The 128,484-nt window shown below is 50.9% G+C and overlaps 1 protein-coding gene and 1 long non-coding RNA gene across 3 annotated transcripts; both read right to left on the bottom strand.

Annotated features, from left to right (window-relative positions):
* Positions 1 to 11,676: 11,676 nt before the first annotated feature.
* LOC140204993 (complement factor B-like) lies at positions 11,677 to 65,820 on the bottom strand. Of its 2 annotated transcripts, none has more exons than XM_072272038.1 (18): positions 65,747 to 65,820; positions 61,186 to 61,389; positions 53,274 to 53,459; positions 46,471 to 46,644; positions 45,904 to 45,984; positions 40,959 to 41,053; positions 39,314 to 39,437; positions 38,946 to 39,074; positions 38,573 to 38,653; positions 37,599 to 37,739; positions 36,685 to 36,815; positions 33,425 to 33,539; positions 29,783 to 29,939; positions 22,096 to 22,214; positions 16,600 to 16,724; positions 16,108 to 16,186; positions 13,948 to 13,997; positions 11,677 to 12,235 (listed from the first exon to the last, which is right to left on the bottom strand). In XM_072272038.1, the coding sequence occupies exons 1-18, from the start codon at positions 65,811 to 65,813 to the stop codon at positions 12,113 to 12,115; spliced, it is 2,181 nt and encodes a 726-aa protein (XP_072128139.1). In that variant the 5' UTR covers positions 65,814 to 65,820; the 3' UTR covers positions 11,677 to 12,112. The 2 variants fall into 2 exon arrangements, with proteins under 2 accessions (XP_072128139.1, XP_072128140.1); XM_072272039.1 differs by having other exon boundaries at positions 22,129 to 22,214.
* Positions 65,821 to 90,440: 24,620 nt separating this feature from the next.
* Positions 90,441 to 94,070, bottom strand: LOC140205467 (uncharacterized). The gene is made up of 3 exons (XR_011887852.1): positions 94,042 to 94,070; positions 93,041 to 93,144; positions 90,441 to 92,082 (listed from the first exon to the last, which is right to left on the bottom strand). It is a non-coding gene; the product is annotated as an uncharacterized lncRNA (long non-coding RNA).
* Positions 94,071 to 128,484: the final 34,414 nt, after the last annotated feature.

Below are 128,484 nucleotides of genomic sequence, written 5' to 3'. Positions count from 1 at the left end.
TCTGGGCCTCTGTACATCCCTCTGCAATTGGATCCTTGATTTCCTAACCAGAAGACCACAATCTGTGCAGATTGGTGATAACATCTCCTCCTCGCTGACGATCAACACTGGCACACCTCAGGGATCTCCACACCCATGACTGCGTGGCTAGGCACAGCTCAAATACCATCTATAAATTTGCTGATGATACAACCATTGTTGGCAGCATCTCAGATGGAGACAAGAGAGTGTACAGGAGCAAGATATACCAGCTAGTTGAGTGGTGCTGCAGCAACAACCTTGCACTCAACATCATTAAGACCAAAGAGCTGATTGTGGACTTCAGGAAGGGTAAGACAAGGGAACACAAACCAATCCTCATCGATGGATAGGAAGTGGAGAGAGTGAGCAATTTCAACATTTCTGAGAATCTAACCCGGTCCGAACATATTGATGCAGCTACAAAGCAGGCAGGACAGCAGCTATACTTCATTAGGAGTTTGAAGAGATTTGGATTGTCACCTAAAACACTCGAGAACTTCTACAGATGTAACATGGAGAGCATTCTGACAGGCTGCAACACTGTCTGGTATGGGAGATGGACACTGCACAGGACCAGAAGAAGCTACAGAAAGTTGTAAAATTAGTCAGCCCCATCTTGGGTGCTAGTCTCCATAGTATCCAGGACATCTTCAAGGAGCGGAGCCTCAAAATGGCAACATTCATCATTCAGGACCCCCACCATCCAGGATGTGCCCTCTTCTCATTGCTACCATCAGGAAGGAGGTACAGAAGCCTGAAGGCACACACTCAGTGATTCAGGAACAGCTTCTTCTTCTCTACCATCCAATACCTAAATGGACATTGAATCCATGAACACTATCTCACTTTTTAAAAATATATATTATTTCTGTTTTTCTATGATTTTTAATTTAATGATTTAATAAACACACACACACATGTATATATATATATGTACTTACTGTCATCAATTTAGTTTTTTTCCCTCTTCTATATTATCATGCATCGCATTGTGCTGCTGCCCAGTTAAGTAATTTCACAACACGGGCCAGTAATAATAAACCTGATTCTGATTCTGATTCAACAGGGGCAATGGGGATAGACTCCCTTTGTAACAGGGGCAATGGGGAGAGACTCCCTTTGTAATGGGGTAATGGGGAGAGACTCCCTTTGTAACAGGGGCAATGGGGAGAGACTCCCTTTGTAACAGGGGCAATGGGGAGAGACTCCCTTTGTAACAGGGGTAATGGGGAGAGATGGGGAGAGACTCTCTTTGTAATGGGGCAATGGAGAGAGACTCCCTTTGTAACAGGGGCAATGGGGAGAGACTCCCTTTGTAACAGGGGTAATGGGGAGAGACTCCCTTTGTAACAGGGGTAGTGGGGAGAGACTCCCTTTGTAACAGGGGCAATGGGGAGAGACTCCCTCTTCAGCACGGAGTTTGGGGAGAGATCCCCTGTTTAGCATGGAGATTTGGGAGAGATTCCCTGTTTAGCATAGAGACTGGGGAGAGATCCCCTGTTTAGCATGGAGTTTTTGGAGAGACTTCCAGTTTAGCACAGACATCAGGTAGAGATTAAAACCTGCTGTATATTTGCCTGATTCGTGTGTCAGACAGTCGGTTGCTAGGCAGTCGGGAGGCTTCAGAGCGAGGAGAGAATTCCTGACCATACATTATTACTGGCTGTGGTGTGGTGGCTGTGTGCAGCTCCCGGAAACTGCTCTCATTCCAGCGCTGTACAGGCCAGCTCGACGTGAATGGGCTCTGTGAGGGAAAGTCAGACTGCTAATAAACTGTTTATCTACGGGCTGTGAACTACAGAAATAAACAGGGCAGCTACAGTAGGTCTAGACATAGAAAAGCCCTCAACTCTGTCCCATTTCACACTTAAACATGCAGTGCAGGCTCCCTCCACACAGTCCCGTTTCCCACACCTGGGTCACACACAGAGTGAAGCTCCCTCCACACAGCCCCATCTCCCACACTTGGGTCACACACAGAGTGAAGCTCCCTCCACACAGCCCCATCTCCCACACCTGGGTCACACACAGAGTGAAGCTCCCTCCACATTGTCTCATCTCCCACACCTGGGTCACACACAGAGTGAAGCTCCCTCCACACAGCCCCATCTCCCACACCTGGGTCAGACACAGGGTGAAGCTCCCTCCACATTGTCTCATCTCCCACACCTGGGTTACACACAGGGTGAAGCTCCCTCCACATTGTCTCATCTCCCACACTGGGTCAGACACAGAGTGCAGCTCCCTCCACACAGCCCCATCTCCCACACCTGGGTCACACACAGAGTGCAGCTCCCTCCACACAGCCCCATCTCCCACACTGGGTCAGACACAGAGTGCAGCTCCCTCCACACAGTCCCATCTCCCACACCTGGGTCAGACACAGAGTGCAGCTCCCTCCACATTGTCTCATCTCCCACACCTGGGTCAGACACAGAGTGAAGCTCCCTCCACATTGTCTCATCTCCCACACCTGGGTTACACACAGGGTGAAGCTCCCTCCACATTGTCTCATCTCCCACACCTGGGTCAGACACAGAGTGAATCTCCCTCCACACCATCCCATCACACACTCCCAGGGTTAGGCACAGAGTGAAGCTCCCTCCACACTGTCCCATCACACACTGGTTTGTATATACTGTAGCACTGAATTTGTAGTAAAGATATTTTGTAATAAAAAAAAGGGGATTAGACACAGAGTGAGGCTCTCTCCACACCATCCCACACACACACCCTCTGTTCCATCATTCATGGTGTGTGTCCTACCCTCATCAGCCAAAGTCCCTCTCACCCTCGATACTCTTCATCATTCATGGTATATGTCCTACCCTCGTACACCGAGGTCCCTCTATCCCTCAATACTCTTCACCATTCACGGTGTATGTCCTACCCTCTTACACCGAGGTTCCGCTGTTCTGCAACCAATTCTCTAATCATTTCAATATGTATTTTGTAAATATCAAAGTTATTCATCAGAGTTTACAACATGAACATCAGCCACTGTTTGGAATGTTTTACAAACTCTCTGTTTTCTTTTCGCCTTCCAATTTGTATTCTTTCTAATGGGGTAGAAACATCCCTGTAACAGGGGTAATGGGGTAGAGACTCCCTGTAACAGGAGTAATGGGGAGAGACAACCCTGTAACAGGGGTAATGGGGTAGAGACTTTCTGTCACAGGGGTAATGGGGAGAAACTCTCTCTGTAACAGGGTACTGGGGTAGAGACTCTCTCTGTAACAGGGGTAATGGGGGAGAGTTTCTCTCTTTAACAGGGTAATGGGGTAGAGACTCTCTCTGTAATGGGGTAATGGGGTAGAGACTCTCTCTGTAATGGGATAATGGGGAGAGACTCTCTCTGTAATGGGGTACTGGGGTAGAGACTCTCTCTGTAACAGGGGTAATGGGGAGAGTCTCTCTCTGTAACAGGGTACTGGGGTAGAGACTCTCTCTGTAACAGGGGTAATGGGGGAGAGTTTCTCTTTTTAACAGGGTAATGGGGTAGAGACTCTCTCTGTAATGGGGTAATGGGGTAGAGACTCTCTCTGTAATGGGATAATGGGGAGAGACTCTCTCTGTAATGGGGTACTGGGGTAGAGACTCTCTCTGTAACAGGGGTAATGGGGAGAGTCTCTCTCTGTAACAGGGTACTGGGGTAGAGACTCTTTCTGTAACAGGGGTAAAGGGGCAGAGACTCTCTCTGTAACAGGGGTAATGAGGGAGAGTTTCTCTCTTTAACAGGGTAATGGGGTAGAGACTCTCTCTGTAATGGGGTACTGGGGTAGAGACTCTCTCTGTAACAGGGTAATGGGGTAGAGACTCTCTCTGTAATGGGGTAATGGGGAGAGACTCTGTGTAACAGGGTACTGGGGTAGAGACTCCCTCTGTAACAGGGGTAATGGGGAGGGACTCTCTCTGTAACAGGGGTACTGGGGTAGAGACTCTCTGTGTAACGGGGTACTGGGGTAGAGACTCCCTCTGTAACATGGGTAATGGGTAGAGACTCTCTCTGTAACAGGGGTACTGGGGTAGAGACTCTCTGTGTAACGGGGTACTGGGGTAGAGTCTCTCTCTCTGTAACGGGGTAATGGGGAGAGAATATCTCTGTAATGGGGTAATGGGAGAGACTCTCCCTGTAACAGTGATCCCCGACAGGGGAGAGAGTCCAACGTGAAGAGGTGTGCTCTTTAATTTTTCCTTTTGATTGCTTTAAGGTCTTGTTTGAATCCTTTCCTTTGATCTGACGTTACATTTTAATTTCTCGTTTTAACCATGGCTGGACCACATTTCCTTTCAGCATATTACATTCTACCTCAAAGATACATATTGCACCAAAACGATGAATTAACATCTTTCGAGGTCAACCTTTGCTTGTTTAATGTCGTATTTTTTTGTACAGGATCCAAGCCTCCCAGAACCAATTCCTGTCTGTTCCCTTCGAACCATGCCCTACTTCCATCTGAGATCTTGTTTGCCGATAGTAAATAAATGAACACAACGATGCAGTGTTGTGGAGGGCTGCCAAATGATGTAGTTCCTGGGACTGAACATCACTAACAGCCCGTCCTACTCCAACTATGTAGACACCACGGCCAAGAAAGCTCACCAACGCCTCTGCTTCCTTAGGAGACTGAAGTAAATTGACATGTTCCTGTCGATACTTACCACTTTGTATTGATGCACCAGAGTAAGCCCCTATCCAGGTGCAAAGTCAAAGTATGGTCATTATCAAAGTGTGTATTCAGTATAGAACCCGGAGATTTGCCTTCCCACAGACAGCCTCGAAATGAAGAAACACCATGGAAACCGTTCAAAGAAAGCATCAAACAACCAATGTGCAAAAAAAAGAAGAAATCTCGCAAATGGCAAAAAAATGAGCGAATAACACACAGAATATTAAACTTCAAACCACAGGGTCCTTCAAACAGTCTAGGAATATTCAGTTTTGTTCAGAGCACGAAGTAAAATTTATTATCAGAATATATACATGTCACCACATACAACCCCTGAGATTCTTTTTCCTGTGAGAAATGTACAGACCTCCTCCGGAGAGAGGAACAACACCTGTCAGTGTATAGATCTCCCCCTGAGAGAGAGGGACAGAGAGACACCGGTCAGTGTACAGATCTCCCTCTGAGAGAGAGGGACTGAGAGACACTGGTCAGTGTACAGATCTCCCTCTGAGAGAGAGGGACTGAGAGACACCGGTCAGTGTACAGATCTCCCCCTGAGAGAGAGAAACTGAGAGACACCGGTCAGTATACAGATCTCCCTCTGAGAGAGAGGGACTGAGAGACACCGGTCAGTGCATAGATCTCCCCCTGAGAGAGAGAGACCGGGAGACACCGGTCAGTGTATAGATCTCCCCCTGAGAGAGAGGGACAGAGAGATACCGGTCAGTGTACAGATCTCTTCATGAGAGAGAGGGGCAGAGTGACACTGGTCAGTGTACAGATCTCCCCCTGAGAGAGAGGGACTGAGAGACACCAATCAGTGTACAGATCTCCCTCTGAGAGAGAGAGACCGGGAGACACCGGTCAGTGTACAGATCTCCCCCTGAGAGAGAGAAACTGAGAGACACCGGTCAGTGTACAGATCTCCCTCTGAGAGACACCGGTCAGTGTACAGATCTCTCCCTGAGAGAGAGGGACTGAGAGACACCGGTCAGTGTACAGATCTCCCCCTGAGAGAGAGGGACTGAGAGACACCGGTCAGTGTACAGATCTCCACATGAGAGAGAGGGACAGAGAGATACTGGTCAGTGTACAGATCTCCCCCTGAGAGAGAGGGACTGAGAGACACTGGTCAGTGTACAGATCTCCCCCTGAGAGAGAGGGACTGAGAGACACCGGACAGTGTACAGATCTCCCCCTGAGAGAGAGGGACTGAGAGACACTGGTCAGTGTACAGATCTCCCCCTGAGAGAGAGGGAATGAGAGACACTGATCAGTGTACAGATCTCTCCCTGAGAGACAGGGACTGAGAGACACCAGTCAGTGTACAAATCTCTTCATGAGAGAGAGGGGCAGAGTGACACTGGTCAGTGTACAGATCTCCCCCTGAGAGAGAGAAACTGAGAGACACCGGTCAGTGTACAGATCTCCCCCTGAGAGTGAGAGACCGGGAGACACCGGTCAGTGTATACATCTCCCCCTGAGAGAGAGGGACTGAGAGACACCGGTCAGCGTACAGATCTCCCCCGAGAGAGAGGGACAGAAGAGACACCGGTCAGTGTACAGATCTCCCCCTGAGAGAGAGGAACTGAGAGACACCGGTCAGTCTACAGATCTCCACATGGGAGAGAAACACCGGTCCCACTGAGAGAGAGGGACTGAGAAACAAAGTTCAAAGTTAAAAGTTCAAAGTGAAGTTTATTATCAGAGTACATTCATGTCACCACATACAACCCTGAGATTATTTTTCCTGCAGGCAAACTTAGCAAATCTATAGAACAGTAACTGTTAAACAGGATTAATGAACAACAAACTGTGTGAATGTAAGTATAAATAAATAGCATTAAAAATAGGGAGCATGAAATAACAAGATAAAAAATCCTTAAAGTGAGACCATCAGTTGTGGGCTTACCAGAATTAGGAATGAGTGTCGTTTTCCCCTTTTGTTCAAGAGCCTGATGGTTGAGGGGTAGTAACTGTTCTTGAACCTGGTGGTGTGGGTACTGAGGATCCTGTACCTCCTGCCTGATGGCAGCAGTGAGAAAAGAGCATGGCCTGGGTGGTGAGGATCTTTGATGATGGGTGCTGCTTTTCTACAGCAACATTTCATGTGGATGTGCTCAATGGGTGGGAGGGTTTCACCTGTGATGTACTGGACCAAATCCACTGCCTTTTGTAGGATTTTCTGCTCAAAAGAGTCGGTGTTCCCACACCAGACCATAATGTGGCCAGTCAGCACCTTTTCCACCACACATCTATAGAAGTTTGCCAAAGGTTTCGATGACTTGCTGAATCCCTGAAGACTCCTGAGGAAGCAGAGGTGCACTCGTGCACTCTTCACAATAATATTTGTACGATGGGTCCAGGACGGGTCCTCTGAGATAGTGATACCCAGGAATTTAAAGTTACTGACCCTCTCCACCTCTGACCCTCCGATGATTACGGCCTCATGGACCCCTGGTTTCCCTCTCCTGAAGTCTACAATCAGTTCCTTGGTCTTGTTGACATTGAGTAAGAGATTATTTTTATTACACCACTCAGTCAAATTTACAATCTCCCTCCTGTTTGCTGATTCATCACCCTCCTTGATACAGCCCACACAGTGGTGTCATCAGCAAACTTGTATATGATGCCGGATCTGTACTTAGCCACACAGTCATGGGTGTAAAGTGAGTAGAGCAGGGGGTTAAGCACACAGCTCTGTGGTGTTCCTGTGCTGATGGAGATTGTGGAGGAGATGTTTTTGCCAATCCGAACTGACTGGGGTTTGCAAGTGATGGTGTTAAATGCTGAGCTGTAATCGATAAAGACAATCCTGGTGCGTGCGTCTTTGCTGTCCAGGTGTTTCAGGGTTGTGTGAAGAGCCAATGAGATGGCATCTGCTACGGACATGTTGGTCTGGTAGGCAATTGGAACGGATCCAAGTTACCATTCAGACAGGAGCTGTTATGCTTCAACAGCAGCCTCTCAAAACACTTCATCACAGTGGATGTAAGTGCCACCGGCTGATAGTCACTGAGGCAGGTCACCACACTCTCTTGGGCACAAGTACGACTGAAGCCTGCTTGAAGCAGGAGGGTAACCACACACTGCCTGAGTGAGAGGTTGAAGATATCCGTGAATACATCAACCAGCTGGTGGGCACAAGTCTTCAGTACTCGGCTGGATACTCCGTCCGGACCGGATGAGTTCCCTGGATTCACTCTCTTGTAGGCAGCGCATCATCTTCAGATACTGAGATCAAAGGATCATCAGGAGACACGGGGGTGTGCGATGGTTCCTCCCCGTTCTGTTGAACAAAGCGAGCACAGAAGGCATTGAGCTCATCTGGAAGCAAAGCTCTGCTCTCCCCTATGTCACAGATTTAACTTTGTAGGAGGTTATGGCATTCAAACCCTGTCACAGCTGTCGAACATCCCTTGTTGATTCCAGTCTAGTCCGGAATCTCCACTTCACCCGAGAGATGGCTTTCCGGAGATCATACCTGCACCCCATTGTAGCATTCTTCATCTCCAGACTTGAATGCCTCTGATCTGGCCCTCAGCAAATTCCAGATTTCATGGTTCATCCAGGGCTTCTGATTGGGGTAAACCCTGAATGGTTTTGTGGGGACACACCCGTCTACCACTGTTTTAATGAAGTCTGTTACGGCCCAGTGTAGTCAATTGGGCCCACAGACGAGTTCAGTTTAGCGCAGTATCATTCATTGACCGCAGGCTGCAGCTCCAGTCTGCTCCAATCAAAATTGTGCAAAATAGCAATAGAAAAGGAGTAACTAGAATCCAGAAACACATCATAACGTGAACTGCAAAATCCTCTAGAAACAAGTCATCATGGCTTGTTTGTCACCGCTCTGCCTGTGACCGCAGGAAACCACGGAGAGTTGTGGACACAGCTCAGCACATGTCAGAAACCAACCTCCCCACCATGGACCCTGTCTACACTTCCCACTGCCTCAGTAAAGCTGCTGGCATGATCAAAGACCCCACCCATCCCAGACATTCTCTCTTCTCCCCTCTCCCATTGGGCAGAAGATACAACAGCCTGAAAACACGAACCACCAGGCTCAAGGACAGCTTCTGTTATAAGACTATTGAACAGTCCCCTAAGTATGATAAGATTTGACCTCATAATCTACCTCGTTGTGGCCCTTGTCTGCCAGCACTGCACTTTCTCTGTAACACTTTATTCTGCATTCTGCTATTGCTTGTCCCTCGTGCTACCTCGAACTGTGTGGATGGTATGCAAAATCCTTTTGTGTATGTGTGCCAATAATAAAACAATTTACCAAATCTAGCAGTGGGATCTGTTGGCCGTTTGCAGAAACGAATGGGGAAATGGCAGCTGGAGTTTAATCTAAGCAAATGCGAAGTATTGCACTTTGGAAGGTTAGATGTAAAGGGAAAGGACACAGTTAATCGCAGGACCCTTAACAACGTTGATGTACAGGGTCCAAGTCTACAGCTCCCTGGAAGTGTCTGCACAGCTCAACAGGATGGCAAAGAAGGTGTATGGGCATGCTTGCTTTCATTCATCACTTCAAGAGTTGGGAAGTTGCGTTGCAACTTCATAAAACTTTGGTCAGGCCGCATCTGGAGTACTGCATTCAGTTTTGGTCACCCCATTACAGGAAGGGTGTGGGAAATTATGCATTAACCTCTGCATACGTGTACTTGTGAGTGTGACTGTAAACCTGACCTTGACTTTGGGGATGTGGAGAGGGTGCAGGAGAGCTTCACCAGGATGCTGCCTGCTTTAGAGGGCGAGAGCTGGAGAGGCTGGACAGACTTGGGTTGTTTTCTCTGGAGGGGCAGAGGATGAGGGGAGACCTGATAGAAAGTTATAAGATTATGACAGACGGACAATTGGTATCTTTATCCCAGGGCTGCAATATCTAATACCAGGGAGGGCACACACCGTGAATGGTGGAGAATATCAGGGAACAGAGATTTACATGTCGAAGGCTCTCTGAAGACGCAGCACAGTGGGATGAGGTGGTACAGAAGGTGTACAGACACAAGCCTTCATTCACTGGGACGCGGAGTACAAGAGCAGAGAGGTGATGCTCAGAACGTTACAGCCCATGGGTCAGATCTCAATTGGAGCACCGGGTGATCTGCTCCCCAGACCACAGGAAGTGGGTGACGGTGCTGGAGGGGGTGCCCAGCACCCCCTCTTGGGTACAGAGCGTCGGTACCAAGGGGAGAGGCTGGGCCTGTTCTCCCTGGAGCAGAGCATACTGAGGAACGGACAATATGGAGAATTTTAAGATCACAAGAGGCAATGAAAGGAAATCTTCCTCTGTATGAGAGGCAAAGAGATTGTCTCATCACACACCTCCAGGGTCAGACACAGAATGAAGCTCCCTCCACACCGTTCCATCACACACTCCCGGGGTCAGACACAGAGTGAAGCTCCCTCCACACTGTCCCATCACGCACTCCCAGGGTCAGACACAGAGTGAAGCTCCCTCCACACTGTCCCATCACACACTCCCGGGGTCAGACACAGAGTGAATCTTCCTCCACACTGTCCCATCACACACTCCCGGGGTCACATACAGAGTGAATCTCCCTCCACACTGTCCTATCACACACTCCCGGGGTCAGACACAGAGTGAAGCTCCCACCACACTGTCCCATCACACACTCCTGGGGTCAGACACAGAGTGAATCTTCCTCCACACCGTCCCATCACACACTCTCGGGGTCACATACAAGTGAATCTCCCTCCACACTGTCCCATCACATACTCCTGGGGTCAGACACAGAGTGAAGCTCCCTCCACACTGTCCCATCACACACTACCGAGGTCAGACACAGAGTGAAGCTCCCTCCACACCGTCCCATCACACACTCCCGGGGTCAGACACAGAGTGAAGCTTTCTGCACACTCCAGGGACACCCTGCTTGAAATTTTTAAAGCTGCTGTATTTCAGTCTGTGGAGAGTGGGGTGCTGACGATTGAGTGTCTGGGATGTTTTGAGAAGTTACTCACTCTCCACTTCCTCCCTCTCTCCCCACTTTCACTGGGGCCCCTCACCCACCGAAGTTACGTCCCACCTCAGCAGTTGGATCTGTTCCCTGACGCTATGCAGTTTGTTTTTCTGAATGAATCTCAGCTTTGTGGGGGGGGAGGAGAGGAAGAGAGACAGAGACAGAGAGAGAGAGAGAGAGAGAGAGAGAGAGAGAGAGAGAATGAATGAGAATGTGTGGAGGGGAGTGTGCAAAACTGTTGTGTGAGAGTCTGTGTGTCTGTGTGTGCACGTGTGGAGAGAGAGAACTGTGTGGATACTACTGTGACAGTATGTGAATCTGTGTGTGTGATAGATGTGCGTGTGTGTGTGTGTGTGTGAGAGAGAGGGGGTGGGTGGGGACAAGATACAGAATGGGGAGGGAGAGGGGAAGGTGGACAGGGGACTGGGGAGGGGCCGACGGCCCTGTTTGCCGACTGTGGCCAGGAATGTGTGGAATGTTTCCACACTGACTCCCTGGCCTTTGGGTTGTGTGAGGGGTTCAGTTCTGTGTGTGTACATGCGTAGTGTGTATGTGTGTGTGTGTATATATATATATACACACACACATATATATATATTGGGCAAAGAAGTAGCAGATGGAACGCTGTGCAGGGAAGTTTGTGGTCCCTTAAGGCAGACTATTCTCTAAATGGAGATAATATTCAAAGATCAGAGGAGCAAAGGGACTGGGGAGCCCTTGTGTAGGAATCGCTAAAGGCTAACTTGCAGGTTGATGCGGTGGTGAGGAAGGCAAGTTAAATGATAGCACTCATTTCGACAGGACTAGAATATAAAAGCCAGGATGCAATGCTGAGGCTTTAAGAGCAGCTTTGGGCCGCGTACCTAAGGAAGGATGTGCTGGCATTGGAGAGGGTCCAGAAGAGGTTCATGAGAATGAGGGTGAGGGAGGGAATCGAGAGGGGTAGAGAAGTCGCCCGTGTTCTTCCAGAAGCACTCACAAGTTCTGTTCCAAATTATTTAATGATACAGAGAGTTTCAAACAGTAATATCCAGTCTCAAAATGAGGTTGGGGGGTGGGAAGTGGGGGAAGAGAGGAGGGGGAAGAGGAGATAGGAGGGCACGGGGAAGAGGGGATTGGAGGGCACAGAGGGGAGGGGAGACAAGGGGGAGGGGAAGAAGGAAATGGGAGGGGAGGGGCAGAGGGTAGAGAGTGGGGAACAGAGGTATTGGAGCAGAGGGATGGGGGAGGATAGAGTGGGGGAGGAAAGGGTTGGGGGTTATCCCAGAGTGAGAGGGACTGAGAGACACTGGTCAGTGTACATATCTCTCCCCGGAAGTAGGTTAGTGTTTCGACTGTGCATTGAGGGGGTGAGGTGTGAGGCTTCGTAGATCGACGATTTCTTTATCATTCTGTGTGTACTTTGAGGAGCGTTTTCAAAACTTGTTAACTGTAGGCAAGGTCTGTCACGACAATCCTAACCCAGTCCATCATGCGTGCAACGTTGGTGTAGTAACCCATGTAGTTGGCACTGCACTGTGCAGTGGTCCCCGAACTGACAATCCCGATCTGTGGGGCGATTCAGATCCTGTTAGAGACACCTAATGGGAGCCATCCCTTCCCATTCACTCCCACCACCCACATTCCCAATGGGACCCCAACTCTTCCCATTTACTCCCACTGTCCACAGTCCTAATGGGACCCACCCCTTCCCATTCACTCCCACAGTTCACACTCCCAGTGGGACCCCAACCCTTCCCATTCACCCTAACTGTCTATTGTCCCAATGGGCCCCAACCCTTCCTATTAACTCCCATTGTCCACACTCCCAATGGGATCAACCCATCCCTGTGCACACTCCCAATGGGACCCCAACCTTCCCATTCACTCCCACCACCCACATTCCCAGTGGGACCCCAACTCTTCCCATTTACTCCCACTGTCCACAGTCCTAATGGGACCCATCCCTTCCCATTCACTCCCACAATTCACATTCCCAATGGGACCCACCCCTTCCCATTCACTCCCACAGTTCACACTCCCAATGGGATCCCAACCCTTCCTATTCACCCTAACTGTCCATAGTCCCAATGGGCCCCAACCCTTCCTATTAACTCCCATTGTCCACACTCCCAATGGGATCAACCCCTCTCTGTGCACACTCCCAATGGGACCCCAACCTTCCCATTCACTCCCACTGTCCACACTCCCAATTGGACCCCATTCCTTCCCATTCACTCCCACCATCCACACTCCCAATGGGAACTCACCCCTTCCCATTCACTTCTGCAGTCCACACTCCCAATGGGACCCCACACCTTCCCATTTAACCCCCCACCCCCTGCGCTTAATTTCCTGCCAGATTTAATTGCAGGCAACATTGCAGCAATGTGCTGTGATGGTGCAATGCCATCACCTTTGCTGCTGTTGCATTCTATTGAAATGTTGCCTCTGCGTTCCCATGCTTTGGCCCTGCTGTTGAATGGTGCTGCTCCCAGAACCTGAAGGGATTTGAAGATGCCATGCTTTAGCTCGTTGTTGCATCTCTGCTGCAGAATTCCACCTTACAACACTGCAGTGGACTGGTAGTTGTGAGGTGTTGTGGAACATAGCAAATGCTTTTCCTGCAAGGTCCTGCAACACATTTGTGTAGCAGTTTAACGCTGTTGCATTGTAGTATATTGGTGTGTTATAGTAGAGTGAGCATTTCCATGCTTGACTCTGTGCTGCATTGTTGACTACTCGTTGCAGAAATGCATCGCTGCATGTACATTGTATTGAGAAATGATCAGCACAGTGTTGCAATAATGCAGCAGTGTGTGGTTCTGCAAGGAGAGTGGAATTGTGCTGTAATGCTGCATGGTTCATGCAGGGGTAAATGCAATGGTATACTGCAGCACAGGACTGCAATTTCCAATGGTGCCCAGCAATACAAGAGCTTAAAACTGCCTCTGGAGTATGCAGAATGGAGTGATGCAACTTTAACCTCCTATGGCGTGTCGTACCGATTCATTTTGTTGGAGTTGTTACGTTGCGGGCGTGCTGCAGTGGCATAGGATTGGTGCATCGCCCTGTGACGCTGTTTTGCTGAACGATTGACTGCAGCAACACAGCAAAGGTGGGGGGAAATGCAGCCCATCAGTGCGCTGCAGCAAGGCACGGCTGCAGAGGTCATGCCTTTGATGCAATGCAGTCGCAGATATCTGCTGTCTTCCAGGTGGAGATGATGCAGGAGGGTTGCACCACTGCATTCCAAGAGGATCGGTTGCACTCGTTCTCACCTGAATCCATCTCTGCTTAATTTTGATTGAGAAAGGACCGCCAGAATCTCCTAAAACGTAGAACACAGAACAGCACAGTACAGGAACAGCCCCTTTCTTCCACAAAGTTGTACTAAACTAAACAAATACAATTGAATGCCTAACTCTAATCCCTTCTGCCTACACAGTGTCCAGTCAATACCCCTCCATCCATGTGCCTCTCCAAAAGCCCCTTAAAACACCTCTGTCGTATCTGCCTCCACCACCACCCTCAACACCACATCCCAGGCACCCACCACCCTGTGTGTGAAAGAACACTTGCACCACACATCTCCTTTGAACTTATCCCTCGCACCTTCAATGCATGCCTGCTGGTATTAGAATTTCAATACTTTGACCTTGAGGGATAAAGATACCAGCTGTCTATGCCTCTCATTATCATTGTGAGTGGAGACTTCTGTGAGATCCCCCCTCAGCTCCTGCTGCTCTGGACAATACATCTGATCTCTCCCGATAACTCATAACTCCTAATCCTTCCTGCAATCGGCTAACCAAACCTGAATGCAATACTCCAGACGAGGCCTGACCAGAGCTTTATAAAGCTGCAATGTTACTTCCCAATCCTTGAACCGATAAAGTCTGCACCTTCTTTGCCATCCTATTGAAGTACTGGGAGTTGTGGACATGGAGTCTAAGATCCCTCTGTACATTAACACCACTAGGAGTTGTCATTCACTGTGTCCTGTCCCTTGACACCTGCCCTCTCAAAGTGGAACACAAGGCGAAGCAGATTCACAACGTAAAGCACAGATCTGAAGTGTGGCAGGACACTCCACATTTCCCTGGCTGGGGTTAGTCCCTGCATTCACATCCACCACATTACCTTGCCCACATCTGCATGTCAGGAGTGTGACGGGACATTACCCAATTTGCCAGCTGAGGACAGCTCTCGAGAAGCTCAGTGCCATTCAAAACAGATAGCACCCTTCACCAGTTACCCCTTATCCCTGCCACCCCCACAAAACACCCACTCCTGCCCACCTCTAGCACAAAAAGAACCATACATAGAGGGCACCACAGTCCCTGGCCAGGCCACTCCAAAAGCCTCTCCTGAACACCCCCCCCCACCACAAATCTTGCTGGATGGATGACAGGAAGACCACCACCTACGGTTTTCCCACATCCCACACGGATCAAAATGCGATATACGCTCTCCTTCCCTTTCATTGGATCAGGGTCTGACTCCCAGAACTTGCTCACTCAATGGTGTCGAGGGAGAGCACCCGCATCAGAAAGGATATACCTTGGGGATGGGGGGGGGGAATGTTTTCACGGCCTCCTTCTCAGGGGGCAAATAGGGATGGGGAGAAATGCTGGCAAGTTCCCTACCTTCTGGAGGAGTGATAAGTGATGAGTGCCAAAAGCAGGCAAGCAGAGTAATACCAAGGGTCCACAAATTTAATTGGGTGACAAAGCTGATGGAGGGAGAGGAGGAAATGGAGAGTGTGGGGAGAGGAGATGGAGAGGCGGAGAATGGGTGAGGAGTGGGTGGGGTGTCGGTGGGGAGAGGGTGGGGAGAGAGTGGGGGGAGAGGGTGGAGAGTGGGTGGGGAGTGGGTGAGGAGTGGGTGGGGAGAAGGTGGAGAGTGGGAGGGGAGTGGGTGAGGAGAGGGTGGGGAGTGGGTGAGGAGATGGTGGGGAGTGGGTGGAGAGTGGGTGGGGAGTGGGAGTGGGTGGGGAGTGGGTGGGGAGTGGGTGAGGAGTGGGAGTGTGTGGGGAGAGGGTGGGGAGTCGGTGGAGAGTGGGTGAGGAGTGGGTGGGGAGTGGGTGGGGAGTGGGTGGAGAGTGGATGGAGAGTGGGTGAAGAGTGGGTGGGGAGAGGGTAGAGAGTGAGTGGGGATTGGGTGGGGAGTGGGTGAGGAGTGGGTGGGGAGTGGGTGGAGAGTGGGTGGGGAGTGGTTGGGAAATGGTGGGAGATGGTGCAGAGTGGGTGAGGAGTGGGTGAGGAGTGGGTGGGGAGTGGACGGGGAGTGGGTGGGGAGTGGGTGGGGAGTGTGTGAGGTGTGGGTGGGAGATGGTGGGGAGTGGGTGGGGAGTGGGAGTGGGTGGAGGTGGGAGAGGTGGAGATGGAGAGGGTCAGAGGAGGACAATATGGAGGGAAGATCTCAATTGGAACACTCACCAGCACAAGCGTCCACCCCATCTCCTTTGGCACAGATTTGACTCAGATCAAGGTTATTCCTCAAACACTGGTCACGGGGCTGGAGGTGGGGGTGGTTGAGAGAAAGAGAGTGTGGGACATTAGTCATTATAGCTGAGACGCAAAGGGAGGAGGATGCAAGAGAGGTGAGGAGTGGGAGGTTTGGAGAAAAGGTGGAGAGAGGGCGATACAGAGGGAGGAAATGGGGGGAGAGAGGAGGGTAGAGAGGAGAGAGAAGATGGAGAGAAAGGGGAGGGGAGAGAGGGGGGAGAAAAGGGGGAGAGGCAGGGGAGACAGTGGGACAATGGGGGAGATGGTGTAGGCGGGGGTAGGAGACAGGGAAATGGAGAGATGTGAGGGAGAGAAGTGAAAGAGTGATGAAAGGGAGGGAGAGAGGGGATAGGGGGAGGGAGGAAGGTGTCGGGGTGGGGAGAAAGATGGGCTCCAGGGAGGGACATGTTGGGATGAACTCACCTTGATGGAGATTTTCCCATACTTGAGAACTTTTGAGGTTTTCCCTTTTTCCGTGAGGCCCCAACCTGAGATGTACCCTGAGATCTCTCTCCACTCGCTCCCACTGTAGCCTGTTAGGACACGGTCTGTATCCAGAGAGATATCTGCCCTTAGTGCAATGTTCCCAGAAGGCAGACCACAAACTCCAGCACACTCTTCTATGTAATCTCTCACTCCCCCTCTCTCTCATGTCATCTCCCCCTCTGTCCCTCTCTTTCTCAGTTTGTCTCTCTTCCTCTCTGTCTCTCTCCATGTTTCCTCCCTCTCTCTTTCTCTCCTCTCTGACTTCCCCTTCTCACACCCTTCCCCTCTCTCTCGGACTGGAGGTTGGTGACCAGAGCTGTCCCGAGAGCACAGTGTTGGGAGCTTTCACGCTTGTTATCCGATTTGAATGAGAATATACAGATGTGGTTAGCAAGTTTGCAGCTGACACAAAAATGGGTAGAGTCGTGGACAATGAAGAGGATTGTAAGGACTTACAGGGGGATCTCAATCAACTGAGTCCATGGGCCGAGGAATGACAAATAGAGTTTAGGTTGGATAAGTGCGACGTAACACATTTCAGGAAGACGGATGAGGGTGAGACTTTGCCAGAGAACGGCAGGTCCCTCGGGAGGCACAGTTCCCTGAGAGTGGGGTCACAGGTAGACAGGGCGGTGAATAAGGTGAGTACAGGGTTTGGAACATCCCTCTGGATAAGCCGTGGGGCACAACCAACCGAGGGGAGCAGAGTGATCGTGTCTCTGCTCTGCCACTGAGTCTGGTGCTGTGTTTGCATGGGGGGTGGGTGCAGAAGACGGTTAGAAGAGTAGACGTGATGTGACGGAGACACCCAGATGGTATGTTGCCTCGCAAGTTCCAGGGTCAGGGATATCTCGGGTTGGGACCACAGCATTGTAAACTGGGAGGTTGAGCAGCCAGGAGTCCTGGCCCCAGTGACACAGGTAGGAAAAGGGAGGAAGACCTGAAGAGAGATTTTAGGGAGCTAGGTAGAAAGTTGAAAAACCGGAACTCCAGGGTAGTAATCTTTGGATCGTTACCTGTGCTATGTGCCAGTGAGGGAAAGAATGGGACAATTTGGCAGATAAATGAGTAGCTGAGGAATTGGCTCAGGGGCTAGTGTTTCAGGTTTCTGGATCGTTGGAATCTCTTCTGGGGAAAATATGACCTGTAGAAAAGGGGCAGGTTACACCTGAACCCAAGGGGGACCAATACCCTTGCGGGCAGGTTTGCTAGAGTTGTTGGAGAGGGTTTAAGCTGATTTGGCAGTGGGTGGGAACCAGCGTGATAGGGATGAGAATGGGGCAGTTAATGTATGAACATATACAGTGCGTAGTGAGACTGTGAGAAAGGACAGGCAGACGTTAGGACAAAATTGCAGTCAGTGAGATATTAAAGTGTAACGGGGACAGAATTGAGAAGGGTGACTGAAGGTGTTATATTTGAATGCGCAAAGTACAGTATACAGAATAAGGCAGATGAACTTGTAGCATAGTTACAAATTGGCATGTATGACATTGCGGGCATCACTGGATCATGGCTGAAAGAAGATCATAGCTGGGAGCTTAACATCCAAGGATACTCATTACATCGAAAGGAGAGGCAGGTAGGCAGAGGGGGTGGAGTGGTTGTGTTGGTAAAAAATGAAATCAAATCCTTAGAAAGAGGTGACACAGGGTCGGAAGATATAGAATCCTTGCGGATACAGTTAAGAAGCTGCAAGAATAAAAGACTCTAATGGGAATTGCATACAGGCCTCAAAACAGTAGCCAGGATGTGGGGTACAAATTACAAAGGGAGATAGAAAAAGGCTTGAAAAAAGGGTAATGTTCGGATAATCACGGGAAAATCAATATGCTAGTAGATTGGAAAAATCAGACAGATGCAGACAGCTCAGCGCATCTGTAGTTATGAACTTCCCGTGATTCAGGACATTTACAAGGACAGGCGTGTAAAAAGGGTCCGTAGGATCACTGGGGACCCAAGCCATCCCAACCACAATCTATTCCAGCTGCTGCCATCCGGGAAGCAGTACCGCAGCATAAAAGCCAGGACCAACAGGCTCCGGGACAGCTTCTTCCACCAGGCCATCAGACTGATGAACTCACGCTGACTTGAGTGTACTCTGTACTACATTGACTGTTCTATTTATTGTAAATTATTATAAATTACTGTGATTGCACATTGCACATTTAGATGGAGATGTAACGTAAAGATTTTTTACTCCTCAGGTATGTGAAGGATGTAAGAAATAAAGTCAATTCAATTCAATTCAATTCAATACCAAGATAGAGAATTTGTAGAATGCCTACAAGATGGCTTAAAAGAATAGCTTGTGGTTAAGCCCTCTAGGTGATCAGCTATTCTGCATTGAGTGTAGTGTAATGAACCAGATTTGATTAGGGAGCTTAAGGTAACAGAACCCTTCAGAGACAGTGATCGTAATATGATAGACTTCACCCTACAATTTGAGATTGTGAAGCTAAAGTCAGATGCTTCAGTATTGCAGTGGAGTAAAGGGAATTATAGAGGCATGAGAGAGGAGTTGGTCAGCATTGACACTAGCAAGGATGACGGCAGAACAACAATGGCTGGAGTTTCTGGGAGCAGATCAAAAGGTACAGGATAGATACATCCTAAAGAAGAAATATTCTAAAGGCAGGATGGGTTAACCATTGCTGACAAGGGAAGTCAAGGACAGCATAAAAGCGAAAGAGAGGGTATATAATAGAGCAAAAATTAATGGGGATTAGGAAGCTTTTTAAAGATCACCAGAAGGCAATTAAAGATCATAAACAGAGAAAAGGTGGAATGAGTGGAAGCTAGCCAATAATATCAAAGGGGAAACCAAAAGTTTTTCAGATATATAAGAGAGGTGAAAGTAGATATCAGACCACTGGAAAATGATGCTAGAAATTGGGGACAAGGAATGATAAATGAACTGAATAAGTATTTTGCAACCATCTTCACTGTGGAAGACACAAACAGTATGCTGGAAATGTGAGTGTGTCAGGGGGCAGAAGTGTGTGCAATTGCAATTACTAGGGAGGTGTTAAGAAGGTGAAAGGTCTGAAGGTAGATTAGTCACCTTGACCTGATGGACTACACCCCAGGGCTCTGAAAAAGACAGCTAGAGAAAATTAGCTTCTAGCATGGTTCTGGAGGACTGGAAAATTGCAAATTTCACTGCACTCTTCAACCAGGAAGAGAGGCAGAAGAAAGGAAATTATAGGCCAGTTAGATTGACCTCAGTGGCTGGGATGATGTTGGAGTCAGTTGTTAAGAATGACATCTCAAGGGTATTTGGGGACACATGATAAAATAGACCATAGTCATCATGGTGTCTTTAAGGGGAAATCTTGCCTGACATATCTGTTGGAATTCTTTGAGGGAATAACAAGATGGATAGACAAAGGAGAATTGGTGAATGTTGTGTTTTCAGAAGGTTTCTGATAAGGTGCTGCACATGAAGTTGCTTAACAAGACAAGAGCCCATGGTATTACAGGAAAGGTACCGGTATGGATAGAGCATTGGTTGATTGGCAGGAGACAAAGAGTGGGAATAAAGAGAGCCTTTTCTGGTTGGCTGCCAGTGACTAGTAGTGTTCCACAGGGGTCTGTGTTGGGGTTGTTTCCTTTTACATTGTATGTCAATGATTTGGATGATGAAATTGATGGCTTTGTGGCCAAGTTTGCGGATGAAACAAAGCTATCTGGAGAGGCAAGTATGTTGAGCAAGCAGGGAGGCAGCAGAAGGAGACTGGGCAAAGTGGCAGATGGAATACAGTGCAGAGAAGGGTATGGTCATGCACTTTGGCAGAAGAAACAAACACGTAGACTATTTTTTAAACGAGCAGAAAGTTCAAAAATCTGAGGTGCAAAGGACCTCGGGAGCCCTTATGCATCATTCTCTAAACGTTCATTTGTGGCTTGAATCAGCATTAAAGAAGGCAAATGCAATGTTAGCATTCATTTTGACGAGACTAGAATATATTGTAAAAGCAAGGATGTAATGCTGAGGCTTTATAAGGCACTGGTAAGGCCTCACTCGGAGTATTGTCAGCAGTTTTGGGCTGCTTAACTAAGAAAGGTTGAGCTGACATTGGAGAGGGTCCAGAGGAGGTTCACAAGAATGATTCTGGGAATGAAAGAGTTAGCATATAAGGAGCATTTGATATCTCTGGGCCTGTACGCACATTGAATGTTGAAAGGCTTAGATAGAGTGGATATGGAGAGAATGTTTCCTCTACTGTGGACTCTAGGACCAGAGAGCACAGCCTCAGAATAGAGGGACGTCCATTTTGAATGGAGATGAGGAGGAATTTCTTGAGGCAGAGGGTGGTGAATCTGTGGAATTCATTACCACAGGCAGCTGTGGAGGAAATGTCATCGGGTGTATCGAAGGTGGAGGTTGATAGGTTCTTGATTAGTCAGGGCACGAAAGTTTACAAGGAGACAGCAGAGAACGAGGTTGGGAGGGAAAATGGATCAGCCATGGCGAAATGGCAGAGCATTTCAGTGGGCTGAATGGCCTAATTATTTTCTATCTCTTATGGTTATGATCCTGTTACAGCTGTACAAGATGTCAGTTTTGGTCACCCTGCTAAAAGATGCCATTAAGCTGGAAAGTATGCAGAGGAAATTTACAGGGGATGTTGCTGGGTCTTGAGGGACTGAATTAAGGAGAGAGTTGGGACTTTGTTCTCTGGAGTACAGGTGACCTAGTAGAGGAGTATAAAATCATAAGGGACACACAGAATGAATGCAGAGTCTTTCTCCCCCAGAGTTGGGGAATCAAGATCCAGAGGGCACAGGTTTAAGATGAGAGGGGGGAGATTTAGTAGGAAACTGAGGAGAAACTTCTTTACAAAGAGTGTGGTCCATATATGCAATGAACTGCCAGAGGAAGTGGTTGAGGCAGGGACATTAACAATATTGAAAAGGTAGATGAAGGCAAAAGGTTCAGAGGGATATAGGCTAGACAAGAGGAAATGGAATGAACTTGGATAGAAATCGACCAGTATGGATCCGAGAGGGTCGAAGGGTCTGTTTCTGTGTTGAGTGACTCTGGAACACTCCCTCACTTACTCACGTTCCTGGGGTCAGACACAGAGTGAACCTCACTCCACACCGTCCCATCACACATTCCCGGGGTCAGACACAGAGTGAAGCTCCCTCCACACTGTCCCATCACACACTCCCGGGGTCAGACAGAGAGAATCTTCCTCCACACTGTCCCATCACACACTCCTCGGGCCAGACACAGAGTGAATCTCCCTCCACACCGTCCCATCACACACTCCTGGGGTCAGACACAGAGTGAACCTCCCTCCACACTGTCCCCATCACACACTCCCAGGGTCAGACACAGAGTGAATCTCCCTCCACACTGTCCCATCACACACTCCCAGGGTCAGACACAGAGTGAATCTCACTCCACACCGTCCCATTACTCACTTGCATTATTCCTGTATTCCCTTGGCTCCCTACCTTGGTAAGAGCACTGATCTGTCCAGTCACCCTCTGGTGCCGGGAGAAATTCAGAGACTTCCTTCGTGCAGGGTAGACAGACAGGCCTGAGAAAGGGATGGAGAATAGGGGTCAGTTCCCGTAGCAACAGATCCATCCTGGCAACCTGCTACACATGTCTTGCATAGGATATACAACAAGCCCTTCCACCCACAACGTTAAACATAACTAAACCCCTAACTAAGCTAATCCCTTCTGCCCACACAGTGCCATACCCCTCAATTCCCAGTACATCCATGTGCCTGTCTGAGAGTCCCTTCAACGCCTCTGTTCTATCTGCCTCCACCACCACCCTCATACCCACTGCTCTCAGCGTTAAACCACTTGCCCCACACATCTCCACTAGACTTACCCCAATCACCTTAAATACATGCCCTCTGGTGTTAGACATTTCAACCCTGGAGGTAGAAGATAATCACTGCGCCACTCATAATCTGATAAACTTCTCTCAGATCTCCCCTCAGCCTCCGCTCCAGAGAAAACAACCCGCGTTTGTTCACCCTCTCCTAGCACGCAGCATCCTGGTGAAGCTCTCCCGCACCCTCTCCACATCCCCAAGGTCAAAGTCAGGTTTACTGTCACACGCAGAGATTAATGAAACATTTCCTGGCAGCATCACAGGCACATTGCATCAGACACACAACACACACAAGAAAGACAGGAATTAAACATATATTATGCTAAATTTATTTCTTCTTTATGGCTTTGGCTTCTGCAGAACATAGAAGGGTACAGCACAGCACCGACCCTTTGGCCTGCGATGTAGTGCTGCACTCTAAGATCAATCCAATGCTTCCCTCCCACACAACCCTCCATTTTTCTTTCACCCATGGGCCTATCTCAGAATCTCTTAAATGCCCCTAATGCATTTGCCTCGGCCACCATCCCTGGCAGGGTGTAGAACACACCCACCACTCTCTGCGTAAAGAAACCTACCTCTGAAATCCCCCCTATATTTTCCTCTAAGCCCTACTGAATTAGTCACTCTGCCCCGGAGGAAAAAATCTCTGGCTGTCCATTCCATTAACTTGTACACCTCTATCAAGTTAGCTCCTTCACTCCAAGGAGAAAACCCTGGCTCACTCAACCTACCTTCATAAGACATGCTCTCTGATCCAGGTAGCATGCTGGTAAATCTCCTCTGCACCCTCTCTAAAGCTCCATATCCTTCCTATAATGTGGTGACCAGAACTGAACTCAAGTGCGGTCCACCCAGGGTTTTATAGAGCTGCAACATTACCTCATGGCTTCTAGGTTCTACAAGAAAGAACATACTTGGACCACAAACAAAGACTGTTGTGGTGCAAAATGGTGTACTGAGGTAGTGATTAGAATTGTGCCTGTTGGTTCAGGAGCCAAATGGTTGAAGGGAAGTTATTGTTTCTGAACCTAGTGGTGTGGGACTTCTGGGTTTTTTTACCCCCCGCCTGATACAAGCTGGGAGAAGATAATGTGGCCCAGATAGTGGGATCTTTGATGATGGATGTTGCCTTTTGAGGCAGAGCCTCCTGTACTGATGGTGGAGAGGGATGTGCCCGTGATGTATTGGGCTTATTCATCTTCCCGCAATGAGGGACCAGCACTGTCCCCAGCTGTCCGAGCTTTATTCAGTTACAGGATGACTTCCTGATTGTTACTCTCAGCACCCCATCCAATGAAGGCAAGCATGCCGTGTGCCTTCTTCACCACCCTGTCTATCTTCATAGTCACTTTCAGGGAGCCGTGGACTTGCAGCACAAGGTCTCTCTGTACCTGAGCACGATCAAGGGTCCTGCTTAACAGTCCACTGTCTCTTTACATTTGATGTGAGAACAAGATTTGAAGCGAATGGGGTGAGTCAGGACATTCGGCAGGCTTTAGATCGCAAAGAGCAGTTGGGTTGTGTATTTTGGGAGTAAGATTTGAAAAAGCGAACGGGGCAGTCAGGATATTTGGTAGGCTTGAGATCATGGGGTAAGTAGGCACTTGGCAAGTACCAATAAATAGATGTTTTGTTTAAGCCATTGTAGGAGCAGCTGTAATTGGGCTGGGCTGGTATTTCAGAGGAGAGTCGAGGCTTTGGATCAAGGGTCCTAAACAGGCAAGACAGCTCATGAAAGTATCTGGTTTCTGAGGAGGCTGCTGAGAAATGGACTTTGAACATCTTTACTCACGTCATTCTACAGATGCGCAGTAGAGAGCATCTTAACAAGCTGCATCGCTGCTCGGGATGGAAACTGCACTGTAGCAGTCAGGAAAGCTCTACAACAGGTAGTGAAAACCTCCCAATGCATCACTGTCATCAGCCTTCCCACCATCAAGGATAGAGTTAAGACTGGGATGAGAGCTACATACAGGCTCTGGGCCTGTAGTCACTGGAGTTTAGAAGAATGAGGGAGGATCTCGTTGAAATCTATCAAATATTGAAAGGCCTCAATCAAGTGGATGTGGAGAGGTTGTTTCCTGTTGTTGGCAACTCTAGGAGAGCACAACCTCAGAACAGAGTGACAACTCTTTAGGACAGAGTGGAGGAGGAATTTCCTACAGAGGGTAGTGAGTTTATGGAACTCACAGTCGGCTGCGGAGGCCAAGCCATTGGGTATACTTAGAGCAGAAGTTGATAGGTTCTTGATTAGACAGAGTGTCAAAGATTATGGGAAAAGGGCAGGAGAGTTGGGTTGAGAGGGATAATAAATTAACAATGATTGAAAGGTAGAGCAGATTTGAAGGGCCAAATGGCATGTAAGAAGGGTAATGTCATAATTGTAATGGGGGACTTCAATATGCAAGGGGATTGTGAAAATCAGGTTGGTGTTGGATTGCAAGAGACTACTTGAGCCTACTCAGGGAAAGGTTATCTTAGATTGGGTGTTGTGTAACCACCCAGATCTTATCGGAAACATAATGTAAAGGAACCCTGAGGAGACAGTGATCATAATATGATTAAATTCATACTGCAATTTGAGAGGGACAAACATAAGTCACATATCATATCACAATGGAATAAATGGAATTACAGAGGCAAGAGAGAGGAGCTTGCCCACATGGACTGGAGGAAGATACTGGTGGAGACGACAGCAGAGCAGAGATGGATGAAGTTTCTGGGGATAGTTCACAAGGCACAGGATACACAGACGAAGTTCTCAAATGGCAGGGGCAGGCAACTGTGGCTGACAAGAGAAGTTAAGGGTTGCATAAAAGCCAAGGAAAGGGCATATAAGGTAGCAAAAGTGAGTGAGAAGTTGGATGATAGGGAGGCATTTAAAATCCAACAAAGGGCAACTAAAAAAGAGCTGTAAGAATGGAAAAAATGAAATATGAGGGCAAATTAGCCAATAATATAAAGCAGGATACTAAAAGGTTTTTTCTTCAGTTAAGAGTAAAAGGGAGCTGAGAGTTGATATTGGACCACAGGAAAATGATGCTGGTGAGGTAGTAATGGGAGACAAAGAAATGACAGATGAACTTAATGGACACTTTGCATCAGTCTTCACTGTGGAAGACACTAGCCACATACCAGAGGTCTGTGAGTGTCAGGTGTCAGATAACAGGAGTGAATGCCATTGCTATTACACAGCAAAAACTGCTAGGCAAGCGAAAAGGTTTTAAGGTGGTTAAGCACCCGTACCTGGACTACATCCTCAGGTCCCGAGAGAGGTTGCTGAAGGGATAACAGATACATTGGTCATGATCTTGCAAGAATCTCTTGATTCTGCAATGGTCCCGGAGAACTGGAAGATTGCAAATGTCACTCCACTTTTTAAGAAGGGAAAGGCAACAGAAAGGAAGTTAGGCCAGTTGGCCCAACCTCAATGGTTGGAAAAGTGTTGGAGTCTATTATTAAGGGTGAGGTTTTGGGGTACTTAGAGGCTAATGATAAAATAAGTCAAAGTCAGTATGGTTTCTGTAAAGGGAAACCTTGCCTGACAAATCTGTCAGAGTTCTTCGAGGAATTAGCAAGTAGGGTGAGTAGCAACAAAGGAGAGGCAGTGGATGTCATTTACTTGGATTTTCAGAAGGTGTTTGACAAGGTGCCACACATGAGACTGCTTAACAAGTTAAGAGCCCATGGTATTACAGGAAAGCTACTGGCATAGTTAGAGCTTTGGCTGATTGGTAGGAGGCAGCCAGTGGGAATAAAAAGATCAATTTCTGGTTGGCTGCCAGTGACTAGTGGTGTTCCACAGGGGTCGGTGTAGGGACCACTTCTTTTCATGTTTTATGTCAATAATTTAAATGATGGCTTTGTTGCCAAGTTTGCAGATGATATGAAGATTGGTGGAGGGGCAGGTAGTGTTGAGGAAACAGGTAGGCTACAGAAAGACCTGGACAGATTAGGAGAATGGGCAAGAAAGTGGCAAATGAAATACAATGTTGGAAAATGCATGATCATGTACTATGTTGTAGAAATAAATGTGCAGACTAGTTTCTAAACAGAGAGAAAATCCAAAAATCTGAAATGCAAAAGGAATTGGGAGTCCTTGTGCAGAACACCCTTAAGGTTAACTTGCAGGCTGAGTCGGTGGTGAGGAGGACAAATGCAATGTTAGCATTCATTTCAAGAGGTCTCGAATACAAGAGCGGGGATGTGATGCTGAGGCTTTATCAGGCACTGATGAGGCCTCACCTTGATTATTGTGAACAGTTTTGGGCTCCTCAGCTAAGAAAGTATGTGCTGGCATTGGAGAGGGTTCAGAGGAGGTTCACAAGGATGATTCTGGGAATGAAAAGGCTATCATATGAGAAACGCTTGATAGCTCTGGGTCTGTACTCACTGGAATTTGGAAGACTGCCTGAGGATCTCATTGAAACCTTTTGAATGTTGAAAGGACTAGATAGAGTGGATGTGGAAAGGATGTTTCCTATGGCAGGAGTATCCAGAAATTGAGGGGTGACCTTTTAGAACAGAGGTAAGAAGGAATTGTTTTAACCAGAGAGTGATGAATCTGTGGAATACTCTGCCACATACTGTGGTGGAGGCCAAGTCCACACGTATATTAAAGGTGGGAGTTAATACTTTCCTGATCAGTCAGGGCATCAAAAGATATGGCGAGAAGGCAGTTGTATGAGGTTGAGTGGAATCCGGGATCAAAATGATGGAATGGCAGAGCAGACTCCATGTGCTGAATGGTCTAATTCTGATTCTATATCTTATGGACTTATGGGTCAAACACAGGGTGAAGCTACCTCCACACCGTCCCATCTCACACTCCCGGGGGTCACACAGAGTGAAGCTCCCTCCACCCTGTCCAATAACACAGTTCTGGTGCCAGATACTGGGTGAATCTCCCTCTGCACTTTCCCATCAAACTCTCCTGGGGTCAGACACAGAGTGAATCTCCCTCCACACCGTCCCATCACACACTCCCGGGGTCAGACACAGAGTGAATCTCCCTCCACACTGTCCCATCACACACTCCCGGGGTCAGACACAGAGTGAATCTCCCTCCACACTGTCCCATCACGCACTCCCGGGGTCAGACACAGAGTGAAGCTCCCTCCACACCGTCCCATCACACTCCCGGAGTCAGACACAGAGTGAATCTCCCTCCACACCGTCCCATCACACACTCCCAGGGTCAGACACTGAGTGAAGCTCCCTCCACACTGTCCCATCACACACTCCCAGGGTCAGACACAGAGTGAATCTCCCTCCACAGTGTCCCATCACACTCCCGGAGTCAGACACAGAGTGAATCTCCCTCCACACTGTCCTATCACACACTCCCAGGGTCAGACACAGAGTGAAGCTCCCTCCACACTGTCCCATCTTACACTTCCGGGGTCAGACACAGAGTGAATCTCCCTCCACACCATCCCATCACACACTCCCGGAGTCAGACACAGAGTGAATCTCCCTCCACGCTGTCCCATCTTACACTCCTGGGGACAGACACAGAGTGAGTCTCCCTCCACACTGTCCCATCACACACTCCAGGGGTCAGACACAGAATGAAGCTTCCTCCACGCTGTCCCAGCTTACACTCCTGGGGTCAGATACAGAGTGAAGTTCCCTTCTCACTGTCCCATCACACACTCCCAGGGTCAGACACAGAGTGAAGCTCCTTCCACTCCGTCCCATCACACACTCCCAGGGTCAGACACAAAGTGAAGCTCCCTCCACACTGTCCCATCACACTCCCGGAGTCAGACACAGAGTGAATCTCCCTCCACACCGTCCCATCACACACTCCCAAGGTCAGACACAGAGTGAAGCTCCTTCCACTCCGTCCCATCACACACTCCCAGGGTCAGACACAAAGTGAAGCTCCCTCCACACTGTCCCATCACACTCCCGGAGTCAGACACAGAGTGAATCTCCCTCCACACCGTCCCATCACACACTCCCAAGGTCAGACACTGAGTGAAGCTCCCTCCACACCGTCCCATCACACACTCCCAGGGTCAGACACAGAGTGAATCTCCTTCCACAGTGTCCCATCACACTCCCGGAGTCAGACACAGAGTGAATCTCCCTCCACATTGTCCCATCACGCACTCCCGGGGGTCACACAGAGTGAAGGTCCCTCCACCCTGTCCAATAACACAGTTCTGGTGTCAGATACTGGGTGAATCTCCCTCTGCACTTTCCCATCAAACTCTCCTGGGGTCAGACACAGAGTGAATCTCCCTCCACACCGTCCCATCACACACTCCCGGGGTCAGACACAGAGTGAATCTCCCTCCACACTGTCCCATCACACACTCCCGGGGTCAGACACAGAGTGAATCTCCCTCCACACTGTCCCATCACGCACTCCCGGGGTCAGACACAGAGTGAAGCTCCCTCCACACCGTCCCATCACACTCCCGGAGTCAGACACAGAGTGAATCTCCCTCCACACCGTCCCATCACACACTCCCAGGGTCAGACACTCAGTGAAGCTCCCTCCACACTGTCCCATCACACACTCCCAGGGTCAGACACAGAGTGAATCTCCCTCCACAGTGTCCCATCACACTCCCGGAGTCAGACACAGAGTGAATCTCCCTCCACACTGTCCTATCACACACTCCCAGGGTCAGACACAGAGTGAAGCTCCCTCCACACTGTCCCATCTTACACTTCCGGGGTCAGACACAGAGTGAATCTCCCTCCACACCATCCCATCACACACTTCCGGAGTCAGACACAGAGTGAATCTCCCTCCACGCTGTCCCATCTTACACTCCTGGGGACAGACACAGAGTGAATCTCCCTCCACACTGTCCCATCACACACTCCCGGGGTCAGACACAGAATGAAGCTTCCTCCACGCTGTCCCAGCTTACACTCCTGGGGTCAGATACAGAGTGAAGTTCCCTTCTCACTGTCCCATCACACACTCCCAGGGTCAGACACAGAGTGAAGCTCCTTCCACTCCGTCCCATCACACACTCCCAGGGTCAGACACAAAGTGAAGCTCCCTCCACACTGTCCCATCACACACTCCCAGGGTCAGACACAAAGTGAAGCTCCCTCCACACTGTCCCATCACACACTCCCGGGGTCACATACAGAGTGAAGTTCCCTTCTCACCGTCCCATCACACACTCCCGGGGTCAGACACAGAGTGGAGCTCCTTCCACACCGTCCCATCACACACTCCTAGGGTCAGACACAAAGTGAAGCTCCCTCTGCAACACATTTCCTGACCTGATTTGGTCACTGAACTGTAAATCCTCCTCCAATCGCAGAAGACCAATGTCGTAGGAATAATCTTGAGTGAGAATAGCATGCGTGTTATTGTATGAAGGATGCACATGCAGTTCCGTGACCTCCTTCGGATTCCTGCTGCGTCTTTTCAACTCTCCTGTAACGACAAATCCCATCCTGGGAAAATGCTGACTGCCTTCTCGAACTGACGGAATTCCTTACGTATGGGGGAATGGGCAGGACAGTCTGATAAGAGATGGCTAGACAGATTGGGGTTGTCTCCGAAGTGTGGGGTTACAAAGAGCAGTGGGGACTGGACACAGCATTTAGAACCTGAGGAGGCGAACATCTTGCTAAGTGGGACAGCAAGTTATTGAGAAGGGCTGAGAGAAATATTTCAGATGCTGAGGGGTTTTCAACAGTTGATTAAGTCGAGTGTGTCTGTACTCAGAAAAGGTAGAGAAAAACTGTCATAGGCCAGCTGGGTTCTGACAGTCTGGCTAACGAGGACCACACTTAATTTGAAAAGATTGAGTGAAACATCCTCGGGGGCTTTCAACAAACTGCTAAGCAGGGAGAAGACATAATCAGGAATGCTGAGTGATAACATTTAATACCTTGAGTGTTTTCAACAGATGAGTAAGTGAGGTGGGTGTGTCATTAGGGAAGCGGACAGAAACACTTATGGCCAGCAGTGTTTTGACAGTCTGCCTAGCGAGGTCAGCACTTCATTCAAAAGGATTGAGAGAATCATTTAACAACTTGAGATGTGTTGACAGATTATTAAGTGGGAAGAACAAATGGTCAAGAAAGGCTAAATAATAACATTTAACACTCTTATTGGTTAAGACAGTCTATTGAGCAGCGAGAACTGAAATCAGCTAATATTGAGGAGACATGAAAGATCCTACGGCATTTTGATAGTCTGATAAGCAGGGAGCACAGTTAATCAGAAAAGATCGAAAGTAACATTTGAGATCCTGATTTTCTACTATGTAGACAGCGCAAGTAACCAAGAATGTTGATAGACAGATTTCGGACCCTGAATCCTTTCCATAGTCTGCTAAATGGAGGAAACAAGAATTCAGGAAAGTTCAGTGATAACATTAATAATCCTGATGAGTTTCTAACAGTTGAGTAAGTGTGTGTTTAAGTAATCGGAAAAGCTTGAGAGAAACATTTAAAGTCCAACAGAATTTTTATACCCTGGGTAGTGGGGAGAGCAGAAAATCAGGAAAGAGAGAGTGAAATCTTTGTCAACAAATACATTCAGAAACTTCTATAGTTGTACCGTGGAGAGCATTCTGACAGGCTGCATCACTGTCTGGTATGGAGGGTCTACTATACAGGACCGAAAGAAGCTGCAGAGGGTTGTAAATCTAGTCAGCTCCATCTTGGGCACTAGCCTACAAAATACCCAGGATATCTTTAGGGAGTGGTGTCTCAGAAAGGCAGCGTCCATTATTAAAGACCTCCAGCACCCAGGGCATGCCCTTTTCTCACTGTTACCTTCAGGTAGGAAATACAGAAGCCTGAAGGCACACACTCAGCGATTCAGGAACAGCTTCTTCCCCTCTGCCATCCGATTCCTGAATGGACTTTGAAGCTTTGGACACTACCTCACTTTCTTTATTATACAATATTTCTGTTTTTGCACATTTTTTAATAATCTATTCAATATATGTAATTAATTTACTTGTTTATTTATTATTATGTTTTATTTATTATTATTATTCTCTCTCTGCTAGATATGTATTGCATTGAACTGCGGCGGCTAAGTTAACAGATTTCACATCACATGCTGCTGATAATAAACCTGATTCTGATTCTGATTCTGATTAAGCAGTCTGCTAAACAGGAAGAGCAACTAATCTGGAAAGATTGGAATAAATATTTATGATCCGGAAGGATTTGAATTGTCTGCCTACTGGGTGTGCAAGTAACCAAGAAAGTTGGGAGAATCATTTAAAATTCTGAGAGGATCCAACAGTCTGCTGCGTGGAGGAAAGCAAGTAATCAGGAAAATAAAACATTTAAGACCATGAGGGATTTTGATAGTTTACTAAGCATTGGAAGCTAGTAATCAGGAAAGACTGAGGTCAAGGTTTAAAATTAAGATGTTCTGACAGACTGCTAAGAGGAGATAGCAGGAAATCAGGAAAGACTGAGTGAAATTTTTAAAATCCTGAGGGGATTTTGAGTGTCTGCTGAACGTGTTAGTAAGTAATTAGAAAAGTGAAGCATTTAAAATACTCATAAAAGTTGCTGGTGAATGCAGCAGGCCAGGCAGCATCTCTAGGAAGAGGTACAGTCGACGTTTCGAGCCAAGACCCTTCATCAGGACTAACTTTTATGTGTGTTGCTTGAAATTCCAGCATCTGTAGATTTCCTCGTGTTTGCGTTTAAAATGTTGAGGGGTCTCAACAGCTGAGGAAGCAGAGTGGATAAGAGGAAAGCTTGCATGAAACATTTGTATTTCATTAGGGTTTTGACAATTTGCCTAGCAGGGACAACATTTCATTGGGAAAGACTGAGGGAAACATTTACATCCTGGGCAGTTTTAACAGTCTAGTAAGCTGGAACAGAAAATCAGGAAATATTGAAGACCCTGAAAGGTTTCGACAGACTTTGACAGGGGTTTATGACAATTGAGTAAGTGTGGTAGTTGTAATCAGGAGGGTTTGAGGGAAGTTGACTATCCAGCAGAGACAGCATTTCACTGGGAAAGGTTGGAAGCAATATTTATCATCCTGAAGATGGTAAGCAGGCAGAATAGGAATTCAAGAAAAGTTGAGGGAAATGTTGAAGATCCAGAGGGATTTGGAGAGTCTAAACGCAGGGAAAGCAAGCCATGAAGAAAACTAAGAGAAATATCTAGTATTTGAAGCTTTTTAATAGTCAGCTAAGTGGGGAAGAAAGTAATGAGGAAAGCTGAATGGAACATTTAAGAACCTGAGAGGCTTTCGACCATTGAGTAAGAGAGGTGTGGAACTAATCAGGTAACTTTGAGGTAAATGTACAGTATATGGTCCAGCAGTGTATTCAGTCTGCATAGCGGGGAGAGCAGGACATAATGAAAGGAGGAATGAAACGTTTAGGATCCTAATTGATTTCAGCAGTTGAATAAGGACGATGAGCAAGAATCCAGGAGAGCCTGGGAGAAACTTTTAACTCCCGTGAGATTTCGAAAGTCTGCTAAGGGGGGAGAGCAAGTAATCAGGAAAGACTGAGAGAAACATTTAAGACCCCAATTGGGTTTGACTGTTGACTAAACAGGGAGAGCCAGTAGCTAGGAAAGATCAGAAAATGTGATGGCTTATCGGGAGGGGATCGAATACACATTTTCAAGGTTGTGCCTCAGTTCCATAGGGTGTTGGTAAGATCGGACCTGGAGACTGAGAATAGCACCACTCTCCCTATCCAAGGTTGGTGGTGGAGTGGGGAGGAGGTGTTATTGCCTCAGGAGCAGTTTGAAGGATGGTAACTGAATTGACAGACTTCTCACAGGCTCATCTCATGTGGGTGGGAAGAGTGTGGAAGGTTGTAGAGGGAGGAATAACATAAGCAAAACCTAGTCCAGAAGCCAGGACTGGAGAGAGTGAGAGGGAAGCGGAGGCACAGACAGACCAAGGGGGAACATACCGACAAAGACATGGATGTCCGCAGGGGTGAGAAGCTGCTCGTCAAAAAGGTTGTGAGCTACTGTGAGGATCCACTTCTTGGAAATGATGGAGCCGGCACCCATGGAATAGCCATTCTGAGAAGAGAGACAAATGTGGAGGGAGCTTCACTCTGTGTCTGACCCTGGGAGTGTGTGATGGGACAGTGTGGAGGGAGATTCACTCTGTGTCTGACCCCGGGAGTGTGTGTTGGGACGGTGTGGGGGGAGATTCACTCTGTGTCTGACCCTGGGAGTGTGTGAAGGGACGGTGTGGAGGGAGCTTCACTTTGTGTCTGAGCCCGGGAGTGTGTGATGGGACGGTGTGAAGGGAGATTCACACTCTATCTGACTCCGGGAGTGTGTGATGGGACGGTGTGGAGGGAGATTCACCCTGTGTCTGACCCCGGGAATGTGTGTGATGGGACAGTGTGGAGGGAGATTCACTATGTGTCTGACCCTGGGAGTGTGTGATGGGACGGTGTGGAGGGAGATTCACTCTGTGTCTGACCCCGGGAGTGTGTGTTGGGACGGTGTGGGGGGAGATTCACTCTGTGTCTGACCCTGGGAGTGTGTGAAGGGACGGTGTGGAGGGAGCTTCACTTTGTGTCTGAGCCCGGGAGTGTATGATGGGACGGTGTGAGTGGAGATTCACTCTGTGTCTGACCTCGGGAGTGTGTGATGGGACAGTCTGGAGGGAGCTTCACCCTGTGTCTGACGCCGGGAATGTGTGTGATGGGACAGTGTGGAGGGAGATTCACTATGTGTCTGACCCCGGGAGTGTGTGATGGGATGGTGTGGAGGGAGCTTCACTCTGTGTCTGACCCCAGGAATGTGTGTGATGGGACAGTCTGGAGAGAGATTCACTCTGTGTCTGACCCAAGGAGGGTGTGATGGACGGTGTGGAGGGAGATTCACTCTGTGTCAGACCCTGGGAGTGTGTGATGGGACGGTGTGGAGGGAGCTTCACTTTGTGTCTGAGCCCGGGAGTGTGTGATGGGACGGTGTGAAGGGAGATTCACACTCTATCTGACTCCGGGAGTGTGTGATGGGACGGTGTGGAGGGAGATTCACTCTGTGTCTGACCCTGGGAGTGTGTGATGGGACGGTGTGGAGGGAGATTCACTCTGTGTCTGACCCCGGGAGTGTGTGTTGGGACGGTGTGGGGGGAGATTCACTCTGTGTCTGACCCTGGGAGTGTGTGAAGGGATGGTGTGGAGGGAGCTTCACTTTGTGTCTGAGCCCGGGAGTGTGTGATGGGACGGTGTGAAGGGAGATTCACACTCTATCTGACTCCGGGAGTGTGTGATGGGACAGTCTGGAGGGAGATTCACCCTGTGTCTGACCCCGGGAGTGTGTGATGGGACGGTGTGAGTGGAGATTCACTCTGTGTCTGACCTCGGGAGTGTGTGATGGGACAGTCTGGAGGGAGATTCACTATGTGTCTGACCCTGGGAGTGTGTGATGGGATGGTGTGGAGGGAGCTTCACTCTGTGTCTGACCCCAGGAATGTGTGTGATGGGACAGTCTGGAGAGAGATTCACTCTGTGTCTGACCCAAGGAGGGTGTGATGGACGGTGTGGAGGGAGATTCATTCTGTGTCTGACCCCGGGAGTGTGTGATGGGACGGCGTGGAGGGAGATTCACTCTGTGTCTGACCCCGGAAGTGTGTGATGGGCAGTGTGGATGGAGATTCACTCTGTGTCTGACCCCAGGAGTGTGTGATGGGACGGTGTGGAGGGAGATTCACTCTGTGTCTGACCCTGGGAGTGTGTGAAGGGACGGTGTGGAGGGAGCTTCACTTTGTGTCTGAGGCCGGGAGTGTGTGATGGGATGGTGTGAAGGGAGATTCACACTCCATCTGACTCCGGGAGTGTGTGATGGGACGGTGTGGAGGGAGGTTCACTCTGTTTCTGACCCTGTGAATGTGTGATGGGACGGTGTGAAGGGAGCTTCACCCTGTGCCTGACCCCAGGAGTGTGTAATGGGACGGTGTAGAGGGGGATTCACTCTGTGTCTAACCCCTGGGAGTGTGTGAAGGGACGGTGTGGAGGGAGCTTCACTCTGTGTCTGACCCCGGGAGTGTGTGATGGGACGGTGTGGAGGGAGATTCACTCTGTGTCTGACCCTGGGAGTGTGTGATGGGACGGTGTGGAGGGAGCTTCACTCTGTGTCTGACCCCAGGAGATGTGATGGGACAGTATCGAGGGAGCTTCACTCTGTGTCTGACCCCGGGAGTGTGTGATGGGACGGTGTGGAGGGAGATTCACTCTGTGTCTGACCCCGGGAGTGTGTGATGGGACAGTATGGAGGGAGCTTCACTCTGTGTCTGACCCTGGGAGTGTGTGATGGGACGGTGTGGAGGGAGCTTCACTCTGTGTCTGACCCTGGGAGTGTGTGATGGGACAGTGTGGAGGGAGATTCACTCTGTGTCTGACCCTGGGAGTGTGTGATGGGACAGTGTGGAGGGAGATTCACTCTGTGTCTGACCCTGGGAGTGTGTGATGGGACGGTGTGGAGGGAGCTTCACTCTGTGTCTGACCCCAGGAGATGTGATGGGACAGTATCGAGGGAGCTTCACTCTGTGTCTGACCCCGGGAGTGTGTGATGGGACGGTGTGGAGGGAGATTCACTCTGTGTCTGACCCCGGGAGTGTGTGATGGGACAGTATGGAGGGAGCTTCACTCTGTGTCTGACCCTGGGAGTGTGTGATGGGACGGTGTGGAGGGAGATTCACTCTGTGTCTGACCCCGGGAGTGTGTGATGGGACGGTGTGGAGGGAGATTCACTCTGTGTCTGACTCCGGGAGTGTGTGATGTGACGGTGTGGAGGGAGATTCACTCTGTGTCTGACCCCGGGAGTGTGTGATAGGACGGTGTGGAGGGAGCTTCACTCTGTGTCTGACCCCGGGAGTGTGTGATGGGACGGTGTGGAGGGAGATTCACTCTGTGTCTGACCCCGGGAGTGTGTGATGGGACAGTATGGAGGGAGCTTCACTCTGTGTCTGACCCTGGGAGTGTGTGATGGGACAGTGTGGAGGGAGATTCACTCTGTGTCTGACCCCGGGAGTGTGTGATGAGACGGTGTGGAGGGAGCTTCACTCTGTGTCTGACCCTGGGTCTGTGTGATGGGACAGTGTAGAGAGAGTGTCACCTATGTCTGACCCCAGAAATGTGCGATGGGATAGTGTCTGAATCCTGGAGTTTGCCCTCTCCTCTGGTCTTGCATTTCTCTTTGCTCCTACCTGCCCCGTTATTTGAAGGCGTATTTGCCAGGGCCACTGTTTCTCCTCTGCGTCCTCTCCCCCGTAAACACGAGCGACCTCTCGCTGACTGCGTCTTCGCCCTCTGATCCCACAGCCCACGGGAATGTCCCCTGTCAGAGACACAAGTGAGTGCGTGATGGTTGGCACTGGCTATAGTCATCCCCTTGGGTTGGACTGAGTGACTGTTGCTGTCTCTATCCCATTCCTGCACGGAAAAGAAGGAATCCCATTTGTAGTATAGATGGTGGTGGTGGGAGTGAATCGGAAGGCTTACAATCCCATTGGGAGTGCTGATGGTGTAGTGAAAGGGAAAGGGATGGGGTCCCATTAGGATTGTCGATGGTGGAGTGAATGGGAAGAGGGGATCCCACTGGGAATGTGGATGGTAGGAGTGATGGGAAGAGGGAATCACATTGGAAGTGTTAACGGTGGGAGTGAATGGGAAAGGGATGGGTTCCCATTGGGCATTTCGATGGTGGAGTGAATGGGAAGAGGGGATCCCACTGGGAGTGTTGATGGTGGGAGTGAATGGGAAACAAGTGGGGTTCCATTGGGAATGTAGACATTGGGAGTGAATGGGAAGGGATGGGGTCCCATTGGGAGTGCTGATGGTGGGAGTGAATGGGAAGGGATGGAGTCCCATTGGGAATGTTGACATTGGGAGTGAATGGGAAGTGGGTGGGGTCCCATTGGCACTATGGACAGTGGGAGTGAATGAGAAGTGGGTGGGGTCCCATTGGGAGTGTGGATGGTGGGAGTAAATGGGAAAGGGATGGGTCCCATTGGGTGTGAATAGGAATGGTTGGTGTCCAGAAGTCTGTGAACAGTAAGGAGTGGGGAGCAGTTTGACAGGGAAGTTAACCATACCATGAGCCCAGTGATGTAGGACGTACCCTCTGGCCTCCTGGTGAGTTGGGTGAGCTCCTGTAGTTGGTTGTAGTTGGCAAAGTAAAAAGTGCGTGGTTCATCCTGGCTAGTGACAAGTTGCTCAAGCTCCTCCTTGCTCCCATCACCGATCCCAATGGCAAATATATCTGGGACAGAATATAAGGGAAAACATGGGCACTAATGAGTCTTCCCACTGCATGCCCCATGTCAAAGTGTCTCTGGACAGCAGCAAGGCATGATGGGAGATACGGGCAATCCAGCATTCATTGTCCTTCATCAATCACCCCTGGAGAAAGTAGGGAACTTGCCAGCATTTATTGCCCCTCCCTGATCAGCTCTTGAGAAAGTGGGGAACTTGGGAGGTTCCATCATCTATCCCTGATCACCCCTTGAGAAAGAGGGGAACTTGCCAGCATTTATCACGCATCCCTCATCACCCCTCGAGAGGGTGGGGAACTTGACAACATTTATCACAATTGCCTCCTCAAGGTGGTGGGGGTTTGCCATAACTTATCGCCCATCAGAAGACCAAGGCAACACTTTTGTGCAGGTGTGGTCTTCCCAGCAACTACTGCCCATCTCTACTATCTCTACTCGCCCCGTCAAGAACGTGGGACTTTGCCAGAGTTTACCACACATCCCTAATCGCCCCTTGGGAAGATGGGGGTAAGCCCCCCCCACACACACCAACTCCTTGAACCAGTTGTGTCACTTCTGATGGCAGGGCCCCCAGAACGTCTCTGGCTCCACAATTCAGATCCGGCCCCATTAAAGGGAGGCTGATTCATCTCCCAGTCAGGTGGTGCAGGGTTGCAAGTGTGGGGAATCTGTGGATCGTGGTACCATGTTCCCCCCCTCCCTGCACCCACTGTCTTGCCCTTCGGATCGGGACAGACCAATTTTAAACCTTAGCCCTAGCGATCCCTCCTCCCTGCCTTTCCAAAGAGTCAGCCCTCCCCCGGTGATGGGACGTATTTACCGAGGTTCTCCTCAGCCCTGGGCACCAACTCCTTAATCTTCTTCACAACTTCTACTGGATTCCTGCCCACGTTATGTCTCCCTGTCAGACAGAAATACAAAACAATTCAAAACCAAACTCAACGTCAAGTTTATCTTCATTCACACAAGGACTTGATTTCTAGATTGTGGAACAAGGACAAACCCTTCAGCACACAAATTAATGTAACGCCTCCTGCCTGCACAGTGTCCACCCCCCACCCAGCTGCTGTACTCAGTGCCCTGACTGATGAAGGCCGGGGTGCCAGACGCCTTTACCAACTTCTCCACTTTCAGCAAATCATGTCCCTGTACCCCGGGCCCCAGAAGACAAGTTGGGAAGGTGCAGGTTTTACCATCAGTGAGAAGGATGATGATTTGTCGGGCAAGAGTTTCCGGAGAAGATGCAGACACGGCCTGCCTGATGTATCCCAGGGTATGGTCCAACGCCCCACTGATGTTCGTACCCATCTCGGAGAGGTAGGCTGGAATCAGCAATGTACAGGTCATGAGTGAGGGGAGAGGGAGGCAGAGGGGGGTGAAGAGGAGAGGAGTGGGGGAGAAGGAAGGGGTAAGAGAGAGGGGAAAGAATGGGAAAGGAGGAGTGGACGGAGAGGGTAGGGGTGAGAGGGAGAGGGGAGGGACAAAGGAGGGAGAGATAGGGTGAGGGGGGGAGAGTAGGGCTGTGAGTGGATGAGGGAGAGAGTGAGGGTGTGGTCCTGACCTGTGTAGTTGAAGTTGTGGAATTCCTCGGCGAACAGGGGCTCGGAGTATGAACTGACCTCGAACAGGACACGAGAGGCGAAGCAGACAGCGCGGAACTGTACACGGTTCGAAACGTCGTGTGTCTGCGGATGCAATGATGGCTCAGCAGGAGCAGAAGGGGGAGCATCACATCTGAATAACCCCTCCCCCAACTCGTCCTCCACCCTTCCAGATCATCCGCCATTATCAAACCCCCAGACCACGACTCCATCTGTCTCCCACCCCACCAGCTCCCCCTCACCGCTCGTCCCCTTGCCAAAGGAATGGAGATGGGGAGGGACAGGCTGTGGGTGAGAAGATTGGCATGGGCAGTCGAAAGTAAGGTGCTAAGCCCCTTTCTCCCGCCATCTGTTCTCTTCCTCCCACACCCATCTGTCTCTCATTCTCTCCCTCCATTCTTCCCCCCCCCACTGTCTCTATTCCTCTCCCCTTCCCTCATTCTCCATCCCACACTCCCTAACCCTCCTTTCCTCCTTCCATCCTCCCTGTTCCTTCTCTCTACTTTCCCTCTCAGTCAAACCCTTCCTCTCTTTCACCCCTCTATACATCTCCCTTTCCATCTCCCTCTCCCACCTCCATCTCTCACTCTCTCTCTCTCCCTCTCCTTCCATCTCCCTTTATCCCTTCACCTCTTCATCTCCCTCTCTCCCTCTCTCTCCATCTCTCCCCTCATCTCTCTCCCTTCATCTCTCTCCCTCCATCTTTCTCTCTCACTCCCTCTCTTGCTTCATCTCTCCATCTCTCTCTGCCTCCCCTCCATCTTTCTCTTTCTCTCCCTGCCCGTCTCCTCTCGCTCCCTCCTTTCCTCCTTCCAGCTCTCAATGAAGTCAGGTTTGTGTATTGGGGTGCAGGACGGGTGTGGGGGGCTTTGGAGAGGGTTGTAAAGAGATTTATCGGGATGCTGCCTGGATTAGAGGGCATGAGCTAAAAGGAGAGGTTGGACAAAGTTGGGTTGTTTTCTCTGAAGCCGTGGTGGCTGAGGGGAGATCTGATCCAGATTTATAAGATTATGAGAGGCTCAGATACAGTAGACAGCTGCTATCTTTTATCCTCAGGCTGGAAATGTCTAATACCAGAGGGAATGCATTTAGCAGGGGTGGGGCAAGTTCAAAGGAGATGTGTGGCGGCAAGTTATTTTTACAGAGAGTGGTGGGTGCCTGGAATGTGGTGTCGGGGGTGGTGGTGGAGGCAGATACAATAGAAGTGTTGAAGAGACTCTCAGACAGGCACATGTATGTACTGGGAATGGAGGGCTATGGACACTGTGTAGGCAGAGAGATTATATTAGTTAGGTATTTAATTAGTTCAGAACACTGAGGCCTGGGGTCCAGGGGGCCAGAAAGCCTGTACTTGCATTATAACGTCACCCTCTGTACACCTTTCGGGGAGGGGGAGTCACTGGGTTGACAAGGAAGAGGGGATAATCAGGGCCTCAGTGAAATGAATTTCACCACCTCCTGCAAGTTCAGAGCCTGACAAAGATTCGAGCACCGATCCACCCCTTCACACCCCCTCCTGCCTGCACTCTCCCCAGGAATCTGAGATTGGGTGGGGGTGTGGGAGGAGAGAGTGTCCCCTGGAGAGGGGATGGCCGACACCCAAACCTTCTCGCTGAACGTAGCAACGAATTCCAGGGTCTTCTGAAAATTCTCCTCGCCCACGCTGCCAGATGCGTCCAGGAGGAAGTAGATGTGTACACCTGATGATATGGAGAGTGGACGAAAAGTCCAAAAGTTAATCAATGGGATCCATCCCCACATGGGACACCCACTCTACCACCTCCCCTTCCTTCCCTAACCTTCTGAGTCAGAATCAAGGCTGTCTATCATTGATTTATGTCGTGAAATTCGGAGTTTACGGCATGCAGCAGCAGTACAGAACAAGACATGAAAAATTACTCTATGTTAACATATAATTAATAAATATTGCAAAACTCAAATAGTGAGGTAGTGTTCGTGGGCCATTCAGAAATCTGATGGCAGAGGGGAAGAAGCTGTTCCTTAAACATTGAGTGTGTGTCTTCAGACTCCTGCACCTCCTCCCTGATGGTAGTGATGAGAGGAGATATCCTGGCTGGTGAGGCTCCTCAGCGATGGATGCTGCCCTCTTGAGGCATTGCCTATTGAAGCTCTCCTCGATGGTGAGGTGGGCTGTGACTGGGTCTACAGCCCTCTGCAGCCTCTTGCAGCCCTGTGCGTTGGAGTCTCCATACCAGACGGTGATGCACCCTGTCAGAATGCCCTCATGGAGACATAGAACACCACGCTGCAGGAACAGATCCTTTGGCCCGTCTAGTCTGTACTGACTATTACTCTGCCTAGACCTGTTGACCTGCATCTGGACCATAGCCCTCCATACCCTTCCCATTCATGTATTTATCCAAACTTCTCTGAAATGTTGAAATATAGACTCTCCATGGTACATCTGTGGAAATCTGCTAGAGTCTTTGATGACATACAAAATCTCCTCAAACTCCTAATGAAATATAGCCGCTGGTGTACCTCCTTTGTAATTATATCAATATGTTGGGCCAAGGACAGATCCTCAGGGACGTTGATGGCCAGGAATGTGAGGCTGCTCACCTTTCCACTGCTGATCCCTTGTTGAGGACTGCTACGTGCTCTCCTGAAGGCCACAATCAGGTCCTTGATCTTGCTGATCCGAGACCTGGTGACATCACCCAAACAACCGATTTATCATCACTTCTGTACGCTTCCTTGTCACTATCTGAGATTCTGCCAACGACAGTTGTGTCAGCAGAGAATTTATAGATGGTGTTTGAGCTGTGCCTCGCCACACTCTGTGGGACAGGGACAGCTGGGAACAAAGGCATCAAAGGCCAGTGGTGCTGTGCACAGAGTAGAGGATTGGCAAAGGATACAGAGGGATATAGATCAATTGCAGCTTTGGGTGGAGAAATGGCAGATGGGGTTTAATCCAAACAAACGCGAGGTGCTGTACTTTGGGAGGTCAGTTGTACACAGTGAATGGCAGGACACTTCACAGTGTTGATGAACAGAGGGAGTTTGAGGTCCAAGTCCACAGCTCCCTGAAAGTGGCCACACATACTGATAAGTGGTAAACGTATTTGCCGTTGATACGACCGTTGTTGGCAGAATCTCAGCTTGTGACAAGGAGGCGTACAGGAGCCAGATAGATCAGCTGTTTGAGTGGTGTTGCAACAACTTTGCACTCAACGTCAACAAGTGCACGGAACTGACTGTGGACTTCAGGGTGGGAGGTCAGGAGAACACACACCAGCTCTCTTTGAAGGGTCCGCGGTAGAAAGGGTGAGCAGCTTCAAGTTCCTGATGTCAACATCTCTGAGATCTACCCCGGGCCCAACATGTCGACGGAATCGCAAAGGAGGAATGCCAGCTTCATACAGAGTTCATACTTCATGAGGAGTTTGAGGAGATTTGGTACATCACCAAAGACTCTTGTAAATCTCGACAGATGTACAGTGAAAACCATTCTGACGGGCTGCGTCACTGTTTGGTGTGGAGGATCACAAGGGGCTGAAGAGGGACGGAGGCTCTGCCAGCTCCATCACAGACACAACCCTCCCCACCATCGGGAACATTAATAAGAGGCTGTGCCTCAAGAAGGTGCATCAATCACTGAGGACCCTCACATCCAGGACATGCCCCCTTCTCATTGCTACCATCAGGGAGGAGGTACAGGACAATGAAGACACACACTCAATGTTTCAGGATCAGCTTCTTCCCCTTCGCCATCAGATTTCTGAATGAACAACAAACACAACCTCACCACTTTGCTTTCTTTTTGCATTCATTATTTTTTTTTAAACTTTGTAACATCTATTAACTTTTTATTTATTGTATTGTACTGTTGCCACCAAGCGACAAATTCCACAACATATTGACAAGGTTCCACATGGTAGGCTTATTCAGAAAGTTAGAAGGCATGGGATCCAGGGAAGTTTGGCCAGGTGGATTCAGAATTGGCTTGCCTGCAGAAGGCAGAGGGTCATGGTGGAGGGAGTACATTCAGATTGGAGGGTTGCGACCAGTGGTGTCCCACAAGGATCTGTTCTGGGACCTCTACTTTTCATGGGGTAGAAGAGTGGGTTGGCAAGTTTGCAGACAACACAAAGGTTGGTGGTGTTGTAGATAGTGTAGAGGATTGTCAAAGATTGCAGAGAGACATTGATAGGATGCAGAAGTGGGCTGAGAAGTGGCAGATGGAGTTCAACCCAGAGAAGTGTGAGGTGGTACACTTTGGAAGGACAAACTCCAAGGCAGAGCACAAAGTAAATGGCAGGATACTTGGAAGTGTGGAGGAGCAGAGGGATCTGGGGGTAAATGTCCACAGATCCCTGAAAGTTGCCTCACAGGTGGATAGGGTAGTTAAGAAAGCTTATGGGGTGTTAGCTTTCATAAGTCGAGGGATAGAGTTTGAGCCGCGATGTAATGATGCAGCTCTATAAAACTCTGGTTAGGTCACACTTGGAGTACTGTGTCCAGTTCTGGTCACCTCACTATAGGAAGGACGTGGAAGCATTGGAAAGGGTACAGAGGAGATTTACCAGGATGTTGTCTGGTTTAGAGAGTATGGATTATGATCAGAGATTAAGGGAGCTAGGGCTTTACTCTTTGGAGAGAAGGGGGATGAGAGGAGACATGATAGAGGTGTACAAGATAATAAGAGGAATAGATAGAGTGGTTAGCCAGCGCCTCTTCCCCAGGACACCACTGCTCAATACAAGAGGACATGGCTTTAAGGTAAGGGTTGGGAAGTTCAAGGGGGATATTAGAGGAAGGTTTTTTACTCAGAGAGTGGTTGGTGCGTGGAATGCACTGCCTGAGTCAGTGGTGGAGGCAGATACACTAGTGAAGTTTAAGAGACTACTAGACAGGTATATGGAGGAATTTAAGTTGGGGGGTTATATGGGAGGCAGGGTTTGAGGGTCAGCACGACATTGTGGGCCGAAGGGCCTGTACTGTGCTGTACTATACTATTCTATATGTCGGTGATAATAGATCCTTTTCTGATTCTTCTTCTGAAAGAATGCGTACGGCATGCTTGCCTCCATTAGTCAGGACCCTGAGTTCAAGAGTTTGGAAGTCACAATGCAGCTTTATAAAACTCTAGTCAGGCCACAGCGGGAGCATTGCCTTCAGTTCTGGCCGCCCCATCACAGGAAGGGTGTGAGAGTTTTGGAGAGGGGACAGAAGTGGTTCAGCCAGGATGTTACCTGGATTGGAGGGCATATGAGCTGTCGGGAGAGATGAGACAAACTTGAGTAGTTTTCTCTGGAGCGGTGGAGGCTGAAGGGAGATCTGATCCGGACCTGGTAAGCACAAGAGATTCCGCAGGTGCTGGAAATCCAGAGGGATATGGGCCAAACTCAGGCAAGTAGGGCACGTTTAGATGGGAATCTTGGTGGGAATGGACATTGGGCCAAGGAGCCTGTTTCTGTGCTGTGTGTCTAAGAACCAACACCATCAAAAACTATAGAGAGTTGTGGACACAGACACCAGCCTCCCCTCCATGGACTCTGTCTGCATTTCCCTTTGACTCGGTAAAGCAACCAGCGTAATCAAAGCACCCACCCATCCCAAATTTCTCTCTTCTCCCCTGTCCATCGGGCAGAGGATACAAAAGCCTGAAAGCACGTCCCACCAAGCTCAAGGACAGCTTTTACCCTGCTGTGATGAGACTTTTGAATGGAGAGGGGAAGAAATGGAAGAGGGGCGAGAGGAGGAGGCAGAGAGGGGGAGAGATGGGAGGGCAGGGGAGATGAGAGAGTGGGAGACGGGAGATGGGAGAGCAGGAGAGGAGAGGGGAGGTGGGGGGAGAGGCGAGTGGGCGGGCGAGGAGACATGAGAGGGGAGAGTCGGGAGGACAGGAGAGGCGAGTGGGTGGGCAGGTGAGACATGAGAGGGGGAGAGGTAGGAAGGAGGGGTGACATGAAGGGGGAAGAGACAGAATGGCAGGGGACACACAAGTGGGGGAGAGTCGGGCAGGCAGGGGATACGGGAGGGCAAGAGAGGCAGGAGGGCAGGGGAGACACGAGAGGGGAGAGGCAGAAGAGCAGGGGAGACACGAGAGGGGGGAGAGGCAGGTGGGCAGGGGATACAGGAGGGCAAGAGAGGCAGGAGGGCAGGGGAGACACGAGAGGGGAGAGGCAGGAGGGCAGGGGAGACACGAGAGGGGGGAGAGGCAGGAGGGCAGGAGACACGAGAGGGGAGAGGCAGGAGGGCAGGGGAGAAACGAGGGGGGAGAGGCAGGCAGGTGGGGAAGATGGGAGGGCAGGAAAGTAGGATGGGACAGACTGGTGACCTCACAGACTCTTGTACCTTATTGTCTGGCTACACCGCACTCCCCCTGTGATTGTAACTCTTCATTCTGTATTCTGTTTTCCCTTTTGTCCTACCTCAGTATCTTACCTGGGCCATAATCTCTATGGATAGCATAGATAACGAAAGCCTTTCACCATATCTCAGTTCATCTGACAGTAACCAACCAGCCATGTCTTGTGGGATCCTCACACAGAGAGGAGGGTTAACGGGGGGGGGCACTTACCTTGCTTAGCATGGCCCAGAATTTCTTCAGAGAGGGTCAACTGCTTGGCCACATCCTTGGGAAAATCAAAGGCATACCAACCTCGAGAGAAGACAGAGTGTGTGTGTGTGTGTGTTCTCTCCCCTACACCCCTTGCCGTCACCCCTCCTTCCCCATCGCCTCACTGTCTGTCATCCCCGCCCTCCTCTATGCCCCCATCTCCAACAACCCCCCGCCTCATCTCTATCAACCCCTCCCTTTCCTATGCCTTTCCCCATCTCCGTGATCCCCTTCATTTGCTGCTCCCCTCCATCTCCATCACCCCTCCTTCCCCTGTGCCCCTCCCATCTCTGTGTCCCCCCCACCCCCATGCAGCTTCCTGTTTCTGTGATATCCTCCCTCCCCTGCGGTCGTCACATCTCCATCAACTCCTTCCCACCCCTGAGATCTTCCATTGCTCAGTAGCCTTCTCCTCCCCTACACCCCTCCCCATCTCTCACACCCCCCTCCGCCACTTACGCCCCTCCCTGCCAAACACACTCCCTCCCCTCCCTCTTCTGCCGCCCCATCCTTTCTCTTCCTCCTTACTCTCACAGGTGGTCTCCCTCCCACTCCACCTGCCAGTGGGGAGGCAGGTCCTGGTCCGAGAGCCTCTCAGCACCAGGCCGGAAGAGCACAGGTAGGAGACGGTGTCGCCCTCATCGAACCCCCTCACTTTGCGGCTTCCCCCAAGCGGGATCCCCGGATCAGGGCAAAACGAATCTGCCGGGAGCAAACGAACAGGTTCAGCCTCCAATTCTCACACCTCCGGGACTGAGGCCCACCTTTTCCTCCACTGACCGCTAGGCCCTCCTTTTCCTCCATTGACCACTAGGCCCGAGATGAAGCGTGGGGCTTTCCTGTGCGATTTAAAGGGCTTGATGCCCCAGTGGCCAAGTGACCAAATGGCATAATTATGCTCCTATGCCCTATGTCTATGAAACATAGAAACATAGAAAACCTACAGCAAAATACAGGCCCTTTGGCCCACAAAGCTGTGCCGAACATGTCCTTACCTTAGAACTACCTAGGCTTTACCCATAGTTCTCTATTTTTCTAAGCTCCATTTAGCCATCCAGGAGTTTCTTAAAAGATCCTATCATATCCGCCTCCACCACCACCGCTGGCAGTGCATTCCACACACTCACCACTCTCTGTGTGAAAAAACTTACCCCTGACATCTCCTCTGTACCTACTTCCAAGCACCTTAAAACTATGCTCTCTTATGCTAGCCATTTCAGCCCTGGGAAAAAGCAGACATCCCACCTCTCCCGGAAGATCCGGGAGGCTCCCCGATGCCCGAAAATTATATACGATATCCCGGAAATAGATTTTTTTGAGAGGGAGAGGGAGAGCGAACATCTTGATTGGTCCCCCTTCAGTGCTAAGAGTGGTCCCCAACCACCGGGCCGCAAAGCATGCGCTACCGGGCCGCGAGGAAACGATATGAGTCAGCTGCACCTTTCCTCATTCCCTGTCACACGCTGTTGACTTTGAACGCATGCGAGGTCATTACCCGCACGTCATCCATGTCAGCGCGGGAAGAAGATCAACTCCTCAAGCTTGCAAGTGACAGCAGGCTGAAAAGTATGTTTGACATAACATCTCTGCCGGCATTCCGGATCAAAGTCAAGGCTGAATATCCAGGAAAGCACTGAAAACGTTGCTTCCATTTCCAACATCATATCGCTGCGAAGCGGGGTTTTCTGCAATGGGTGCAATGAAAACTAAATTGCGGAATAGACTGGACATAAGGAACCCCCTTCGAGTATCACTGTCTCCCATCACCCCTCGATAGGACCGTCTTGTTGCAGGAAAACAAGCCCAGGGTTGTTGGTGTGTTGCAATGATTTTATATGTTCATACGGGGAAAATATGCGTTGTGTGTTTAATATCCAAATGTTACTTAAAAAGTTATGATGCTATTGACTTATCACCTATATTCCAGTCGTGATTAACATCACCCTCTTCCCCCCCCCCACCCCCCCACCCCGCCCGGTCGGCTGGTCCGCAAGAATATTGTCAATATTAAACTGGTCCGCAGTGCAAAAAATGTTGGGGACCCCTGCTAAGTAGACCTATCAGTTTTCTCTGTGGGCTTTACAGTCCATCTCAAAAATAATGACATTGTTGCTCGCTGCACTGTTTGCAACAGTGACTTTTCTATTGCCCATGGTGGGTTAAAATGTAAAAGACATGTTGAGGTGAGTTTAACAGGTGTCATTACAGCATAGCTAACGTTATTTAAACTAGCTGGCTAGCTGCTAAGGAGCTACACTATTGATGTCCTACGTGATGAGGCCAAACCCCCTGTAGACTTGCTTAAAGTTGTAATAGAATAAACATGATAATATAATATAATTACATATTTTAATGTCACATTTTCTGCATATACCCAACTTGGTTTACAGATTAGACAAAATCACTAAACAAAGTATTACATACACCCTTGGAAGTCAACGGGTGGGGGGGGGGTGGTATATGGTGTTGCGGGGGAGGTGGGGGTGCTACCTCCCTGAAATGGTGGTGATACCTCCCTGAAATGAGTTTTTGCAGGGTAGGATGTCTGAAAAAGCCTCTGACTATCCACACGATCAGTGACTGTCATTATCTTGTCCACCTCTATCAGGTCATCTTTATGTTTGATGGTTATCTTACATGGGATTGATAAGCTGACAAATAGGCCTACATAGAACATAGAACATAGAATAGTACAGCACAGTACAGGCCCTTCGGCCCACAATGTTGTGCTGACCCTCAAACCCTGCCTCCCATAAAAGCCCCCACCTTAGATTCCTCCATATACCTGTCTAGTAGTCTCTTAAACTTCACTAGTGTATCTGCCTCCACCACTGACTCAGGCAGTGCATTCCACGCACCAACCACTCTCTGAGTAAAAAACCTTCCTCTAATATCCCCCTTGAACTTCCCACCCCTTACCTTAAAGCCATGTCCTCTTGTATTGAGCAGTGGTGCCCTGGGGAAGAGGTGCTGGCTATCCATTCTATCTATTCCTCTTATTATCTTGTACATCTCTATCATGTCTCCTCTCATCCCCCTTCTCTCCAAAGAGTAAAGCCCTAGCTCCCTTAATCCCTGATCATAATCCATACTCTCTAAACCAGACAACATCCTGGTAAATCTCCTCTGTACCCTTTCCAATGCTTCCACGTCCTTCCTATAGTGAGGTGACCAGAACTGAACACAGTACTCCAAGTGTGACCTAACCAGAGTTTTATAGAGCTGCATCATTACATCGTGACTCAAACTCTATCCCTCGACTTATGAAAGCTAACACCCCATAAGCTTTCTTAACTACCCTATCCACCTGTGAGGCAACTTTCAGGGATCTGTGGACATGTACCCCGAGATCCCTCTGCTCCTCCACACTACCAAGTATCCTGCCATTTACTTTGTACTCTGCCTTGGAGTTTGTCCTTCCAAAGTGTACCACCTCACACTTCTCCGGGTTGAACTCCATCTGCCACTTCTCAGCCCACTTCTGCATCCTATCAATGTCTCTCTGCAATCTTTGACAATCCTCTACACTATCTACAACACCACCAACCTTTGTGTCGTCTGGAAACTTGCCAACCCACCCTTCTACCCCCACATCCAGGTCGTTAATAAAAATCATGAAAAGTAGAGGTCCCAGAACAGATCCTTGTGGGACACCACTAGTCACAATCCTCCAATCTGAATGTACTCCCTCCACCACCACCCTCTGCCTTCTGCAGGCAAGCCAATTCTGAATCCACCTGGCCAAACTTCCCTGGATCCCATGCCTTCTAACTTTCTGATTAAGCCTACCGTGTGGAACCTTGTCAAGTGCCTTACTAAAATCCATATAGATCACATCCACTGCACTACCCTCATCTATATGCCTGGTCACCTCATCAAAGAACTCTATCAGGCTTGTTAGACACGATCTACCCTTCACAAAGCCATGTTGACTGTCCCTGATCAGACCATGATTCTCTAAATGCCTGTAGATCCTATCACTAAGAATCTTTTCCAACAGCTTTCCCACCACAGAAGTAAGGCTCACTGGTCTATAATTACCCGGACTATCCCTACTACCTTTTTTGAACAAGGGAACAACATTCGCCTCCCTCCAATCCTCCGGTACCATTCCCGTGGACAACGAGGACATAAAGATCCTAGCCAGAGGCTCAGCAATCTCTCCTCTCGCCTCGTGGAGCAGCCTGGGGAATATTCCATCAGGCCCCGGGGATTTATCTGTCCTAATGTATTTTAACAACTCCAACACCTCCTCTCCCTTAATATCAGCATGCTCCAGAACATCAACCTCACTCATATTGTCCTCACCATCATCAAGTTCCCTCTCATTGGTGAATACCGAAGAGAAGTATTCATTGAAGACCTCGATCATTTCCACAGCCTCCAGGCACATCTTCCCACCTTTATCTCTAATCGGTCCTACCTTCACTCCTGTCATCCTTTTTTTCTTCACATAATTGAAGAATGCCTTGGGGTTTTCCTTTACCCTACTCGCCAAGGCCTTCTCATGCCCCCTTCTTGCTCTTCTCAGCCCCTTCTTAAGCTCCTTTCTTGCTTCCCTATATTCCTCAATAGACCCATCTGATCCTTGCTTCCTAAACCTCATGTATGCTGCCTTCTTCCTCCTGACTAGATTTTCCACCTTACTTGTCACCCATGGTTCCTTCACCCTACCATTCTTTATCTTCCTCACCGGGACAAATTCATCCCTTACATCCCGCAAGAGATCTCTAAACATCGACCACATGTCCATAGTACATTTCCCTGCAAAAACATCATCCCAATTCACACCTGCAAGTTCTAGCCTTATAGCCTCATAATTTGCCTTTCCCCAATTAAAAATTTTCCTGTACTCTTTGATTCTATCCTTTTCCATGATAATTATAAAGGCCAGGGAGCAGTGGTCACTGTCCCCCACATGCTCACCCACTGAGAGATCTGTGACCTGACCCGGTTCATTACCTAGTACTAGATGTAGTATAGCATTCCCCCTGGTCGGCCTGTCCACATACTGTGACAGGAATCCATCCTGGACACACTTAACAAATTCTGCCCCATCTAAACCCTTGGAACTAATCAGGTGCCAATCAATATGAGGGAAGTTAAAGTCACCCATGTTAACAACCCTGTTATTTTTGCACCTTTCCATAATCTGCCTCCCAATCTGCTCTTCCGTATCTCTGCTGCTACCAGGGGGCCTATAGAATACCCCCAGTAGAGTAACTGCTCCCTTCCTGTTCCTGACTTCCACCCATACTGACTCAAAAGAGGATCCTGCTACCTTACCCACCCTTTCTGTAGCTGTAATAGTATCCCTGACCAGTAATGCCACCCCTCCTCCCCTTTTTCCACCCTCTCTATCCCTTTTAAAGCACTGAAATCCAGGAATATTGAGAATCCATTCCTGCCCTGGTGCCAGCCAAGTCTCTGTAATGGCCACTACATCATAATTCCATGTATGTATCCAAGCTCTCAGTTCATCACCTTTGTTCCTGATGCTTCTTACATTGAAGTACATGCAATTTAGCCCTTCTGCCTTACTGTCTTTACACCATTTATTCTACTTCTCTTTCCTCAAACCCTCTCTGTATGTTAGATCTGGCTTTACTCCATGCACTTCTTTCACTACTCTGTCACTCTGGGTTCCATCCCCCTTGCAAATTAGTTTAAACCCTCTCGAACCATGCTAGCAAACCTACCTGCAAGGATATTTCTCCCCCTCGAGTTCAGGTGCAACCCATCCAATCTGTACAGGTCCCACCTTCCCCAGAAGAGATCCCAATGATCTAAAAATCTAAAACCCTGCTCCCTGTACCAACTCCTTAGCCACACATTCAACTGCCATCTCCTCCAATTCTTACCATCTCTGTCACGTAGCACTGGCAGCAATCCTGAGAACGTCACCCTTGAGGTCCTGTTCTTCAGCCTTCTGCCTAATTCCCGAAACTCACACTTCAGGACCTCATCCCTCTTCCTGCCTATGTCGTTGGTCCCAACATGTATCACGACTTCTGGTTGCTTTCCCTCTCGTACCAGGATGTCATGCACCCGGTCAGAGACATCCCGGACCCTGGCACCCGGGAGGCAACAAACCATGCGGGTGTCCTTCTCACGCCTAAGATGAAGCCTGGGGCTTTCCTATAGGAGCTTGTAAGGGGATCATTCTATGATGTCTGTGAAGAGTAAGAATTAGCAGTTGTGTCATTGAGTAATTGACCAATAGGCCTGAGATGAAAACTGGAGCTTTCCCGTGGGTTCTAGAGCATTTGAGGCCCTCCTCACTGGATGGATCACCGGTTTTTTTTAACAGTAGGTCTGAATTGGAGCCTAGAGCTTTCCTATAAACGTTGTAAGGGGTTTTGTGGCCCACTTTTGTGAGTATACTGTTGGTCTTTGACCGCTAAGCTCAAGATGGAGTCTGGGACTTTCTCATGGAGGTTCTGGAGGGTTTGAGGTCCTCCTCCTCACAGGACAGGTCATTGGTTTCTCAAACAGTGGGGCTGTCCTGTGGGATTGTGCAGAAGGATTGCCGCCCTCCTTATCTTATGTCAGAAGTCACTGCGAGCAATGTCAGCGGAACGTACTACACTGAACCAGAAGCTCACCAGAAGCTGCATATCACAATGCAGCACACTCCACAAACAATAACTCACAAGCTATGCTGTTCCTGGATTGTCCCTTGCACTCATGCTTGGATCTTCTAAAATCAAACCTTAGAAGGAGTATGCAGGGCAAGCATACTGAGGCACTAGGCCTAAAACAAAGCCTAGGACTTTCCAGCCAGTGAGTGACAGGAAACAAGGGTTTTGTGCCTAAAGTGTGAGTGAGTGAAACAAGGAACTCGGGCAATGACTGAGCCTGCGACTTTCCTGGAGCGAGTGGGCCCCACTGGAGGTGAGATCAATCAGGCAGGGACTAGGCCCCAAGCAAATTCTGGGACTTTTTTGAGTATAGAGCCCTATTAGGAACTATTTCAACACACACATAATGCTGGATGAACTCAGCAGGCCAGGCAGCAAACTGAATTTATGAACAGGCTCAGCTAAGCAGGAATTAGGCTCCAAAACTCTGAAGCAAAGCCTGGGACTTTCTTGAGAGACTTAAGCCCCACTACTGGTGAGATTAAACAGTTAAGGGACTAGGCCCCAAACAAAGCCTGGGACTTTCCTGAGCAATGAGTACCCCCCTTGGGAGCAGGGTCAAAGAGGCAAGAAACTAGGCCTGGAGCAAAGCCTGGGACTTTCCTGTTTCCGTGAGATGGCCAGATGTAGGGTGGGGTGGGGGAGGGAGTGTGACCTCAGTCCGTGAGTGTGGGGTGGGGGTAGACTCACCTCCGGCGTAGCAGATAGCGGCATTTCCACTCCAGCGCCCATTAGCGAGGCAGGTCCGAGCGGGGGAGCCAAGGAGCACAAAGCCCTGGTTGCAGATAAGCTGTACCGTCTGGTTGACGCGGTACCGCAAGAGGCGTGGCTGGAAGTATCCGTGCTGTAGGAGCATTGGGCTCACACACCAGTACGCTGTGGAGTGGCGAGGGAGAGAGAGCATTAGCCGAAGGGGGAGAGGGAGGGGTGCAGGAAGCAAGACGGAGACAGCCTCAGGTTGATATAATGCCAGAAAGCAGTTGGGAGCCAAGGGCCGTGTATCAGAGTAACCTGGTCCACGTAACACAGTAACCCAGTCCTGGTCCACATAACACAGTAACCCAGTCCTGGTCCACGTAACACAGTAATCGGTCATGGTCCACATAACACAGGAACCCAGTCCTGGTCCATGTAATACAGTACCCCGATCGTGGTCCACGAAACATAGGAATCCCGTCGTGGGTCCACAAAATACAGGAGCCCGGACACTGGTCCAGGAAACACACGGGCCCAGTCGTGGGTCCACGAAACACAGGAACCCAGCCACACGTTCACGAAATGGTGTAGTCCAGTCGTGGGTCCAGGAAACACGGGAACCCGGTCGTGGGTCAACATAATGAAGGAACTCGGACATGAGTCCATGAAGCAAAGTAACCCAGTCATGGCTCCTGTTATATGTTATACAGAGAAAGAGCAATAAGGGGTCTAGAAACATTTAATATAAACTTGGTAAGCAGCTTCATGTGTGGCACCTTGTCAAAGGCCTTCTGAAAGTCCAAATATACAACTGCCACTGCATTCCCTTTATCTATCCTACTTGTAATCTCCTCAGAGAATTCCAACGGGTTTGTCATGAAAGATTTTCATTGAAGGAAACCATGTTGACTTTGTCTTTTCTTGCCCTGTGTCACCAAGTACTCCATAACCTCATCCGTAACATTTGACTCCAACATCTTTCCAAATACTGAGGTCCCCGCTCTCAATGGGAACTGCAGAAGAAGGGAATAAGTGAGGTTACAGCCAACCATTTTAATTCCCATTCTCATTCCCATTCCGACATATTGATCCATGGCCTCCTCGTGCCACAATGAGGCGACCCTCAGGGTGGAAGAGCAACACCTTATATTCCATCTGGATAGCTTCCAATCTGATGGGATGAATATTAAATTTTCCTTCCCCCTTCCCTCTTCTATTCCCCATCTAGCCTCTTACTTCTTCTTCTTACCTACCTGTCACCTCCCCCTGGTGCCCCACCTTCTTCCCCTTCACCCACGGTCCACTCTCCTCTCCAACCTTTTACCTCTCCCACTCACCACCTGTCACCTCCCCCTGGTGCCCCACCTTCTTCCCCTTCACCCATGGTCCACTCTCCTCTCCAGCCTTTTACCTCTCCCACTCACCACTTGTCACCTCCCCCTGGTGCCCCACCTTCTTCCCCTTCACCCACGGTCCACTCTCCTCTCCAGCCTTTTACCTCTCCCACTCACCTGCCACCTTCAAGCTTGTCCTCCTTCCCGCCCCCAACCTTTTTATTCTGGCATCTTCCCCCTTCCTTTCCAGCCCCGAAGAAGGGTCTCAGCCCAAAACATCCCCTGTTCATTAATTTCCATTGATGCATCTGACCTGCTGAGTTCCTCCAGCATTTTGTTGCTCTGGATTTTATAGAACATAGAATAGTACAGCACAGTACAGACTCTTCGGCCCACAGTGTTGTACCAACCCACAAACCCTGCCTCCCATATAACCCCCCACCTTAAATTCCTCCATATACCTGTCTAGTAGTCTCTTAAACTTCACTAGTGTATCTGCCTCCACCACTGACTCAGGCAGTGCATTCCGCGCACCAACCACTCTCTGAGTAAAAAACTTTCCTCTAATATCCCCCTTGAACTTCCCACCCCTTACCTTAAAGCCATGTCCTCTTGTATTGAGCAGCGGTGCCCTGGGGAAGAGGCGCTGGCTGTCCACTCTATCTATTCCTCTTAATATCTGTGTACCTCTATCATGTCTCCTCTCATCCTCCTTCTCTCCAAAGAGTAAAGCCCAAGCTCCCTTAATCTCTGATCATAATGCACACTCTCTAAACCAGGCAGCATCCTGCTAAATCTCCTCTGTACACTTTCCAATGCTTCCACATCCTTCCTATAGTGAGGCGACCAGAACTGGACACAGTACTCCAAGTGTGGCCTAACCACAGTTTTATAGAGCTGCACCATTACCCCGTGACTCTTAAACTCTATCCCTCAACTTATGAAAGCTAATACCACATAATCTTTCTTAACTACCCTATCTACCTGTGAGGCAACTTTCAGGGATCTGTGGACATGTACCCCCAGATCCCTCTGCTCCTCCACACTACCAAGTATCCTGCCATTTACTTTGTACTCTGCCTTGGAGTTTGTCCTTCCAAAGTGTACCACCTCACACTTCTCCGGGTTGAACTCCATCTGCCACTTCTCAGCCCACTTCTGCATCCTATCAATGTCTCTCTGCAATTTTTGACAATCCTCTACACTATCTACAACACCACCAATCTTTGGGTCATCTGCAAACTTGCCAACCCACCCTTCTACCCCCACATCCAGGTCGTTAATAAAAATCACGAAAAGTAGAGGTCCCAGAACCGATACTTGTGGGACACCACTAGTCACAACCCTCCAATCTGAATGTACTCCCTCCACCACCACCCTCTGCCTTCTGCGGGCATGCCAATTCTGAATCCACCTGGCCAAACTTCCCTGGATCCCATGCCTTCTGACTTTCATGCCTACCATGTGGAACTTTGTCAAATGCCTTACTATAATCCATGCAGATCACATCCACTGCATTACCCTCATCTATATGCCTGGTCACCTCCTCAAAGAACTCTATCAGGCTTGTTAGACATGATCTGCCTTCACAAAGCCATGCTGACTGTTCCTGATCAGACCATGATTCTCTAAATGCCCATAGATCCTATTTCTAAGAATCTTTTCCAACAGCTTTCCCACCACAGACGAAACGCTCACTGGTCTATAATTACCCGGACTATCCCTACTACCTTTTTTGAACAAGGGGACAACAATCGCCTCTCTCCAATCCTCCGGTACCATTCCCGTGGACAATGAGGACATAAAGATCCTAGCCAGAGGCTCAGCAATTTCTTCTCTCGCCTCGTGGAGCAACCTGGGGAATATTCCGTCAGGCCCCGGGGACTTATCCGTCCTAATGTATTTTAATAACTCCAACACCTCCTCTCCCTTAATATCAACATGCTCCAGAACATCAACCTCACTCATATTGTCCTCACCATCATCAAGTTCCCTCTCATTGGTGAATACCGAAGAGAAGTATTCAATGAGGTCCTCACTCAGTTCCACAGCCTCCAGGCACATCTTCCCACCTTTAACTCTAATCGGTCCTACCTTCACTCCTGTCATCCTTTTGTTCTTTACATAATTGAAGAATGCCTTGGGGTTTTCCTTTACCCTATTCGCCAAGGCCTTCTCATGCCCCCTTCTTGCTCTTCTCAGCCCCTTCTTAAGCTCCTTTCTTGCTTCCCTATATTCCTCAACAGACCCATCTGATCCTTGCTTCCTAAACCTCATGTATGCTGCCTTCTTCCACCTGACTAGATTTTCCACTTCACTTGTCACCCATGGTTCCTTCACCCTACCATTCTTTATCTTCCTTACCGGGACAAATTTATCCCTAATGTCCTGCAAGAGATCCCTAAACATCGACCACATGTCCATAGTACATTTTCCTGCAAAAATATCATCCCAATTCACACCTGCAAGTTCTAGCCTTATAGCCTCATAATTTTCCCTTCCCCAATTAAAAATTTTCCTGTCCTCTCTGATTCTATCCTTTTCCATGATAATGCTAAAGGCCAGAGAACGGTGGTCACTGTCTCCCAGATGCTCACCCACTGAGACATCTGTGACCTGACCCGGTTCGTTAACTAATACAAGATCTAGTATGGCATTCCCCCTGGTCGGCCTGTCAACATACTGTGACAGGAATCCATCCTGGACACACTTAACAAACTCTGCCCCATCTAAACCCTTGGAACTAATCAGGTGCCAATCAATATTAGGGAAGTTAAAGTCACCCATGATAACAACCCTGTTATTTTTGCACCTTTCCAAAATCTGCCTCCCAATCTGCTCCTCCGTATCTCTGCTGCTACCAGGGGGCCTATAGAATACGCCCAGTAGAGTAACTGCTCCCTTCCTGTTCCTGACTTCCACCCATACTGACTCAAAAGAGGATCCTGCTACCTTACCCACCCTTTCTGTAGCTGCAGAATTTATTGTGTTTATGATGAAATGTCTATCCCATTTGGTACCGGTTAACCGGCCGGTGCACCCCTGTGTTTATGATGAAATGTCTATCCCATTTGGTACCCGTTAACCGGCCGGTGCACCCTTGTGTTTATGATGAAATGTCTATCCCATTTCGTACCGGTCAACCGGCCGGTGCACCCTTGTGCTTATGATGAAATGTCTATCCCATTTGGTACCAGTTAACCGGCCGGTGCACCCCTGTGTTTATGATGAAATGTCTATCCCATTTGGTACCGGTTAACCGGTCGGTGCACCCCTGTGGGCTGCTGCAAGAAGGTTCTCTCCCTGCCTTCCTCGTTAGCTGATGCCAAGGGCAGTGGGCTGTGAATCTACGGATCTCCTGGTTCGTCCGCTGGGACACTAGCTTCATCAGCAAAGGAATCTTCTTTAGCTTCCCTGGGACCCTGTCGATCATCTGGTGTTTATGATCCAAACCTCTCCTAACAATTTGTCCATCTGCCAGCTCAATCTCTGCTACTTGACCGTGACAATCCCGGATGACAGACGCCAGCTTTTTCTCCCCTGCAAGATGTGCATCTTTGGCACCAAGCATTCTCGGACTGGTGTGCATAATGTAATCCTGCTTCATGTCCTCTTGCTGGCTGCAAGTTCACTCCTGGACAGTCGGCTCTGGGAGATCGGATGACTACAGTCCATCAAGTTCTTCTACCCACATCCAGGCCTGGTAAAAGTTCAGCTGACAGTCTCCGTAAACTTGAACTTAAACCAGACTAGCACTGATCTGAAGCATCAGTGTGAAAACCCCACTGATACTTTTGTAAAAGAGAATTCATTGTTTTCTTCCTTTATTGACACACGCAGTGTGGAGTAGACCCTTCCGTCCCTCAGGCTGCGCACCCCAGCAACCCCCAATTTAATCCTAGCCTAATCATGGGACAACTTACAATGACTAATTAACCTACCGACCAGTACGTCTTTGGACTGTGGGAGGAAACCGGAAACCCACGCAGTCAGGGGGAGAACGCATAAGTTCCTGACGGGCAGCGGTGGGAATTGAACCCGTGTCTCTGGTACTGTAAAGAGTTGTGCTGACCACTACCCTATGGTGCCACCCCTCCAATACGGTCGATGCAGGACATCACCAATGGTATCTTTTTAATCCAATTTCTGCCCAGCAAATTAGCCCGTTAGCCTCCCCCATCTACAGGCAGGTTCCCTTGTGAGGCACCTCTGTCGTAAAGACACCACGCGGGTCCACGCCGTCTCCAGTGTAGCTACGGAACACCGAGTTCAGCGATTATAATTCTGGAATATGACGTAAGGATAATCTGGTTTCCAAGGTGATGGCTGAACCAGTATCCAGCTCAAATTTCAGGGCTGGTTGTCCACTGTGAGTGCAACCAGGTAAGGAGGCCAGGCCTGGTGTTACATGCAAAGGGTTTGGAAAATAGTGTACACTTCTTCACTCCGGTTGTTTCCTTGCGTGGCTGGATTCTGTCGCTTTATGTTGGTGCATTGCTTAATGAAGCACACCTTCTTGAGGTGCCCTACCTTCTGACAGAAATGGAAGACTTTTTTTTGATCCTATTATTTTGAAGGACCTGTCCCAGGCTCAGCACGTAAATGTAATTATGAAGAAAGAACAGCAGCACCTCTATTTTTTAGGAGTTTGTGAAGATTCGGAATGACATCTAGAACTTTGACAAACTTCTATAGACGTGTGGTGGAGAGTATGTTGACTAGCTGCATTACAGCCTGATATGGAAAATCCTACAAAGAGTAGTGAATTCAGCCCAGGCCATCACGAGTAAAGCGCCCCCCCCGCCCCCGCACCACTGGGCACGTCTACATGGAGCGTTGTTGCAGGAAAGCAGCATCCACCATCAGGGGCCCCCACCACCCAGGTCATGCTCTCTTCTCGCTGCTGCCATCAGGAAGAAGCTACAGGAGCCTCAGAGCTCACACCACCAGGTTCAGGAACAGCTATTACCCCTCAGCCATCACAGTTTTCAACCAAAGGGGATAACTTCACTTGCCCCATCATTGAAATTTTCCCACAACCTATGGATTCACTTTCCAAAACTCTTCACCACATGCTCCTGCTATTTATTGCTTATGTATTTATTATTATTGTTGCTTCTTTTTATATTTGCACAGTTTGTTGTCATTTGCACACTGGTTGAACGTCCAAGTTGGGTGGTCGGTCATTGGCTCTGCTACGGTTATTATGCTAAAGATTTGCTGGTATGCCCACAAGAAAATGAATCTCAGGGTTGTATATGGTGACATGTATGCACCTTGATTATTAAACTTTACTTCGAACTTTTGAATTTCGAACTTTGCTGTGGAGATGTTCTCCAGAGGGGGCTCTTGCTTCAATACTGCCTGAATCTCTGGTAAGCTGAGGAGCTTGCTTTGTCCCAGGACGTACCATGTTTTACGGACAGGAGGCTCTCCTATGTCCTATTATGGGCTCTAGAAAATAAATTCTTGGATAGGTGTTGCTTTATCGAATTTGCTCAGGGGATATCTTTGCACTAGCATTCCTGTACCACCAGGGTCAGTCTTGCAATTAAATCATCTCCTTTCTCGTTGGGGGTCTGCTGCAAATGTGAGAACCTATAGCATACAGTAAAACATTGCCCTGCACCCCCTAAATGTTGTCCAAAACATCAAACGATTGTCAGTTCAGATTCATTCTGGAGGTGCAGGGCACCAGCGTATTTGTGCCTGAGTTCTCCCAAGTGCACGTGAAGCAATTCGAGTTTCATTACTTCCCCTAATTTGCTGCTGGTGTTAAAATTCTTTGGAGTTCGATGATTTCCTCCATTACAGCCAAATTCCAGTGGTCGGTTTTGCCATTGCAACAGCCCAAAATGTATTGGTTTGTCATTGCAACTGTCTAAACTGGATTGGCTTGTCATTGCGACAGTCCAAAATGAATTGGTTTGTCACTGGAACAGTCTAAACTGGATTAGATGCTTGGAGTAGAGAGGCCAGTCTTGTTTCCATCTTTATCACCAGATGTTATGTATCCGCGGAGCAAGAACAACAACGTAGTAGTAAGATTAAACACTGTACTGAGTCATGTTAGTAATGGTTCACACTGGACAACTTACAGTGTGGGAGAGACAAACCAAGCCCTCCAAGACGAAACATTTGAATCGAAAGCCAGCGCAGAATGAGAGAGCTATCCGCGCACAGCAGTCCAGTCAACTCATCACACAATCTATCGACACATGGACACTTTACACATTCTCACAATCAATCTGTTACAAGCACAAATACATATAGTGCAGGAACCTGGTCGTGGGTTCACATCCGATGGCGTAAGTTGGCTTATCACAGAGATGGACTCTATAAGTCCATGTATGGCTGGGACGGACTCCATAAGCCCGCGTATTGCAGCGACGGACTCGATAAGCCCGCGTATGGCAGGGACGGACTCCATAAGCCTGCGTATCACAGGGCTGAACACTGGAAGCTCACGCATTGCAGGGGCAGGCAAGGCTGTGTAGCGTGGTCACCAGTGCTACAGGAACACAATCCTCTGAACAGCTACAATCAGTCCCCACCCCACCCTTTGGACTCACGTCGGCACTGGGCAGTCTGCGACTTCTCCCTCTGTGCATTGCGCAGAGGGCTCCAGCGTCCGGACTGCATACACACCCTCCAGGCGACAGGGAAGGGACGGAAGCCGACCGGACAGTGGTACTCCAACACTCCGCCCGGCCGGGGACTGGGGGCACTGGAGGACCTCCCTCCCGAGATCGGATCCACTGGACCGCAGGTTGTTCCTGGGGGAGAGAGGGGAATCAGTGAGGCTCCAGCACCTCCTCCCGTTTCCTCTCTCCATCCATTACCTCACTCCTCCCTCTCACTCCATCCTCTCCTTCTCCGCTCCCGACTCAACTTCCTTCCCTCCAGCAAGTCCTAACATTTTCCACCTCCTCCTCCACCCCTTATCCCCTCCTTCTCTGATGACCTCCTCTTCCTTCTGCTCCTGTCACCTCCTGCCCCTCCTCCTCCTCCCCATCGCTCCTCCTCCCATCACCTCCTCTTAATGCACCCAGATGGGGAGGGAGAAGAGTATGAGATGGGAGGGAGTGATGGGTAAGTTGGGCATAGGAGAATGAGAGGTATGAGGGGGAGGGTTACAAAGGGAGAAGATGGGAGGAGGAAGAGAAGGATAGGAGGAGAGAGAGAGGGCAGGGGGAGGGAAGGGGGAAGGGAGGGGGAGGGGAGGGGAAGAGGAAGGGGAAAAGGGAGGCGAGAGGGGATGAGGGTGAGGTTGGTGGAGGGGGAGAGGGAGACAGGTAAAGGGAGAGATGCAGTGGGAGGGGGAGAGGAGAGGGGAAGTGGAGGAGAGGGGAAGTGGAAGAGAGGGCAAGGGGGTGGATGGGAGAGGAGGAGAGGGTGGGAGTGAGAGAGAGGGGGTGTGGTGAGAAGATTGGGAGAGCAGGAGGGAGAGGGGCTATAGGGGGAGAGGGGAGGGAGAGAGGAATGGTAGTGAGGAGAAGGGGTGTGGCATGGAAAGGAGGGGAGATTGGGAGAGCAGGAAGGAGAGAGGGAGAGAGGGAGGAGAATGGGGGGAAATGGGAGGAATAGGATGAGGGTGAGGGTGAGGGTGAGAGAGGGGGGAGAGGGGTTGAGGGGAGAGGGGGAGGTGGAGATGGGAGAGGGGAGGGGGAGAGGGGTTGGGGGAGATTGGGTGGGGGAGATGGGGAGGGGAGAGGGGAGAGGGGGTGAGGGGAGAAGGGGAGGGGAGAGGGGATGGGGAGATGGGGTGGGGGAGATGGGGAGGGGGAGAGGGGAGAGGGGGTGAGGGGAGAAGGGGAGGGTGAGGGGGTGAGGGGGAGAGGGGAGAGTGGAGAGGAGAGAGGAGAGAGGGGAAGAGGAAGGGGGAGCTGGGACGAAGAGGATGAGGCCAAGGGTGAGGGTGAGGGTGAGGGTGAGGGGTAAAGGGAGAGTAGTGGAAAGGAGCAGAGGGAGAGAGGGGGAGAGAATGAGGGTGAGGGAGAGGCTGAGGGAGAGGGAGAGGGGGAAGGGGGAGAGGGGGAGAGGGAGAGGTGGAGAGGGGAGGGGGAGAGGGGAGAGGGGGAGGGGGAGGGGGAGAGGGGGAGAGGGAGAGGGGGAGAGGGAGAGGTGGAGAGGGGAGGGTGAGAGGGGAGAGGGGGAGGGGGAGCTGGGAGGAAGAATATGAGGGTGAGGGTGAGGGGTAAAGGGGAGAGTGGTGGAAAGGAGCAGAGGGAAGGGGGAGAGGCTGAGGGAGAGGGAGAGGGGGAAGGGGGAGAGGGGAGAGGGAGAGGTGGGGAGGGGGAGGGGGAGCTGGGAGGAAGAATATGAGGGTGAGGGTGAGGGGTAAAGGGGAGAGCAGAGGAAAGGAGCAGAGGGAGAGAGGGGGAGAGGGGGAGGGTGAGGGTGAGGGAGAGGTGGAGAGGGGAGATGGGGAGAGGGAGACGGGGAGAGGGGAGGGGGGAGAGGTGGAGAGGGGAGATGGGGAGAGGGGAGGGGGAGATGGGGAGAGGGTGGGAGAGGAGAAAGATGTTCGGAGATGGGGATTGAGACGGGGAGAGGGGAGAGGGAGATGGGGAGAGGGAGAGGGAGAGGGAGAGAAGGGGAGAAGGGGAGAAGGAGAGGGGAGAAAGGGAGAGGGAGAGGGGGAGAGGGGAGAGGGGGTGAGGGGAGGGAGATGGGCGAAGAGGTGAGGGGAGAGGTAAGGAGGGATGGGGAGAGGGGGAGAGGGGGAGCGGGGAGAGGGGGAGAGGGGAGAGGAGGAGCGGGGAGAGGGGGAGAGTGGAGAGGGGAGAAGGGAGACGGGGAGAGGGGAGGGGGGAGAGGGGGAGTGGGGAGAGGGGGAGTGGAGAGAGGGAGAGGTGAGAGTGGGAGAGGGGGAGAGGGGAGGGGAAAAAGGGAGGGGGAGAGTGGGAGAGGGAGGGGGGAGAGGGGGTGAGGGGAGAGGGAGAGAGGAAGAGGAAGAGGATGAGGGTGAGGCTGAGGCTGAGGGAAAGGGGAGAGGGTGAGGGTGAGGGAGAAGGCTAGAGGGAAAGGGAGGGTGAGAGGAGGAGAGGGGGTGAGGGGAGAGGGGGAGAGCGGAGAGGGGAGTTGGGAGAGGGGGAGAAGTGGAGAGTGGGAGAGGGGAGAGCGAGAGGGGTAGAGGGGGAGAGGGGGAGAAGGGGAGAGGGGGAGAGGGGAGGGGAGAAGGGGATAGGGAGAGGGGGAAAGGGGGTGAAGGGAGAAGGGGTGAGGGGAGGGGGGAGACAGAGAGGGGGAGAGGGGAGAGGGGGAAAGGAGTAGAGGGGAGGGGGAGAGGGGAGAAGGGAAGAGGGAGAGAGGGCGGTGGAGCTAGGAGGAAGAGGATGAGGGTGAGGGTGAGGGTGAGGGGTAAAGGGAGAGTAGTGGATAGGAGCAGAGGGAGAGAGGAGGAGAGGGTGAGGGTGAGGCTGAGGGAAAGCGGGGAGAGGGTGAGGGTGAGGGAGAGGGGTAGAGGGAAAGGGAGGGTGAGAGGGTGAGAGGGGGAGAGGGGCAGAGGGGAGAGGGGAGAGTGGAGGGGGAGAGGGGGTGAGGGGGTGAACGGAGAGGGGAGAGGTGGTGTGAGGATGAGGGGAGAGTGGAGAGGGGGAGAGGAGAGAGGGGAGAGGGGAGGAGGAGAAGGGGAGAGGGGAGAGGGGGAGAGTGGAGGGGAGAGGGGGAGAGGGGAGAGCGAGAAGGGCAGAAGGGGAGAAGGGGAGAAGGGGAGAGGGGGAGACGGGAGGGGGAGAAGGGGAGAGGGGGAAAGGAGTAGAGGGGAGGGGGAGAGGGGAGAAGGGAAGAGGGAGAGAGGGCGGTGGAGCTAGGAGGAAGAGGATGAGGGTGAGGGTGAGGGTGAGGGGTGAAGGGAGAGTAGTGGATAGGAGCAGAGGGAGAGAGGAGGAGAGGGTGAGGGTGAGGCTGAGGGAAAGCGGGGAGAGGGTGAGGGTGAGGGAGAGGGGTAGAGGGAAAGGGAGGGTGAGAGGGGGAGAGGGGCAGAGGGGAGAGGGGAGAGTGGAGGGGGAGAGGGGGTGAGGGGGTGAACGGAGAGGGGAGAGGTGGTGTGAGGATGAGGGGAGAGTGGAGAGGGGGAGAGGAGAGAGGGGAGAGGGGAGGAGGAGAAGGGGAGAGGGGAGAGGGGGAGAGTGGAGGGGAGAGGGGGAGAGGGGAGAGCGAGAAGGGCAGAAGGGGAGAAGGGGAGAAGGGGAGAGGGGGAGACGGGAGGGGGAGAAGGGGAGAGGGGAGAGGGGGAGAGGGGAAGCGGGGAGAGGGGGAGATGGGAGAGGGGGAGATGGGAGAGGGGAGAGGGGGAGAGCGGGAGAGGGAGTGAGGACGTGAGGGGGAGAGGGGAGAGGGAGACGGGGAGAGGGGGAAAGGTGGAGAGGGGGAGACAGGGAGAGAGAGACGGGGAGAGGGGAGAGGGAGATGGGGAGAAGGGGAGAGATGGAGAAGGGGAGAGGGGAGAAGGGGAGAGGGGAGAGGGGGAGTGGGGAGAGGGGGAGAGCAGGAGAGGGTGTGAGGGGAGAGGGGGTGAGGACGTGAGGGGGAGAGGGGAGAGGGAGACGGGGAGAAAGGGAGAGATGGAGAAGGGGAGAAGGGGAGAGGGGAGAGGGTGAGAGATAGAGAGGGGAGTCATGGAGAGGGAGACGGGGAGAGGGGAGAGGGAGACGGGGAGAGGGGGAGAGGGGGAGAGGGGAAAGGGGTGAGGGAGAGGGGGGAGTGGAGAGGGGAGAGGGGAGAGGGGGAGGGGAGATGTGGAGAGGTGGAGGGGAGATGGGGAGAGGGAGAGGGGGATGGGAGGGGGAGATGGTGTGGGAAATGAGAGGCAGAGGGAGATTGGGAGAGGAGAGAGGGAGGGGGAGGGGGAGAGGGAGGGGGAGAGGGAGGGGGGATGGGAGGGGGAGAGGGAGATGGTGTGGGAAGGGAGTGTAGGGGTAGGGAGAGTAAGAGGGAGAGGGAGAGAGGGATGGGGGAGATGGAAAGACGGAGAGCGGGAGAGATGAGAGGGGGGTGTTGGGACTGATGGGAGGGGGAGAGATGGGGGAGAGACAGGGAAGAGAGGGAAGAGACAGAGGTGGGGGTGGGAGAAGGAAGAAGATTGAAGGGGATTCGTGCCCTCTGCCCTCCTGTCTGGGACCCCCTCACCTGTGACATCAGCAGCGTGGAGGAGGAGGCTGAGGGAGAGAGTGAGGAACCACAGACAGGGCTCCATCGCTGGAAGTGCAGGATTGAGTGATCGATTGTCGTGGGTTCCCGTACACACAGTAACAGGAATTACCGGGGCAAAGGTCGATCCAAAGGCCAGACCCGTTCTGATTTTGGAACCACTTAACCCCTTCTCTTCCATCTCTCAGCCAATCGAGGACATGGGAAGGTGGGAGCAAAGGCAAGAGGGGCAGGAGGATAGCAAGCATGCAAGGGAGGAGGAGGAACAGCGGGGGAGAAGTGGAATGGGGAAAGGGGACATAGGGAGCAGGAGGAGAAGACGAGAGACTGGGTAGAGGGGGACGAGTGGGAAGAGAGAGGAAGGGGCAACGGGGTGAGTGTTGGGTGGTGAGGGTGTTGGGGGAGAAGTCAGAGATAGTTTGGGGGAAGAGAGGGGAGGGTGTGGCAGAGAATGGAAGTGGGGTGGGGGAGAGAAAGAAACTTACCAGTAGAAAGGAGAAGGGAGAGGGGTTGGAAGGGTGGGGCAAAGAAAGGAGGTGATGAGGGGAGGGAGGATGAGGGGAGGAAAGAGGGATGGCAGGCTTCAGTCATTGCAATTTATTAGGCACAGCAAAGGCAATTAAAAATAAGTTACATTTAAGCAGAACTGCTATGGTTGGAGAGGGCCAGAGTTAAAGTGGTTATTCTTGGACCTCCCCAAGAAGAGGCAAAGGCTCGAGGTAGGTTTCTTTCTTTCTTCATCGGTTACTACACAACTGGTGCAGTGAGAGCGGGTCCAGGTTCCTTAATGTGAGAGACGTGGGAACACGGGAATGACTCCAGTCTCCCCGATAACTGCTTCGAGGCATGTCAGGGAACAAGAGCAGAGGCTCGACGACATTCAGCTCATCTCAGAGAATGTGCGAGTAACAATTAGGAGCGCGGGGAGTAGTTTAAGTTCATGTGTATTGTCGTTCAACCATGTAGGTGTATACAGGTAAACAAAGCATCATTCCTCAGGGACCAACCTGCGAAACAGAACATAGAGGCAATCACATACAGTTTATAAAATAATATTAACACAGTCATTTTACAGGTAATTAAAATACTCTATAGATAAGTTGAAACAAAGTGCATATATGACATATACTGAAATATATAACTGGGTAATGGTCCCAGCGCTATCATAAAGAATGTGTACTGGGTGGTACCGGGGTGTTCAGGAGTCTCACAGCCCAGGAAAAGAAGCAGTTACCCAGCCTAACAATCCTCACTCCCATCCTGCAGCACCCTGACAGTAGGAGTCAGAGAGACTGTTGGAGTCAGAGAGACTGTAGCAGGTCAGAGAGACTGTTGGAGGTCAGAGAGACTGTAGGAGGTCAGAGGGACTGTTGGAGGTCAGAGAGACGGGAGGAAGTCAGAGAGACTGTAGGAGTCAGAGAGACTGTAGCAGGTCAGAGAGACTGCTGGAGGTCAGAGAGACTGTAGGAGGTCAGAGAGACTGTAGGAGGTCAGAGAGACTGTAGGAGTCAGAGAGACTGTAGGAGGTCAGAGAGACTGTAGGAGGTCAGAGAGACTGTGGGAGTCAGAGAGACTGTAGGAGGTCAGAGAGACTGTTGGAGGTCAGAGAGACTGTAGGAGTCAGAGAGACTGTAGGAGGTCAGAGAGACTGTTGGAGGTCAGAAAGACTGTTGGAGGTCAGAGAGACTGTAGCAGGTCAGAGAGACTGTTGGAGGTCAGAGAGACTGTTGGAGGTCAGAGAGACTGTAGGAGTCAGAGAGACTGTAGGAGTCAGAGAGACTGTAGCAGGTCAGAGAGACTGTTGGAGGTCAGAGAGACTGTAGGAGGTCAGAGAGACTGTAGGAGTCAGAGAGACTGTAGGAGGTCAGAGAGACTGTAGGAGGTCAGAGAGACTGTGGGAGTCAGAGAGACTGTAGGAGGTCAGAGAGACTGTTGGAGGTCAGAGAGACAGTAGGAGGTCAGAGAGACTGTAGGAGGTCAGAGGGACTGTTGGAGGTCAGAGAGACGGGAGGAAGTCAGAGAGACTGTAGGAGGTCAGAGAGACTGTAGGAGGTCAGAGAGACTGTGGGAGTCAGAGAGACTGTAGGAGGTCAGAGAGACTGTTGGAGGTCAGAGAGACTGTTGGAGGTCAGAGAGACTGTAGGAGTCAGAGAGACTGTAGGAGGTCAGAGAGACTGTTGGAGGTCAGAAAGACTGTTGGAGGTCAGAGAGACTGTAGCAGGTCAGAGAGACTGTTGGAGGTCAGAGAGACTGTAGGAGGTCAGAGGGACTGTTGGAGGTCAGAGAGACGGGAGGAAGTCAGAGAGACTGTTGGAGGTCAGAGAGACTGTTGGAGGTCAGAGAGACTGTAGGAGGTCAGAGGGACTGTTGGAGGTCAGAGAGACGGGAGGAAGTCAGAGAGACTGTTGGAGTCAGAGAGACTGTTGGAGTCAGAGAGACTGTAGGAGGTCAGAGAGACTGTAGGAGGTCAGAGAGACTGTTGGAGGTCAGAGAGACAGGAGGAGGTCAGAGAGACTGTTGGAGTCAGAGAGACTGTAGGAGGTCAGAGAGACTGTAGGAGGTCAGAGAGACTGTTGGAGTCAGAGAGACTGTAGGAGGTCAGAGAGACTGTAGGAGTCAGAGAGACTGTAGGAGTCAGAGAGACTGTAGGAGTCAGAGAGACTGTAGGAGGTCAGAGAGACTGTTGGAGGTCAGAGAGACTGTAGGAGGTCAGAGAGACTGTAGGAGGTCAGAGAGACTGTAGGAGGTCAGAGAGACGGGAGGAAGTCAGAGAGACTGTAGGAGGTCAGAGAGACTGTTGGAGGTCAGAGAGACCATAGGAGGTCAGAGAGACCATAGGAGGTCAGAGAGACTGTAGGAGTCAGAGAGACTGTTGGAGTCAGAGAGACTGTTGGAGGTCAGAGGGACTGTTGGAGGTCAGAGAGACGGTAGAAGTCAGAGAGACTGTAGGAGGTCAGAGAGACTGTAGGAGGTCAGAGAGACTGTTGGAGTCAGAGAGACTGTAGGAGTCAGAGAGACTGTAGGAGGTCAGAGAGACTGTTGGAGTCAGAGAGACTGTTGGAGGTCAGAGAGACTGTAGGAGTCAGAGAGACTGTAGGAGGTCAGAGAGACTGTAGGAGTCAGAGAGACTGTTGGAGGTCAGAGAGACAGTAGGAGGTCAGAGAGACTGTAGGAGGTCAGAGGGACTGTTGGAGGTCAGAGAGACGGGAGGAAGTCAGAGAGACTGTAGGAGGTCAGAGAGACTGTAGGAGGTCAGAGAGACTGTAGGAGGTCAGAGGGACTGTTGGAGGTCAGAGAGACGGGAGGAAGTCAGAGAGACTGTAGGAGGTCAGAGAGACTGTAGGAGGTCAGAGAGACTGTTGGAGGTCAGAGAGACTGTAGGAGGTCAGAGAGACTGTTGGAGGTCAGAGAGACTGTAGGAGGTCAGAGGGACTGTTGGAGGTCAGAGAGACGGGAGGAAGTCAGAGAGACTGTTGGAGTCAGAGAGACTGTTGGAGGTCAGAGAGACTGTTGGAGGTCAGAGAGACTGTAGGAGTCAGAGAGACTGTAGGAGTCAGAGAGACTGTAGCAGGTCAGAGAGACTGTTGGAGGTCAGAGAGACTGTAGGAGGTCAGAGAGACTGTAGGAGTCAGAGAGACTGTAGGAGGTCAGAGAGACTGTAGGAGGTCAGAGAGACTGTGGGAGTCAGAGAGACTGTAGGAGGTCAGAGAGACTGTTGGAGGTCAGAGAGACAGTAGGAGGTCAGAGAGACTGTTGGAGGTCAAAAAGACTGTTGGAGGTCAGAGAGACTGTAGCAGGTCAGAGAGACTGTTGGAGGTCAGAGAGACTGTTGGAGGTCAGAGAGACTGTAGGAGTCAGAGAGACTGTAGGAGTCAGAGAGACTGTAGCAGGTCAGAGAGACTGTTGGAGGTCAGAGAGACTGTAGGAGGTCAGAGAGACTGTAGGAGTCAGAGAGACTGTAGGAGGTCAGAGAGACTGTAGGAGGTCAGAGAGACTGTGGGAGTCAGAGAGACTGTAGGAGGTCAGAGAGACTGTTGGAGGTCAGAGAGACAGTAGGAGGTCAGAGAGACTGTAGGAGGTCAGAGGGACTGTTGGAGGTCAGAGAGACGGGAGGAAGTCAGAGAGACTGTAGGAGGTCAGAGAGACTGTAGGAGGTCAGAGAGACTGTGGGAGTCAGAGAGACTGTAGGAGGTCAGAGAGACTGTTGGAGGTCAGAGAGACTGTTGGAGGTCAGAGAGACTGTAGGAGTCAGAGAGACTGTAGGAGGTCAGAGAGACTGTTGGAGGTCAGAAAGACTGTTGGAGGTCAGAGAGACTGTAGCAGGTCAGAGAGACTGTTGGAGGTCAGAGAGACTGTAGGAGGTCAGAGAGACTGTTGGAGGTCAGAGAGACTGGAGGAAGTCAGAGAGACTGTTGGAGGTCAGAGAGACTGTTGGAGGTCAGAGAGACTGTAGGAGGTCAGAGGGACTGTTGGAGGTCAGAGAGACGGGAGGAAGTCAGAGAGACTGTTGGAGTCAGAGAGACTGTTGGAGTCAGAGAGACTGTAGGAGGTCAGAGAGACTGTAGGAGGTCAGAGAGACTGTTGGAGGTCAGAGAGACAGGAGGAGGTCAGAGAGACTGTTGGAGTCAGAGAGACTGTAGGAGGTCAGAGAGACTGTAGGAGGTCAGAGAGACTGTTGGAGTCAGAGAGACTGTAGGAGGTCAGAGAGACTGTAGGAGTCAGAGAGACTGTAGGAGTCAGAGAGACTGTAGGAGTCAGAGAGACTGTAGGAGGTCAGAGAGACTGTTGGAGGTCAGAGAGACTGTAGGAGGTCAGAGAGACTGTAGGAGGTCAGAGAGACTGTAGGAGGTCAGAGAGACGGGAGGAAGTCAGAGAGACTGTAGGAGGTCAGAGAGACTGTTGGAGGTCAGAGAGACCATAGGAGGTCAGAGAGACCATAGGAGGTCAGAGAGACTGTAGGAGTCAGAGAGACTGTTGGAGTCAGAGAGACTGTTGGAGGTCAGAGGGACTGTTGGAGGTCAGAGAGACGGTAGAAGTCAGAGAGACTGTAGGAGGTCAGAGAGACTGTAGGAGGTCAGAGAGACTGTTGGAGTCAGAGAGACTGTAGGAGTCAGAGAGACTGTAGGAGGTCAGAGAGACTGTTGGAGTCAGAGAGACTGTTGGAGGTCAGAGAGACTGTAGGAGTCAGAGAGACTGTAGGAGGTCAGAGAGACTGTAGGAGTCAGAGAGACTGTTGGAGGTCAGAGAGACAGTAGGAGGTCAGAGAGACTGTAGGAGGTCAGAGGGACTGTTGGAGGTCAGAGAGACGGGAGGAAGTCAGAGAGACTGTAGGAGGTCAGAGAGACTGTAGGAGGTCAGAGAGACTGTAGGAGGTCAGAGGGACTGTTGGAGGTCAGAGAGACGGGAGGAGGAGTCAGAGAGACTGTAGGAGGTCAGAGAGACTGTAGGAGGTCAGAGGTCAGAGAGACTGTTGGAGGTCAGAGAGACTGTAGGAGGTCAGAGAGACTGTTGGAGGTCAGAGAGACTGTAGGAGGTCAGAGGGACTGTTGGAGGTCAGAGAGACGGGAGGAAGTCAGAGAGACTGTTGGAGTCAGAGAGACTGTTGGAGTCAGAGAGACTGTAGGAGGTCAGAGAGACTGTAGGAGGTCAGAGAGACTGTTGGAGGTCAGAGAGACAGGAGGAGGTCAGAGAGACTGTTGGAGTCAGAGAGACTGTAGGAGGTCAGAGAGACTGTAGGAGGTCAGAGAGACTGTTGGAGGTCAGAGAGACAGTAGGAGGTCAGAGAGACTGTAGGAGGTCAGAGGGACTGTTGGAGGTCAGAGAGACGGGAGGAGTCAGAGAGACTGTAGGAGGTCAGAGAGACTGTAGGAGGTCAGAGAGACTGTTGGAGGTCAGAGAGACTGTAGGAGGTCAGAGAGACTGTTGGAGGTCAGAGAGACTGTAGGAGGTCAGAGGGACTGTTGGAGGTCAGAGAGACGGGAGGAAGTCAGAGAGACTGTTGGAGTCAGAGAGACTGTTGGAGTCAGAGAGACTGTAGGAGGTCAGAGAGACTGTAGGAGGTCAGAGAGACTGTTGGAGGTCAGAGAGACAGGAGGAGGTCAGAGAGACTGTTGGAGTCAGAGAGACTGTAGGAGGTCAGAGAGACTGTAGGAGGTCAGAGAGACTGTAGGAGGTCAGAGAGACTGTTGGAGTCAGAGAGACTGTAGGAGGTCAGAGAGACTGTAGGAGTCAGAGAGACTGTAGGAGTCAGAGAGACTGTAGGAGTCAGAGAGACTGTTGGAGTCAGAGAGACTGTAGGAGGTCAGAGAGACTGTTGGAGTCAGAGAGACTGTGGGAGTCAGAGAGACTGTAGGAGTCAGAGAGACTGTTGGAGGTCAGAGAGACAGTAGGAGGTCAGAGAGACTGTAGGAGGTCAGAGGGACTGTTGGAGGTCAGAGAGACGGGAGGAAGTCAGAGAGACTGTTGGAGTCAGAGAGACTGTAGGAGGTCAGAGAGACTGTAGGAGTCAGAGAGACTGTAGGAGTCAGAGAGACTGTTGGAGTCAGAGAGACTGTAGGAGGTCAGAGAGACTGTAGGAGGTCAGAGAGACTGTTGGAGGTCAGAGAGACTGTAGGAGTCAGAGAGACTGTAGGAGTCAGAGAGACTGTAGGAGGTCAGAGAGACTGTTGGAGGTCAGAGAGACTGTAGGAGGTCAGAGAGACTGTAGGAGTCAGAGAGACTGTTGGAGGTCAGAGAGACTGTAGGAGTCAGAGAGACTGTAGGAGGTCAGAGAGACTGTTGGAGGTCAGAGAGACTGTTGGAGTCAGAGAGACTGTAGGAGGTCAGAGAGACTGTTGGAGGTCAGAGAGACTGTAGGAGGTCAGAGAGACTGTAGGAGGTCAGAGAGACTGTAGGAGGTCAGAGAGACGGGAGGAAGTCAGAGAGACTGTAGGAGGTCAGAGAGACTGTAGGAGGTCAGAGAGACTGTTGGAGGTCAGAGAGACTGTAGGAGGTCAGAGAGACTGTTGGAGGTCAGAGAGACTGTAGGAGGTCAGAGGGACTGTTGGAGGTCAGAGAGACGGGAGGAAGTCAGAGAGACTGTTGGAGTCAGAGAGACTGTTGGAGTCAGAGAGACTGTAGGAGGTCAGAGAGACTGTAGGAGGTCAGAGAGACTGTAGGAGGTCAGAGAGACAGGAGGAGGTCAGAGAGACTGTTGGAGTCAGAGAGACTGTAGGAGGTCAGAGAGACTGTAGGAGGTCAGAGAGACTGTTGGAGTCAGAGAGACTGTAGGAGGTCAGAGAGACTGTAGGAGTCAGAGAGACTGTAGGAGTCAGAGAGACTGTAGGAGTCAGAGAGACTGTAGGAGGTCAGAGAGACTGTTGGAGGTCAGAGAGACTGTAGGAGGTCAGAGAGACTGTAGGAGGTCAGAGAGACTGTAGGAGTCAGAGAGACTGTTGGAGGTCAGAGAGACTGTAGGAGTCAGAGAGACTGTAGGAGGTCAGAGAGACTGTTGGAGGTCAGAGAGACTGTTGGAGTCAGAGAGAATGTAGGAGGTCAGAGAGACTGTTGGAGGTCAGAGAGACTGTAGGAGGTCAGAGAGACTGTAGGAGGTCAGAGAGACTGTAGGAGGTCAGAGAGACGGGAGGAAGTCAGAGAGACTGTAGGAGGTCAGAGAGACTGTTGGAGGTCAGAGAGACCATAGGAGGTCAGAGAGACCATAGGAGGTCAGAGAGACTGTTGGAGTCAGAGAGACTGTTGGAGGTCAGAGAGACTGTAGGAGTCAGAGAGACTGTTGGAGGTCAGATGGACAGTTGGAGGTCAGAGAGACGGTAGAAGTCAGAGAGACTGTAGGAGGTCAGAGAGACTGTAGGAGTCAGAGAGACTGTTGGAGTCAGAGAGGCTGTAGGAGGTCAGAGAGACTGTAGGAGTCAGAGAGACTGTTGGAGTCAGAGAGACTGTTGGAGGTCAGAGAGACTGTAGGAGGTCAGAGAGACGGGAGGAAGTCAGAGAGACTGTAGGAGGTCAGAGAGACTGTAGGAGGTCAGAGAGACTGTAGGAGTCAGAGAGACTGTTGGAGGTCAGAGAGACAGTAGGAGGTCAGAGAGACTGTAGGAGGTCAGAGGGACTGTTGGAGGTCAGAGAGACGGGAGGAAGTCAGAGAGACTGTAGGAGGTCAGAGAGACTGTAGGAGGTCAGAGAGACTGTTGGAGGTCAGAGAGACTGTAGGAGGTCAGAGAGACTGTAGGAGGTCAGAGAGACTGTAGGAGGTCAGAGGGACTGTGGGAGTCAGAGAGACTGTAGGAGGTCAGAGGGACTGTTGGAGGTCAGAGAGACTGTAGGAGGTCAGAGAGACTGTGGGAGTCAGAGAGACTGTAGGAGGTCAGAGAGACTGTAGGAGGTCAGAGAGACTGTTGGAGGTCAGAGAGACTGTAGGAGGTCAGAGAGACTGTAGGAGGTCAGAGAGACTGTAGGAGGTCAGAGGGACTGTGGGAGTCAGAGAGACTGTAGGAGGTCAGAGAGACTGTAGGAGGTCAGAGAGACTGTAGGAGGTCAGAGAGACTGTGGGAGTCAGAGAGACTGTTGGAGGTCAGAGAGACTGTAGGAGTCAGAGAGACTGTAGGAGGTCAGAGAGACTGTTGGAGGTCAGAGAGACTGTTGGAGGTCAGAGAGACTGTTGGAGGTCAGAGAGACTGTAGGAGTCAGAGAGACTGTAGGAGGTCAGAGAGACTGTTGGAGGTCAGAGAGACTGTTGGAGTCAGAGAGACTGTAGGAGGTCAGAGAGACTGTTGGAGGTCAGAGAGACTGTAGGAGGTCGGAGAGACTGTAGGAGGTCAGAGAGACTGTAGGAGGTCAGAGAGACGGGAGGAAGTCAGAGAGACTGTAGGAGGTCAGAGAGACTGTTGGAGGTCAGAGAGACCATAGGAGGTCAGAGAGACCATAGGAGGTCAGAGAGACTGTTGGAGTCAGAGAGACTGTAGGAGGTCAGAGAGACTGTAGGAGTCAGAGAGACTGTTGGAGGTCAGAGGGACTGTTGGAGGTCAGAGAGACGGTAGAAGTCAGAGAGACTGTAGGAGGTCAGAGAGACTGTAGGAGTCAGAGAGACTGTTGGAGTCAGAGAGGCTGTAGGAGGTCAGAGAGACTGTAGGAGTCAGAGAGACTGTTGGAGTCAGAGAGACTGTTGGAGGTCAGAGAGACTGTAGGAGGTCAGAGAGACGGGAGGAAGTCAGAGAGACTGTAGGAGGTCAGAGAGACTGTTGGAGGTCAGAGAGACTGTAGGAGGTCAGAGAGACTGTAGGAGTCAGAGAGACTGTTGGAGGTCAGAGAGACAGTAGGAGGTCAGAGAGACTGTAGGAGGTCAGAGGGACTGTTGGAGGTCAGAGAGACGGGAGGAAGTCAGAGAGACTGTAGGAGGTCAGAGAGACTGTAGGAGGTCAGAGAGACTGTTGGAGGTCAGAGAGACTGTAGGAGGTCAGAGAGACTGTAGGAGGTCAGAGAGACTGTAGGAGGTCAGAGGGACTGTGGGAGTCAGAGAGACTGTAGGAGGTCAGAGAGACTGTAGGAGGTCAGAGAGACTGTAGGAGGTCAGAGGGACTGTTGGAGGTCAGAGAGACTGTAGGAGGTCAGAGAGACTGTGGGAGTCAGAGAGACTGTTGGAGGTCAGAGAGACTGTAGGAGTCAGAGAGACTGTAGGAGGTCAGAGAGACTGTTGGAGGTCAGAGAGACGGGAGGAAGTCAGAGAGACTGTTGGAGTCAGAGAGACTGTAGGAGTCAGAGAGACTGTTGGAGGTCAGAGAGACTGTTGGAGGTCAGAAAGACTGTTGGAGGTCAGAGAGACCATAGGAGGTCAGAGAGACTGTAGGAGGTCAGAGAGACTGTAGGAGTCAGAGAGACTGTAGGAGGTCAGAGAGACTGTAGGAGGTCAGAGAGACTGTGGGAGTCAGAGAGACTGTAGGAGGTCAGAGAGACTGTTGGAGGTCAGAGAGACAGTAGGAGGTCAGAGAGACTGTAGGAGGTTAGAGGGACTGTTGGAGGTCAGAGAGACGGGAGGAAGTCAGAGAGACTGTAGGAGGTCAGAGAGACTGTAGGAGGTCAGAGAGACTGTGGGAGTCAGAGAGACTGTAGGAGGTGAGAGAGACTGTTGGAGGTCAGAGAGACTGTTGGAGGTCAGAGAGACTGTAGGAGTCAGAGAGACTGTAGGAGGTCAGAGAGACTGTTGGAGGTCAGAAAGACTGTTGGAGGTCAGAGAGACTGTAGCAGGTCAGAGAGACTGTTGGAGGTCAGAGAGACTGTAGGAGGTCAGAGGGACTGTTGGAGGTCAGAGAGACGGGAGGAAGTCAGAGAGACTGTTGGAGGTCAGAGAGACTGTTGGAGGTCAGAGAGACTGTAGGAGGTCAGAGGGACTGTTGGAGGTCAGAGAGACGGGAGGAAGTCAGAGAGACTGTTGGAGTCAGAGAGACTGTTGGAGTCAGAGAGACTGTAGGAGGTCAGAGAGACTGTAGGAGGTCAGAGAGACTGTTGGAGGTCAGAGAGACAGGAGGAGGTCAGAGAGACTGTTGGAGTCAGAGAGACTGTAGGAGGTCAGAGAGACTGTAGGAGGTCAGAGAGACTGTAGGAGGTCAGAGAGACTGTTGGAGTCAGAGAGACTGTAGGAGGTCAGAGAGACTGTAGGAGTCAGAGAGACTGTAGGAGTCAGAGAGACTGTAGGAGTCAGAGAGACTGTAGGAGGTCAGAGAGACTGTTGGAGGTCAGAGAGACTGTAGGAGGTCAGAGAGACTGTAGGAGGTCAGAGAGACTGTAGGAGGTCAGAGAGACGGGAGGAAGTCAGAGAGACTGTAGGAGGTCAGAGAGACTGTTGGAGGTCAGAGAGACCATAGGAGGTCAGAGAGACCATAGGAGGTCAGAGAGACTGTAGGAGTCAGAGAGACTGTTGGAGTCAGAGAGACTGTTGGAGGTCAGAGGGACTGTTGGAGGTCAGAGAGACGGTAGAAGTCAGAGAGACTGTAGGAGGTCAGAGAGACTGTTGGAGGTCAGAGAGACTGTAGGAGGTCAGAGAGACTGTTGGAGGTCAGAGAGACTGTAGGAGGTCAGAGGGACTGTTGGAGGTCAGAGAGACGGTAGGAAGTCAGAGAGACTGTTGGAGTCAGAGAGACTGTTGGAGTCAGAGAGACTGTAGGAGGTCAGAGAGACTGTAGGAGGTCAGAGAGACTGTTGGAGGTCAGAGAGACAGGAGGAGGTCAGAGAGACTGTTGGAGTCAGAGAGACTGTAGGAGGTCAGAGAGACTGTAGGAGGTCAGAGAGACTGTTGGAGGTCAGAGAGACAGTAGGAGGTCAGAGAGACTGTAGGAGGTCAGAGGGACTGTTGGAGGTCAGAGAGACGGGAGGAAGTCAGAGAGACTGTAGGAGGTCAGAGAGACTGTAGGAGGTCAGAGAGACTGTTGGAGGTCAGAGAGACTGTAGGAGGTCAGAGAGACTGTTGGAGGTCAGAGAGACTGTAGGAGGTCAGAGGGACTGTTGGAGGTCAGAGAGACGGGAGGAAGTCAGAGAGACTGTTGGAGTCAGAGAGACTGTTGGAGTCAGAGAGACTGTAGGAGGTCAGAGAGACTGTAGGAGGTCAGAGAGACTGTTGGAGGTCAGAGAGACAGGAGGAGGTCAGAGAGCCTGTTGGAGTCAGAGAGACTGTAGGAGGTCAGAGAGACTGTAGGAGGTCAGAGAGACTGTTGGAGTCAGAGAGACTGTAGGAGGTCAGAGAGACTGTAGGAGTCAGAGAGACTGTAGGAGTCAGAGAGACTGTAGGAGTCAGAGAGACTGTAGGAGGTCAGAGAGACTGTTGGAGGTCAGAGAGACTGTAGGAGGTCAGAGAGACTGTAGGAGGTCAGAGAGACTGTAGGAGTCAGAGAGACTGTTGGAGGTCAGAGAGACTGTAGGAGTCAGAGAGACTGTAGGAGGTCAGAGAGACTGTTGGAGGTCAGAGAGACTGTTGGAGTCAGAGAGACTGTAGGAGGTCAGAGAGACTGTTGGAGGTCAGAGAGACTGTAGGAGGTCAGAGAGACTGTAGGAGGTCAGAGAGACTGTTGGAGTCAGAGAGACTGTAGGAGGTCAGAGAGACTGTTGGAGGTCAGAGAGACTTTAGGAGGTCAGAGGGACTGTTGGAGGTCAGAGAGACGGGAGGAAGTCAGAGAGACTGTTGGAGTCAGAGAGACTGTTGGAGTCAGAGAGACTGTAGGAGGTCAGAGAGACTGTAGGAGGTCAGAGAGACTGTTGGAGGTCAGAGAGACAGGAGGAGGTCAGAGAGACTGTTGGAGTCAGAGAGACTGTAGGAGGTCAGAGAGACTGTAGGAGGTCAGAGAGACTGTTGGAGTCAGAGAGACTGTAGGAGGTCAGAGAGACTGTAGGAGTCAGAGAGACTGCAGGAGTCAGAGAGACTGTAGGAGTCAGAGAGACTGTAGGAGGTCAGAGAGACTGTTGGAGGTCAGAGAGACTGTAGGAGGTCAGAGAGACTGTAGGAGGTCAGAGAGACTGTAGGAGTCAGAGAGACTGTTGGAGGTCAGAGAGACTGTAGGAGTCAGAGAGACTGTAGGAGGTCAGAGAGACTGTTGGAGGTCAGAGAGACTGTTGGAGTCAGAGAGACTGTAGGAGGTCAGAGAGACTGTTGGAGGTCAGAGAGACTGTAGGAGGTCAGAGAGACTGTAGGAGGTCAGAGAGACTGTAGGAGGTCAGAGAGACGGGAGGAAGTCAGAGAGACTGTAGGAGGTCAGAGAGACTGTTGGAGGTCAGAGAGACCATAGGAGGTCAGAGAGACCATAGGAGGTCAGAGAGACTGTTGGAGTCAGAGAGACTGTTGGAGGTCAGAGAGACTGTAGGAGTCAGAGAGACTGTTGGAGGTCAGAGGGACTGTTGGAGGTCAGAGAGACGGTAGAAGTCAGAGAGACTGTAGGAGGTCAGAGAGACTGTAGGAGTCAGAGAGACTGTTGGAGTCAGAGAGACTGTAGGAGGTCAGAGAGACTGTAGGAGTCAGAGAGACTGTTGGAGTCAGAGAGACTGTTGGAGGTCAGAGAGACTGTAGGAGGTCAGAGAGACGGGAGGAAGTCAGAGAGACTGTAGGAGGTCAGAGAGACTGTAGGAGGTCAGAGAGACTGTAGGAGTCAGAGAGACTGTTGGAGGTCAGAGAGACAGTAGGAGGTCAGAGAGACTGTAGGAGGTCAGAGGGACTGTTGGAGGTCAGAGAGACGGGAGGAAGTCAGAGAGACTGTAGGAGGTCAGAGAGACTGTTGGAGGTCAGAGAGACTGTAGGAGGTCAGAGAGACTGTAGGAGGTCAGAGAGACTGTAGGAGGTCAGAGGGACTGTGGGAGTCAGAGAGACTGTAGGAGGTCAGAGAGACTGTAGGAGGTCAGAGAGACTGTTGGAGGTCAGAGAGACTGTAGGAGGTCAGAGAGACTGTTGGAGGTCAGAGAGACAGTAGGAGGTCAGAGAGACTGTAGGAGGTCAGAGGGACTGTTTGAGGTCAGAGAGACGGGAGGAAGTCAGAGAGACTGTGGGAGTCAGAGAGACTGTAGGAGGTCAGAGGGACTGTTGGAGGTCAGAGAGACTGTAGGAGGTCAGAGAGACTGTGGGAGTCAGAGAGACTGTAGGAGGTCAGAGAGACTGTAGGAGGTCAGAGATACTGTTGGAGGTCAGAGAGACTGTAGGAGGTCAGAGAGACTGTAGGAGGTCAGAGAGACTGTAGGAGGTCAGAGGGACTGTGGGAGTCAGAGAGACTGTAGGAGGTCAGAGAGACTGTAGGAGGTCAGAGGGACTGTTGGAGGTCAGAGAGACTGTAGGAGGTCAGAGAGACTGTGGGAGTCAGAGAGACTGTTGGAGGTCAGAGAGACTGTAGGAGTCAGAGAGACTGTAGGAGGTCAGAGAGACTGTTGGAGGTCAGAGAGACGGGAGGAAGTCAGAGAGACTGTTGGAGTCAGAGAGACTGTAGGAGTCAGAGAGACTGTTGGAGGTCAGAGAGACTGTTGGAGGTCAGAAAGACTGTTGGAGGTCAGAGAGACCATAGGAGGTCAGAGAGACTGTAGGAGTCAGAGAGACTGTTGGAGTCAGAGAGACTGTAGGAGGTCAGAGAGACTGTAGGAGGTCAGAGAGACTGTTGGAGGTCAGAGAGACTGTAGGAGGTCAGAGAGACTGTAGGAGTCAGAGAGACTGTAGGAGGTCAGAGAGACTGTTGGAGGTCAGAGAGACGGGAGGAAGTCAGAGAGACTGTTGGAGTCAGAGAGACTGTAGGAGTCAGAGAGACTGTTGGAGGTCAGAGAGACTGTAGGAGGTCAGAGAGACTGTTGGAGTCAGAGAGACTGTAGGAGGTCAGAGAGACTGTGGGAGTCAGAGAGACTGTAGGAGGTCAGAGAGACTGTTGGAGGTCAGAGAGACTGTAGGAGGTCAGAGAGACTGTTGGAGGTCAGAGAGACGGGAGGAAGTCAGAGAGACTGTTGGAGTCAGAGAGACTGTTGGAGTCAGAGAGACTGTAGGAGTCAGAGAGACTGTTGGAGTCAGAGAGACTGTTGGAGTCAGAGAGACTGTAGGAGTCAGAGAGACTGTTGGAGGTCAGAGAGACTGTAGGAGGTCAGAGAGACTGTTGGAGGTCAGAGAGACGGGAGGAAGTCAGAGAGACTGTAGGAGGTCAGAGGGACTGTTGGAGGTCAGAGAGACTGTTGGAGGTCAGAGAGACTGTAGGAGGTCAGAGAGACTGTAGGAGTCAGAGAGACTGTAGGAGGTCAGAGAGACTGTAGGAGTCAGAGAGACTGTTGGAGGTCAGAGAGACTGTTGGAGGTCAGAGAGACTGTAGGAGGTCAGAGAGACTGTAGGAGTCAGAGAGACTGTAGGAGGTCAGAGAGACTGTTGGAGGTCAGAGAGACGGGAGGAAGTCAGAGAGACTGTGGGAGTCAGAGAGACTGTAGGAGGTCAGAGAGACTGTTGGAGGTCAGAGAGACTGTAGGAGTCAGAGAGACTGTTGGAGGTCAGAGAGACTGTAGGAGGTCAGAGAGACTGTTGGAGGTCAGAGAGACTGTAGGAGTCAGAGAGACTGTAGGAGTCAGAGAGACTGTTGGAGGAACGGGAGGGGCGTTGACATTGCTGAGGTCTCTGCGAACGCAGGGCTTCAGGTGAATGTCCTGTACGGGGTTGGCGGTGGGTGAGAGGCCCTGATGTTTCTCTCAGCCGTCCCTATAATCCGTTGCAGGTTCTTGTGGTCAGATGTCTTGCAATTCGTACACCAGACAGATATACACCTGGTCAATACTCTCCCGGTGGTCTTGTCTACGTTGCAGAAGACAGGTAGCTGGGTGACTGTCAGGAGAAGGAATGGAAATAGGGAGAGAGTGCAGAGTAAGCCCTCAATACCCCATAGAAACCATAGAAACTACAGCACAGAAACAGGCCAAACAGCCCCCAGGACCCTTTCCCCTCAATAATATGTATCATTTTGGATACTGAGGGGCGGGGGGGAACTGAGCTTCTGGGAGAAACTGCAGTAACCAGGTCACTGGCACTGAGTCTGACTGTGGTTCAGAAGATGGGGAGTGGGTGGGGACAGACGAGTACAGTGGTGCTGGGGAATTCCACAGCTAGACCAGTAGACACGAGTTCTGTGGACATAAAAGAGACACCCACATGGTGTGTTGCCTCCCAGGTGCCAGGGTCAGGGGCGTCTCTGATCGGACCAGCAGCATTCTAAATACGAAGGGTAAACCCCCAAACATCGTGGTACATTTTGGCACCAATGACATCGGTAGACAAGGTGAGGAGATCCTGAACAGAGATTTTAGGGAGCTCGGTAGAAACCTGAAAAGCAGGATCTCTAGGGTAGTAATCTCTGGATTGCTGCCTGTGCCACGTGCCAGTGAGCCAGTGAGGGTAAGAAGTGGATGATTTGGCAGATGAGTGCGTGGCTGAGGAATTGGCATACAGTGCTGGGTTTCAGATTTCTGGAGATCTTCTGGGGAAGGTTTGACTTGTGCAAAAGGGGTGTGTTCTAGATTGTACAACATTGTTTCATGTCATTTCAAGTGTAAAGGAGAATGAAATAATCGTTACTCTGGATCGGATGCAGCACAAAAACAAAACACAGTAAGATAAAGAACACAACAGTAATAAAAAAAGCACAATAAATACAAATACATTAGGTAGCTTACACACGTAAATACGTAAAGTGACACTAGGCTGTATGCAAGTTAAATGAGGGGAGATAATAAAGTAGTGGGCGAGTTAGTGGGTGGAGGTGTTACTGCTTGGGGAAAGTAACTGTTTTTGAGTCTGGTGGTCCTGGCGTGGATCTACACAGCCTCCTCCCTGACGGGAGTGGGACAAACTGTCCATGAGCAGGGTGGGTGTGATCCTCCAGGACGTTGCTGACTCTTTTCCAGCACCTTTCTGTACGAGGGCCTCAATGGCAGGTAGAATGGTGCCAGTGATGCGTTGGGCAGGGTTGGCTTTCCCGTCTGCCGCAGTGCAGTTTGCCTACCGTGCAATGATGCAGCTTGTTGGGATGTTCCCTACTGCACATTAGTAGAATGACGTGAGTATGGATGTTCAGAATCCAGTTCTCTTTATCCTCCTCAGAATGGCGATGCTTTGGTGAACTTTCCTGATGGTGTAAGATGTATTCCAGGACTGTAGGAGGTTGTGTGTGATGTGCTCTCACGGAAGAATGAAAATACTTGAGTTTCTACTGTGGTGCTGCCAACGTAATGAGGGCTGTTAGTCGTGCGAGCCTGGAAGTCGGTAACCATCTCCTTTGTCTTGTTGACAGGGGTTGAACGCCTGAATTAAAGAACACACACAAAATGCCGGAGGAACTCAGCAGGACAGGCAGCATCTATGGACCTTTCCAGTCTATGGACCTCTCGGGCTGAAACCCTTCAGCAGGACTGGAGAGAAAAGCTGAGGAGTAGATTTAAAAGATGGGGAGAGGGGAGAGAGAAACACAAGGCAACGGGTGAAACTTGGAGGAGGAGGGATGAAGTAAGGGACTGGGAAGTCGATTGGTGAAAGAGATACAGGTCTGGAGAAGGGGAGTCAGACAGGAGAGAACAGAAGGCCATGGAAGAAAGAAAAGGGGGGAGGAGCACCAGAGGGAGGTGATGGGCAGGCAAGGAGATAAGCTGAGAGAGGGAAAGTGGGGTGGGGGCATTACTGGAAGTTCGAGAAATCGACCTTCATGCCATCAGGTTAGAGGCTACCCAAACAAAATATAAGGTGCTGTTCCTCCAACCTGAGTGTCGCCTCATCACAACAGTGGAGGAGGCCATGGATGGACATATCAGAATGGGAATGGGAAATGGAATTAAAATGGGTGGCCACTGGGAGATCTCGCTTCTTCTGGCGGACTGGTAGGTGCTCAGCAAAGCGTCTCCCAGTCCATGTCAGGTCTCACCCATATACAGGAGGCCACACCGGGAGCACCAGGCACAGTATATGACCCCAACAGACTCACAGGTGAAGTGTCACCTCACCTGGAAAGAGTATTTGGGGCCCTGAATGGTAGTGACAGAGGAGGTGAACGGGCAGGTGTAGCACTTGTTCCGCTTGCAAGGTTAAGTGCCAGGAGGGAGATCAGTGGAGAAGGACAAGTGGACCAGGGAGTCACGTAGGCAGTGATCCCTCTCGGCAGAAAGTAGGAAGTGGGGGATGGAAAGATGTGCTTGGTGGTGGGATCCCGCTGGAGATGGCAGAAGTTCCAGAGGATTATGTGCTGGACGCGGAGGCTGGTGGGGTGGTAGCTGAGGACAAGAAGAACCCTGTCCCTGGTAGGTTGTTGGGAGGATGGGGAAAGAGCAGACATGTGTGAAATGGAAGTGATGTCATCCTCCATGTTCTTCCATGACCTCTGTCTTCTCCTCTCAGATTCCCCCTCCCACCTTCTCCACCCTGTATCTCTTTCACCAATCAACTTCCCAGCTCCTTACTTCATCCCTCCCCCTTCAGGCCTTACTCCTCATCTGCTCCTCATCTTTTTTTTTCCGGTCCTGCCAAAGGGTCTCAGCCCAAAACGTCGACTGTTCTTTTTTCCCATAGATGCTGCCTGACCTGCTGAGTTCCCCCAGCATCTTCAGTGTTGCTAGGATCTCCAGCATCTGCAGATTTTCTCTTGTCTGTGACCTGAATTCTAGTTGGGCCAATATCCTTGCAGGCAGGTTTGCTCGAGCTGTTTGGCAGGGCGATGGGACCCAGAGTGATAGGGCTGAGGATGGGCAGTAGATGCAGTGTGTAGTCAGGCTGTCAGTAAGGATGGGCAGATGAAAGGGCAAAATTGCAGTCAGTGGAATGAGTTGAAGTGTGAGTTTAAACTAAAGTTCAACAGTTTGGAAAATTGAGGATATTGTGAAATGGAAGGAGAGTGCAGGAGAGATTACAAAATCTCCGGAATGGAAAAAAAAACAAAAAGTTTAGAAACGTATGAGAATTTAACTTCAGATAACATGGGGAGAAAATTGAAAAGGGTGACGAACAGAGGACTGATATCTGAATATCTGAATGCACGCAGTATACAGAATAAGGCATTGTAGGTTATCTTGTAGTGCAGATAGAGATCAGCAGATTATGATGTTGTGGGCATCACTGAGACGTGACTGAAAGAAGATCACAGCTGGGAGCTTATCATCCAAAGATACGCATTATAGCAACAGGGTAGGCAGGTAGGCAGAGGGGGTGATGTGAAAAATGAAATCAAATCCTCAGAAAAAAGTGACATGGTATTGGAAACTGTAGGGTCCTTGTGGGTAGAGTTAAAAAGACCCTGATGGGAGTTGTGAACAGGCCTCCAGATAGTAGCTAGAATCTAGGATGAGGGCTACAAATTACAATGGGAGAGGTAGATAGAAAAGACGTACAATGTTCATGGGAAATTTCAACATGCACGTGGATTGGAAAACTCCAGCTGGTGCTGGATCCCGAGAGAAGGAAGTTGTGGAATGCCTGTGAGGTGGCTTTTTAGAGCAGGTTGTGGTTGAGCCCACTAAGGGAAAAGCATTTCTGGATTGGGTGTTATGGAATGACCCAAGATTTGATTAGGGAGCTCAAGGTAAGGGAATCCATAGGAGGCCGTGATCATAATATGATAGAATTCACCCTGCAGTTTGAGAGGGAGAATCTAAAATCAGATATATCAGTATTACAATGAAGTAAAGCGAATTATAGAGGTATGAAAGAGGAGCTGGCCAAAGTTGATTGGAAGGAGACACTGGCAGGGATGACGGCAGAACAGCAATGGCTGGAGTTTCTGGAACAACATTCCCTCAAGGACCAAACATTGCTCTGAGAGGGAAATTTTTATGTAGGGCTCTCAGTATACTAGGTGGACTGTTAACTGTTAATCGCTTATTACCAAAATGGCTTCTCTGAAGTGTTATATTAAAATGGCTTCTTGTAACGTTAACTGCTGAGTAAGGGGTTCTCTGTAACTGCAATGTTTGGGTTATACAGGGTGATAATGGAAATTGTATTCATTTGTTAGCCAACGGAAGTCATGTTCTGTTATCTTGTATATGTGTGCTGCGTTGAGGAGCGCGGGCTCTTTCGGGAGGCGAGCAGAGAGGACGGACGTGTGAAGAATGGACGGCGGTTCCCGGGTGACGGACACCGGACCTCGAGGGTTCGGAGGGTGGCCGGAGTCTCAGAAGGACATTGTGGATGGAATCAGAGGCGTGAGCTCCAACGCATTAAAATATTATGTGCACAAGACTGATAAGTTACTTATGTGGCGCCTTTTCTTGTAGTTGTTTCTACTAACCCATCACCAAAAATTTGCTATAAAGTTTAATTCTTTACTCGCACTTTGTATATTGTTTGATATTTGTGTCGTGGCTGATCATTAGGCGACTCACACCTTATCCGCACCAAAGCAACTGCACTGTTTGGCGGGGTTGACGGCTATTCACCCTGGGCAACGGGGGGGGGGGGGTCAGTGGGGCAAAGACCCTTACATTTACATGGCCTGAAAACTGCGCAGCACTTTAATAAAACATTATATTAAAGAAAATTGCAGCTGTGGCAACAAAGGCTTTGTATGAGAGCATTTTGATTACTGCCTGGCTGAGCGTCGAGAGGCAACAGTGTTCTGGAGCAATTGGAAAGCTGCAGGATGGATCATCCTGGAGAAGTGCAGCATGTGACAACCGTGGCTGACAAGGGCCGTCAAGGACAGCACAAACGCAAAGGAGAAGGCATCAAATAGAACAAAAATTAATGGGAAGTTAGAGGACTGGAAATCTTTTAAAAACCAACAGAAGGCAACTAAAAATCCATCAAGAGAGAAAAGATGAAAATGAAGTTAAGCTAGCCAACAATATAAAAGAGGATAAAAAATGTTTTTTTTTAGATATATAAGGAGTAGAAGAGAGGAAAGAGAGCATATCGGACCACTGGAAAATGACACCGGAGAGGTAGTAATGAGGACAAAGGTCTGCAGGTAGATAAGTCACCTGGACCAGATGGACTTCACCCAGGGTTCTGAAAGAAGTAGATGAAGAGATCGTGGAAGCATTTCTTTCAAGAATTATTAGAATCTGTACTGGTTCTAGAGGACTAGAAAATTGCAAATGTCACACCACTCTTTAAGAAGGTAAGGAGGCAAAAAAAATGGGACATTATAGGCCAGTTAACCTGACTTCAGTGGTTGGGAAGATGTTGGAGTCAATTATTAAAGATGTGGTTTCAGGGTGTTTGGATGTGGGGGACTGACGAAGTATAATGGAATAGGTTTACTGTTGTCACGTACTGAGGGACAGAGCATCTTGGATATCTCCTGGAGAGACGTGCTGGCCTTCCTAACACGTACAGGCCGCTGGGCCAGGTTTGCCACATGCAGGATGACCGCATCCCAAAACACATCCCCTTGGCCAGCTGGCTTCAGGCAGGAGAGCCGCTAGCCACCTACAACTGGGCTACAAGCATGTTTGCAAGCCGGATAAGAAGGCGCCGGACACCAACCGTGTCCTGGGAGGAACTCTCAGCTGACCACACCAGATGGAAAAGCACCCTGAAACTTCACCTTAAGTCAGGCGAGGAAAGGTTCCTGAAAGCGGCAGAAGACAAATGGGCCTGTGGAAAGGAACGCTGCCTCTCCAGCACCACTGAGGCCAGTTAATGACCTTTCAAACAGAGACCGTCAGACTCGCATCGGTCTCATCACCCACAGGCGCGCTGCACCAACAACGTGGACAGTTACATGGTCAACCTCGACCAGCAGAGGGCTCACTTCTACTGAGATGCTGTGAAAACTTCCCCTCGCACACTGTTCATACCGAACAAGTCATTACTGTACACAGTGCATTCAGCTGGCACAAGGTTAAACAATAACAGAATGCAGAATAAAGTGTTACACTTACAGAGAGAGTGCGGTGCAGGGTAAACAATAAGGTGCAAGATCATAATTAAGAGTCTAATTGTACTAGGAACCATCTAACAGGCATAAAGCAGCAGGAGAGAAGGGTCCTGATGAAGGGTCTCGGCCCTAAACGTCGACTGTACCTCTTCCTATAGATGCTGCCTGGCCTGCTGCGTTCACCAGCATTTTTTGTTTGTGTAGCAGCAGAGAAGTTGTCCTTGAGCCTGGGGGTATGTGCCTTCAGCTTTTGGATCCTTTGCACAACTGGAGTTGCAGTCGAGGGGCGGGGGGGGGGGCGCTTCCGGAGAAGAAAGAATATCCAGGATGGGTGGGGTATTTGATTGTGAGGCAGGGTGAAGTGGTGTGCTGAGCTGTCTCCGCAACTCCCTGTGTTTTATTCGCGGTCATGGACTGAGCAGGTACCGCACCAAGTATTGAAGATTATGAGGGGCATTGACGTGCCGAAAGCATGCCAGCTTTTCCCGGGAGGGCGGTGGTAAATCCATTCGGAGTTGAGAATGCTGCAGAAAACTGGGAGCTTACAAATATGAATTATTTCAAAGAGGGGACTGAGTGTGGTGCGGCTACAGTGGCAAGGCAAATTATGCGAGGATGTGGGGAGTCCACAGAGAGATATAGACAGGTTACTTGAGTGGGCAAGGGTCTGGCAGATGCGGTGTTGGTAAATGTAAAGGGAATCGATGGGATGAATAAAACTGTGAAAAATTGCAGCGCACTGATTTACAGTGACTTGGCAATACTGGAGCATGAATCACAAGAGACACTCATAAAAGTTGCTGGTGAACGCAGCAGGCCAGGCAGCATTTCTAGGAAGAGGTACAGTCGACGTTTCGGGCCGAAACCCTTCATCAGGACTAACTGAAAGAAGAGCTAGTAAGAGATTTGAAAGTTGGAGGGGGAGGGGGAGATCCAAAATGATAGGAGAAGACAGGAGGGGGAGGGATGGAGCCAAGAGCTGGACAGGTGATTGGCAAAAGGGATATGAGAGGATCATGGGACAGGAGGCCCAGGGAGAAAACCCAGAGGATGGACAAGGGGTATAGTCAGAGGGACAGAGGGAGAAAAAGGAGAGAGAGAGAAAGAATGTGTGCATGTAAATAAATAACAGATGGGGTACGAGGGGGAGGTGGGGCATTAGCGGAAGTTAGAGAAATCAATGTTCATGCCATCATGTTGGAGGCTACCCAGACGGAATATAAGGTGTCCACCAGAGAAAGCAGGATCTCCCAGTGGCCACACATTTTAATTCCATGTCCCATTCCCATTCTGATATGTCTATCCACGGCCTCCTCTACTGTAAAGATGAAGCCACACTCAGGTTGGAGGAACAACACCTTATATTCTGTCTGGGTAGCCTCCAACCTGATGGCATGAACATTGACTTCTCAAACTTCCGCTAATGCCCCACCTCCCCCTCGTATCCCATCTGTTATTTATTTATATACACACACATTCTTTTTCTCTCTCTCCTTTTTCTCCCTCCGTCCCTGAGTGGGAAAGTGGGCTAGTGAGAGAGAGGTGAGAGTGTGGGAGAGAGGGGGACAGAGAGGGGAGAGAGGGGGAGAAGAGGGAGTGAGAAATTGAGTGAAGAGGGGGTGGGGAGAGTGCAGTTGAAATAGAGGGGCAGTGAAAGTGGGGATTAAATACAGGGAGAGAGTGGGGGAGCAGTGGGGTGAGAGGGGAAAGAAAGTGTGTCGGTAGAGGGAGGGGAGATGGGAAAAGATGGGAGACCGTGGGAAAAGAGGGTGTCTGGAGAGTGGGGGAGAGAGAGAAGTGAGGGGAGAGGGGAGAAAGCGTGTGGGAAGAGATGGGGCAAAAAGCAGGGGAGAAAGAGATGGAGAGAGGGGGGGTAGGGAGAGAGAGCAGTGGTAGAGATGGGAGAGAGTGTAGAGAGAGTGTGGAAGGAAGGGAGGAAGAGAGGGGAGGAGAGAGTAAGGGATAGAGAGGGGGAACAGAGAAAGGGAGAGTGAAGGGGAGGGGAGGGGAGGAGAGGGGCAGAGTTAGTGGGCAGAGAGGGGAAGAAAGAGGGCTAGTGAGAGAAAGGTGAGAGGATGGGAGAGAGGGGAAGAATGGGGAGAGAGGCGGGAGAGTAGGAAGAGAGGGGGAGGGGGTAGAGGGCAGAGGGGAGAGAAGGGGAGAGAGGGTGTGGGAAAAAGAGGTTAGAGAAAGGGGGTAGAGAGTGGGGAAAGGATATGGCCGGACAGTGGGGGAGTGATAGGGGCAGAGGGAGAGGGAGATAAAGGGAAGGGGAGGGAGAGAGTGAGTGAGAGAGAGGGGGAAGCAGGGGAAGGTGGTGAGAGGCGAGAGGGAGAAGCAGGCCAGGAAGTGGGAGGTCAGGAATGTTCCCCCACCCACTGCCCTCCCCACTTCTGGTCCTCTCTGACTGGTGCTTGACTCTGATCAAGGCCCAATCGTTCCATGGCTGCCAGTGCCTGTCACGTGGTTAATGAGAGCACAGCCATTGAAGGCAGTGATTGGTCATCTGCATTGATAGATTTTATTGATCTAAGGTCATCCACGGGACATGGGAACAACAGGGATTCTGATTGGTTATCGTAATTCAACGTCACTCTTGGTTATGGTATCAAGGCCACTGATTAGTTCTCCACTTTGATGCCATGTCATAGCTATGTCATTGGTTGATTGTTCTCATGACCAGGATATGGTCCGCAGTTCAGACTGCTGATTGTTGGTCTGCTGTAATTATGATGTCATTGTCAATACACATGACTGATTGGTTGCTCTTATCCGTGACATCATATCCAAACTAGGCTGCTGATTGACTACCCTCCTTGCACATGCATGATGCATTGTCCATTGAAGGGGCAAGGGGGAAGGGGGAAGGGGGAAGGGGGAAGAGGTGGGGAAAGGGAAGGTGAAGGAGAAGGGGAGAGGAAAGGGAGGGGAGGAGAGAGGAATGGGAAAGGGCAAGGGGGAAGGGAGCAAGGGGTTAGAAGAGAGGGTGGAGTTGACACCATCAGTGTTTGGGGACAGCAGCTCCCCAAGTGTCCCCTCTCTGCCAGCACATGGAGATGTCCGTGACTGAATGCTGCCGACTGGCTCACTCTCGCCTGCAGGAGTACGTGCTGAGGGATGCACTCAAGCTTGGTGCGGCCACCATGAAGGCCCAGTGGGGAAGGACCTCAGTTTAAGGTTCATCACCCATGGGAGTGTGAGGGGTTGGGTGGGGAGGAGACTAACCCTCATCAGCGGTGTGGACAGATAATCAACATGGTGCCCAAGGAGTGGGTGGAATTGTTAATTTGGAAAAAGCATTAGAGCCAACGCCTGCCTTTATTGTTGATAATTTTATTGTTAATAAGTCTTAACTCTTGACCAAGAGTTGAGAGTAAATGAACAGTTTATCGTAAACATCTTTCACTTGTACATGAACAGAGGGTCAACACATAATTTTGTTGTAACTTTATTGAATAAGGACTCAGAGTCAATGAATGTTTTTTCTTATATGTAAATAACTTTATTTTGTAATAATTCTGAATAAAGTATTTTTGGAGGAAAAAAAAGTGTCCAGTGGGTGGAGGAGGAATCTGTGGTCCCACCGCGGAGAAGGAGGAGTTCAGTCCATGGTCCCACCGCGGAGAATGAGGAGCTCGGCCTGTGGTCCCACCGCGGAGGAGGAGGAGTTCAGTCCATGGTCCCACCGCGGAGAATGAGGAGCTCGGCCTGTGGTCCCACTGCGGAGGAGGAGGAGCTCAGTCCATGGTCCCATCGCGGAGAATGAGGCGCTCGGCCTGTGGTCCCACCGCGGAGGAGGAGGAGCTCAGTCCATGGTTCCACTGCCGAGGATGAGGAGGAATTCAGTCTGTGGTCACACCATGAAGGATGAAGAACTCAGTCCATAGTCCCACCACAGAAGATGAAGAGATCAGTCTGTGGTCCCACCATGGAGGATGAGGAGGAACTCAGTCTTGCTCCCACTGCGGAAGAGGAGGAGTTGTTGCTGCCTGTGATCTCAGTTCAGAATGTGTGAATCTTTTCCCAGCTCCCAGCTCACTGCCAAAGGGGGTGGGCGTATTAACAGGACCGCTGATCAGATATCTCCCTCCCCACTGCCCCCTCCATAATCTTTCTCCAGTCCTCTCTTTCCCTCCATCTCTCACTTCCCTTGATTTCTTTTCCCCCACTCTCCTTCTCCTCCTCTCTCCCTTCCTCCTCTCTTCTATGCCTTGTCCTTCTCTCCCCCTCTCTCTCTCTCTCTCTTTCCTCCTTCCTCTCTCTTCCCATATGCTCTCTCACCCACTCTCACAGCCTTTTGTTTCCAGAGAGGGACTGAGAGACACCGGTCAGTGTACAGATCTCCCCCTGAGAGACACCGGTCAGTGTACAGATCTCCCCCTGAGAAACACCGGTCAGTGTACAGATCTCCCACTGAGAGACACCGGTCAGTGTACAGATCTCCCCCTGAGAGACACCTGTCAGTGTACAGATCTCCCCCTGAGAGACACCGGTCAGTGTACAGATCTCCCCCTGAGAGACACCGGTCAGTGTACAGATCTCCCCCTGAGAGACACCGGTCAGTGTACAGATCTCCCCCTGAGAGACACCGGTCAGTGTACAGATCTCCACTGAGAGACACCAGTCAGTGTACAGATCTCCCCCTGAGAGACACCGGTCAGTGTACAGATCTCCCACTGACAGACACCGGTCAGTGTACAGATCTCCCCCTGAGAGATACCGGTCAGTGTACAGATCTCCCCCTGAGACAGAGGGACTGAGAGTTACAGGTCAGTGTCCTGATACCACCCCCATCCCCTTTCTCTCCACTATCCCCCTGCCCAACAAACGAGTGTGGAGAGTGGGAGAGTGCACTTGACTGTGATCAGAATCCATTTGGCAGCGATCTGAACTTGGGAGGTGATTCTGAACTTCAGTCCAAAGTCCATGCACTCAGAGGTTAGAGATTTTCATAATCATTGTCGTTGGAATTCAAGGCTGGGGGGGGGTGTGGGGGAAAGAAACAAGTGTCAACACAAGGTTGCACAACTCTAAACAAATCGTCTCCCCACCCAATCACCACCGGCACACAGAGCAAACTCCATAGAGCCCACCACAGTCCCTACCATTCTGACAGCCTCTCCCTACTCCTCCCACTCGGACAGAGAAGATAAACACCACCATCTGTGGGTTTTCCTAAAACACCCCTCCAGGTCCCACAGTGTCCCAGTTGGGGCATATGGTGCACATTCCCTTCACCAGGGCTGGATCTGGATCTCCAGACTCGCTCAGCTGACAGTGGTGTGCAAGCTCGTCACCAACAACAGCTGCAGTGGTTCAAGCAGAGAAGGCAAGTTCCCCACCTGCTTGAAGCGGTGCTTCGGGACACACAATAAATGCTGGCAAATCCCCCATCTACCCAGGATCAGATAGGGATGGGTAAGAAATGCTGGCAAATCCCCCACCTACCCAGGATCAGATAGGGATGGGTAAGAAATGCTGGCAAATCCCCCATCTACCCAGGATCAGATAGGGATGGGTAAGAAATGCTGGCAAATCCCCCATCTACCCAGGATCAAATAGGGATGGGTAAGAAATGCTGGCAAATTCCCCATCTACCCAGGATCAGATAGGGATGGGTAATAAATGCTGGCAAATTCCCCATCTACCCAGGATCAAACAGGGATAGGTAATAAATACTGGCAAATCCCCCATCTACCCAGGATCAAATAGGGATGGGTAATAAACGCCCGAGCATCTAGAGTGCCAACTGAGGATGAGCAATAAATGCTGGCAATAACACACCTCTCAAGAATGATAAGAGATGGGTTATAAATGCTGGCAATCTCTGAACATCTCGAAGGCAACAGGCAATGGTAATAAATGGTGGCAGGATTCTGTCTTCATTCATTTCTGATCAGAAAAAGCATTCAAGGAATCAGGGATAAGTACTCACACGATATTACAGCATCTGGAAAAGGAGGGATGTTTTCGTAGGAACAGGAGGCACCAGGGCCAGATGGTAATTTCGGAGGCGCAGGATGATTTGGGAGGACCTCGCTGTATAGGGAAAAAGAAAGGGGTGAAGCATAACTGAAGCTCGCACCACACCAACCTCATCACACACTCCCAGAATCAGACACAGAGTGAATCTCCCTCCACACCATCCCATCACACACTCCTGGGGTCAGACACAGAGTGAATCTCCCTCCACACCATCCCATCACACACTCCCAGGGTCAGACACAGAGTGAAGCTCCCTCCACACCGTCCCATCACACACTCCCGGAGTCAGATACAGAGTGAATTTCCCTCCACACCGTCCCATCACTCACTCCCGGGGTCAGACACAGAGTGAATCTCCATCCACACTGTCCCATCACACACTCCCGGGGTCAGACACAGAGTGAAGCTCCCTCCACAACACCCCAGTACCCACTCGCAGCAACAGACAGACACTGAAGCTTCCTCCACACCGTCCCATCGCACACTCCCTAATGCTGACACGGCTAGGATATCCTCTCCCGTGAGAGAGGATTAGCAGATCTCACTCACGGCACAGACAGTTGTACACACCTTCTGAACCTCTTCCCTCCCTCTCTCACTTCCCCCATAACTTTCCACTCATACCTCTCACTCTTTCTCACCTAACTCCATCCCACTGTCTCTCTCCTTTCTTCCCCTCTTCCCTTCTACCTACCACCTTCCTTCCCACACTCTCCTTCATCGTTCCTCTCCACCCTTTCTCCTATTCCATCTCTCCATGAACCCTCTCCACCCACCCTATCCCACTCCCTCCATGACTCCCTCTCTCCCCTTCCCACTCTCATTCCCCTTCCTCCCTCCCTCTCTAACTTTCCCCAATTGCACACCATCAGACATGTATCAGGAAGGGATGGTGAGAATGTTCCGGAATATTTCAGGGGGTTGTGTTTGTACCCAACCTCACATACTCACATGTAGTTTGAATCCACGAGCCCTTCTCCTGAGGGATGAAACACAATCACTCATTACACTGCACTCTTACACAGTCAGTCCCAAAACTAAACCGACTGCCCCGTGTCAGTCCCCAAACTAATCCCACTGCCTCCTGTCAGTCCCCAAACTAATCCCACTGTCTCCTGTCAGTCCCCAAACTAATCCCACTGCCTCCTGTCAGTCCCCAAACTAATCCCACTGCCTCCTGTCAGTCCCCAAACTAATCCCACTGTCTACTGTCAGTCGCCAAACTAATGCCACTGCCTCCTGTCAGTCCCCAAACTAATCCCACTGTCTCCTGTCAGTCCGCAAACTAATCCCACTGTCTCCTGTCAGTCCTCAATCTAATCCCACTGCCCACTGTCAGTCCCCAATCTAATCCCACTGCCTCCTGTCAGTCCTCAATCTAATCCCACTACCTCGTGTCAGTCCCCAAACTAATCCCACTGCCTCCTGTCAGTCCCCAAATTAATCCCACTGCCACCTGCCAGTCCCTAAACTAATCCCACTGCCTCCTGTCAGTCCCCAAACTAATCCCACTGTCTCCTGTCAGTCCGCAAACTAATCCCACTGTCTCCTGTCAGTCCTCAATCTAATCCCACTGCCCACTGTCAGTCCCCAATCTAATCCCACTGCCTCCTGTCAGTCCTCAATCTAATCCCACTACCTCGTGTCAGTCCCCAAACTAATCCCACTGCCTCCTGTCAGTCCCCAAATTAATCCCACTGCCTCCTGTCAGTCCCCAAACTAATCCCACTGCCTTGTGCCAGACACCAAACTAATCCCACTGCCCTGTGCCAGACACCAAACTAATCCCACTGCCCCATGTCAGTACCCAAACTAATCCCACAGTCTCCTGTCAGTCCCCAAACTGATCTCACAGTCTCCTGTCAGTCCCCAAAGTAATAACGCTGCCTCCTGTCAGTCCTCAATCTAATTTCAATGCCTCCTGTCAGTTCCCAAACTAATGCCACTACATCGTGTCGGTCCCCAAACTAATCCCACGGCCTTCTGTCATCCCCAAACTAATCCCACTGACCCATGTCACTCCACAAACTAATCCGACTGCCCTGAGTAAGTCCCCAAGCTAATTCCACAGCCCCGTGTCAGTCCTCAATCTAATCCCACTGCCTCGTGTCAGTCCCCAAACTGATCCCACTGCCTCCTGTCAGTCCCAAACAAATCCCACTACCTCCTGTCAGTCCCGAAACTAATCCCACTGCCTCCTATCAGTCCACAAACTAATCCCACTTCCTCCTGTCAGTCCCCAAACTAATCCCACTGTCCCGTGTCAGTCCCCAAACAGATCCAACTGTCTCCTGTCAGTCCCCAAACTGATCCCACTGCCCCACATCAATGCTCAATCTAATCCCACTACCCTGTGCCAGACACCAAACTAATCCCACTGCCTCCTGTCAGGCCCAAACTAATTCCACTGCCTCCAGTCAGTCCCAGACAAATCCCACTGTCTCCTGTCAGTCCCCAAACTAATCCCACTGTCTCCTGTCAGTCCGCAAACTGATCTCACTGTCTCCATCAGTCCCCAAAGTAATCCCACTACCTCCTGTCATACCCAAACTAATCCCACTGACCCATGTCACTCCACAAACTAATCCCACTGCCCCGTGTCAGTCCCCAATCTAATCTCACAGCCCCGTGTCAGTCCTGAATCTAATCCCATTGCCTCGTGTCCGTCCCCGAACTAATTCAACTACCCCGTGTCAGTCCCCAAACTAATCCCACTGTCTCCTGTCAGTCCCCAAACTAATCACACTGCCTCCTGTCAGTCCTCAAACTAATCCTAATGCCCCAAATCAGTCCTCAATCTAATTCCACTGTCTCCTGTCAGTCCCCAAGCTAATCCCACAGCCTCCTGTCAGTCCCAAAACTGATCCCACTGCCCCACATCAGTGCTCAATCGAATCCCACTGCCCTGTGCCAGACCCCAAACTAATTCCACTGCCTCCTGTCAGTCCCAAACTAATCCCACTGCCTCCTGTCAGTCCCAAACTAATCCCACTGCCTCCTGTCAGTCCCAAACTAATCCCACTGCCTTCTGTCAGTCCCCAAACTAATCCCACTGCCTCCTGTCAGTCCCCAAACTAATCCTACTGCCTCCTGTCAGTCCCCAGACTAATCCCACTGCCTCCTGTCAGTCCCCAAATTAATCCCACTGCCACCTGCCAGTCCCTAAACTAATCCCACTGCGTCCTATCAGTCACCAAACTGATCCCACTGCCTCCTGTCAGTCCCCAAGCTAATCCCACTGCCCGAAATCAGTCCTCAATCTAATCCCACTGCCTTGTGCCAGACACCAAACTAATCCCACTGCCCCATGTCAGTACCCAAACTAATCCCACAGTCTCCTGTCAGTCCCCAAACTGATCTCACAGTCTCCTGTCAGTCCCCAAAGTAATAACGCTGCCTCCTGTCAGTCCTCAATCTAATTTCAATGCCTCCTGTCAGTTCCCAAACTAATGCCACTACCTCGTGGCGGTCCCCAAACTAATCACACTGCCTTCTGTCATCCCCAAACTAATCCCACTGACCCATGTCACTCCACAAACTAATCCCACTGCCCTGAGTAAGTCCCCAAACTAATTCCACTGCCCCGTGTCAGTCTTCAATCTAATCTCACAGCCCCGTGTCAGTCCTCAATCTAATCCCACTGCCTCGTGTCAGTCCCCAAACTGATCCCACTGCCTCCTGTCAGTCCCAAACAAATCCCACTACCTCCTGTCAGTCCCGAAACTAATCCCACTGCCTCCTATCAGTCCACAAACTAATCCCACTTCCTCCTGTCAGTCCCCAAACTAATCCCACTGTCCCGTGTCAGTCCCCAAACAGATCCAACTGTCTCCTGTCAGTCCCCAAACTGATCCCACTGCCCCACATCAATGCTCAATCTAATCCCACTGCCCTGTGCCAGACACCAGACTAATCCCACTGCCTCCTGTCAGGCCCAAACTAATTCCACTCCCTCCTGTCAGTCCCAAACAAATCCCACTGTCTCCTGACAGTCCCCAAACTAATCCCACTGCCTCCTGTCAGTTCCAAATTAATCCCACTGCCCCATGTCAGTCTCCAAACTAATCCCACTGTCTCCTGTCAGTCCCCAAACTAATCTCACTGTCTCCATCAGTCCCCAAAGTAATCCCACTCTCTCCTGTCAGTCCCCAAACTAATCCCACTGACCCATGTCACTCCACAAACTAATCCCACTGCCCTGAGTAAGTCCCCAAACTAATTCCACTGCCCCGTGTCAGTCCTCAATATAATCTCACAGCCCCGTGTCAGTCCCCAAACTAATCCCACTGTCCCGTGTCAGTCCCCAAACAGATCCAACTGTCTCCTGTCAGTCCCCAAACTGATCCCACTGCCCCACATCAATGCTCAATCTAATCCCACTGCCCTGTGCCAGACACCAAACAAATCCCACTGTCTCCTGTCAGTCCCCAAACTAATCCCACTGCCTCCTGTCAGTTCCATATTAATCCCACTGCCCCATGTCAGTCCCCAAACTAATCCCACTGTCTCCTGTCAGTCCCCAAACTGATCTCACTGTCTCCATCAGTCCCCAAAGTAATCCCACTGCCTCCTGTCATACCCAAACTAATCCCACTGACCCATGTCACTCCACAAACTAATCCCACTGCCTTCTGTCAGTCCCGAACTAATCCCACTGCCTCCTGTCACTCCCAAACTAATCCCACTGTCGCCTGTCAGTCCCCAAACTAATCCCACTGTCGCCTGTCAGTCCCCAAACTAATCCCACTGCCCGTGTCAGTCCCCAAACTAATCCCACTGCCTCCTGTCAGTCCCCAAACTAATCCCACTGTCTCCTGTCAGTCCCCAAACTAATCCCACTGTCTCCTGTCAGTCCCCAAACTAATCCCACTGCTTCCTGACAGTCCCCAAACTAATTCCACTGCCCCGCATCAGTCCCCAAACTAATTCCACTGCCCCGTATCAGTCCCCAAATTTATCCCACTGCCTCCTGTCAATCCCCAAACTAATCCCACTGTCTCCTGTCAGGCCCCAAACTAAGCCCACTGCCTCCTGTCAGTCCCTAAACTAATCCCACTACCTCCTATCAGTCCCCAAACTAATCCCACTGCTTCAAATCAGTCCTGAATCTAATCCCACTGCCCTTTGCCAGACACCAAACTAATCCCACTGCCCTGGGTCAGTCCCCAAACTAATTCCACTGCCCCATGTCAGTCCTCAATCTAATCCCACTGCCTCGTATCAGTCCCTAAACTAATCCCACTGTCTCCTGTCAGTCTCCAAATTAATCCGACTGCCCCAAATCAGTCCTCAATCTTCTCCCACTTTTCTGTGCCAGACCCTAAAACTCATCCCACTGTCTCCTGTCAGTCCCAAACTATACCCACTGCCTCCTGTCAGTCCCAAACTAATCCAACTGTCTCCTGTCAGTCCCCAAACTAATCCCACTGCCTCCTATCAGTCCACAAACTAATCCCACTTCCTCCTGTCAGTCCCCAAACTAATCCCACTGTCCCGTGTCAGTCCCCAAACAGATCCAACTGTCTCCTGTCAGTCCCCAAACTGATCCCACTGCCCCACATCAATGCTCAAGCGAATCCCACTGCCCTGTGCCAGAAACCAAACTAATCCCACTGCCTCCTGTCAGGCCCAAACTAATTCCACTGCCTCCAGTCAGTCCCAAACAAATTCCACTGTCTCCTGTCAGTCCCCAAACTAATCCCACTGCCTCCTGTCAGTTCCAAATTAATCCCACTGCCCCATGTCAGTCCCCAAACTAATCCCACTGTCTCCTGTCAGTCCCCAAACTGATCTCACTGTCTCCATCAGTCCCCAAAGTAATCCCACTGCCTCCTGTCATACCCAAACTAATCCCACTGACCCATGTCACTCCACAAACTAATCCCACTGCCCCGTGTCAGTCCCCAATCTAATCTCACAGCCCCGTGTCAGTCCTGAATCTAATCCCATTGCCTCGTGTCCGTCCCCGAACTAATTCAACTACCCCGTGTCAGTCCCCAAACTAATCCCACTGTCTCCTGTCAGTCCCCAAACTAATCACACTGCCTCCTGTCAGTCCTCAAACTAATCCTAATGCCCCAAATCAGTCCTCAATCTAATTCCACTGTCTCCTGTCAGTCCCCAAACTAATCCCACAGCCGCCTGTCAGTCCCAAAACTGATCCCACTGCCCCACATCAGTGCTCAATCGAATCCCACTGCCCTGTGCCAGACCCCAAACTAATTCCACTGCCTCCTGTCAGTCCCAAACTAATCCCACTGCCTCCTGTCAGTCCCAAACTAATCCCACTGCCTCCTGTCAGTCCCAAACTAATCCCACTGCCTTCTGTCAGTCCCAAACTAATCCCACTGCCTCCTATCACTCCCAAACTAATCCCACTGTCGCCTGTCAGTCCCCAAACTAATCCCACTGTCGCCTGTCAGTCCCCAAACTAATCCCACTGCCCGTGTCAGTCCCCAAACTAATCCCACTGCCTCCTGTCAGTCCCCAAACTAATTCCACTCTCTCCTGTCAGTCCCCAAACTAATCCCACTGACCCATGTCACTCCACAAACTAATCCCACTGCCCTGAGTAAGTCCCCAAACTAATTCCACTGCCCCGTGTCAGTCCTCAATATAATCTCACAGCCCCGTGTCAGTCCCCAAACTAATCCCACTGTCCCGTGTCAGTCCCCAAACAGATCCAACTGTCTCCTGTCAGTCCCCAAACTGATCCCACTGCCCCACATCAATGCTCAATCTAATCCCACTGCCCTGTGCCAGACACCAAACAAATCCCACTGTCTCCTGTCAGTCCCCAAACTAATCCCACTGCCTCCTGTCAGTTCCATATTAATCCCACTGCCCCATGTCAGTCCCCAAACTAATCCCACTGTCTCCTGTCAGTCCCCAAACTGATCTCACTGTCTCCATCAGTCCCCAAAGTAATCCCACTGCCTCCCGTCATACCCAAACTAATCCCACTGACCCATGTCACTCCACAAACTAATCCCACTGCCTTCTGTCAGTCCCGAACTAATCCCACTGCCTCCTGTCACTCCCAAACTAATCCCACTGTCGCCTGTCAGTCCCCAAACTAATCCCACTGTCGCCTGTCAGTCCCCAAACTAATCCCACTGCCCGTGTCAGTCCCCAAACTAATCCCACTGCCTCCTGTCAGTCCCCAAACTAATCCCACTGTCTCCTGTCAGTCCCCAAACTAATCCCACTGTCTCCTGTCAGTCCCCAAACTAATCCCACTGCTTCCTGACAGTCCCCAAACTAATTCCACTGCCCCGCATCAGTCCCCAAACTAATTCCACTGCCCCGTATCAGTCCCCAAATTTATCCCACTGCCTCCTGTCAATCCCCAAACTAATCCCACTGCCTCCTGTCAGGCCCCAAACTAAGCCCACTGCCTCCTGTCAGTCCCTAAACTAATCCCACTACCTCCTATCAGTCCCCAAACTAATCCCACTGCTTCAAATCAGTCCTGAATCTAATCCCACTGCCCTTTGCCAGACACCAAACTAATCCCACTGCCCTGGGTCAGTCCCCAAACTAATTCCACTGCCCCATGTCAGTCCTCAATCTAATCCCACTGCCTCGTATCAGTCCCTAAACTAATCCCACTGTCTCCTGTCAGTCCCCAAATTAATCCCACTGCCCCAAATCAGTCCTCAATCTTCTCCCACTTTTCTGTGCCAGACCCTAAAACTCATCCCACTGTCTCCTGTCAGTCCCAAACTATACCCACTGCCTCCTGTCAGTCCCAAACTAATCCAACTGTCTCCTGTCAGTCCCCAAACTAATCCCACTGCTTCCTATCAGTCCACAAACTAATCCCACTTCCTCCTGTCAGTCCCCAAACTAATCCCACTGTCCCGTGTCAGTCCCCAAACAGATCCAACTGTCTCCTGTCAGTCCCCAAACTGATCCCACTGCCCCACATCAATGCTCAAGCGAATCCCACTGCCCTGTGCCAGAAACCAAACTAATCCCACTGCCTGCTGTCAGGCCCAAACTAATTCCACTGCCTCCAGTCAGTCCCAAACAAATTCCACTGTCTCCTGTCAGTCCCCAAACTAATCCCACTGCCTCCTGTCAGTTCCAAATTAATCCCACTGCCCCATGTCAGTCCCCAAACTAATCCCACTGTCTCCTGTCAGTCCCCAAACTGATCTCACTGTCTCCATCAGTCCCCAAAGTAATCCCACTGCCTCCTGTCATACCCAAACTAATCCCACTGACCCATGTCACTCCACAAACTAATCCCACTGCCCCGTGTCAGTCCCCAATCTAATCTCACAGCCCCGTGTCAGTCCTGAATCTAATCCCATTGCCTCGTGTCCGTCCCCGAACTAATTCAACTACCCCGTGTCAGTCCCCAAACTAATCCCACTGTCTCCTGTCAGTCCCCAAACTAATCACACTGCCTCCTGTCAGTCCTCAAACTAATCCTAATGCCCCAAATCAGTCCTCAATCTAATTCCACTGTCTCCTGTCAGTCCCCAAACTAATCCCACAGCCGCCTGTCAGTCCCAAAACTGATCCCACTGCCCCACATCAGTGCTCAATCGAATCCCACTGCCCTGTGCCAGACCCCAAACTAATTCCACTGCCTCCTGTCAGTCCCAAACTAATCCCACTGCCTCCTGTCAGTCCCAAACTAATCCCACTGCCTCCTGTCAGTCCCAAACTAATCCCACTGCCTTCTGTCAGTCCCAAACTAATCCCACTGCCTCCTATCACTCCCAAACTAATCCCACTGTCGCCTGTCAGTCCCCAAACTAATCCCACTGTCGCCTGTCAGTCCCCAAACTAATCCCACTGTTGCCTGTCAGTCCCCAAACTAATCCCACTGCCCGTGTCAGTCCCCAAACTAATCCCACTGCCTCCTGTCAGTCCCCAAACTAATTCCACTCTCTCCTGTCAGTCCCCAAACTAATCCCACTGACCCATGTCACTCCACAAACTAATCCCACTGCCCTGAGTAAGTCCCCAAACTAATTCCACTGCCCCGTGTCAGTCCTCAATATAATCTCACAGCCCCGTGTCAGTCCCCAAACTAATCCCACTGTCCCGTGTCAGTCCCCAAACAGATCCAACTGTCTCCTGTCAGTCCCCAAACTGATCCCACTGCCCCACATCAATGCTCAATCTAATCCCACTGCCCTGTGCCAGACACCAAACAAATCCCACTGTCTCCTGTCAGTCCCCAAACTAATCCCACTGCCTCCTGTCAGTCCACAAACTAATCCCACTGCCTCCTGTCAGTCCCCAAACTGATCTCACTGTCTCCATCAGTCCCCAAAGTAATCCCACTGCCTCCCGTCATACCCAAACTAATCCCACTGACCCATGTCACTCCACAAACTAATCCCACTGCCTTCTGTCAGTCCCGAACGAATCCCACTGCCTCCTGTCACTCCCAAACTAATCCCACTGTCGCCTGTCAGTCCCCAAACTAATCCCACTGTCGCCTGTCAGTCCCCAAACTAATCCCACTGCCCGTGTCAGTCCCCAAACTAATCCCACTGCCTCCTGTCAGTCCCCAAACTAAGCCCACTGCCTCCTGTCAGTCCCCAAACTAATTCCACTGCCTCCTGTCAGTCCCTAAACTAATCCCACTACCTCCTATCAGTCCCCAAACTAATCCCACTGCTTCAAATCAGTCCTGAATCTAATCCCACTGCCCTTTGCCAGACACCAAACTAATCCCACTGCCCTGGGTCAGTCCCCAAACTAATTCCACTGCCCCATGTCAGTCCTCAATCTAATCCCACTGCCTCGTATCAGTCCCTAAACTAATCCCACTGTCTCCTGTCAGTCCCCAAATTAATCCCACTGCCCCAAATCAGTCCTCAATCTTCTCCCACTTTTCTGTGCCAGACCCTAAAACTCATCCCACTGTCTCCTGTCAGTCCCAAACTATACCCACTGCCTCCTGTCAGTCCCAAACTAATCCAACTGTCTCCTGTCAGTCCCCAAACTAATCCCACTGCCTCCTATCAGTCCACAAACTAATCCCACTTCCTCCTGTCAGTCCCCAAACTAATCCCACTGTCCCGTGTCAGTCCCCAAACAGATCCAACTGTCTCCTGTCAGTCCCCAAACTGATCCCACTGCCCCACATCAATGCTCAATCTAATCCCACTGCCCTGTGCCAGAAACCAAACTAATCCCACTGCCTCCAGTCAGTCCCAAACAAATCCCACTGTCTCCTGTCAGTCCCCAAACTAATCCCACTGCCTCCTGTCAGTTCCAAATTAATCCCACTGCCCCATGTCAGTCCCCAAACTAATCCCACTGTCTCCTGTCAGTCCCCAAACTGATCTCACTGTCTCCATCAGTCCCCAAAGTAATCCCACTGCCTCCTGTCATACCCAAACTAATCCCACTGACACATGTCACTCCACAAACTAATCCCACTGCCCCGTGTCAGTCCCCAATCTAATCTCACAGCACCGTGTCAATCCTGAATCTAATCCCACTGCCTCGTGACCGTCCCCGAACTAATTCAACTACCCCGTAACAGTCACTAAACTAATTCCACTGTCTCCTGTCAGTCCCCAAACTAATCCCACTGCCTCCTGTCAGTCCCCAAATTAATCCCACTGCCACCTGCCAGTCCCCAAACTAATCCCACTGCCCGAAATCAGTCCTCAATCTAATCCCACTGTTTTGTGCCAGACACCAAACTGTCCCACTGCCCCATGTCAGTACCCAAACTAATCCCACAGTCTCCTGTCAGTCCCCAAACTGATCTCACAGTCTCCTGTCAGTCCTCAAAGTAATAACGCTGCCTCCTGTCAGTCCTCAATCTAATTTCAATGCCTCCTGTCAGTTCCCAAACTAATGCCACTACCTCATGGCGGTCCCCAAACTAATCACACGGCCTTCTGTCATCCCCAAACTGATCCCACTGCCCAACATTAATGCTCAATCTAATCCCACTGCCCTGTGCCAGACACCAAACTAATCCCACTGCCTCCTGTCAGGCCCAAACTAATCCCACTGCCTCCTGTCAGTCCCAAACTAATCCCACTGCCTCCTGTCAGTCCCAAAACTAAACCGACTGCCCCGTGTCAGTCCCCAAACTAATCCCACTGCCTCCTGTCAGTCCCCAAACTAATCCCACTGCCCGAAATCAGTCCTCAATCTAATCCCACTGCCTTGTGCCAGACACCAAACTAATCCCACTTCCCCATGTCAGTACCCAAACTAATCCCACAGTCTCCTGTCAGTCCCCAAACTGATCTCACAGTCTCCTATCAGTCCCCAAAGTAATAACGCTGCCTCCTGTCAGTCCTCAATCTAATTTCAATGCCTCCTGTCAGTTCCCAAACTAATGCCACTACCTCGTGTCGGTCCCCAAACTAATCCCAAGGCCTCCTGTCATCCCCAAACTAATCCCACTGACCCATGTCACTCCACAAACTAATCCCACTGCCCTGAGTAAGTCCCCAAACTAATTCCACTGCCCCGTGTCAGTCCGCAATCTAATCTCACAGCCTCGTGTCAGTCCTCAATCTAATCCCACTGCCTCGTGTCAGTCCCCAAACTGATCCCACTGCCTCCTGTCAGTCCCAAACAAATCCCACTACCTCCTGTCAGTCCCGAAACTAATCCCACTGCCTCCTATCAGTCCACAAACTAATCCCACTTCCTCCTGTCAGTCCCCAAACTAATCCCACTGTCCCGTGTCAGTCCCCAAACAGATCCAACTGTCTCCTGTCAGTCCCCAAACTGATCCCACTGCCCCACATCAATGCTCAATCTAATCTCACTACCCTGTGCCAGACACCAAACTAATCCCACTGCCTCCTGTCAGGCCCAAACAAATCCCACTGTCTCCTGTCAGTCCCCAAACTAATCCCACTGCCTCGTGTCAGTTCCAAATTAATCCCACTGCCCCATGTCAGTCCCCAAACTAATCCCACTGTCTCCTGTCAGTCCCCAAACTGATCTCACTGTCTCCATCAGTCCCCAAAGTAATCCCACTGCCTCCTGTCATACCCAAACTAATCCCACTGACCCATGTCACTCCACAAACTAATCCCACTGCCCCGTGTCACTCCCCAATCTAATCTCACAGCCCCGTGTCAGTCCTGAATCTAATCCCATTGCCTCGTGTCCGTCCCCGAACGAATTCAACTACCCCGTGTCAGTCCCCAAACTAATCCCACTGTCTCCTGTCAGTCCCCAAACTAACCACACTGCCTCCTGTCAGTCCTCAAACTAATCCTAATGCCCCAAATCAGTCCTCAATCTAATTCCACTGTCTCCTGTCAGTCCCCAAACTAATCCCACAGCCGCCTGTCAGTCCCCAAACTGATCTCACAGTCTCCATCAGTCCCCAAAGTAATCCCACTGCCTCCTGTCATACCCAAACTAATCCCACTGACACATGTCACTCCACAAACTAATCCCACTGCCCCGTGTCAGTCCCCAATCTAATCTCACAGCACCGTGTCAATCCTGAATCTAATCCCACTGCCTCGTGACCGTCCCCGAACTAATTCAACTACCCCGTAACAGTCACTAAACTAATTCCACTGTCTCCTGTCAGTCCCCAAACTAATCCCACTGCCTCCTGTCAGTCCCCAAATTAATCCCACTGCCACCTGCCAGTCCCCAAACTAATCCCACTGCCCAAAATCAGTCCTCAATCTAATCCCACTGTTTTGTGCCAGACACCAAACTGTCCCACTGCCCCATGTCAGTACCCAAACTGATCTCACAGTCTCCTGTCAGTCCTCAAAGTAATAACGCTGCCTCCTGTCAGTCCTCAATCTAATTTCAATGCCTCCTGTCAGTTCCCAAACTAATGCCACTACCTCGTGGCGGTCCCCAAACTAATCACACGGCCTTCTGTCATCCCCAAACTGATCCCACTGCCCAACATTAATGCTCAATCTAATCCCACTGCCCTGTGCCAGACACCAAACTAATCCCACTGCCTCCTGTCAGGCCCAAACTAATCCCACTGCCTCCTGTCAGTCCCAAACTAATCCCACTGCCTCCTGTCAGTCCCAAAACTAAACCGACTGCCCCATGTCAGTCCCCAAACTAATCCCACTGCCTCCTGTCAGTCCCCAAACTAATCCCACTGCCCGAAATCAGTCCTCAATCTAATCCCACTGCCTTGTGCCAGACACCAAACTAATCCCACTTCCCCATGTCAGTACCCAAACTAATCCCACAGTCTCCTGTCAGTCCCCAAACTGATCTCACAGTCTCCTATCAGTCCCCAAAGTAATAACGCTGCCTCCTGTCAGTCCTCAATCTAATTTCAATGCCTCCTGTCAGTTCCCAAACTAATGCCACGACCTCGTGTCGGTCCCCAATCTAATCCCAAGGCCTCCTGTCATCCCCAAACTAATCCCACTGACCCATGTCACTCCACAAACTAATCCCACTGCCCTGAGTAAGTCCCCAAACTAATTCCACTGCCCCGTGTCAGTCCGCAATCTAATCTCACAGCCTCGTGTCAGTGCTCAATCTAATCCCACTGCCTCGTGTCAGTCCCCAAACTGATCCCACTGCCTCCTGTCAGTCCCAAACAAATCCCACTACCTCCTGTCAGTCCCGAAACTAATCCCACTGCCTCCTATCAGTCCACAAACTAATCCCACTTCCTCCTGTCAGTCCCCAAACTAATCCCACTGTCCCGTGTCAGTCCCCAAACAGATCCAACTGTCTCCTGTCAGTCCCCAAACTGATCCCACTGCCCCACATCAATGCTCAATCTAATCTCACTACCCTGTGCCAGACACCAAACTAATCCCACTGCCTCCTGTCAGGCCCAAACTAATTCCACTGCCTCCAGTCAGTCCCAAACAAATCCCACTGTCTCCTGTCAGTCCCCAAACAAATCCCACTGCCTCCTGTCAGTTCCAAATTAATCCCACTGCCCCATGTCAGTCCCCAAACTAATCCCACTGTCTCCTGTCAGTCCCCAAACTGATCTCACTGTCTCCATCAGTCCCCAAAGTAATCCCACTGCCTCCTGTCATACCCAAACTAATCCCACTGACCCATGTCACTCCACAAACTAATCCCACTGCCCCGTGTCACTCCCCAATCTAATCTCACAGCCCCGTGTCAGTCCTGAATCTAATCCCATTGCCTCGTGTCCGTCCCCGAACGAATTCAACTACCCCGTGTCAGTCCCCAAACTAATCCCACTGTCTCCTGTCAGTCCCCAAACTAACCACACTGCCTCCTGTCAGTCCTCAAACTAATCCTAATGCCCCAAATCAGTCCTCAATCTAATTCCACTGTCTCCTGTCAGTCCCCAAACTAATCCCACAGCCACCTGTCAGTCCCAAAACTGATCCCACTGCCCCACATCAGTGCTCAATCGAATCCCACTGCCCTGTGCCAGACCCCAAACTAGTTCCACTGCCTCCTGTCAGTCCCAAACTAATCCCACTGCCTCCTGTCAGTCCCAAACTAATCCCACTGCCTCCTGTCAGTCCCAAACTGATCCCACTGCCTTCTGTCAGTCCCAAACTAATTCCACTGCCTCCTATCACTCCCAAACTAATCCCACTGTCGCCTGTCAGTCCCCAAACTAATCCCACTGTCACCTGTCAGTCCCTAAACTAATCCCACTGCCCGTGTCAGTCCCCAAACTAATCCCACTCTCTCCTGTCAGTCCCCAAACTAATCCCATTGACCCATGTCACTCCACAAACTAATCCCACTGCCCTGAGTAAGTCCCCAAACTAATTCCACTGCCCCGTGTCAGTCCTCAATCTAATCTCACAGCCCCGTGTCAGTCCTCAATCTAATCCCACTGCCTCGTGTCAGTCCCCAAACTGATCCCACTGCCTCCTGTCAGTCCCAAACAAATCCCACTGCCTCCTGTCAGTCCCGAAACTAATCCCACTGCCTCCTATCAGTCCACAAGCTAATCCCACTTCCTCCTGTCAGTCCCCAAACTAATCCCACTGTCCCGTGTCAGTCCCCAAACAGATCCAACTGTCTCCTGTCAGTCCCCAAACTGATCCCATTGCCCCACATCAATGCTCAATCTAATCCCACTGCCCTGTGCCAGACACCAAACAAATCCCACTGTCTCCTGTCAGTCCCCAAACTAATCCCACTGCCTCCTGTCAGTTCCATATTAATCCCACTGCCCCATGTCAGTCCCCAAACTAATCCCACTGTCTCCTGTCAGTCCCCAAACTGATCTCACTGTCTCCATCAGTCCCCAAAGTAATCCCACTGCCTCCTGTCATACCCAAACTAATCCCACTGACCCATGTCACTCCACAAACTAATCCCACTGCCTTCTGTCAGTCCCGAACTAATCCCACTGCCTCCTGTCACTCCCAAACTAATCCCACTGTCACCTGTCAGTCCCCAAACTAATCCCACTGTCGCCTGTCAGTCCCCAAACTAATCCCACTGCCCGTGTCAGTCCCCAAACTAATCCCACTGCCTCCTGTCAGTCCCCAAACTAATCCCACTGTCTCCTGTCAGTCCCCAAACTAATCCCACTGTCTCCTGTCAGTCCCCAAACTAATCCCACTGCGTCCTGTCCGTCCCCAAACTAATCCTACTGCTTCCTGACAGTCCCCAAACTAATTCCACTGCCCCGTATCAGTCCCCAAATTTATCCCACTGCCTCCTGTCAATCCCCAAACTAATCCCACTGCCTCCTGTCAGTCCCCAAACTAAGCCCACTGCCTCCTGTCAGTCCCTAAACTAATCCCACTACCTCCTATCAGTCCCCAAACTAATCCCACTGCTTCAAATCAGTCCTGAATCTAATCCCACTGCCCTTTACCAGACACCAAACTAATCCCACTGCCCTGGGTCAGTCCCCAAACTAATTCCACTGCCCCATGTCAGTCCTCAATCTAATCCCACTGCCTCGTATCAGTCCCTAAACTAATCCCACTGTCTCCTGTCAGTCCCCAAATTAATCCCACTGCCCCAAATCAGTCCTCAATCTTCTCCCACTTTTCTGTGCCAGACCCCAAACTCATCCCACTGTCTCCTGTCAGTCCCAAACTATACCCACTGCCTCCTGTCAGTCCCAAACTAATCCAACTGTCTCCTGTCAGTCCCCGAACTAATCCCACTGCCTCCTATCAGTCCACAAACTAATCCCACTTCCTCCTGTCAGTCCCCAAACTAATCCCACTGTCCCGTGTCAGTCCCCAAACAGATCCAACTGTCTCCTGTCAGTCCCCAAACTGATCCCACTGCCCCACATCAATGCTCAATCTAATCCCACTGCCCTGTGCCAGAAACCAAACTAATCCCACTGCCTCCTGTCAGGCCCAAACTAATTCCACTGCCTCCAGTCAGTCCCAAACAAATTCCACTGTCTCCTGACAGTCCCCAAACTAATCCCACTGCCTCCTGTCAGTTCCAAATTAATCCCACTGCCCCATGTCAGTCCCCAAACTAATCCCACTGTCTCCTGTCAGTCCCCAAACTGATCTCACTGTCTCCATCAGTCCCCAAAGTAATCCCACTGCCTCCTGTCATACCCAAACTAATCCCACTGACACATGTCACTCCACAAACTAATCCCACTGCCCCGTGTCAGTCCCCAATCTAATCTCACAGCCCCGTGTCAATCCTGAATCTAATCCCACTGCCTCGTGACCGTCCCCGAACTAATTCAACTACCCCGTGACAGTCACCAAACTAATTCCACTGTCTCCTGTCAGTCCCCAAACTAATCACACTGCCTCCTGTCAGTCCTCAAACTAATCCTAATGCCCCAAATCAGTCCTCAATCTAATTCCACTGTCTCCTGTCAGTCCCCAAACTAATCCCACAGCCACCTGTCAGTCCCAAAACTGATCCCACTGCCCCACATCAGTGCTCAATCGAATCCCACTGCCCTGTGCCAGACCCCAAACTAATTCCACTGCCTCCTGTCAGTCCCAAACTAATCCCACTGCCTCCTGTCAGTCCCAAACTAATCCCACTGCCTCCTGTCAGTCCCAAACTATTCCCACTGCCACCTGTCAGTCCCAAACTAATCCCACTGCCTCCTATCACTCCCAAACTAATCCCACTGTCGCCTGTCAGTCCCAAACTAATCCCACTGTCTCCTGTCAGTCCCCAAACTAATCCCACTGCCTCCTGTCAGTCCCCAAACTAATCCCACGGCCTCCTGTCATCCCCAAACTAATCCCACTGACCCATGTCACTCCACAAACTAATCCCACTGCCCTGAGTAAGTCCCCAAACTAATTCCACTGCCCCGTGTCAGTCCTCAATCTAATCTCACAGCCCCGTGTCAGTCCTCAATCTAATCCCACTGCCTCGTGTCAGTCCCCAAACTGATCCCACTGCCTCCTGTCAGTCCCAAACAAATCCCTCTGCCTCCTGTCAGTCCCGAAACTAATCCCACTGCCTCCTATCAGTCCACAAACTACTCCCACTTCCTCCTGTCAGTCCCCAAACTAATCCCACTGTCCCGTGTCAGTCCCCAAACAGATCCAACTGTCTCCTGTCAGTCCCCAAACTGATCCCACTGCCCCACATCAATGCTCAATCTAATCCCACTGCCCTGTGCCAGACACGAAACTAATCCCACTGCCTCCTGTCAGTTCCATATTAATCCCACTGCCCCATGTCAGTCCCCAAACTAATCCCACTGTCTCCTGTCAGTCCCCAAACTGATCTCACAGTCTCCATCAGTCCCCAAAGTAATCCCACTGCCTCCTGTCAAACCCAAACTAATCCCACTGACCCATGTCACTGCACAAACTAATTCCACTGCCTCGTGTCAGTCCCCAATCTAATCTCACAGCCCCGTGTCAATCCTGAATCTAATCCCACTGCCTCGTGTCCGTCCCCGAACTAATTCAACTACCCCGTGTCAGTCCCCAAACTAATCCCACTGTCTCCTGTCAGTCCCCAAACTAATCACACCGCCTCCTGTCAGTCCTCAAACTAATCCTAATGCCCCAAATCAGTCCTCAATCTAATTCCACTGTCTCCTGTCGGTCCCCAAACTAATCCCACAGCCGCCTGTCAGTCCCAAAACTGATCGCACTGCCCCACATCAGTGCTCAATCGAATTCCACTGCCCTGTGCCAGACCCCAAACTAATTCCACTGCCTCCTGTCAGTCCCAAACTAATCCCACAGCCTCCTGTCAGTCCCAAACTAATCCCACTGCCTCCTGTCAGTCCCAAACTAATCACACTGCCTTCTGTCAGTCCCGAAATAATCCCACTGCCTCCTGTCACTCCCAAACTAATCCCACTGTCGCCTGTCAGTCCCCAAACCAATCCCACTGTCGCCTGTCAGTCCCCAAACTAATCCCACTGCCCGTGTCAGACCCCAAACTAATCCCACTGCCTCCTGTCAGTCCCCAAACTAATCCCACTCTCTCCTGTCAGTCCCCAAACTAATCCCTCTGTCTCCTGTCAGTCCCCAAACTAATCCCACTGCCCGTGTCAGTCCCCAAACTAATCCCACTGCCTCCTGTCAGTCCCCAAACTAATCCTACTGCTTCCGGACAATCCCCAAACTAATTCCACTGCCCCGTATCAGTCCCCAAATTTATCCCACTGCCTCCCGTCAATCCCCAAACTAATCCCACTGCCTCCTGTCAGTCCCACTAATCCAACTGTCTCCTGTCAGTCCCCAAACTGATCCCACTGCCCCACATCAATGCTCAATCTAATCCCACTACCCTGTGCCAGACACCAAACTAATCCCATGCCTCTGTCAGGCCCAAACTAATTCCACTGCCTCCAGTCAGTCCCAAACAAATCCCACTGTCTCCTGTCAGTCCCCAAACTAATCCCACTGCCTCCTGTCAGTCCCCAAACTAATCCCACTGACCCATGTCACTCCACAAACTAATCCCACTGCCCTGAGTAAGTCCCCAAACTAATTCCACTGCCCCGTGTCAGTCCTCAATCTAATCTCACAGCCCCGTGTCAGTCCTCAATCTAATCCCACTGCCTCGTGTCAGTCCCCAAACTGATCCCACTGCCTCCTGTCAGTCCCAAACAAATCCCACTGCCTCCTGTCAGTCCCGAAACTAATCCCACTGCCTCCTATCAGTCCACAAACTACTCCCACTTCCTCCTGTCAGTCCCCAAACTAATCCCACTGTCCCGTGTCAGTCCCCAAACAGATTCAACTGTCTCCTGTCAGTCCCCAAACTGATCCCACTGCCCCACATCAATGCTCAATCTAATCCCACTGCCCTGTGCCAGACACGAAACTAATCCCACTGCCTCCTGTCAGTTCCATATTAATCCCACTGCCCCATGTCAGTCCCCAAACTAATCCCACTGTCTCCTGTCAGTCCCCAAACTGATCTCACAGTCTCCATCAGTCCCCAAAGTAATCCCACTGCCTCCTGTCAAACCCAAACTAATCCCACTGACCCATGTCACTGCACAAACTAATTCCACTGCCCCGTGTCAGTCCCCAATCTAATCTCACAGCCCCGTGTCAATCCTGAATCTAATCCCACTGCCTCGTGTCCGTCCCCGAACTAATTCAACTACCCCGTGTCAGTCCCCAAACTAATCCCACTGTCTCCTGTCAGTCCCCAAACTAATTACACCGCCTCCTGTCAGTCCTCAAACTAATCCTAATGCCCCAAATCAGTCCTCAATCTAATTCCACTGTCTCCTGTCGGTCCCCAAACTAATTCCACAGCCGCCTGTCAGTCCCAAAACTGATCGCACTGCCCCACATCAGTGCTCAATCGAATTCCACTGCCCTGTGCCAGACCCCAAACTAATTCCACTGCCTCCTGTCAGTCCCAAACTAATCCCACTGCCTCCTGTCAGTCCCAAACTAATCCCACTGCCTCCTGTCAGTCCCAAACTAATCCCACTGCCTTCTGTCAGTCCCGAAATAATCCCACTGCCTCCTGTCACTCCCAAACTAATCCCACTGTCGCCTGTCAGTCCCCAAACCAATCCCACTGTCGCCTGTCAGTCCCCAAACTAATCCCACTGCCCGTGTCAGACCCCAAACTAATCCCACTGCCTCCTGTCAGTCCCCAAACTAATCCCACTCTCTCCTGTCAGTCCCCAAACTAATCCCTCTGTCTCCTGTCAGTCCCCAAACTAATCCCACTGCCCGTGTCAGTCCCCAAACTAATCCCACTGCCTCCTGTCAGTCCCCAAACTAATCCTACTGCTTCCTGACAATCCCCAAACTAATTCCACTGCCCCGTATCAGTCCCCAAATTTATCCCACTGCCTCCCGTCAATCCCCAAACTAATCCCACTGTCTCCTGTCAGTCCCCAAAGTAATCCCGCTGCCTCCTGTCAGTCCTCAATCTAGTTCCACTGCCTCCTGTCAGTTCCCAAACTAATCCCCCTACCTCGTGTCAGTCCCCAAACTAATCCCACTGCCTCCTGTCAGTCCAAACTAATCCAACTGTCTCCTGTCAGTCCCCAAACTGATCCCACTGCCCCACATCAATGCTCAATCTAATCCCACTACCCTGTGCCAGACACCAAACTAATCCCATGCCTCCTGTCAGGCCCAAACTAATTCCACTGCCTCCAGTCAGTCCCAAACAAATCCCACTGTCTCCTGTCAGTCCCCAAACTAATCCCACTGCCTCCTGTCAGTTCCAAATTAATCCCACTGCCCCATGTCAGTCCCCAGACTAATCCCACTGTCTCCTGTCAGTCCCCAAACTGATCTCACTGTCTCCATCAGTCCCTAAAGTAATCCCACTGCCTCCTGTCATACCCAAACTAATCCCACTGACCCATGTCACTCCACAAACTAATCCCACTGCCGCGTGTCAGTCCCCAATCTAATCTCACAGCCCCGTGTCAGTCCTGAATCTAATCTCATTCCCTCGTGTCCGTCCCCGAACTAATTCAACTACCCCGTGTCAGTCCCCAAACTAATCCCACTGTCTCCTGTCAGTCCCCAAACTAATCACACTGCCTCCTGTCAGTCCTCAAACTAAACCTAATGCCCCAAATCAGTCCTCAATCTAATTCCACTGTCTCCTGTCAGTCCCCAAACTAATCCCACAGCCGCCTGTCAGTCCCAAAACTGATCCCACTGCCCCACATCAGTGCTCAATCGAATCCCACTGCCCTGTGCCAGACCCCAAACTAATTCCACTGCCTGCTGTCAGTCCCAAACTAATCCCACTGCATCCTATCACTCCCAAACTAATCCCACTGTCGCCTGTCAGTCCCCAAACTAATCCCACTGTCGCCTGTCAGTCCCCAAACTAATCCCACTGTCGCCTGTCAGTCCCCAAACTAATCCCACTGCCCGTGTCAGTCCCCAAACTAATCCCACTGCCTCCTGTCAGTCCCCAAACTAATCCCACTCTCCTGTCAGTCCCCAAACTAATCCCACTGACCCATGTCACTCCACAAACTAATCCCACTGCCCTGAGTAAGTCCCCAAACTAATTCCACTGCCCCGTGTCAGTCCTCAATCTAATCTCACAGCCCCGTGTCAGTCCTCAATCTAATCCCACTTCCTCGTGTCAGTCCCCAAACTGATCCCACTGCCTCCTGTCAGTCCCAAACAAATCCCACTGCCTCCTGTCAGTCCCAAAACTAATCCCACTGCCTCCTATCAGTCCACAAACTAATCCCACTTCCTCCTGTCAGTCCCCAAACTAATCCCACTGTCTCCTGTCAGTCCCCAAACTGATCTCACTGTCTCCATCAGTCCCCAAAGTAATCCCACTGCCTCCTGTCATACCCAAACTAATCCCACTGACCCATGTCACTCCACAAACTAATCCCACTGCCTTCTGTCAGTCCCAAACTAATCCCACTGTCGCCTGTCAGTCCCCAAACTAATCCCACTGTCGCCTGTCAGTCCCCAAACTAATTCCACTGCCGTGTATCAGTCCCCAAATTTATCCCACTGCCTCCTGTCAATCCCCAAACTAATCCCACTGCCTCCTGTCAGTCCCCAAACTAATTCCACTGCCTCCTGTCAGTCCCTAAACTAATCCCACTACCTCCTATCAGTCCCCAAACAAATCCCACTGCTTCAAATCAGTCCTGAATCTAATCCCACTGCCCTTTGCCAGACACCAAACTAATCCCACTGCCCTGGGTCAGTCCCCAAACTAATTCCACTGCCCCATGTCAGTCCTCAATCTAATCCCACTGCCTCGTATCAGTCCCTAAACTAATCCCACTGTCTCCTGTCAGTCCCCAAATTAATCCCACTGCCCCAAATCAGTCCTCAATCTTCTCTCACTTTTCTGTGCCAGACCCCAAACTCATCCCACTGTCTCCTGTCAGTCCCAAACTATACCCACTGCCTCCTGTCAGTCCCAAACTAATCCAACTGTCTCCTGTCAGTCCCCGAACTAATCCCACTGCCTCCTATCAGTCCACAAACTAATCCCACTTCCTCCTGTCAGTCCCCAAACTAATCCCACTGTCCTGTGTCAGTCCCCAAACAGATCCAACTGTCTCCTGTCAGTCCCCAAACTGATCCCACTGCCCCACATCAATGCTCAATCTAATCCCACTGCCCTGTGCCAGAAACCAAACTAATCCCACTGCCTCCTGTCAGGCCCAAACTAATTCCACTGCCTCCAGTCAGTCCCAAACAAATCCCACTGTCTCCTGTCAGTCCCCAAACTAATCCCACTGCCTCCTGTCAGTTCCAAATTAATCCCACTGCCCCATGTCAGTCCCCAAACTAATCCCACTGTCTCCTGTCAGTCCCCAAACTGATCTCACTGTCTCCATCAGTCCCCAAAGTAATCCCACTGCCTCCTGTCATACCCAAACTAATCCCACTGCCCCGTGTCAGTCCCCAATCTAATCTCACAGCCCCGTGTCAATCCTGAATCTAATCCCACTGCCTCGTGACCATCCCCGAACTAATTCAACTACCCCGTGACAGTCACCAAACTAATTCCACTGTCTCCTGTCAGTCCCCAAACTAATCACACTGCCTCCTGTCAGTCCACAAACTAATCCTAATGCCCCAAATCAGTCCTCAATCTAATTCCACTGTCTCCTGTCAGTCCCCAAACTAATCCCACAGCCACCTGTCAGTCCCAAAACTGATCCCACTGCCCCACATCAGTGCTCAATCGAATCCCACTGCCCTGTGCCAGACCCCAAACTAATTCCACTGCCTCCTGTCAGTCCCAAACTAATCCCACTGCCTCCTGTCAGTCCCAAACTAATCCCACTGCCTCCTGTCAGTCCCAAACTATTCCCACTGCCACCTGTCAGTCCCAAACTAATCCCACTGCCTCCTATCACTCCCAAACTAATCCCACTGTCGCCTGTCAGTCCCCAAACTAATCCCACTGTCTCCTGTCAGTCCCCAAACTAACCCCACTGCCTCCTGTCAGTCCCCAAACTAATCCCACGGCCTCCTGTCATCCCCAAACTAATCCCACTGACCCATGTCACTCCACAAACTAATCCCACTGCCCTGAGTAAGTCCCCAAACTAATTCCACTGCCCCGTGTCAGTCCTCAATCTAATCTCACAGCCCCGTGTCAGTCCTCAATCTAATCCCACTGCCTCGTGTCAGTCCCCAAACTGATCCCACTGCCTCCTGTCAGTCCCAAACAAATCCCACTGCCTCCTGTCAGTCCCGAAACTAATCCCACTGCCTCCTATCAGTCCACAAACTACTCCCACTTCCTCCTGTCAGTCCCCAAACTAATCCCACTGTCCCGTGTCAGTCCCCAAACAGATTCAACTGTCTCCTGTCAGTCCCCAAACTGATCCCACTGCCCCACATCAATGCTCAATCTAATCCCACTGCCCTGTGCCAGACACGAAACTAATCCCACTGCCTCCTGTCAGTTCCATATTAATCCCACTGCCCCATGTCAGTCCCCAAACTAATCCCACTGTCTTCTGTCAGTCCCCAAACTGATCTCACAGTCTCCATCAGTCCCCAAAGTAATCCCACTGCCTCCTGTCAAACCCAAACTAATCCCACTGACCCATGTCACTGCACAAACTAATTCCACTGCCCCGTGTCAGTCCCCAATCTAATCTCACAGCCCCGTGTCAATCCTGAATCTAATCCCACTGCCTCGTGTCCGTCCCCGAACTAATTCAACTACCCCGTGTCAGTCCCCAAACTAATCCCACTGCCTCGTCAGTCCCAAACTAATCCCACTGCCTTCTGTCAGTCCCGAAATAATCCCACTGCCTCCTGTCACTCCCAAACTAATCCCACTGTCGCCTGTCAGTCCCCAAACTAATCCCACTGCCCGTGTCAGACCCCAAACTAATCCCACTGCCTCCTGTCAGTCCCCAAACTAATCCCACTCTCTCCTGTCAGTCCCCAAACTAATCCCTCTGTCTCCTGTCAGTCCCCAAACTAATCCCACTGCCCGTGTCAGTCCCCAAACTAATCCCACTGCCTCCTGTCAGTCCCCAAACTAATCCTACTGCTTCCTGACAATCCCCAAACTAATTCCACTGCCCCGTATCAGTCCCCAAATTTATCCCACTGCCTCCCGTCAATCCCCAAACTAATCCCACTGCCTCCTGTCAGTCCCCAAACTGATCCCACTGCCACCTGTCAGTCCCTAAACTAATCCCACTACCTCCTATCAGTCCCCAAACTAAGCCCACTGCTTCAAATCAGTCCTCAATCTAATCCCACTGCCCTGTGCCAGACACCAAACTAATCCCACTGTCTCCTGTCAGTCCTCAATCTAGTTCCACTGCCTCCTGTCAGTTCCCAAACTAATCCCCCTACCTCGTGTCAGTCCCCAAACTAATCCCACTGCCTCCTGTCAGTCCCAAACTAATCCAACTGTCTCCTGTCAGTCCCCAAACTGATCCCACTGCCCCACATCAATGCTCAATCTAATCCCACTACCCTGTGCCAGACACCAAACTAATCCCATGCCTCCTGTCAGGCCCAAACTAATTCCACTGCCTCCAGTCAGTCCCAAACAAATCCCACTGTCTCCTGTCAGTCCCCAAACTAATCCCACTGCCTCCTGTCAGTTCCAAATTAATCCCACTGCCCCATGTCAGTCCCCAAACTAATCCCACTGCCGCGTGTCAGTCCCCAATCTAATCTCACAGCCCCGTGTCAGTCCTGAATCTAATCTCATTCCCTCGTGTCCGTCCCCGAACTAATTCAACTACCCCGTGTCAGTCCCCAAACTAATCCCACTGTCTCCTGTCAGTCCCCAAACTAATCACACTGCCTCCTGTCAGTCCTCAAACTAAACCTAATGCCCCAAATCAGTCCTCAATCTAATTCCACTGTCTCCTGTCAGTCCCCAAACTAATCCCACAGCCGCCTGTCAGTCCCAAAACTGATCCCACTGCCCCACATCAGTGCTCAATCGAATCCCACTGCCCTGTGCCAGACCCCAAACTAATTCCACTGCCTGCTGTCAGTCCCAAACTAATCCCACTGCCTCCTGTCAGTCCCAAACTAATCCCACTGCCTCCTGTCAGTCCCAAACTAATCCCACTGCCTTCTGTCAGTCCCAAACTAATCCCACTGCCTCCTATCACTCCCAAACTAATCCCACTGTCGCCTGTCAGTCCCCAAACTAATCCCACTGTCGCCTGTCAGTCCCCAAACTAATCCCACTGTCGCCTGTCAGTCCCCAAACTAATCCCACTGCCCGTGTCAGTCCCCAAACTAATCCCACTGCCTCCTGTCAGTCCCCAAACTAATCCCACTCTCCTGTCAGTCCCCAAACTAATCCCACTGACCCATGTCACTCCACAAACTAATCCCACTGCCCTGAGTAAGTCCCCAAACTAATTCCACTGCCCCGTGTCAGTCCTCAATCTAATCTCACAGCCCCGTGTCAGTCCTCAATCTAATCCCACTTCCTCGTGTCAGTCCCCAAACTGATCCCACTGCCTCCTGTCAGTCCCAAACAAATCCCACTGCCTCCTGTCAGTCCCAAAACTAATCCCACTGCCTCCTATCAGTCCACAAACTAATCCCACTTCCTCCTGTCAGTCCCCAAACTAATCCCACTGTCTCCTGTCAGTCCCCAAACTGATCTCACTGTCTCCATCAGTCCCCAAAGTAATCCCACTGCCTCCTGTCATACCCAAACTAATCCCACTGACCCATGTCACTCCACAAACTAATCCCACTGCCTTCTGTCAGTCCCAAACTAATCCCACTGTCGCCTGTCAGTCCCCAAACTAATCCCACTGTCGCCTGTCAGTCCCCAAACTAATCCCACTGTCGCCTGTCAGTCCCCAAACTAATTCCACTGCCATGTATCAGTCCCCAAATTTATCCCACTGCCTCCTGTCAATCCCCAAACTAATCCCACTGCCTCCTGTCAGTCCCCAAACTAATCCCACTGCTTCAAATCAGTCCTGAATCTAATCCCACTGCCCTTTGCCAGACACCAAACTAATCCCACTGCCCTGGGTCAGTCCCCAAACTAATTCCACTGCCCCATGTCAGTCCTCAATCTAATCCCACTGCCTCGTATCAGTCCCTAAACTAATCCCACTGTCTCCTGTCAATCCCCAAATTAATCCCACTGCCCCAAATCAGTCCTCAATCTTCTCTCACTTTTCTGTGCCAGACCCCAAACTCATCCCACTGTCTCCTGTCAGTCCCAAACTATACCCACTGCCTCCTGTCAGTCCCAAACTAATCCAACTGTCTCCTGTCAGTCCCCGAACTAATCCCACTGCCTCCTATCAGTCCACAAACTAATCCCACTTCCTCCTGTCAGTCCCCAAACTAATCCCACTGTCCTGTGTCAGTCCCCAAACAGATCCAACTGTCTCCTGTCAGTCCCCAAACTGATCCCACTGCCCCACATCAATGCTCAATCTAATCCCACTGCCCTGTGCCAGAAACCAAACTAATCCCACTGCCTCCTGTCAGGCCCAAACTAATTCCACTGCCTCCAGTCAGTCCCAAACAAATCACACTGTCTCCTGTCAGTCCCCAAACTGATCTCACTGTCTCCATCAGTCCCCAAAGTAATCCCACTGCCTCCTGTCATACCCAAACTAATCCCACTGACACATGTCACACCACAAACTAATCCCACTGCCCCGTGTCAGTTCCCAATCTAATCTCACAGCCCCGTGTCAATCCTGAATCTAATCCCACTGCCTCGTGACCGTCCCCGAACTAATTCAACTACCCCGTGACAGTCACCAAACTAATTCCACTGTCTCCTGTCAGTCCCCAAACTAATCACACTGCCTCCTGTCAGTCCTCAAACTAATCCTAATGCCCCAAATCAGTCCTCAATCTAATTCCACTGTCTCCTGTCAGTCCCCAAACTAATCCCACAGCCGCCTGTCAGTCCCAAAACTGATCCCACTGCCCCACATCTGTGCTCAATCGAATCCCACTGCCCTGTGCCAGACCCCAAACTAATTCCACTGCCTCCTGTCAGTCCCAAACTAATCCCACTGCCACCTGTCAGTCCCAAACTAATCCCACTGCCTCCTATCACTCCCAAACTAATCCCACTGTCGCCTGTCAGTCCCCAAACTAATCCCACTGTCGCCTGTCAGTCCCCAAACTAATCCCACTGCCCGTGTCAGTCCCCAAACTAATCCACTGCCTCCTGTCAGTCCCCAAACTAATCCCACTCTCTCCTGTCAGTCCCCAAACTAATCCCACTGTCTCCTGTCAGTCCCCAAACTAATCCCACTGCCTCCTGTCAGTCCCCAAACTAATCCCACGTCCTCCTGTCATCCCCAAACTAATCCCACTGACCCATGTCACTCCAAAAACTAATCCCACTGCCCTGAGTAAGTCCCCAAACTAATTCCACTGCCCCGTGTCAGTCCTCAATCTAATCTCACAGCCCCGTGTCAGTCCTCAATCTAATCCCACTGCCTCGTGTCAGTCCCCAAACTGATCCCACTGCCTCCTGTCAGTCCCAAACAAATCCCACTGCCTCCTGTCAGTCCCGAAACTAATCCCACTGCCTCCTATCAGTCCACAAACTACTCCCACTTCCTCCTGTCAGTCCCCAAACTAATCCCACTGTCCCGTGTCAGTGCCCAAACAGATCCAACTGTCTCCTGTCAGTCCCCAAACTGATCCCACTGCCCCACATCAATGCTCAATCTAATCCCACTGCCCTGTGCCAGACACGAAACTAATCCCACTGCCTCCTGTCAGGCCCAAACTAATTCCACTGCCTCTAGTCAATCCCAAACAAATCCCACTGTCTCCTGTCAGTCCCCAAACTAAACCCACTGCCTCCTGTCAGTTCCATATTAATCCCACTGCCCCATGTCAGTCCCCAAACTAATCCCACTGTCTCCTGTCAGTCCCCAAACTGATCTCACAGTCTCCATCAGTCCCCAAAGTAATCCCACTGCCTCCTGTCATACCCAAACTAATCCCACTGACCCATGTCACTCCACAAACTAATTCCACTGCCCCGTGTCAGTCCCCAATCTAATCTCACAGCCCCGTGTCAATCCTGAATCTAATCCCACTGCCTCGTGTCAGTCCCCAAACTAATCCCACTGTCTCCTGTCAGTCCCCAAACTAATCACACCGCCTCCTGTCAGTCCTCAAACTAATCCTAATGCCCCAAATCAGTCCTCAATCTAATTCCACTGTCTCCTGTCAGTCCCCAAACTAATCCCACAGCCGCCTGTCAGTCCCAAAACTGATCGCACTGTCCCACATCAGTGCTCAATCGAATTCCACTGCCCTGTGCCAGACCCCAAACTAATTCCACTGCCTCCTGTCAGTCCCAAACTAATCCCACTGCCTCCTGTCAGTCCCAAACTAATCCCACTGCCTTCTGTCAGTCCCGAAATAATCCCACTGCCTTCTGTCAGTCCCGAAATAATCCCACTGCCTTCTGTCAGTCCCGAAATAATCCCACTGCCTTCTGTCAGTCCCAAACTAATCCCACTGCCTCCTGTCAGTCCCAAACTAATCCCACTGCCTTCTGTCAGTCCCGAAATAATCCCACTGCCTCCTGTCACTCCCAAACTAATCCCACTGTCGCCTGTCAGTCCCCAAACTAATCCCACTGTCGCCTGTCAGTCCCCAAACTAATCCCACTGCCCGTGTCAGTCCCCAAACTAATCCCACTGCCTCCTGTCAGTCCCCAAACTAATCCCACTCTCTCCTGTCAGTCCCCAAACTAATCCCTCTGTCTCCTGTCAGTCCCCAAACTAATCCCACTGCCCGTGTCAGTCCCCAAACTAATCCCACTGCCTCCTGTCAGTCCCCAAACTAAGCCCACTGCTTCAAATCAGTCCTCAATCTAATCCCACTGCCCTGTGCCAGACACCAAACTAATCCCACTGTCTCCTGTCAATCCCCAAACTGATCTCACTGTCTCCTGTCAGTCCCCAACGTAACCCGCTGCCTCCTGTCAGTCCTCAATCTAGTTCCACTGCCTCCTGTCAGTTCCCAAACTAATCCCCCTACCTCGTGTCAGTCCCCAAAATAATCCCACTGCCTCCTGTCAGTCGCAAACTAATCCAACTGCCTCCTGTCAGTCCCCAAACTAATCCCACTGCCCCCTGTCAGTCTCCAAACTAATCCCACTGTCTCCTGTCAGTCCTCAATCTAATCCCACTGCCCTGTATCAGCCCCAAACAACTCCCACTGCCTCCTGACAGTCCCAAATTGATCCCACTGCTCAAAATCAGTCCTCAAACTAATCCCACTGCCCTAATCAGTCCTCAATCTAATCCCACTGCCGCCTGTCAGTCCCCAAACTAATCCCACAGCCGCCTGTCAGTCCCCAAACTAATCCCACTGTCTCCTGTCAGTCCCCAAACTAATCCCACAGCCGTCTGTCAGTCCTCAAACTAATCCCACTACCTCGTGTCAGTTCCCAAACTAATCCCACTGTCTCCTGTCAGTCCACAATCTAATCCCACTGCCCAGTGTCAGTCCCCAAACTAATCCCACTGCCCCGTGTCAGTCCTCACTCTAATCTCACAGCCCTGTGTCAGTCCTCAATCTCATCCCACTGCCTCTTGTCAGTCCCCGAACTAATTCAACTGCCCCGTGTCAGTCCCCAAACTAATCCCACTGTCTCCTGTCAATCCCCAAACTGATCTCACTGTCTCCTGTCAGTCCCCAACGTAACCCGCTGCCTCCTGTCAGTCCTCAATCTAGTTCCACTGCCTCCTGTCAGTTCCCAAACTAATCCCCCTACCTCGTGTCAGTCCCCAAAATAATCCCACTGCCTCCTGTCAGTCGCAAACTAATCCAACTGCCTCCTGTCAGTCCCCAAACTAATCCCACTGCCCCCTGTCAGTCTCCAAACTAATCCCACTGTCTCCTGTCAGTCCTCAATCTAATCCCACTGCCCTGTATCAGCCCCAAACAACTCCCACTGCCTCCTGACAGTCCCAAATTGATCCCACTGCTCAAAATCAGTCCTCAAACTAATCCCACTGCCCTAATCAGTCCTCAATCTAATCCCACTGCCGCCTGTCAGTCCCCAAACTAATCCCACAGCCGCCTGTCAGTCCCCAAACTAATCCCACTGTCTCCTGTCAGTCCCCAAACTAATCCCACAGCCGTCTGTCAGTCCTCAAACTAATCCCACTACCTCGTGTCAGTTCCCAAACTAATCCCACTGTCTCCTGTCAGTCCACAATCTAATCCCACTGCCCAGTGTCAGTCCCCAAACTAATCCCACTGCCCCGTGTCAGTCCTCACTCTAATCTCACAGCCCTGTGTCAGTCCTCAATCTCATCCCACTGCCTCTTGTCAGTCCCCGAACTAATTCAACTGCCCCGTGTCAGTCCCCAAACTAATCCCACTGCCTCCTGTCAGTCCCCAAACTAATTCCACTGCCCCAAATCAGTCCTCAATGTAATCCTACTGCCCTGTGCCAGACACCAAACTAATCCCACTGCCTCCTGTCAGTCCCAAACTAATCCCACTTTTTCCTGTCAGTCCTCAAACTAATCCTAATGCCCCAAATCAGTCCTCAATCTAATTCCACTGCCTCCTGTCAGTCCCAAAACTGATCCCACTGCCCCACATCAGTGCTCAATCGAATCCCACTGCCCTGTGCCAGACCCCAAACTAATCCCACTGCCTCCTGTCAGTCCCAAACTAATCCCACTGCCTTCTGTCAGTCCCAAACTAATCCTACTGCCTGCTGTCAGTCCCGAACTAATCCCACTGCCTCCTGTCACTCCCAAACTGTCACCTTGGCCCCCCCTGCCCCTTTTGTCGCAAGAATGCAGAGGAAGCTAGTGGACTTCTTCTGGGGAAACAGGAAGCACTGGGTCTCTGCAGCGGTTCTGAGTCTCCCAGAAGGAGAGGGCGGACAGTCGCTGGTGTGTGTACGCACACGACTGGCGGCTCTCCGCCTCAGGACGCTGCAGAGATTCCTGTACGCCGAGCACCCTCCCAGGTGGCACGTGTTGGCGACTTTCTTCCTCCGGAGGGGCTGCTGTCTTGCCGAAGATATGCAGCTACCACCGGCGGGCGTCAGCCGTGCTGCTTTGCAGAGGCTGCCCGGCTTCTATCAGGACCTACTGAGAGTCTGGAACATGGTTGCCTCAGGCCGGGAATCCCCTCCTCTGGCAGAGGGCGGGGTCCTGGCCGACCCTTGCCCTGTCTCAACGGATGTCAGTGCGGCTCAGGTGTGTGGAACGACTCGGGCTGAGCTGCTCGTCGGGCCCAGGCCCCGCAGCCTTACCCGAGAGACGAATCCACACAACTTGAGCCGTCTTTCATCAACACCCACAATCCCATTTAGGGATGCAGGCAGGAGGTACCTTTATGGGCTGCTGCTCCACACCCTCCACTTCCTAGCATTTGTCCACCGTCCCGACACGCCATGGCGGTCGGTCTTTCCACCTGGAGGTGAGGGGGGTCCCCAGTGGAAGTCCCTCTACAAGGGAGTCCTTCCCATGCACCTTGGGGATCTTGGCTGGAGGGTGCTGCATAAAGCGGTGCCCTGCAATAAGTTCTTTAGTTTGTACACGGATCTCCCAGCCGCGTGTCACTTCTGCGGGCTGGAGGAGACCGTGTACCATATGTACGTGGAGTGTGTGAGGCTGCAGCCCCTTTCCGCGTATTTGCGTGGGCTGCTTCTCGCCTTCTGGTTGCATTTCAGTCCCACCCTATTCATATATGGTCATCCAGTAAGGAGGGGGGCACAGAGGGATGAGGATGTCCTTGTCAACTTGCTCCTGGGGCTGGCGAAAATTGCCATCCGTGGCTCCTGGAAAAGGGTGGCAGGAGGTTCTCCCCGGGCGGACTGCCTGGCTATGTTTAGGGGGTATGTTCGAGCCCGGGTGAACATTGAAAAGGAATACGCACAGTCCACGGCGACCGTCGAGATGTTCCGGGACCGTTGGGCTCCGCGGGGTGTAAATGCCATCATTGACGAGGATGGCAATATATTGGTTTAACATGTATTGTCTGTTTGTAGTGTAGTAAATGTGTTATTCACTGGGTTTGTAAATAAAATTTTTATAAAAAAAAAAAAAAAAACTAATCCGACTGTCGCCTGTCAGTCCCCAAACTAATCCCACTGCCCGTGTCAGTCCCCAAACTAATCCCACTACCTCCTGTCAGTCCTCAAACTAATCCCACTGTCTCCTGTCAGTCCCCAAACTAATCCCACTGTCTCCTGTCAGTCCCCAAACTAATCCCACTGCCTTCTGTCAGTCCCCAAACTAATCCTACTGCTTCCTGACAGTCCCCAAACTAATTCCACTGCCCCGTATCAGTCCCCAAATTTATCCCACTGCCTCCTGTCAGTCCCCAAACTAATCCCACTGCCTCCTGTCAGTCATTAAACTGATCCCACTGCCTCCTGTCAGTCCTTAAACTAATCCCACTGCCTCCTGTCAGTCACAAAACTGATCCCACGGCCTTCTGTCAGTCCCCAAACTAATTCCACTGCCCCAAATCAGTCCTCAATCTAATCCACTGCCCTGTGCCAGCCACCAAACTAATCCCACTGCCTCCTGTCCATCCCAAACTAATCCCACTGCCTCCAGTCAGTCCCAAACAAATCCCACTGTCTCCTGTCAGACCCCAAACTAATCCCAGTGCTTCCAGTCAGTCCCCAAACTTATCCCACTGCCTCCTGTCAGTCCCAAACGAATCCCACTGCCCCATATCAGTACCCAAACTAATCCCACTGTCTCCTGTCAGTCCCCAAACTCATCTCACTGTCTCCTGTCAGTCCCCAAAGTAATCCCGCTGCCTCCTGTCCCTCCTCAATCTAGTTCCACTGCCTCCTGTCAGTTCCCAAACTAATCCCCCTACCTCGTGTCAGTCCCCAAACTAATCCCACTGCCTCCTGTCATCCCCAAACTAATCCCACTGCCCAGTGTCAGTTCCCAAACTAATCCCACTGCCCCGTGTCAGTCCTCACTCTAATCTCACAGCCCTGTGTCAGTCCTCAATCTCATCCCACTGCCTCTTGTCAGTCCCCGAACTAATTCAACTGCCACGTGTCAGTCCCCAAACTAATCCCACTGCCTCCTGTCAGTCCCCAAACTAATTCCACTGCCCCAAATCAGTCCTCAATGTAATCCCACTGCCCTGTGCCAGACACCAAACTAATCCCACTGCCTCCTGTCAGTCCCAAACTAATCCCACTTTTTCCTGTCAGTCCTCAAACTAATCCTAATGCCCCAAATCAGTCCCCAAACTAATCCCACAGCCGCCTGTCAGTCCCAAAACTGATCCCACTGCCCCACATCAGTGCTCAATCGAATCCCACTGCCCTGTGCCAGACCCCAAACTAATCCCACTGCCTCCTGTCAGTCCCAAACTAATCCCACTGCCTCCTGTCAGTCCCAAACTAATCCCACTGCCTTCTGTCAGTCCCAAACTAATCCTACTGCCTGCTGTCAGTCCCGAACTAATCCCACTGCCTCCTGTCACTCCCAAACTAATCCCACTGTCGCCTGTCAGCCCCCAAACTAATCCCACTGCCCGTGTCAGTCCCCAAACTAATCCCACTACCTCCTGTCAGTCCTCAAACTAATCCCACTGTCTCCTGTCAGTCCCCAAACTAATCCCACTGTCTCCTGTCAGTCCCCAAACTAATCCCACTGCCTCCTGTCAGTCCCCAAACTAATCCTACTGCTTCCTGACAGTCCCCAAACTAATTCCACTGCCCCGTATCAGTCCCCAAATTTATCCCACTGCCTCCTGTCAGTCCCCAAACTAATCCCACTGCCTCCTGTCAGTCCCCAAACTGATCCCACTGCCTCTTGTCAGTCCTTAAACTAATCCCACTGCCTCCTATCAGTCACAAAACTGATCCCACGGCCTTCTGTCAGTCCCCAAACTAATCCCACTGCCCCAAATCAGTCCTCAATCTAATCCACTGCCCTGTGCCAGCCACCAAACTAATCCCACTGCCTCCTGTCCATCCCAAACTAATCCCACTGCCTCCAGTCAGTCCCAAACAAATCCCACTGTCTCCTGTCAGACCCCAAACTAATCCCAGTGCTTCCAGTCAGTCTCCAAACTTATCCCACTGCCTCCTGTCAGTCCCAAACGAATCCCACTGCCCCATGTCAGTACCCAAACTAATCCCACTGTCTCCTGTCAGTCCCCAAACTCATCTCACTGTCTCCTGTCAGTCCCCAAAGTAATCCCGCTGCCTCCTGTCCCTCCTCAATCTTGTTCCACTGCGTCCTGTCAGTTCCCAAACTAATCCCCCTACCTCGTGTCAGTCCCCAAACTAATCCCACTGCCTCCTGTCATCCCCAAAGCAATCCCACTGACCCATGTCACTCCACAAACTAATCCCACTACCCTGGGTCAGTCCCCAAACTAATTCCACTGCCCCATGTCAGTCCTCAATCTATTCCCACTGCCTCGTATCAGTCCCCGAACAGATTCAACTACCCCATGTCACTCCCCAAACTAATCCCGCTGCCTCCTGTAAGTCCCAAACTAATCTCACTGCCTCCTGTCAGACCCAAACTAATCCCACTGTCTCCTGTCAGTCCTCAAACTAATCCCACAGCCACCTGTCAGTCGCAAAACTGATCCCACTGCCCCACATCAGTGCTCAATCGAATCCCACTGCCCTGTGCCAGACCCCAAACTAATCCCACTGCCTCCTGTCAGTCCCAAACTAATCCCACTGCCTCCTGTCAGTCCCAAACTAATCCCACTGCCTGCTGTCAGTCCCGAACTAATCCCACTGCCTCCTGTCACCCCAGACTAATCCCACTGTCGCCTGTCAGTCCGCAAACTAATCCCACTGCCCGTGTCAGTCCCCAAGCTAATCCCACTACCTCCTGTCAGTCCCCAAACTAATCCCACTCCCTCCTGTCAGTCCCCAAACTAATCCTACTGCTTCCTGACAGTCCCCAAACTAATTCCACTGCCCCGTATCAGTCCCCAAATTTATCCCACTGCCTCCTGTCAGTCCCCAAACTAATCCCACTGCCTCCTGTCAGTCCCCAAACTAATCCCACTGCCTCCTGTCAGCCCCAAACTAATCCCACTGCCTCCTGTCAGTCCCTAA

This window comes from Mobula birostris, chromosome 11 (assembly GCF_030028105.1).
Source record: "Mobula birostris isolate sMobBir1 chromosome 11, sMobBir1.hap1, whole genome shotgun sequence".
Taxonomy (NCBI): Eukaryota; Metazoa; Chordata; class Chondrichthyes; order Myliobatiformes; family Myliobatidae; genus Mobula; species Mobula birostris.
This window is presented reverse-complemented; position numbering and strand designations above follow the sequence as displayed.

Excerpts from the sequence above, each read along its gene's own strand:
- LOC140204993 (XM_072272038.1), bottom strand. The coding sequence starts at position 65,813 with ATGGAGCCCTGTCTGTGGTTCCTCACTCTCTCCCTCAGCCTCCTCCTC. Across the intron at positions 45,985-46,470 it reads GAGGGAGACCACCTGTGAGA|GTTGGTATGCCTTTGATTTT; the intron begins GTAAGGAGGAAG and ends TCTTCTCTCGAG. Across the intron at positions 13,998-16,107 it reads TGGGGTGGACGCTTGTGCTG|GAGATTCTGGCGGTCCTTTC; the intron begins GTGAGTGTTCCA and ends TCTACGTTTTAG.